The sequence below is a fragment of the Mesoplodon densirostris genome, chromosome 8 (assembly GCF_025265405.1).
Source record: "Mesoplodon densirostris isolate mMesDen1 chromosome 8, mMesDen1 primary haplotype, whole genome shotgun sequence".
Classification (NCBI taxonomy): domain Eukaryota; kingdom Metazoa; phylum Chordata; class Mammalia; order Artiodactyla; family Ziphiidae; genus Mesoplodon; species Mesoplodon densirostris.
This window is the reverse complement of record NC_082668.1, coordinates 2,749,285-2,882,102: the sequence shown is the minus strand read 5'-3', so window position 1 is coordinate 2,882,102 and position 132,818 is coordinate 2,749,285. Positions and strand designations below refer to the sequence as shown.

The 132,818-nt window shown below is 49.1% G+C and overlaps 2 protein-coding genes and 1 pseudogene across 16 annotated transcripts; 2 read left to right on the top strand and 1 right to left on the bottom strand.

The window, feature by feature from the left end:
* The first annotated feature begins 12,682 nt into the window (after positions 1-12,682).
* TRAF3IP1 (TRAF3 interacting protein 1) lies at positions 12,683-81,264 on the top strand. Of its 15 annotated transcripts, none has more exons than XR_009533178.1 (21): positions 12,684-12,935; positions 16,136-16,204; positions 16,631-16,792; positions 18,593-18,736; positions 18,842-19,249; positions 22,355-22,426; positions 23,493-23,568; positions 26,505-26,606; positions 28,311-28,406; positions 31,350-31,442; positions 32,993-33,094; positions 35,128-35,211; positions 35,606-35,626; positions 36,585-36,669; positions 37,110-37,193; positions 39,895-40,018; positions 40,233-40,266; positions 43,069-43,145; positions 78,165-78,388; positions 78,892-79,556; positions 79,652-81,263. XR_009533178.1 is itself a non-coding variant. In XM_060106317.1 (21 exons), exons 3-21 carry the CDS (start codon positions 16,145-16,147, stop codon positions 79,055-79,057), a joined length of 2,214 nt encoding a protein of 737 aa, XP_059962300.1. In that variant the 5' UTR covers positions 12,854-12,935; positions 13,500-13,616; positions 16,136-16,144; the 3' UTR covers positions 79,058-81,263. The 15 variants fall into 15 exon arrangements, 14 of the variants coding, with proteins under 14 accessions (XP_059962295.1, XP_059962294.1, XP_059962299.1 ...); XM_060106317.1 differs by adding an exon at positions 13,500-13,616 and having other exon boundaries at positions 12,854-12,935; positions 78,892-81,263; XM_060106311.1 differs by having other exon boundaries at positions 78,892-81,263.
* On the bottom strand, positions 41,481-41,580 carry LOC132495575 (U6 spliceosomal RNA; annotated as a pseudogene).
* A 21,821-nt stretch (positions 81,265-103,085) lies between the features above and the next one.
* ASB1 (ankyrin repeat and SOCS box containing 1) lies at positions 103,086-124,158 on the top strand. The gene is made up of 5 exons (XM_060106487.1): positions 103,086-103,188; positions 107,029-107,170; positions 109,248-109,550; positions 116,701-117,086; positions 118,279-124,158. Exons 1-5 carry the CDS (start codon positions 103,149-103,151, stop codon positions 118,482-118,484), a joined length of 1,077 nt encoding a protein of 358 aa, XP_059962470.1. The 5' UTR covers positions 103,086-103,148; the 3' UTR covers positions 118,485-124,158.
* Positions 124,159-132,818: the final 8,660 nt, after the last annotated feature.

The following is a 132,818-nucleotide window of genomic DNA, read 5'->3' as shown; positions in this document are numbered from 1 at the left end:
GGACCTCTGCCTCAGCTTTTTGTTTGCATACAGTGAACATTGTGGGAACTGATATAAATGTTATTTTCCTGTTTCTCTGGCTTGTGTTATTTTTGTTTTTACAAAGTTGATTTGATTTGAAGGCGAGTGCATCAGAGGGAAATGAATGTCAAATCTTGTTCAGATGGTGGTAAACAGGCTTGTTTGGGGGATCAGAGACCAACTTGATGGACAAAGTAAAGGAAAAGGAGCGGGGTTGGTGGGGAGGGGACAGTGCAGGCCTTGCGGGACGTGGTAGGGGAGGGTCGAAGCACATCTGGGGTCTGACCATGAACATGATCCCCAGGACATGGCCTGAGAAAGGGGTTGGGTGGATGGGCCCTGGGGACCAGCTGAGGTGGGAGTCGAAGGTCTCACAGGAGATGCAACCTTGGGCATCCTTTGGTTTGTTTTTAGTTTTTAATCTTATCCAAAAAAAGTATGTTGTGTATAGTGTGCAGAACAGCGGCTTGGGTTTCATAATTCATGTAGCCGGATTTACAGCTGATTTAAAAGGTTATTTAAAAATCCAACCACGTTCCCATTTGTTTGTGCTTGAGGAGGTCTGACCTTACATTGGTACCCCACCTTCCGGTGGTGACTCCTTTTCCTGCCTGCCGGTCTCTGGACACAAAGAGCCCGAAGTGACTGGTTACAGCCATGACAGTTCAGTGGCACTCTTACTGGGTGCCCTGGTGGAAGTGGTCTCCCTCTGGAGGAGAAGCACAGAGTCTCCCAGTGAATGCCTGTAAGTGAAGGAAAGGGCACTGCTTCTAGTTTTGTTTTGTTTTTTGTTTTTTTTTTTTTGCGGTACGCGGGCCTCTCACCGTTGTGGCCCCTCCCATTGCGGAGCACAGGCTCCGGACGTGCAGGCTCAGCGGCCATGGCTCATGGGCCCAGCCGCTCCATGGCATGTGGGATCTTCCCGGACCGGGGCACGAGCCCGTGTCCCCTGCATCGGCAGGCGGACTCCCAACCACTGCGCCACCAGGGAAGCCCACTGCTTCTAGTTTTACTCCTTGGTTCCCAGACCTATGCATTTTATCAATTGGAGACAGCAATTTATAATGACTTAGGGTACATTCCGTGTCCTAAAGGATGGAGTCGCATCCTTATAGGGTATTTTCTCCCACCTGGGACCTCAGCTGAGCCTTCAAGAGGAGCGCTCCATCACTCACCTGGGCACACAGCTTCTGGGTGGAGAGGTAAGTAAGAGGCCCTGTGGACCCCACGCTCATGGGCCTAATGCCACACCCCCTTTGCTGTCAAGTGGGTCCTCTGGTCTGGAGCAGTATTATGTGCTGTTCTATACCTGACGATCGAACATTCTTATAAGCCCCAGAGAGTGACCGTAAAGGCAGGAAGAACAAATCCACACTTGGAATGTGCGTTGATTCAGCCAACATGAATCATTGCCCCTTTTAGGGTGGAAAAGTCCAAAGTGATCAACTTTCCACAAAGTAGCCTGTGGGATTCCTCAAGGGGTGGTACTAGGATGGGGGTAGCTCTGCTTCCTGGTGCTGTCACGTTGAACTTCAGCAGATGCCATAACCGGCTCAGCCTTAGTGGGTAGCATCTCATGCTGGGCCCATGCCGTCCTGTTATCCCACCACCACGGCTGATCGCTGAGTGGCCAATGGCTGAGGCATGTTGATTTCAACCAGTCAAACCATTTGCCTGCTTGGTTGGTTATTGCCTCTTCCCTAGTGGGTGTTTTCTGGTGGGTGTCACCGTGGAAGACAAAGGTCTTCGCACCACACCCACCCCCACAGGTCGATCTACACACGTGCCGCCCCACAAAACTCCTGGTCCTCAATCTTTGAATCCTTCTAGGTCCAGACTAGCGGCAGCCAAGCCTTTAGTCACTGTCCATGGGTTTGAATACATTCAGGTCACATCCCTTTCTACGCAAAATGAACAGCCAAGTGTGCTGCCCAGGGTGGTGGGCAGAATGATGGCCCCCAAAGATGTTCATGTCCTGATCCCTGGAACCTATGAATATGTAACAGTACATGGCTAAAGGGAGTTTGCGGATGTCAGTAAGTTGAGGATTTTTAGATGAGAAGGTGATCTTGGATTATCTGGGCAGGCTCAATTTAACTATAAATGTCCTTAAAAGTGAAGAAGGGGGCTTCCCTGGTGGCGCAGTGGTTGAGAGTCCGCCTGCCGATGCAGGGGACGCAGGTTCGTGCCCCGGTCCAGGAAGATCCCACATGCCGCGGAGCGGCTGGGCCCGTGAGCCTGCGCGTCCGGAGCCTGTGCTCCGCAACGGGAGAGGCCACAGCAGTGAGAGGCCCGCGTACCACAAAAAACAAACAAACAAAAAATGATGTTAAAAAAAAAGGGAAAAAGGGAGGCAGGAGGGTCAGAGTCAGAGAGGGAGACGTGACGATAGAAGCAGATGTTGAAGTGATGTCATTGCTGGAAAGAAGCCACGAGCCAACGAACTCAGGTGGCTTCTAGAAGCTGGAAAAGTCAAGGAAGTGGATTCTCCCCAAGAATCTCCAGAAAGAACACAGCTCTGCCATCACCTTGATTTTAGCCCAGTGAGACCCATTTTGGATTTCTGACCTCCAGGATTGTATGATATTAAATGTATATTGTTTTAAACTCCTAAGTTTGTGGAAATTTGTTGTAGCAGCAACAGTGAAACTAACACACCAAGTTTCTCCTCCCTGGGAGCTTGAGAAGAGTTCATTTCCCCTCTGCCTTTCAGGGACACCGACTGAGGCTGTAGTGTAGCGCTGCTGTTTTTCGGCACATTTTGCGCCCCACCCCGAGCCAACCCATCCACACAGGAAGCTCAGCTCCCCTCTTCCTCTGTTGGCTGGTCATAAGTGCCACCCTAACCCAACACAGCAATAGGTGGAGGTGAGGGACAGGCAGCTGGCGCAACAGCAGTAGGTGATACGAGGGCCTGGGCTTAACAAGGTTTGCTTTCGTCCTCTGGCCCTGCTCGTGCCCGATCCTGACGTAATACTTTCTTCTTCCAGTGGATCGCAGTTGGCTGTGCCTGACCTTGCAACTTGGAGGGTCTGGTGGAACCCAGCTCTAGTGGCGTGGTGACCACTTGGTGTCTCGCGGTCAGGCAGTCCTTCTCTAGGACACAGAGGCGTGCCAGCAGCTATCGGTCTTTGCTGCAGGTAGTGTGTGGCCTTGCTCCAGAAACCTAGGGGTCTACGTTGTGATTCTCCTCCTGGGGCTTGCCATAAGATTACCACAGGCTTAGTGGTTTAAAGGAATATGGCATCGTTTCCCAGCATAGGTACCTCTAGAACCACAGAATCTTCCAGATCATATGGTCTAAGTGGCAGGGATGCTTGTACCACAGCCTGCACCTGCTAGAGTTCTTTGCTGTTCTGGGACCTTTCCCAGAGCCACTTGGTAAGTACATCGGGACATTATTCCCAAGTGTGGCCCACTCTGCCACCAGCATCCGAAGAAGCTACGAGGCACTGTGGGTCTTTCTTAGTGGTGGGAAGTGCAAAATGCAGTATTTGTCCTCTCCTTTTTTTTTTTTTTTTTTTTTTGTCCTTCCCTTTGGAGCAGATGTCTGTTACACTCTAAACCACTGGACTCCTAAACATTGATACTGCAGGCCCCTGAGTCTTCATAGGATTTCTCTCCCACCCTCTGCAGCACGTGTATCTTACCAAAGCCTCTGATGTGTTTTCCTTTTGTTCATCCAGTTTAATTAATACGATACCATTAATATGTTGGACCAATATGGTGTCGTGCAGAGTGCCCAGACAGTCCAGACTATGTTAGGACAGCGGGAAAAGAGTTGACATAACCCTGGGGCAAGACCATCAATGTGCCCTCTGTCCGTCCTAAATGAACGTAAACTGCCTCTGGTCCTCCTTTTTAGAAGGGATGGAAAAGAAGGTATTGGCTGCCTACCACAGACTTGAGACAATGTTTACCTGCTCTGGAAAAGATACAATAATTGGGGCTACTACTTGTTTGGGTTTACAGTACTCCACTGTCATTTTCCAGGATCCAACTGAATTTTATAGGAGTTAGACTGATGAATTAAATGGCTATATGATGGGGAAAATTACCCATTTTAAGAGTGGAGCAGATCCCATTCTTATAACTACTGTCATCCTCACCAGTATACAGTATCATTTTGGTTTAGTCTCCTGGCCGAGGTTGAGCAGGGGCTCCCACACAGCCTTCCCCACTTCTATAGCTCTTATTCCACAGTCCAAGGACCTGGCCAACACGGGGCTTACCCCACCTGCTAAGTATGTCCATTTCAACTATGCGTTTAAGGGCTTGGGAAATGACCACCAGGTGGGTCCATACACTCAGTGGACCTAACAAAATCTAAACAAACCTACAGCTAACTGAAGCAAATCTTGGCCAGGACTTTATTTATCACTCAACCCTGAATGCCCTCCCTCTAACAGGGGCCATGATGATGCTTCAGGTCCCCAGGACCCTGCGTCCAATATTCCTTGAAAAGGTTGTGTATACCCCGCCCCTGCCCCCCAGGGTAGGGTTACCTGGATGAGTGACCTTAGGTCTCTTTGGAGAAAGACTGGGGGAGATTATGACTGTATACAGTGGCAGTGATGTTGGGAATCTGGGCTTTCCTTCAGTCAGTGGGGTCCAGGTCTGAAAAGCGAGTAAGGGATAGAGGCATTTTATTGGGGGCAGATACCCTCAGCCTCTGGATTATCTTTGATTTCTTTGGTTGCTTAAACCTCACTGACTGCCTGTGCATCTGGCCCCTAGGAACACTGTGTTCTATCAACCATTTTCATGGCTGTCTGCATGTCACCTCCTGCTGGCTACCACGCCAACCTGGCCACTCTTTACTGTAGTTGTATCTACCCTGTTTCTGATCATTAGGCACCGCTACTTGGCCTCTATTATTCTGAGATCCTGTCGTCCCCATTGTCATCAGGGAGCTCAGACTCACAACAGCATCTCTTGACCAAGAGCACACTTCTCACCAGTCATTGCTTTGTTGAAAGAAGTGATCCACCAGGACCTCGCATGGAAGCAAGTTGGCTGGCGGGTTTACTGGCATTACATACTATGTCTACTCTAGCAGGACTACTTCTCTGAGCCTTTGACCCTTTTCTCCACCATATCCCGTGGCAGGGATGGCAGTTTTCCTTCACTTAGTGAAGGCCACAGCGTTTTGCAGGCTTTCAAGAACCATACTAACAACTAACATGATTAGTCCCATCTCCCTGGGCCCTTGTCAGGGTCGTAAATCCTACACTGTATGGCAGAAGTCCTCCCATACTGACTAACTCTCTCTCATCCAACTTTTCATTCTATCCCCTGCTGATTCAGCATGTTGGGATGCTGTCCCAAATACGGTCTCCAGGCTCTGCTGGGTCCTGCAGCTCCTGTAGGGTCTAGCGCCTCCTTCCCTTAGCAGGCCCAGCAGACCCAGACAGGTCATGTCATGACTTGACCACCCTAGTGACAGCTTTGGGGCCAGGACGGGGCTAATGGGGAAGATGCTGAGAAAGGTGCATGTTGACTTGCATGCAATGACCTCTATATTGTCTTCGAGAAGGGGGAATGCTAGCCCTTTACGGGGAGGAGTGGACCACTTCTGTAAGCCCAGAAGATTCAGGGGAATGTGGGGATTCTAGAGTTTTGAGCACATCAATCCAGATGTCCTGTTCAAATCTCAGTCCCATTTCTTCCCGATCAGACGTCTCATCTCGGCAGAACAGACTTCCTGGAGTTGAGAAATAAACCTCCTCTGGATCTCCACTGTCCTTAAAATTAATGTTGGACCAGATCCTCAGCTATTTCTGATCTTTGGCTGCAAGAGACAAGAGCTTCTTTACGACCTGCCAAGGAGGTCCTCTGCCTCTCAGCCTTGGCCTTCATTGTCTTTATCCACTGCCCTGGCAACCCCACAGCCACCAACTGACCCCATGGTTCTTTCAGATGCTGAAGATAGCATCCTCTTGCTGGACTCCCATCCCTCCAGTGCTGGGGAGATTTTTCACAGTTGCATCCCTACTGCACCAGGGGCTCAGTTCTCCCACTCTTACACTAACCATGAGGATTTCAGTTCAGCTGGCCAGTGGGTGATTCCGCTTCCAAGTCTCAGGTTAGAGGCTGCTTCCCCAGACCACTCCTGAAAGCAGCTATATCAGGTGGAGGTCCCTGAGAAAGTGGGTTTGTAGCCCCAGCTCGAATGGGGACTCCCCGGGGGGAAGAGGGGGCAGGTAAGCCGCTTTGGTGGAACTTCCCCAGAGAGGAGCTTAGCTGGGAGGCAACAAGGACCAGTACTCCTTGTGGAGTGGCCTTTGGTCCGAGAAGCATCTGGGTGGCCGTCCTCAGCATCCGTGGCAGTGGTTTCAGGCTCTGGCTCATGTAGCCAAGATGCACCCTGTGTACCGAGGACACAGCAGAGCAGGCTCCTGTCTTCCTGGAGCTCGTGTTCTAGTGGGGAGGAGACACTGCACATCCCTTCATACCATTTCTCGTTTAACTGCAGCCCGGAGGAAGCCGATGGGCGGCCGTGGACCACCTGGCGAGGCACCCAGAGGTGCAGGTCAGGGGAAGCTCCCCGAGGCATGACCCACAAGCCTACAGGGCTTGCAGGGGTGGCAGGCTGGCATAGTTGGGTGGAAAACTCAGTTTTTACGTGATTCAGACAGAAACTGTGCTCTGAAACTCTTCTCTAAGGCGTGGACGGTGTGTGGCTCACGTGGACGGTGTGTGGTAGGCGCTCCGGAGGGGCGGGGCCCAGCGAGGCGGAGGGGCAGTGCCAGGCAGCGCTGAGCTTCCTCAGGCCTCGGAACCCGCCCGCCTGCCCTCCTGTGACACCTACTCTGGCAGAAAGCGCCAAGTCCACGTGTGTGCCTTGTCCTCGTGCTTTCGGGCGAACCGTGACGGACTTTGGAAGCTAGTTAACCAGGCTTTCCTGGAAGGGGCTTGCTTCGGTCTCTGACAGCAGATGATTCTTACCCTTTGTTTGAGAACCAGCCCCCCTGTTCAAATAAGAGGAAAGCCATGGACGCCCCCCTCTTCCACTCCAGGAAGGTGCCCTAAACAATTATGCTGTCTGTGTTTTCATGGATGTAAGGGCCCTCCATCAGATCTCTAGGTCCTGGGAGACCCCGGTTTAAGAAAATCCTGGTGGAATCTGGCTCAGCCCGGATTCTTCCGCGGGGCGTTGCTCCAAGGGCTTGTCATTAGGGCTAATTACTGGAGGAGGCGTTTGAGCTTATCTAATTCAAATCCCTCACGTTCCTGGTGAAATAGATGAGGACTAAAAAGGCCAGAATTGACCAAAAAGTCACACAGCTGGTTACAGGTAAAGTGACAGCTGGTCGCTGCTAATTTGGGGAGCTCACCACAGTACCAGGTAAACTTCAGTCTCCTAATTGATCCTGTTAGATGCAGTTATATTTGAATGGGGTATAAATGGCACCCAGAACATTCACTAACAAGGCATCAATACTGTGGCTTTTCCTAAGTGGGGGCTTCCTCTGACGACTTTTAACTTTTGTTTTTGATTGAAAAGTTATTATTTATTGAGAAATAAATCTAAATTACAATGAGGTATAAAGAAGCAGAGAAATGTCCCATTATCCCAACTCCAAGATCATCTCTGAAACCTTGGGACTGCTGGACTTATTCACACAGTCAAACACACTCACACAAGTACACATTTAACATGACTGAGATCATATTGTCCACATAACATCATAGTTTGATTTTTTCATTTAAACTTGCGGTATAAGTGAACCATGTTACTAAGAGCCCTTAGGAAAGAGCAATTCTACTAACTGCATAAGCTATTCAGCGTTTGGCAAATAGGTATTGAGTATCGTATGCATCTGACAATGTTGAAGGTATAGGGGATTCAGAGGTGAGCAAATCAACCTGTACTCATGGAACTCACTTTCTGGGGGGCAACTGGGGTGGGAGATGAGACAGAAAATGAAAAGGCAGATATGAATTTTAAAAATTACTTCCAGAGAGTGATAAGTACTTTGAAGAAAGTAAAGATAACAGGCTGGAGAGTTCAGATGTGGTTTACTTTTGACATCTCTGAGGATGTCACATGTGATCTGAGACCCAAATAATGGCAAGGATGCAGCCATATGAAGATCTGGGGGACCAGTGTCATTCAGCTGAAAGGACCAGCAAGTGCAAAGGTCCTGGGGCAGAAATGATCTTAGCAAGTTTAGGAACAGATAGAAGGTTTTGTCTTCTAGGCTCACTTGGAGAGGAGGGGACAAAGCCTTCTAGGCAGACCCCTCAGGTTTCACAAAATGATGTCAGTTACCTCGTGGCTTAGATGATGGAGTATACAGCAAGGCACTTGACTGGCCATACAGACTGATACCTGCCCTTCTGAGGCTGTCCCCAGGCTCTGGCCACTTCTCCTTCTCCTGGTGCCTGCCTCCCAGCCCGTCCCTCTGGCTGACCTACATTCTGGGCTCTTCTCAGATGTGGAGCTCAGGATTGCACCTCCCCAGCCTCTGTGGGCCTTTGTCTCTAGGAATGTTCGCCTCTCAGGCAAGAGAAGGTAGGGCCTGGAAGCCACCTTGCTTTGTGGACTTTCCCTCCTGGGGTGAGTCCTGGCCACAGTTACTTCATTCATTCATTCAGAAACTGCCAATTTCAAAAGCGTCTCCTGCCAGGTTTTTATGTTTCAAACACTTTCTTTGCTGTGATTTTCTCTAGTTATTCAATCAATTATCTTTTTTTTATGAATGACGCTCTTTTATGTGCTCTGCCTTTTTCTCTAATCCTTTCATGACTCTGAGGAACTTAGGGGGATTCAGGGTACAGGCCCCCCACTCCCTGCAGCCAGCCCCCAGAACCGGAGGCCCCAAGCTGGCGCCCTCCTCCCGCCCCGGCTCCTGAGGCCCTGGTGCCAGGTCTCTTTCCTGGAGTCAGGAATCCTTAGCTGCATCCACTAACCCTGCTTTCCCAGGCCCCAAAATGCCTGCCCACCTGCCTTCCAGGTGGGAGGTGAGGACTCACCTAGGGACAGTGTTAAGGACGTGACCTACAGGGACTCATGTCCACTCGACAGTCACCTCCGCCCAGACAGGCCCTCAGTGCAGGGTGGTGACCCTGCTCCCTTGTCCCAGATCTCAGATCTCACACCCTCTCTCACGGTCCCACAGAGAGGGGCCGGGCCTGTGCCCTCCGGCCTCCACAGGGCCTCCTCAGCCTAGAAGTCCTCCTGCTCTCCACAGCTGTGGGAGAAACACGATTCCTCCTCATGTGGCACTGGCTGGGGTCCTCGGTGGACCCTCGGGGCCAGAGGACTCTCCATAGCCATACGCCCTCCCCCACCGCTCACAGACAAGCCGGTTACTGGCCACAGCTGCCCTGGCTGCTCCGGGCCCAGAGGAGGATTCTGCCCGGCGTGAACTTTCTGGGAAGGAGGCTGGGGAGCCTCTGTTGAGAAGGCAGTGTACTTGGGGGTCAGAGGCCAAGGTCACTGACCTCCCTGAGTTCCCCCTCTGCCCCTGCTCAGGCCAACCCCAGCCAGTGTTCAAAGCTCACAGGTGGGGGCTCCTGACGGGAGACTCTGGGCTCCCAGCTTGGCCACGGAGGGCAAGTGGAGAAAGAGGTCTGGGTGGGACGCTCCGGCTCTCAGACTGCACAGCATCTTCTGCATCTGCTGCAGCCCCGAGGGCCTGGCCGCCCTGTGCCAGGGAGTTCCCCTTCCTTCTCTCCCTAATGCCTGGAGGGCAGGAAGCTGGTGCATCCTCTGTCTAAGGGCTTAATCACCTCAGAGCTTTGGGCCAAGCTTCACGAACTAAGGGCCCAGCCACGAAGAAGTACACAGTCCCATTACGGCCCCCCTTTTCATAGACTTCCAGGGGCCCTGAGGTGGGGTCGGGTGGTGGACGGGAGTGAATACCATTCTCCATCGTGATGTGAAATACTAGTATCAGTGTGGGTGATGATGCTCAGACATGCTGAGGCAGGTGGGAAACTATCTTATGCTTCTTTATGGCGTTTGATGCACTGTTTAAGAATGAATGTTTGTTCTTGGGAAACAGGATACATGTGTGGTAAAGATAAGTGTGTGGACCGCAAGGAGAATAACAGGAATCTGAGAGCCCCGGAAGGAGCCTGGTTCACAGTGTCCACCATCGCCCAAGGGACCAAAGTGCCAAATGCCACAGGGGACTGTCCTACCAAGACCTTGGGTTGTGAGTCTGGACGGGAGAACCCAGACTCCGGGAAATGTACTGCTGGGAGAAAGGGAATGGATGGGAAGACAAAAGCTCCCATGGGTAGAGAGTGGGGTTTCCAGAAAGTCAGGAAGATTTGATAAGGTAGGGGTCAGAGGATGGAGGTGCTCTGGCCAAGGGGTGGGCTTGGAAGTTGGGAAGCAGGGTTAATAGCCGAGGGCCACCCGGGAGGGAATCTCTCTGAGAACCCGATTCTCCGGGGGCTTTTCTTCCTCATGGACCGTGGAATAGCTCCAGTGAGTGTTATCAAATGCCTTCCCTCACAGGCTGTCACCTCTTAGGCTTCTCTCAACCTCTCAGTAAAGTCTCTTGCAGCCAGCCCACCTGCATGGTAGAGTGTGGAAAGAAATGAGGTTGACACTGCTGGAGGGAGATGAGCTCTGGCTGTTCACCTGGCCTCTGGCTAGATAACCAATGCTCACATGGTCCTGGATGCAGTTAGCAGCAGAGAGAGCTATGGTCCTAGGAGCAGTGAACAACAGTGGATGTTGTGGAAGTTGCTCACTAGAAGGTCTGTAGTTCCACAGAAATCCCCAGCACCTAAACAATACTCAGCACACAGCAGTGATTCAATAAATGCCTGAATGATACTTTGTAGGCTACCTTCACCGAATATATATGAATGTCCATGAAAATGAAAAGTGTACATGTACATGAAAAGTGCTTGAAATCAGTAATAACCAGAGAAATGCAAATTAAAACCATAATAAGATACTATTACATACCTATTAGAACGGCTAAAATTAAAAAGACTGACACATCAGGTGTTGCCAGGGGATATGGAGCAACTGGGAATCCCATACATTGCTAGTGGGAATGAAAACTGATGCAGTCACTTTAAGAACAGTATGGTTGTATCTTGTAAAGTTAAGCATATTCTTACCATATAATCCAGCAATCCTATTTCTAGGTATTTATCCAAGAGAAATGAAAACTTATGTTCATACAAAGACTTGTATGTGAATGGTCTTAGTAGTGTCATTCATAAATAATAAGAAACTAAAAGCAACTCAAATATCCATCAACTGTTGAACAGATAACCAAATTATACTACGGAATACTACTCAGCTGCAAAAAGGAATGACATATGGATGAATCTCAAAACATTATAAAGGAAAGAATTAAACACAAAAGACTATGCACTGTATGATTCCATTTATATGGAACTCTAGGAAAGGCACGGTTATAATGACAGTTACAGTTGCCTGGGGCTGGGGTGGGGGAGGAGATGAACTGCAAATGAGCAGGAGAAAATGTTTTAGGGTACAGGAGCTGTTCTGTGTCTTGATTGTGGTGATGGTAGCATAATTGTGTAAAATTACCAAAATGCATCAGGCTGTACACTTAAAATGGGTGAATTTTATTGAATGTCAATCATAATCAGGGGCTTCCCTGGTGGTCCAGGGGTAAAGAATCCGCCTTCCAATGCAGGGGACATGGGTGCAATCCTTGGTCGGGAACTAAGATCCCACATGCCGCGGGTCAACTAAGCCTGAGCGCCACTACCGAGCTCTCGCGCCTCAATTAGAGAGCCCGCGTGCTGCAAAGTACAGAGTCCCTGCGCTCTGGAGCCCAGGCCACAACTAGAGAAGAGAAAACCTGCACGCACGCCACAACTAGAGAGAAGCCCGCGCGCCGCAGAGCGCCACAACAATAGATCCCACATACCGCCAACGAAGATTCCGCGTGCTGAAACGAAGACCTGACGTAGCCAAATAAATAAATATTTTAAAAAGTCAAATATAAATTTTAAGTTAAAAAACTCCACATCCAGATACATCTCGAGCAAAGAACACATAAAGAATGGAGCGCATTGAAAATGGTAAAAATGAATGTAAATAAAAATTATAAAGGTATCCAACAGAAGAACTAAAAACAGACCACAAAGCTTCAAAATTGATAGAAGGATCTGCAGTGAGCCTGTGCGTGGCGGATGGGAGACAGATGGGACAGAACCACAGACACCTGCCAGAACAACAAGGGAGCGGCTTCATCCTGGTTACAAAGCCCCGAAGCATCGTTCAGTCCTCATCTCCCTGGGAGCTAGGGAGGCTGGCACATATTATCCCTGCTTTATAGGAACAGAAACATAGCCTCAGAGAAAAGGAGGTACTCTTCCAAGAAGCCATATTAAGTAACAACAGGATAAGGTATGTGTCTTTCGAGATAACTTAGTCCAGTCCCCCTGAAATGAATCTTGGAAGCTGTGCTGCTGCTATCCAGTCCTCGGAGGTCTCCTCTAACGCGGGGCGAACAGCTTTTTCCCCGAGGCTGCTGAGCGGTGGAGGGGTTCGGCGCTGTCACCGGGCAGGGACGCTGAGGCGGCCCCACCGCAGACGCCGCCCGCGTGCGCGCGCAGCCGGACAGGGGGCGGGGTGCCGCCGCGGGTCCGTTGCTAAGGCCGCGCCGCCCTGGCGACCGAGGGCCGCGGCCCCGCGCACGCGCCTTGGCGGACTCCGGTGCACTGTGGGATGGAAACCCGAGCGGCGCGTCTAGGCCGGACCTGGCGGCTGCGGCGGGGCCGGCGGCGGCCGGGCAGCGGGGCTTAGTGTCGGCGACCGGCGAGACGCGGGCGGCGCCGCCATGAACGCGGCGGTGGTGAAGCGGACGCAGGAGGCTCTGGGGAAGGTGATTCGGAGGCCGCCGCTGACGGAGAAGCTGCTGAACAAGCCCCCGTTCCGCTACCTGCACGACATCATCACGGAGGTGAGCGCCGGGCTGGGGCGGGGGTCGGGGTGCCGGCCGGGGTTACTCGGGGTCGGGGCCGGGGTCCCGGCGCGCTTTCTGGGTGCAGGCCGGGGGTCAGGGCCCCTGTGGGGCTCGGGGTGCGGGCCGGGGGTCAGGGCCCTTGTGGGGGTCGGGGTGAGGGCCGGGATGCAGGTCGGGGGTCACTGCCGGGTTGTGGGTCGGGACCAGGGCTGGCGTCAGCGTCGGACCTCGCGTCGCTGAGCTAGTCCCCTGCCCGAGGAGCCGGGCTTTGGCCGGATTCCGCGGCGCCTCTGCTCTCACCCCTGAGCTCCCGTTCGCGCCAACCCCCTGGGCCCCCTCTTCCGGGGAGACTCCCGGCCCCTTGGGGCGCATTCTTATTTCTTCCCATCCTACCCATGTATCTCTTAGAGCACATCTTCCACTCTACCTGGCAAAGCTGTTTCTGTGGGTTTTTTTGCTGCGGTGTCTAGCATGTGGAGAGTGCTTACAAATCCCGGGAGAAAGAAATCAATTCTTTTTTTTTTTTTTTTTTTTTTTTTTTATAAACTCCCTCTCCTCAAGTTTCCCTCCACCTGCTCCACCGTGGTCACCACATACTGGATGCTTAATCAGTACCTGTAGGTGAATTGATTGAAGGTGGTTTTAGGGGTCTGAAAAGAAGAAGCTATAAAAGAGCAGGTCAGTATTTGCTGATAAACGGCAGAGCATGTCTTGAGATTGGTTGTCTGTAAACTTTTCCCCACTGGCTGGTGAATTCCTGAGTAACGCGGACGGTAGCTTGTGTGTTGGCATATCCTGGGTACGGTACACAGAAGGTGCATGACAAACATTCATTGTTGAATGGAATCGGTCAAGGCTCCTGTAACTCAGGGTGGCAGCGCCCATTTCCGTGGTGCACCTGAGTGCAGTGCTGACCTTGGGAACTCAGGCATGCTCTTGGGGAGTTAGGAGTCAGCTCGAACTTGCAGGTGTCCAGGGGCTCAGGCTCCCACTCTTGCCCCGTGTTTGTCCTTAAACTTCACTTCTCACTCTTTCCAGCAGGTGCGGCGTCTTACACAAACTTTGCTTGGCTTGTTTTTGCCATTTTAGCTTAGCTTACAATGTGTGCCTCTCTCTGTTAAGAACCCTCATCGTGCTTACAGCTCTCTTGAAACCCACCCACATCCCAAGGGTCTGCCTTGACTGGCCTCCCCCTCCTCCTAAGCTAATGCAGCACTTAGACCTGCCCTGGACAGTGTTTGGGGAAGGGACGTGGCTGCGTGGAGAGCCTGGTGGGAGCCGGGCCTTGAGCTGCATCACCCCCGCCCTGTGAAGTAGGCAGGTAGTGTCCTCTAACCCGGGAGGGGTCAAGTCACTTAGCCAGGAGGTGAGTGGCCAACTACAGTGGTTGCCGCCCAGACTCACACTTTCATTTTCTGTGTTAGTCCCATCTCTTCACTGAAACAGAGCCAGGAAGGAGGCTGGGGGCCATACCTCGTCCTGTGGGTCTTGGTGTGGCCCTGGGCTCCTGGTGGCTGCTGTCTGTCCCCACCTCCTGGAAGGTCGGAAGGAGGAGGAAGTTTCGGGCAGGAATCGACTTGGTTGGCCAGGTAGCCAGGGTGTGGGGAAGGAGTTCCGTGTTCCCAATCGGGATCCACTGGTCTGCTTTTCTTCCTCAGGTTTTTCCTAATCTAAGGTCAAAATTAATTTCTCTACCTGTGTAAAGATAAATATGTTAATTGTCACCTACCCAATAAAGATGTTAGGACAATTGACATCTGGAAAGCATTTTCAGATAATACGTGCAGATCCTTGTATGAAACTTCTTCACTGCCCCTGAGTACTGGATTCAAGTCTCCCTGTTAGTATTTTGGCTAAACCAACTCTGCCTCTGTCATAAATTGAAGCACTGATCCTGCGAAATTCACGTCTCTTCTTGGTTAAAATGATTGCTCACAAGTTGAACTGTCAGGCACACTGGAAAAAGCTCAAAAGGTTTTTCCTTCTGCGGATGCAGGAGTTCCAGGAATATTAAATGCAGGTTACTCTTCATATTCCACCTGTCTTGTCAGGAAAAAAAACAGCACAGCTGTTAAGTAGTTTGAGGAATGAAAGCTAGCTTGCTTAATAGCTAGCTAGTTGTAGCTTGGTCTCAGAGAAGGAGCCTAATATTAGTGTGGGACTGTCTTTTTTTTCCTTAAGGTAATAAATACTCTTTATGTCTGACCCAGGACACACACATATAGGCAATATTCATCCTTACTACATACAGTGCAGTCTGATATTTTCTTATCTGTTTTATTAAAAAAATGCTCACTGCCACCCATTACATTGACTTTATAGTGACCTGCCGCATTTTGAAAACCTCTGGTCTGAGAGAAGCCAGGGCCCTGGTGTGTCTGGAGGTGGGGAGGAACGGAAAACATCACCACCCCCAAAGCCTGACTGCGGGGTAACTGGGAGGTCCAGGTTGACTGAAGAGAGGAAGAGGTGGGGGGAGAACAAAAGTGATGTGGCACAGAGCGCCCCTCTGTCCCAGGAAGTGAGTGACACAGTGGTGAGGAGAAACCCAGGCTGGGAAGTTCCTCTTCCTTCCAGAATCCACGCTCTCCACTGCCCTGAGCCCTCCTCACAAGAGGCCGTTTCCTGTTTGTGCACCTCTCGGGGCCTCCTCATGGCAGTGAGGCTAAGTCCATACTCCTGATGGCTTCAAAGGCTATCTAGTCAGGCCCGTGCTGACTCCCTGGCCTCAGACTCCTCTTGTCAAACTTCTTCTGGCCCCTTGAACAGGACCTAGTTGGACCTTGTGGGACTGTTTCTTTTGCCTGGCATGTGCTTCCTCAATACCTGCTCCCCCAATTCTTCTCCCGTAAGCTGCTGGTCTTAGTTTAGATACGATTTGCTCTGGGAAGTGTTCCCTGACTCCCCGGGGCCTCCTGCACTTGGACTAGGAGTGATCCTGTCCCCCCCTTATAGCCCCGCGGGTCCATCGTGTTTACCTGTCGTCACAACCAGGCTGAGTTCTGTGAGGACCAGGCTGGCTTCCGCCTGGGACGAGGCCTTGCACATGGCAGATGCTCAGTGCTCATTGCGTCAGTGGATGAATGACATCCTGGGCGTAGACAGATCCAGGCGGCCCTTAGCGGGGGCAGTGGGCGAGGCCAGAGCATGGGCTGTCCCGTGGGGTGCTGACCATGGCCTCGCTTTATCTTTTGAAGGTGATCAGGATGACTGGTTTCATGAAGGGCCTCTACACAGACGCCGAGATGAAGTCCGATAACGTTAAGGTAGGTTTGAGGCGCTGTCCCTGCTCGCCTTCATGAACAGGCTTTCTGTGAGCGGTGCACTGTGGTGGCCCCTCGCTCACGGCTGACCTGTGGCTGGCCTGCGAGGCTGGCGGCTCTGGGAGTTGCCATGTGCCCTTCCTCACTTCATGGTCTCTGCGGCAGCTGCCTAGCACGCTCGTGTTCTCCTGGAGAAATGGAATGAGTGTTCCAAAGGTTCATGATGCTAGTCCACCACCTACAACTAAAAGCTTTACCGAAGATTGTTTTGGTGGTTGTTGTTATAAAGAGTCAGGATTTCTAAATTTAACACACATCTAAACATAGCTTTTTATCTAAATGGGAACTGTGCCTGTTGGGCATACTGAAGATAATACAAGCTCTTTTGGAAGTATTTTAATATTTGTGTTTTAAATGGAAATCTTTCAGGACAAAGACGCCAAAATTAGCTTCCTTCAGAAGGCCATAGACGTGGTGGTCATGGTCTCCGGAGAGCCACTGTTGGCAAAACCGGCTCGGATCGTGGCTGGGCACGAGCCTGAAAGGACCAACGAGCTGCTCCAGAGAATCGGAAACTGCTGTCTCAGCAAGGTAGCGCCGCCCCCGAGCTGGAAGCTGCCAGCACGGGAGGGATGACCAGACGGGGAGGGCAGGCCACCCAACGGAGCCCGGGGTGTTTAAGGAGGGGGTTTTAACCCTGTGCTTGCGATCTGATCCCACCTCTCCTGGAGCCTCACAGTTGCAGAAGTAGTTTAGAGCTGTACACTGAAACAGATAAGGCAGTGCTACGCACGGGGTCTCCGAGCTGTCAGAATCAAATAGGGACTCCGCAGGCACTTTGCTCATGGGCACGTGGCTGGGGGCTGCGTGCCCGGCCTGCTGAGCCCTGCATTCTTTCTCCTTTTGGGCCTCCTTTCAGGGCAGGTGACTGTTTCCAACCGGGTGGCCGGAGGAGCTGCTTTTCTTCGTCTTTGGGGCTTGTGGGATGTCCCTGTTCTCTGCCCGCCTTTCCAGCCTCTTGGGTCTGCTTCCCTCCCTCTTTCCCTCCTCCCCGCCATCCCTCCCTCTCCCCTGGTGGGTGTTTGCAGAGCTGTGCTGCCTTCAAGGAGATCCCACTTCACTTGTGCAGGGACTGGATTTCCTGAGATCCTCACCATGGGCTAGAATCTTGGCTTCTCTGGCTTCACGGTCCAGCTGGGGCCATAAGAGCAGGTCATCCCCAGGGCCTGCCTTCTTTGTGGGATCTGAGTAGCCCCCAGGAGCAGAGCTGGACCTTTATCAAGGGCATGGCTAATAGAGCCCTTCATGGACCTGATGGGCTGGGGGCTAACCTTTCATGTTACCAAGGTGGGAAAGGTGGGTTTCAGCTCACACAGCAGCAGTGGGAGATGGGGAGTGGAATCAGACTGGCCCCCAGGGCCTCAGGATAGCCTCGCCCTGGTGTGCTGGGTCCAAGGCATGGAGATGCAGAGGCTGATCTTTCAGTGCACTGGCCTTTGTCCCCCGGCCCCACCCCCAGATCCTTCTCGTTGCTCATCTTTCCAAAAAGCAAATCTGACTAGCCTTCCTGCTGAATCCCTTGCCCCCAGCTCCGTGCACTGCTCACGAAGCCCCTCTCCTCTGGTCCGTTTCTCTCGTCTCTCGCCTTGTGCCTGCGCCCCTGAGGTCTCCTGCCCTGGTCCCACTCCCTCGCTTGTGCTGCTGGGCTGCTGGTTTCTCTGTGTGGAGCCGCTTCCCGGGAGCCGTGTGGGATTGGCTGCTCTTGCCGGAACCCCCGTCGTGTTCCCCCAGCGCACTGACTTTTGGTTGTTGTATTTGGCTGCCTTGCCGGTGTGCAGCGCGTCCTCGGCCTGGGGTCTAGTGCCTGGAGTGTAGCAGTCACTCAGCGCAGGCTTGTGGAAAGCGGGAGTGTGAGGGCTAGTGGGATTCCTGACCCGAGGTGTTCAGAGACTCTGGGGGGCGGTCAGGGATGCTGCAGAAGGGATTTTGGCGTTTGATGGGGCTCCAGTTAGATCATTCCTTAGGCCCTTTCAGTGCTGGGCCTCTGTGGCCCCGTGAGAAGTGAAGGGTGTCGTAGAGTCGCGTGGTCAGCTTTGGTGTCCTTGAACAGCACACACGTCCGAACTTGGCAGCTCGGGTAGAGGGGACCCAGGGTTCATTTAGCTTGAGTGGGCTGTGCTGTTACCGCAGGAGTGCCGGAGGGGACTGTTAGAGGAGGTGCTGTACGTTGTCTGTGGTAACGTTCATCTCCTTTTAATATTTTATCCTTTGAAATCCATTAGGAGACAAAGATTCCGTTTAATGAGCAATCTTTGAATGGTGACATTCATGTTTATTAAATGTACTAATTTCATTGCAACCTTGCATTTTATTTCCTCACGTTGGGACAAGCTCTCCAGCGACGATGCGGTGAAGAGAGTGTTAGCCGGAGAGAAGGCGGAAACAAAAGGAAGGTCCTCACTGACGTCGAAACCTCAAGAACTGGACAATAAGAACGCGAGGGAGGACGCGTCCAGGGTTTGTAAAGATAAAGAGGTGAATGCAGGTTACGTGCATCTGAAAATGAAATAATGAGGCTCTTTGTGGTTCAGGTAGACAGTTATAAGCGATATTGTCATCCAGCTTTTTTTTTTTTTCTAGGATAGAAGAAACTCTGAAATAAACGAGAGAAATACAAGCGGAGGTCGAAAACAGAAAGAGGAATTAAAGGAAGAAAGCAAACCAAGAGAAAAGGAAAGGGACAAGGAAAAGGCCAAGGAGAATGACCGAGACAGACACAAAGATCCCGAGAGAGACAAGTACCACGAAGGGGGGAGAGAGCGGGCCAAGAACAGGGCCCGGCTGGAGAGGGACAGGGACAAGGACGCAGAGCGGGAGAGGGAGCGGAAGAACGAGGGTGGAAAGGAGAAGGAGAAGTGGAAAGACCGGGAGAGAGAGCGCGAGCGAGACAAGGGCCGGGAGCGGGAGCGGCAGAGGGCGCGGAACGGGGAGCACCCCAGGGACCCCGAAAGGGAAGAGAGCCACGAGCGTGAGAAGCCGGGGAGAAAGGTAAGTCCTGTTGGAAGACCTCTGCCTTTAACTTAGAAAGGGTTCGTGTTGTTCTCCACAGTGACTTTGGTCTTGGTTGTAGTGTGATTGGGAAACTGGATTTCTTTATCACCAATTTAAAATTCTGACAGTCGTGGATTCCTAGGAGAACCTTAAAGTGATACTGGTTTTTGCTTTTCCTGTCTGCTGTGTGTGTGTGCCTTTGGGCGTTCTCCTGGAGACTGGGGATCAGTGGGTCCCGTGGCTTTGTGAGCAGCGTTTCTAGGCAGCCTCAGTGTGTGGGGTCCCTGGGGTGTGGGCATGGCTGCGTTTATTAAGGATTAGGGACACTTTGTTTTTTTTACATCTTTATTAGAGTATAATTGCTTTACAATGGTGTGTTAGTCTCTGCTTTATAACAAAGTGAATCAGTTATACATATACATCTGTTCCCATATCTCTTCCCTCTTGCGTCTCCCTCCCTCCCACCCTCCCTATCCCACCCCTCTAGGTGGTCACAAAGCACCGAGCTGATCTCCCTGTGCTATGCGGCTGCTTCCCACTAGCTAGCTGTTTTACGTTTGGTAGTGTATATATGTCCAAGCCACTCTCTCGCTTTGTCACAGCTTACCCTTCCCCCTCCCCATATCCTCAAGTCCATGCTCTAGTAGGTCTGTGTCTTTATTCCCGTCTTACCCCTAGGTTCTTCATGACCTTTTTTTTCCCCCCTTAGATTCCATATATATGTGTTAGCATACGGTATTTGTCTTTCTCTTTCTGACTTACTTCACTCTGTATGACAGACTCTAGGTAGGATTAGGGATACTTTCTAAGTCTCTGAAGCATTAGCAGATGAGTAAAATTAGACTTCAGTTTACTGAATTCTTGTTTAATTAAATTTTCAGGTAAATTTAGGATTTTCCAGAAAATTCTTTTGGTTTCAGACACTGTTTTCTAGATGTGCAGGTTATTTCGGACCCGCTGTAGATAGGGTAAGTCTCCTGGCAGGGCTGGCATTGCAAATGCTGGTTGTTGCAGGGACATCATATAACTTTAAAGTGTCCTGGGCAGGTCCTGGAAATCCTCTTGTCTCCAGATGCTAGAAAGGAGGAAGCTGAGGTCTGGAAAAGTACAAGGTCTGCTGAGTGAGGCGGCCAGGTGGTGAGGGGCCAGCTTGCTCTTTCCTGCCGAGCCGGCCTCTGGTTTTGTGGCCTTACATGCCTGGCACCGGGAGGTGAGCGGGCCCCGTGGGACAGACTGCACGCCAGGCCTGGAAGCTGGTCTGCTCGGTGGTTCTGTTGGCTGTCAGTATGCTACCTGGGACCCTGGGGTCTCCCAGGGACACCCTGGAGTCATGTAACCCACCACGGCGTATGTATCATAAAAGCCTGGTTTCCCGTAGGAGTTTTAGAAATAACAAAGACCTTCCCCGTCTTTTGCTTCTTTTTAGAGGTCTAAGAAAAGTCTTTTTCACTGAGCCGGTTTTAGTGTGGTGCTCGAACATTCTAGTGCACTTTACCGTGCACGAGGCAGCCCCTGCCTGGGGCACCTTCTCAGCCCTCCAGGCCTTCAGACACAGTGTCCCACCCGTGATGTTCACTGAGGTTGCTGGTGGTGTGACTGGTTTTCTCAGCAGAGAGACAGTTCTAAAGAGAACTTTTATAGGTGGATATATGGGACGTATTGGAGCCACGAGCGAGTGACGGTTTTGTTTAAGTGTGTGAGACCAGGGTGAACGGACTGCGTTCCTGCTCCCAGCTGGCCCTTGTTGGCCAAAGGCAGGTGTTCATAGACCTGTCGTGGCGATTTTGCTGGACTGGCCCTTCTGTGTCCGTCTGGGGCTCCTTTGTGGAACAGGGCTCTGGGAGCAGGCTGCTCTCTCCCCCAGGAGTGGTGGGACCCCCAGAGAGCTGGGCCTTCAGGCTTCCAGCAGGGCAGCTCCGGGGAAGAGGAGACTCAGCTCTCACCTGGGCCCTGCCGGGCAGTCTGCAGCCTCCGGTCGAATCCCATGACCTAGAAGAGACGATGATGAGACATTCTCAGCCTGTGAAACAGCAGGTGTGAAGGCACTCTGAGAAGTCACGGGTGTGTCCCCGTGTGGCGGTGGAGGATGAGTCTGAGGTCAGAGTGCACACGTGTGGGTGCTGCCCTCCTCCCATGTCTGCAGGGAACTGAGCACTCTGGGCTGGGGGGACTCCAGGCACAGAGCCCAGCCCGCACAAGAAACTACTTCGGATACAGTCTGCTACTTTCATAATGAAGTCATGAGGACAGTTAATTGTTGAAGTATTCAACAGGCATCCATTGCTTTTTATGGAGGAAAATCTCAGTGATTGTATCTCTTCTGCTTCTTATGTCGAGATGTGTCTTTCTGGGAGTTGGTTTAAGTGTGAGATTTTTTTTTTTTTTTTTCTTTTTGCTGTATGCGGGCCTCTCACTGTTGTGGCCTCTCCCGTTGCGGAGCACAGGCTCCGGATGCGCAGGCCCAGCGGCCATGGCTCACGGGCCCAGCCGCTCCGCGGCATATGGGATCCTCCCAGACCGGGGCACGAACCCGTATCCCCTGCATCGGCAGGCGGACTCTTAACCACTGCGCCACCAGGGAGGCCCTAAGTGTGAGATTTTTTAAGGTGTTGATTTAACATGCTTACAGTTTTCACGTCATTTTTGTTTTGAGAGTGCTTTCCTGATGTAGCGTCTGAAGACTTTGCTCAAAAAGAGCCGCTTCATTGGGAGGTGAGAGTGGTTCCCTCACAGAAGATAGGAGTGGGTGACTCCCTCGTTTCCAGATTCCCTGTGTGTCCCTGGAACATCTCCGAGAAGTCTGGCCTGGCGTAGGGACCGTGTGGGCCTGGGAGATGCTGCTCCCTACGGTTCCCTGCGAGGCCCTGTCTCTGCTGCCCTTGGCCTCCTGGTCAGCCCCTAGTGGTCAGAGATCTTGGATGGTCCTTTGGAGGTCCAGACCACACAGCGACCGCAGGAGGGCAGGGCTGGGATGTGACATGGTGCTCCCGTGTGAAGGGTTATCTTGTTGTTGGTCAGTGTTAGAGAAAACATCTTGGCACGTTTTTAGATGTTACAGACTTGAGTAGTCCTAGAGTGTGAAAAAAAAATTTTTTTTTGTAGTCCTCAACCTCAGGAGAGATGTCTAAAAAGTCGTCAGATGGATCTTTCAAAGACTCCAAAGCTGAAACAGAGGTAAACTTGAAAAAATAATTTTGAGAGACATAAACCCGTAGCTGTGTTGAAATAGTAAGTGCTGTGTGTGGTCCTCCCCCAGTCCACGGAGGCACGGGGTGGGGCATGGTGGAGGCTCACACACAATAGGTCCATATTTATTTTGTTGTAAAAGTACCGCTTTAAATGGTTTACTGCCTGTAAAGTAGGTGGGGTGTGTTTATCGTCTGCTTCTCTGCGGTGGACTCTTGGGTCTCCTCGTACCTTTATGTGACAAGTATGATGTATGGTGTACAGAGGGGTAAGGCAGTCATTTGGGAGAGGATGGAGGTGGCACTTCGGAGGAGTCTGGGAGAGGATTAAGTCACGAGGCAGACAGGGACCAGAGGGCCGGCTGGAGGGACCCGTCCAAGCTCTGCCTGGCCCGGTGGGACCCTGCAGTGCATTTCCTGTGAGTGAGGTACAGGCCAGGCCGGGCTGTCTTGGGGACGTTAGACTCACCCCAACTTCATCGTCCAGTTTGCATTTCAGAAAGTGTATCCGGGCAGCCACAGACAAGATGGACAGGCGTGGAGTGGAGGCTGGGAGGCTAGTTAAGAGGCCCTCGTGGCAGGTTGAGGGAGGGGTCAGGCCAGGGAACTGAGCCAGCGGTGGGAGGGACAGGATGTGCTGTTTTCTCTGATTTACGCTCTGTTTAAACACATCGTGTACATTTTCACTCCCAGAGTTGTTCACAAATGCATTGAAGTAATTAAGCATATAGCGACAGAAGTCGAGTCCTCATAAACTCATCTGATGAGACAGTGATTCTCAAGGTATGGTCAGTGGACGGCTGACCTTTTTAGGGCTGTACCAAAAAGTGGAATTCTGCATTTAGAGTGAAAGAGCTTTCAGCTTCCTTGTAACTCACACTCTTAGGTCCTAAGTGCTTAGCTGCACCGACTTGGAGTCAGTTCCCCTTTGAATGCCTGCGGATGTCGTTGTGTTTCCTGTTTGTTCTTCCTGGAGCTTGAATAATGAATCTGCTCATGATGTTGCTCTGTGGTGCATCAATTAATTTTTGTTTTTTCATTCTCTTTTCTTTAAGACTGAGATTTCCACTAGAGCATCCAGGTCAGTGACAGCAAAGACACCAAAACGGCGATCCAAAGATTCAGAGGAAGGTACTGCAAAATTTATCGTACAACGTAGCTGAAAGTGCTAGATTCTTTTCTTTAAATTTATTTTATTTTTGGCTGCGTTGGGTCTTTGTTGCTGCACACAGGCTTTTCTCTGGTTGTGGCAAGCGAGGGCTACTCTTCTTTGTGGTATGCAGGCTTCTTGTTGCGCTGGCTTCTCTTGTTGTGGAGCATGGGCTCTAGGCACGCAGGCTTCCGTAGTTGTGGCGTGCAGGCTTAGCTGCTCCGCAGTATGTGGGATCCTCCTGGACCAGGGCTCGAACCCATGTCCCCTGCATTGGCAGGCAGATTCTTAACCACTGTGCCACCAGGGAAGCCCATTACTAGATTCTTTGCTTTAGTCACAACATCTAGTAGGAAAAAGCTTCTGTGACTAGAACGCAGATTTGCCTTTGGAAGGAATGAACAACGACTCTGTGCAAATGCTGAAGATATGTGGCTTTCACGCCCACATGCATGTGCATGCCCTTGCACACATGTGTGAGCTCACAACACCAGGGGCAGAGTACACCTGCGTGATGTGTGTTCCAGTCTGAAAGGTGTGACTGGACGTGAATTTTCCAGACATATTTATCAGTCATCCGTGTCTCACTGACTCTTCTGAACAGGTAAGCTAATTTAGTCCTGATGCAGGATGGACATCAAGAGCATCCTGCCCTTAGGTGATGTTGATGCACTTAAAACATAGCAGAAAATGTCACTGGCAGTCATGCTAAAAGCTGAAGCTGAAGCAAACGGGCCTGGCGTGGGTTTGCCCGAGGATATGTCTCCTTATGACAGACCAGTAAGTAGGGAAAGAACGTCAGTCCAATGCAGGGGAGTACAGTTGGAGGCCGGCAGTGTTGGAGGCTTTCCGTGGAAGCATGAAGTTGCTTTGAATGAGCAGTAGTAGTTCCTGAAAAGCCATCCTTTTCCTAAACTGTAAAACTTAAAGAAGTATGGCAAGAATGTAGCAGTTGGAATTTTTCACTGAGAAATTGAACTTAGGTGGTAAGTTCCACTCTTTGACATTGATATATGCTTCAGTGAACTTCTTTGTGCCAGAAACTTTCTCTTCCTTTTGGGCGATGTCTGCGGGATAGGTTCCCAGGGTATAATTACTGGCCCAGAGGGCCATTATGGACATTCCGAGGTTTTAGCTACAGTGGACACTGTACACTCTACCCCACACCTTCTCTGGGGATTTGTTTGAAAGGCTTGCTGATTTTGATAGATGGAAAACACGCAGAGTCTGAGTGTTCTTGATTTGCGTGAGCTCCCTGTATGTTAAGGACCTCTGCCAATTTTTTTTTAAAGTATTTATTGTTTTATTTTTTATTGGGGTATAGTTGTTTTACAATGTTGGGTTGGTTTCTGCTGTACAGGGAAGTGGACTTCCCTGTGCTAACAGCAGGTTCTTATTAGGTATCTATTTTATACATATTAGTGTATGTATGTCAATCCCAATCTCCCAATTCATCCCACCACCACCCCCTGCCGATTTTTAAATAAGTATTTGTTTCTTATACTTTTTTCCCATTTTTTTAAATTCTAATTTTGTTTGGTTTCTGACTTGCCTAGGTATTTAATTTTTATGCACTGGTAGCTACCAGTCTTTTTTCTGTAGTTTTTCCAGAGATTTGAGAGATGAAGGTTTGTGTTTTGTCATACGTTTTAGTATTTAATCTTTTTGGTTATCTCTTATTTTAATTCATGGTATAAAATGAGGCTCTGAATTTATTTTTTCATAATAACTCATCAGGTGTTCCAGGGTCACTTACTAAATAATTGTTCCCTTCCCTCCTGCTCTGTGATCTCCCCACATGCCTTTTGGAGTCTGGAGTCTGGTGTTTCTGTTTTTGTTTTTTCCCTACTGTTTTCTGTTTCACTACTAGTTCCCTATCCTTTTTCTTTTCAAAGACGTTTTAAGCCCTTTTATTTGCTGTTCTTCCAGATGTATTTTGTAATCACTTCATGAGTCAAAGAATCCCACCTCCCACAAAACAGATGGATCAGGATGTAATCGGACTTGGGTGAAACTTAGGCTTTCATTATTCTGGGAAGATTGGATAACTCTACTTTCAAGTTAGACAGGGGTCTCCTCCTCTCCCGAGACGTGTGTTGGGTGCTTGGGTGTGTCTGTCAGTCAGGGATTGCTCGATTGTTTGTTTTGTTTTCAGTTTTTTTGGAAATGGTATCTTTCTTCCCCTCATTAATTTTTAGTGATCATTGTTGGAATATAGAAGCTTTATTGATTTTTGTAAATGTATCTTAAATCTAGCTTGCATTGACTCTTAACCCATAATTGTTCCATTGATGTTTTGATTTTCTAAGCTGATGGTCGTATCATCTGCTTTTCTTTTTTAATAACTCAGGATGTTAGCATCTGAGTTAACCCGTAAGCTTGAACTGTAGGGTTCCTTTTATTTGATCTTTAAGAGATTTGGTTATCAGAGAGTTGCCAGCTTTATGACATTAAGGTTTACTGAGCTGTCGACAAATTGGTGAACTCTTTCTTCCATGCCTCTGCCAGTCGGGCACTGACCTCACCCCGGGTCCTTGCCCAGCAAAGCTGGCACTGCGCCCTATCGTGCTGCCTCGCGTTAGCGGGTAGCATTAGGGGAGGGTCCAGCACCCAGGAGGTGTGCGAGACACAGGCCCTCTGTGTTCCCGCCGAGGAGAGAAGCCTTGCCTTTACTAGAGAGGGAGGGCATCACGTTTGTTAGACATACTTAGAATCTTAAGGCCACACTAGAATCCCTATAGGATCCAAAAAACATTCTGCATAAGAATATGATCATTCTTGCTTATTCTTAACTAGTGGAGACTAGCAGAGCAAATCACTTTGAGTTAGTGGGTGCATTTTAATTTCATTTGTTCGATAATATGCAGCATCGCAAATTAAGTTTAATACGTATTTTCGTTGTGCAATTTCATGTTAGGAAGGAGGGATTCTAGAACCAGTGAAAATAATCTCTCCCCTGAAAAAGAACGTAACTCTTCCTGCAGTAAAGCTAAGAAGGAACACACCGGGAAACAGCTCGGTAAGACTGAGTGAACCCCAGGGAGGCTGCGAGTGAGGGTTTGCGACTCGAAACCTTTAGCTGCCTGATCCCTTGCTTCCGTTTGATCATTAAACAGATGGAGCCCTGTGGGTGGTACAGAGGAGATGCGCCCTGTTTGATTGACGCGGACGCGGGTGCTTGAGCACTGTTCTCGGCCCCAAGTGGAGTAGGGGCAGGGGACCCGTGGGCCCCCTTGTCTGAGCCACGGGGCTGCCCCCGCCGTGCATGGATTCCCGACCGTGACTCCCTCACTGGCCGAAATCGTCCATGGGAGCCTTCCTTTCTTAATTCTGCAGATGTCTGTGCAGTACCTGCCCTCGTGGAGAGTATGATCTAGAAGGAGAAGACAGATAATAAAGAGAACTCAGGATGTATACATTCGTGTTAGTTAACCATGAGCCTTTTGAAGGGAGGTGAAGCCGAGAGAGGTGGAGGGGGTGCGTAGGCAGGGAGGGCCACTGAGGAGGGGGTGTCTGGACAGAGTCCACTAGCGTCACAGAGCACATGACCTGTGGGTGTCCAGGAACGGCCAGAGGCCCCGAGCTGGGGACAGGTCTGCCTGTTTGAGTGACTGGAAGCCGGGTGGTGAGACTGGAGCAGAGAGAGGGCAGGTGCCAGGAGAAGGGGCTCGTGAGCGGGCAGGCTGGGGGCATGGTGGAGTAGGTGGGAGCGAGGTCCCTGGGGTGCCCAGCAGGACAGAGACAGGCTCTGGCTTAGGTTTGAGAAGCTCCCCCGTTAAAACTTCGGGGGGTAGGGCTTCCCTGGTGGCGCAGTGGTTGAGAATCCGCCTGCCAATGCAGGGGACAAGGGTTCGTGCCCCGGTCCGGGAAGATCCCACATGCAGCAGAGCGGCTGGGCCCGTGAGCCATGGCCGCTGAGCCTGCGCGTCCGGAGCCTGTGCTCCGCAACGGGAGAGGCCACAACAGTGAGAGGCCTGCGTACCGAAAAAAAAAAAAAACAAAACTGCAGGGGTGGGAATGAAGGCCGGAGAGCAGTTAGGTGGTGCTGTGGCGTCCAGGTGAGAGGCCGTAATGTCTGGGACCCAAGGTCACTGCTGCGGAGATCGGGGTGGGGCGGGGGAGCGGGGTAGGCCGCTCTCACGGAAGGGACGACAGCGCGCCTGTTAGAGAGGAACCACAGGTGGGATCAGTCGGGGGTGTCCGGCACCGCTCTGGTGTCATTTATTGAAGTAGGGAAGGCTTTGGGAGAAGCTGGTTGGCGGATCGGTTCTAGAGGCGCTAAGTTCAAGATGCCTGTGAAACAAGCAGGTGGAGGTGTTGGGACAGCGGGCGGGTGTGTGGGCCTGGGGTTCAGGGGCAGAGCTGGAGAAGCTGACGTTCAAATGAAGATCTTGGGGGTTCCCAGATTAGCGCGCGGGCCTTCATGCAGTAATGGCCTCCGGGGAGCGTGGAGCCCAGGATTCGAGGGTCGGAGAGAAGGAGAGGGCTCTGGCAGAGGAGACAGAGGCCAGCAAGTTGGGGGGGTTGGAGAGCCAGCGCCCTGAAAGCCAGGGGCTTATCCAGCGCTTCCGAGACGGCTCCCGTGGAGGCTGAGAGCTAACCGCTGAGTTGATGGGACAGTTAGTTGGTGACCTTGGCATAAAGCCTTGTAAATCCCAACCAAAGCAACGAAACGCAAAAACCTTTGCAATAGTTTAATCTGTTGTTCACTATTTTATGTCAGGAAGAAAGGAGGATGATGTTTCAGCTAAAATTTTAGACCCCATAGTGTCTGGATTAAATAATGAACCAGATCAGGAAACTACAACTTCAGAAATGGGTAAGAAAAATTTAGTCTTTAGTTTAAATTCCTCACCACCTTGGTATGAAATGTTTACATCTCAGTGCGGTTGTCATTATTCTTTATTTTTCTAACCACTTTAATGTTCATCAGATTAATTTTTCCCACAGTGTACTGAAGAACAGAAATGACTTGATAGTCTGCTTTAATTTGCTAAGTTTTATGATAAAGAAGATTAACTCAGCTTTAAGTTAACCTTTACATGCTTTATTATGTGTAACATCTTTGCATCTAAGTCAGAATGCTTTCTTCATCTTACTCCTGGAATTTTAAAAAGGGTTGTGGATAGTTAGAGAAATTATCTTTCAGTTCTCCAGCGTGCTCTGCTGTGTTCTGTTAAGAAAATGCTCCACGAGAACTACTTTAAAGTGCTTGCTCGGAACACCCAGGGAAGGTGTCCCTGTGGCACACCTTTTACATTCGAGGCTGGCAGTGTGACGTGTGTGCACATCCTCACCCTGCTGATACCGGGTGATTAGATGTACGGATATGGAATTGCAGTGGGATGATCCAAGATTGTAACTGTATGTGGTCTCTGTGATGTTTAACTAAATTCTTCAAAGATATGGCAATTTTTGAGTGACATTTGAGGGGGAAAATAGTGTAAATCTTGCCCCCAGGGAAAGATAAAACTTTTTCTAGGCTGAACTTGCCTCGGATCTGTCTGGTTGTTTTAACATTCTGTAACTGTAGCTAGAATAACCATAAGCCCATCTCTCTGCACTTGCGTTCTCCCTTTACTGGCTTTTGCTTTTCTAAGAGGGGCGTGTTTGCAAGCCGTCTGCTCCATCGCTGGTTCAGCAGTGATGGTCTGTGGTTATTCTCTTCCGAGTAGGTCAGCTCTGTGTGGTTTATCTGCGTCCTGAGCAGTGTGGGAGGACTGAACGACCTAAACTGGGACAGAACGAGTTCTTACGGATGAAAGTGCTTTTCTTGGTGGCCACGCCGGTAGCAATTCAGCTGCATCTTGTGATGGTTTATTTCATTTCTGCAGGAGCTTTTCTCAGCCACAGGCGGGTCCTGTGGGGGGCAGCACAGGGCAGTCCCGGTGCTGCAGGAGAGGGGAGTGGGCGGGGCGCAGCTTGAGTGAGGGCTTGCCCTGCGCCGGCCCTGGGCGGCCCACGTGGGCACACCTCGCATCCAAACCCAAACCGGCGTCCCTGCTGGCCTGGGACGAGCCGCACAGGTGTGCCCTCTGAGCCAATGTCTCCTCGTGGGTACACGGGTGTGAGAAGACCTGCCTTGAGGGTAAATGAGGTGATGATGGTGAAGTGGCTGGCTTGTCACAGACGTGTCGTGCGCCGTTGCTTTAGTACCCGTCACTTTATGTATAAAGTTTACCGAGAGCCCCAAGTCAGGGTGAGCCAGCGCTGTTCTGAGGTGGTATGCTGGATTTAAAATAAATTGAGGGCAGTTCTTTAGACAGATGTTAGACTTTATGGATCTTTATAGATCTTTATCTGCCTGTGTGAAAATAATAAAAGCTCAGTGTTTAAGAAGCACAGAACATTGCAGCAGGCGATTCTCAGCTGAGGGCTTTGCGGAGATTAGAAGCAAGCCTGGTGCCACCTGGTGGCCGCCAGCAGAGTCCTGTGCGCTCCCCGTCCCTGGGTGGCCCTGGTGAGCCCCCCTCCCCACACACCCTTCCTCCCTTGAGTCCTGTCATTGCACACACCCCGGGTCCCTGTCATCACAGATGTCCTCCTGCACTGGCAGTCATTTTACTTCCGGAATTCAGGGTTTGCCAGCAGTTGTTAGGGTTCCTTAAGTTCCCAGATTGATTATGGCTTCCAGATCCAGGCCACTGGGTCTGTCCTCCCAGTCCCCTTCCTGTCCTGGCCAGCGCTTCAAACCAACGCCTGGCCGGGTCGTGCTGACTGCTCCAGGGCCTGGCCGGCCTGCGTTACTGTTGGGGTGTCCCGGGAGAATGGCTGGGCTTGGTGGTTCTCATTTGCCTTTGCAGGTGGATTGAAGAATTCAACAAGGAATTTATCCATTTCTTTCTCAAAACATGAACGTCTTCTTTCCCTGCTCACATCGTCATGCAGGCTGTCTGAGGAGACTCGCTCCTTCTACAGCTGTTTGATCGTCTTATGTTTTCCCGGAACCTTATGCCATCCATGTCTTCATTTTGCTTGGGTTTGCTCATTTCACTTTGTTTGATTGTTTAGACGTTTCATTATGAAAAATACATAGAAAGAATAGAATGATTCGCACCCACGTACCTCTCATGTAGATTCAGTAGTCCTAACATTCTGACATATTTGCTTCATCTATAGTGACATAGTTTTATGAAATATTTCAGAGTATTTAAAAATATTTTAATACTTTATCTCTAAATAACTCCATTTATATACTTCAGCATGCACCTCAAAAAAAAAAAATGTTCCTACATAGCCGTAAAATTACTGTTGCACCCAACAGACTTGTCATTCCCCAAGAGCATCTAAAACCCAGTCTGCACTTATTGCCTCAACAATGTTATTTTTTAAAAATCAGGATCCAGAACACACTGTATGTTTTTTATTATTCTTTTTGTCTCTTTAACCTCTTTGAATGTGGAAGAGCCCCCCTTACCCCACCTTTTGTTCCAGAACATTGACTTTCTGGAGAGGTGAGGTTGCTTGTCCTGTACAGCGTTCCCTCCTCTGTGTTTGTCTGATTGCTTCCTTGTGGTGTCATTTAACTTATGGCACACCCCCCCGCCCCCCGGTATTTCTGTTAGATCTAAAGGCCTGATCAGATTTCGGTTGAAGAGATTGCTTCTCCCTCACCCCTACGTAGGTGATGCTGTGTCCTTTACCTTATGTCCTGTCAGGATGCACTTAGTGTCTCTGCATCCCATGATATGATGTTAAGGCTGGTCACTGGGCCAGGCAGATCCGCCCGTTTTAAACCCTGGTTGTTTGCATTTACCCTCAGATGTAGTCAGCACCTCCGTGCAGCTGAACTTTGCACAGAGGCCTGGCAGAACAGCAAGCTGCTTGTGCAGTCCTGTGGGCTCTGCGCTGCTTGGTGAGTTTCAGGGAGAGTGACTGGCGCAGACACCGTGGCCCCAGCTGGTGCCCCCAGCTTTGCGCAGGTGATCTTATTGGGGCGAGAACCCCCTCAAGGCGCGGCGCTCCGCCCACGTCCTTACCTGCGGGGCTCAGTAATTGCCGATAACTCAGACAGCAGATTGTGCTAATGCACTGATTTTTTTTCCCCAATTCATAGTAATTTTAATTTCTTATGGGTGTGTTATTTTTTTAAAGGCAAGCTGGTTAACCTGCCCTCTGATTAAGAATCGATTGTAGTATTATTAGTGAATGATAGTCTGTTTTTATGTTCTTTCTGTTTGTGTGAATTTGGGGTTTAGTAAACCTTACTTAAGAATACCACTGGAAACGCTAAAACAACCATCATAGGCCTCTCAAAAAAGTAAAGAAAGAAAGAGCTTTGAGGAGATAAAATTGTGCAGAGTGTCACTGGTCTCCTCAAGCTATGGACAGAAGTGATGCATTTGTAATTTACTTACCGTGCTGGTGGGTTTTGTACAATATAGGAAATATTTGATACTTTCAAATAACATATGACAACGTAAAGTTATCGAGGTGTTTTCTTCTAAAATTGATAGTCTACAGCTGCCTAGCTTATACTTATTTTTAGATTTGTTTGTTTTAGAACTTAATGGTATTTCTTGTTGGTCCTATGAGATATCATAAATAATTAACTGTAGACATGAATCAGACTGTTTAAGTCAGCATCGTTTTTGCAGATCAAAAAAAAATTTCCTCAGAAAATTATATGTTGTCTATTTTATGTAGTTGCACTAATTCAGCACTAATTCATAAACTAATTTATGTTTAATTCTGACATAAACTATTTCTTTGAGTACTTTTAAGAAATTGTAAGATCGTGTTTCAGGAAAGGGAACATTTTCCTAATTTTATTTGTGTCTCCTGATCCATTTTAGAGAGTGTGTGTGAGGGTCCGTTAGTAACGGGTCAGGTTTCCTCCCTGGGTCCTGCCACAATTCAAAATCTGTTCCCCCAGCACCCATCCTTTTCTTTTTACTAGGAAAAAATGTTTTATTTCTCAGGTATTTGGTGTTTTTTTCTATTTTTATAAACATTCGCATATGAGTCTGTAATCAGGAGGCAAGTATATGGGAGCTTTTGACACGTCAGGGGCTGTGCACGAGGCCAGAAATATTTTTCCTTTTCCTCCTGCTTTCCTGAAGTTGCAGCCTATTTGCAGCTTGTGACTCCCAGGCCTGGCTGTCATGGGGAAATGAGGGGAGACTGGTAGTGTCGGGTGGTTCTGGAAATGGGGGGCCAGGGTGCTTTGGCTGTGGGAGCCCAGGCCTCTGCCTGGGCCACGTGGGCGGGGTCTGCTCACGTCTGGGTGTCCCTTCGCGCTCTCCTGATCCCAGAGCCAGGCCCGGGAGGAGTGTTCTAGGTGCGTTTTTCTAGAAGTTGCCCTGGGTCATCCTTGGGAAGCTTGCGGTGGGGGAAGCATAGATAAGTAAGGTGCGGCTGATGACCAGTTCCGTCTTAATAACCCATTTAACTGTCTTACATCAGGAACAAAGGAAGCTAATCCTAACTCAGCTAGTGTTTCAGATGCTAATTCATCTAGTCTGCAGCAAGAAAGTGCTGAGCCAGAACCAGCAGTAAAGCAGAAAGGTGAGAAGGGGGCCCCTTGTCAACCACTCCTGTCCCGTGAGGGAGACCCAGCACCCCAGATGTGGCGCTGCTTGTGTGGACGCCTCTCAGCCCAAGGCCATGGCTGCAACCACAGGTTCCCTGAGTCTTTGACACCCCCAGAGAGTCCAGTCCCTCGTTCTCCACACCATCAGGACTGAACGTGGCAGAAACTAGAAAGCGTCTTCTAGTCACTGCCTGATGGCAGCAGACTCTCCTGTGTCCCCAGTGTTCCTTCTGAGATACTGTGGGAAAGCCCGGGGTGTCGGGATGACAGGAACAAGCCTCAGTTGCTGCTGGGGGTCCCAGAGGCCGAGCTGCATCCCCCAGGTTTCAGGTCCAAAGAGGACTTTTAAGCAGCTCAGAGCGCCGTCACGACTGTGACTTTTCTGTCTGTGATGTTCTCTGAGTGTCTTAAGTCCTACCTCAGTGGGGTTCTGCTTTTGGCATAATTTTTCTCAGCAGTAAAAAAAAAAGTCGTGGTAAAGTCCACGTTCAGCATTTGCTCTTTAAGGCCCTGGAGCTCCTTCGAGCACGGAGGGGTGCACGTGCCCCCTGGCACGTGAGTTCTGCATGCCCCAGTGCTGGGCCTGGTGCAGGGTGTTGGGACCGGGACAGCAGGGGCACGGCCAGGTGAAGGCCGACCTTTGTCAGTTTGTTCCAGTAGAAAATGTTGGTTGAAGGCCTACTGTGTGCTAGGCCCTAAGGCAGAGAGTGCATGAGTGGGCAGAAGCCAGTAGGTGCCCTAAGGGGTGCTGGGGGTGGTCTGGGGGGAGGGACTCTGCACTCTCTGGGGGAGGGTCAGGGAGAGCCTTTGGGCAGGGGCAGCGGTGAGAGCAGGGAGCTTTGCAGCAGGAAGCCGATGGCATTTTTACGATGCGTGGCTGGCTGAGCCCTAGTCAGATGGCCTCTATGTGGGCAGCGCAGCGCGCGGTCCAAGGCGAGAGCGGCCTGGGCTGTGGAGTGGCGGGGAGGGGGGAGCGGCAGAGTCTCGCGGCGCACAGACACCTGAAGGCAGGCTCCCGAGCTCAGAGGGGGGCGCGGCTGGCTGTGAGGGTGCGCTCACCTAGGACGAGGGACTAGGGGGACAACGCCTGCACGTGGGGGCCACCTCGGCCCGGGATCTGGGGAGGAGGTGGAGCCGCAGAGGACCTGGGCATCCGCGAGGACGGGGCGCCCAGGGGCCGGGCCGATCTGTGGGCGGGGCTGCCGCGTGCCCTCACCACCTGGGCATCAGCTCGTGACTCAGCCACCTTTCCGGGACCCACGGCCTGTCCCCAGCGACGCCGAGGGCATGGGCTTTGAAGAGAGTCTGAGGGTGTGACGTCGGGGCCCCGGGGGCCCAGCGGCTCTCACGCTGGTCTCTTTCCCGCGCACCAGGCAACAGGGTAGCGAGGAGGGCGGCTGCGGCCGCTGCGCGTCCTCCCGGGCAGCCCCCGTCACCCCGTCTTCCAGAGGCTCTGTCTGGAGCCACGCTCCCCAGGCCTGTCCTCGCCTTGTCCCTCTGTGGGGTGGGACCTCCGGGAGGCTCTGTGTCTCACGCAGATGGGGTCCTGGAGGGCTCCCGGGTCCCCCCGATGCCCTAAGCGGGGGCCCCCCCACCCCTAAAGCCGCCCTCTTTGGGGCAGTGTTTCTGTGGCTCTGACCACGGCGTCCACAGGCCACTCAAAGCGCTCGAGGTCCCCCCGCCGGTGCACAGCTCCGGGGTCTGAGGGGCGCTTGTCTGTCGCGTCTGTGTGTCCTGGGGGTAAGCTGGGCCCATCCCCGGGGGGCGTCTGTCCAGGCCCTCACCTGAATCCAGGGAGTTTTGGGTCTTCTGCACACGCATTTATGCATTTTAGGAGTGTAACACAGAGACCTTCCTGGGTCCACCCACCCCTGCAATGCTTCATTCGTTGACTGTGGCTGCGTCGGTCACGTTTGTCCCCATAAAGCGGCACTTGAAGAGAAAGGGTCCTGGGGGAAGAGTGCCAAGGCAGGCCCGTGTGGGGCAGAGACACTTTCTCCTTATTTAGGAGCCGATGGAGAAACACTCGCTGCTGAGTTATGCAAGATGGACTCTTGTTTGCTTCCATCCAGAGCCTTGAAACTGCCCCCAGGTGTGTTCGCCAGTTCACCGCTGGCTCGTCCCCGACACATGGAGTCCGTCCAGCCGTGGCTTCGAGGCTCTGTCACCGTCTCCCTCTTGTGTTTCTTTCATTCATCTCTTTGATGGATACACTTTCTTCTCATCGCTGCTTCCTGTTTCCATGTAATAACATGTTCTGATTCATAGTTTTGTTTGTTCTTTGTCTTTCTCTCTTTGAAAAGAAAGCAGTGGCAGTAGGAATCTAGAGAAAAGGCTCTGAGGAAATGACCATGTTTTCCCCAGTAGACTTCCAGAATCATTAATTATGTATTTCTCTCTAATCCTGTTCTGCTCATTTAATATACTGAGGTCTCCTAACACAGAAGGTGATTTTCTGATGCACTTTTTTTTTTTTTTTTTTTTAGGTGATTCTCCTAGTGATGCAGGTAAGGAATTGCCTGAAGTAAATCTGTTTGGTGTAAATTGTGTACGTGTGTATAGTTATTAACATGTACTCTCAGATTTATGTTTTACAAATTAGTGAAAGGAACTTAAGGAAACATAACTACACCAAGTTAAGATTTAATTTTCATATTTTATGAAAATATGTTTCAAAAGAATACATTTCAGAATTTCTTCCTGAATGTAAGCTGTATTTCCAATAATCAAATTCTGATTTTACTCTTTTCTAATGTATAAAGTCCTTTTACTTTAAATAGTAAATTTAATTGTCTTAATATTATAGTTTGGGTTTATTATTGACTGATTAAATATTTATCACAATGAACAAAACTTTATTCAGATTATAAAAATAATATGGTACAGAGCCAAAGTAAAAAACCTTAAAAATGCAGAAAAATATGAAGAAGAAAATGAAAAGCACTGGCAATCCCCCTGCTCATAACTTGAATGAGTGTCCTTCTAGAACCCCACCTATGTTTATGTAATTATCAGATATGTTACCCTACTCTATTGATTATACATACATTAACATGATGACTGTTTTATACGAGGGTCTCACAAACCGCAGTTTCCTGAAGTTTCCTAGTGTCTGTCGCCGTTGTAAATGCTGATGGGTGAGCGTCTTGACACGAGGTTACGCGTGTCCGCTTCTTTCCTTAGCTTGTATTTCCTTTAAGTTAGATTGCTGACTTGATTAACCTACCTTTTGAATTCTGTTTCTTGAGAAGTTAAACCAGTTTGTATTCCCAGGGTTTGAGTGTGCCCGTTTCCCCAAACCTCCCCCCAAATTTAGATATCAAGTGTCTGTTTTAACTTCATCAAAATGATAGATGAAAAAAAGCTCATTTATATTTGCAGTTGTTTGATTGCTGTCTCTTCACATATTTACTAGTTGCTTGTTTCTTTCTCTGTGAACTGCTGGCTGGCTTGCTGTCTGTCCAGAAGGAGACGTTGGACCTTCTGGCCAGGAGAAGTGTGAGGTGCCAGAGAATTCCGAGCTGCCAGGCGAGCTCCCAGCCGCCGTCAGGTTCGTGTGCTCTGGTTCCCACCCGGGCAGCTGCCCTGCTCCTCTCCGTACCTTCCACAGCTCACTTAATGCTTGAGCTTAATTGTGAGGAAGTATGTGTACAAAGAAAGCAAAAACTGTTTAATTTTCTTGTACCTGAGGTGTAACTAACTCACGTAGAATGTTTTAGAGATTTAGGGAAATTCGTACTTAAGGCTAAAGTATGTCATGGTTTGATTCCTGATAGTTATGTTACTACTTTTTGTACCTTAAAATTAACGAGAATGTAAGATTAAAAGATGGATACTTTTAGACTTGTCAGGTTAATGGAACGTTCTTAATATTCTGCAGGCTATGTCCTAACTGGCATATTGATGGTGGCCTGGAAATTAGCATTAACATTAATGTGGGTTTTCATCTGTCCACTTTGAAACGTGCAAGTGTTTTGTATCCCTTTTTAGGAGGATACCTCGGCCCGGGAGCGCACGGCCCGCGCCTCCCCGGGTCAGGCGGCAGGAGAGTGCGGAGGTGCTGACGACGGACAGGTGAGGCCCTAGCACCCGCGTTGGCACCGAGGGGCAGGGCTTCCCTGGCGCTGGTGGGACAGGGATGGGTGAGGATTGTGCGTGTGCTGAGAGAGGGGGTGGAGCGGGCAGCAGACGGTGCAGGGAGCACTTACTGTTGAATAAAAGAGAACCCGGGGTAGACCGTGACCTCAAACCTCGTGCCTGCCACACACTTCAGATAGAAGTGAGGGAAAACACAGGTGTTCATGCTCGTACAGTTATGTCTTTACAGTTACGGGGAAAGTGGATTGCCCCTATCTCTAAATAGAGGATTTTCTAAGCATAAAAACAATTAGGGGAAAAATAGGACAAAAAAAATTTAAAGGTTTAATTGCACAAAAATTAAAAAACAAAAGGTGGTCACAAAGTCATCAGCAGTATAAAGACAAGCCTCGGGCAGGGCTTTTATAAATTTTACAAATCTACCTGTGGATCCAGTACAGAAAATCAAAAAACTAGGAAGATGAAAACAGGCTGGTCAGAGTGGGCTTCAGATGGAATGGGAGGCGGGGCCTGGAGGCGGCGTAGAAGCGTTTTACGTGTGGTTGCGGGGGGAAGTGGAGGGATGCGCAACGTCAAGGGAAGTTAGGGGTCTCTGTTTTTAAGATGAGACGGCAAGCACATTTTTCTGGTGCGGGGGATGGTCCAGTGGAGAGGGGGAGACCGGAGATGCCGGCATTGCCGGGTGGGGAGAGGGGATTGTGGGAACAGAGCCCCTGGGTGGGCCAGGACATGTGGAGGGAATGGCCTCAGAGAAGGCCGGGAGGCTGGCGGGCGGGTGAGATCCCGGGAGGTGAGACCCTGGCTCTTCATCTTTCTCCTGAGCCAACAGCGAGTCTGGGGGTGGAGGAGCAGGGCTCAGAGGAGAGGAGGTGGTGGATAGCGTCTTCCACAAGAGGGGTTGGTGAACGGGCGAGGGCAGAGATCCTCATCCAGGAGCCGCCCCAGCCCGGGCCACGTCTGGGGGCGTTTTGTAGCACCATGACTGGGGAAGAGATGGAGGGGAGGCCCTTGGCCTCTAGCTGGGGCTCGGAGCCAAGGATGCTGCTGGACATCCTGTGGAGGACAGGCAGCCCCACCCCAGAGGTCTGTGGCGTGCCTCCCGGGGCACGTGGGGTGGAGTGATGGGTCAGCATCGCGTGGACTTTGTTCTCCAGCCGGAGCTGGGAAGATGGGTGGGGGAGGTCACAGAGTGGGTGCTTGGATCCGCGGTTAAGCACTTGCTGTCAGTGGCAGTGACAAGGCATCACCTTGGGAGTGTGGCTAAGAGACGGATGCGGGAGAATCCGGGGACCCTAGAGCCCAGGGACTGGGAGGGATCATTTCTCAGCCCTTGAAATCCTCAAGAGTGAAGCCAGGAGCCTGGAGTGCAGGGGTGAGGCCTGGGATTGGCAGATGGCGGCACTCATAATGGGGTTCAGGGCGAGACTCTGATTCTCGGGGAATCTCTGACAGTGTGAGATTCAGAGTTGGGAGATTTTAGGGAGAAAGATCTGGAAGCCTCCATGAGCCCAAGGAAAACCTTGACCCTCCTCGGGACCTGGCGGTCGGAGGCCAGAAGGAGGAAGGCCTCGTAGGGCAGGCATGTGGCGGCAGCATTCGGGGATGAGGGTGAGGATGGACAGGGTTTGCTGAGGGGAAGGATGCGGGGGAGGGTTTCGGGAGTTGGAAGTGGTGGGATGTAGGCCAGACGGGGTGTGCAGAGGGCGTGGAGGACCAAGGACGAGATACGGTCGGGCCTGGTGGGGCAGGACTGGCGGCTGGGAGTGTCTGAGGACCCTGGGGGTGGAGCCGAAGGTGTTAGTGGGAAGCGGGTGTGGCGTTGAGAGCTCACACCCAAGTGCAGGGACTGGCTTCTGGACCTCCCATCCCACTGAAGGGTGTGTGTGCACGCGTGTGTACGTGTGCTGGAGAGAGAGTGGCAGGGGCCGAAAGGTATTTGTTGAAGCGTGACTGTGTCAGGTTGGTAGGGAAGAAATGAGGGCAGGAGGGGCTGGTGGGGAGCCATGGAGTGTTTGGGTCTGGGGGCTGTGGTCCAAGTGCAGGCGCAGCAGAAGTCAGTGCCTAAGCAGCAGGCAGATGGTGGTGGTCTGCCGCGGGGGTGACAGTAGGTGGGGCAGTTCCGGTGGTGGCCACTGGAGGCAGGAGAGAGCCCTTGGATGGAGACGGTTACCAGGGAGACCAGGTCAGGAGCCCGTGGACATCAGACTGGTCCAGAATGATGGCAGGCCCTCGGGGAGAGGAGGTGTGTAAGTGAGGGTGCTGGGCAGGGGCGTAGGTCAGGGACAGCGCCCAGCAGCCAAATGAGGGGCCTCGAGGAGGCTGCTGTGTTCCTGCGAGAGACCAAGGAGTGGGGGTCTGGGGCGGCGCTGGCCAGCAGGGCCACCAGGGCCACCCCTGCCCTGAGGTTTGCGACTTGGGAGACTGGGCCTCTCCTGGAGAGGGCTGCAGGCCCAGGGCTGGTCCCTCAGCGAGCCCGGCTGGGAGGAGGGCGCGGCGTGGGGCGGGGCGGCATGGGGGGGCGGGGCCTGGCTGCTTTCCCCAGACTTCACGTTTGCAGACTGCATCTCAGCTCCGGCCTCCTCTCAGGGAACCTCAGGCACAGTTCCAGACGCTGGGATTGATGAGGACGTGTGACCTGGAGGATGTTTCTAATTGAATCTAATTTCTTTTCATTTAGGACAGGAAGTGGTAAAGCCATCTCAAATGTGATCGTAGAGTCACAGAATTCTGACAATGAGGACGCCGATGAGTTTGTGGTGGAAGCCGCCCCCCAGCTCTCTGAGATGTCAGAGCTTGAAATGGTTGGTCAGCCACAGCGTATGTTTTATAATCACACTCAAATAGCACTGGAATTAATTCTCCAACTTTGAGATTTGTGTAGACAGAATTTGCCTCCAGTGTTTCAGTTAGTTTTCTGCCATCTTTAATTTTGTCACCTCTGCTGAGATGCATGCAAGCATGAGTTTGAGATTCCAACAAATCTGAATCTCCTCTTCTTCTTCCTTTCCTGCTCAGGTACAAGCGGTGGAATTAGAAGATGAGAAGCACGGTGAGTCGTGGGGTTGTGTGTGCACATGTGTGTCTGCTCTGTGTGTTTTGAAAGGATCTGGTGAAATGAGCTGTGTCTGCCAGGGTTTGGTCAGGGGTCTGAGTAGCAGTAGATAGGATGCCGTGGGCACGGATGCCTCCTTCGTGTGTGGTTTATTCTGGGAGGTGATGGAAGCTGCTGGAGGGTGGGGGGTGGCCAGGACCCCGGAGGGCAGCCGTAGGCAGTTGTGGGGATGACATCACTTCTTTTCTGCACGGTTAGACTGTGGGATTGGATGACCCCTGAAGTCCTTCCAGGTCGACAGTTCTGTCATACTGTTTTCTTCCCAAGCACAATGTCTTCTTTGATTTCAAACATTTATAGAAGCAGAGAGAATAGTCTCGTGAACCCCTGACTGTTGTGCAGCTTTTGCGGTGAACGGTCATCTGGTCTGATCTCAGTCTCCACCGACTGCTTTCAAGTCCTGGAGAGCATCATTTTTGCCATAAACATGTTCTTTTTTAAAAAGCATAACCATAACTCCATTATTGTATATTAAAAAACGCAGTCATTCCTTAATATCATCAAATGCCTGTTTTTTTTTTCCAGTTGTTTTGTGTGTTTTTTTTCTAGTTTGTATGAGTCAGAATCCAAATAAGGTCCCTGTGTTTGCAGCTGGTGGATCTAACTCTGAATCCGCTCTTAGCCTGTAGGTCCCCCTACCACCCCATCCCCCTTGTAATTTATTTGTTGAAGAGGCTGGTCAGTTGTCCAGCAGAGTTCCTCACAGTTGGGTGTTGCTTGTCACACCCCAGTGTTGTGGGTTTCTTCCATGTTCTTCGGTTCCTGTAAATTGGTTCTAGAGACTTGGTCAGATTCAGGTTTTTCGGGCAAGAACACTTGACAAGTGGTGTTGGTTCTTCATCACACCGGCCCGTCTCTGTGCTTGGAGGTTGGTCTCAGTCTGTTGTTTCATGAGGGTTGTAGGGACGGTGACCGTTCTTGTCCCGTCCCCTCCCCCTTCCAGCACGTTTTTGTTGGCAGTCTCCACACTGTGAGGCTTTCCCTCTGCAGGAATTTTCCGCTCCGAGGCCCAGCTTCGTGCTTCCCCTTCATTGATCAGTTTTCTTAATAGTGCATTTGTCTCCTGGCACCTTCAGGGGTGACTAATGAGGGCTTTGGTGGTGGTGGTGGGTTGTTGTTTTTTTTAATTTTTATTGGAGTAGCTGATTTACAAAAATATGGAACGAATTTGCATGTCATCCTTGCACAGGTGTCATGCTAATCTTCTCTGTATCGTTCCAATTTTAGTATATGTGCTGCTGAAGCAAGCGCTTGATGTCTCTATGATGTCATGGTTTTTAACACACTTGACGTGTTCCATTTCAGTCCATCTCAGTTTCTCCTTGATGTTCTGTTGTCCAGTGTTGGACCATGGGGGCCTTTTGACGTGTCCCAGTGGACTTTGTAGCTTCCTTGTTTATGGTAGGACAGATGTTTCAGACTCGTTTTGTGTATTTCCCGCCCCATGTCTCTAAGGAGCCTGGCTGCAACTTGCTTCTGGGTTGGTCATTGTTTCTGGGGGTTTTCTCATTTTTTTTGTAGGAAAGTATATCCTGAGTTTGTACTGGTATTTCCAACTTAGATTTATGATTGCAGGGTTCTTCCTAAGTTCTTTGATTTTTGCAGGTACATTCCCGTCTCGTGCCCCAGTCCTGGCTCCCAGCAGCAGTAGCTGTTTGCTTCTTTACCCTACATTGTGCTCACAGCAATTTAGAGCAACACCACTGGTGGTTAACAACAGCGTGATGACTGGAAACGCCTTAGGATCGTTTTTGGCAGATCTGCTTGCCTTTTTGTTCTTAGTGCGTATCCCATTAGGGATGTACAACCAATTCTTCTCTGTTCGGTTATGCTTGCCAACACGATACTGTTATGTTTATTTTTTATTTATTTATAAAAAATTAAGAAACAGAAGCAAAAAACCAAAATGAAAAAGTCACTATCACTTCTGTCCTCAAGGAGCAATTAGAAGGGACTCTTTCATGATATTTGCTTCATGGTCCCTCAGAACTGGAAAAAGGGAGGCATTTGCTCCTTTGAGTTTTCTCTGATGTACCTCCAGGGTCTTAGGGCTCTGGTTGCAAGGCATGATGGGAGAAGGTGGACGTGATGAAAAGTGTGTTTGGCCTGCATAGCTGTAACGGGGGGTGGGGCGGGAACAGGGTCAAGGGGAAGGAGGCAGGTCTGATTTCAGGGTTTCAGATGAACCTCTTCTTCCTCGGGTCTCAGTCCTGCAGAGCGCGGATTGTGACACTGCTCCAGCTTCTGAGTCAGTGGATACACGATTTCAAATATGAGTTAACAGTTCATGATGCTTCAGGGTTTCGACGCTGTTACATTTGTAGTTTCATTTTGCTTTCAAGTTGTAGGCTTTGAAGTTTTAGATTTAATTTTGTTTTATTTATGTAAAATATCCCCTTATGTAAAATATTCACATGGTTCCAAGGTCACATGTACCAAACAAGATATATTCAAATGGTTTTTCATATGATATTTACCCCACGAGTAATCTTTAAAAAAAAAAAAAAAGTTGATCACTTGTCCCAATATAAAAAAAGTATTCGTACTTAGTCTACAGTAGGCTGAGAGAATTGCTTTGATCTTTTATCATATAATGGTTATCTGAAGCTGTTTCAGTATAGAGAGTGAAAGAATAAGAACTAAGTATTCCTCCTCACCCCCAGCCCCCCACCCCTTTAGAACAGGATAGCTTCTTAGGGCAGAGAATCACTTTAACATAAAACCACTGGTTTTCAACAGGAGGACTTGTCCAAAAAATTTTGGAGACTAAGAAAGATTATGAGAAGTTGCAGCAGTCACCCAAACCTGGAGAGAAGGTAACAAAATGATTTTTGTAAACAGTGGCATTTTAGCAGTCTGTTTCACACATTTACATTTAAAAATCAGAAACATATTTCAAATGTTGTGATTATCAGTAATGTCTGTTTACATGTTTACAAGCCTCTTCCCATCTCCCCCACCCTCCAGTTGGGAGGATAGAGGATTTGGGGCTTTTGGGGTGTGACGTTGCTTCCCTGGACCCACATCCAGTCCCGTCCTGGGTGGGGCAGTGGCCTTGCTTGGGAGCTCAGGAGTCAGGATCCAAGGCCTGTTCTGCTCTGACCCCCTGTTGACCCTTCCTGCCTGGTGCATCCCTTCTCCCTGCGCAGAGTGGACAGGTTGTCCGCATGGCCCTGGCTGATGACAAAGTAAGAGTTGGGGGAAGTTTTCAGGGCTGGCTTTTAAATACACGTGCTACTTGTATGTGGCCTCCAGCCATCTCTCTTACAGGTGTGTGATGTGGCTTTGTTGGAACCCACGGCCTCCTACCAGCCACTGCCCTTGGGCACGTGACCTTGGGTGAATACCTGCAGGCTGGGTAGTATGCCTCAAATGCCACGGTGAGGTTTCCGTTATCACGCCTTAAAAAAAAAAAAGAATAAATCTTCATTTTGGGGTTTTTTGTTTTTTTGGTTTTTTTTTCAGTATGCAGGCCTCTCACTGTTGTGGCCTCTCCCGTTGCGGAGCACAGGCTCCGGACGCACAGGCTCAGCGGCCATGGCTCACAGGCCTAGCCACTCCACGGCATGTGGGATCTTCCCGGACCGGGGCACGAACCCGTGTCCCCTGCATCGGCAGGTGGACTCTCAACCACTGCACCACCAGGGAAGCCCTATTTTGGGGTTTTTTAACAGAAGTTTCTTGGTTAGTTAGCTTTATCAGCAGCCAACAGTTCCAGTAAGTTTTACATACACACTCCCACAGACACTTTTCTTTCCTTCCAGTTGAATGAACGGTTATTTGTTTTAGATAATTTTGCTTAAAATGTCCTGGTTTGGCGTGCAGATACGGCCTGCAGGATTTATAGCTACTGAGGAGGGCTGCATGTAGAGCGCACCGTTAGAGGGAGCCCTTTACAGCAGTAACGGGAGAGTAGCGTAGCCTGAGTTCTGCCGGCAACACCACCGCCAGCTCTTCTGAAAGGAGAAAAACTCTTTCTGCGGTTTATTGTCTATTGCTGTGGAATTTTAATATGTCATAGTCCTTTTCATAGGCCTGAGGACTTGTCCCGATGTCCCTGGCAGTGTTTCTGCAACCCTGTCAGAAACCTCCAGTGTGGGCCCCGGGCTGTTACTGTAGGTAACCTCTGAAGCTTCAGTTGGTTTAAATTTTATAGCTATGTTTTTCTGCAAAGCACACTAGGCCTGTGCTCCAGTTTCCTCTGAAGAGTAAATTTCAGATTAGTAGATCTTCTGACTTCAGAAGATAAAAGGGAAAAAATTCCCTTGTTTGGTGAACATTTGCTGCTTTAAAGAAGTACAGTTTGTGAGTGTTCTAAAGTCAGGGGTGATGTGTATTACAATTGGGAGGGAAGAGTCAGCAAGTTTCTCTGCTTTTGTTTCTTTGGTATGTTATAGACACCAGATTTAAATTTAACTTGCGGGTCTTCTAAAAACATTTTAATTAGATTTTCAAAAATAAGTTAAAATGTATAGGAAAAGTTGAAGTCCTTTCTGTCCTCGCTCTAATCCTGTTCTCACGAGGGCAAAACCACTAAGATGGATTCGGTGTGCTCCTTACTTTTACGTGTATCTGCATTGCTTTATGAGTTTGTAACTTTATCCTGTTGTTGATTTGTTGTGCAAGTTGCTTTCTTCAGACAGCGTGATGCTTCTGAGACCCTGCCTGCTTTGATACCAGTAGGTCTAGTTTATTCATTTTCATTGACGAATGGTATTCCAGTGTTTGTCAGTAATTAGTTCCTTTACTGATGGACATTTAGGATTCTTCAGCCTTTCGCTGTTGTGAACAGTGCTTCCACAGGCTCCTTTGCGTGTGTCCTGGCACACGAGCCAGTGCCGCTCTCCAGCAGTGGTCAGGAAACGTCTTCTGTAAAAGGCCAGATAGTAAATCTTTAAGGCTTCAGAGCCATACAGTGTCTGTTGTAACGTCTCATCTCTGCTGACGAGCAAACGGCTGTAGCATAGATACCAGTAAACAGATGTGTGGCCACGTTCCAATGAGACTGTATTCACAACAGCAGAACCAGGCCTGGGCCTGTGACTTGCGACCCCCGTACTTTAGAGGCCGTGCCAGACCTGGAATTGCTCTGCCAGAGCGCGGGCAGAGGTGCAGTTTCACCAGGTGCTGTCCAAGGCGGTACCGATTCGTTCTCCGAATGGAAAGGAAGTCTCTGTTGCCACACATCCGTGCAGCCACAGCCAAGATAAGGAACATGCCCACCGCCCTCAGATGTGGCCCTTGGGCATCCCTCCCACCCACTTCTCTCCACGTCCCCCCCTCCCCCCAGTCCCCAGCAGCCGCTCATCTGCCTTCGGTCACTTTAGTTTGCGTTCCTAGAACTGGATATGAATGGACTCAGTTGGTACATACTTTTCATTGGGTCTGGCTCCTTTTATCCATCCTGATTGTTTTGAGATATCTCCACGTTGCATCGTGTATCAACAGTTCACTTTTTCTTTTACTGCTGAGTAGTAAGTAGTCGGCGGTGTGGGTGTACCGCTGCGCACTTACCCATGTATCAGCCAAGGAACATCTGGGTTGTTTCCAGTTTGGGACTGTTGCAGACAAAGCTGCTGTGAACAAGTCTTTGTGTAGACAAATACTTCATCCCATTGGGTAAGTACTTAGGAGTGGGCCTGCTGGGTCATGTGGTAACTGTGTGTTCACCTTTTTAAAACACTGCCAGACTGTCTTCCAGGGCGGCTGCACCACCTTCCGTTCCAGCCAGCAGTTGAGTTCCAGTTCCTCCACACCCTCATCAACACTCGGGATGGCCAGTCTTTTTAATGTCCTGTGGTTTTGATTTGCATTTTCTTCGTTGCTAATGATGTTGAACGTCTTTTCTGTGCTTATTTTTCCATTCTAATATCTTCTTTGGTAAAGTGTCCAAATTTTTTTGCCCCTTTTAAAATTAGGCTGGTGGTTTTCTTCCTGTTGAGTTCTGAGAATTCTTCTTATATTCTGGATACGAGACCCTTATCAGACATGATGTGCAAATATTTTCATCCAGTCTGTGGCGTGTCTTTTCCTTCTCTTAACAGCATCTTTCAAAGAGCAGAAGTTTAAAAGTTTAAAGCAGTCAGAAGTAGTGGTTTCCTCTTTTTGTTGCTTGTGCTTTTGGTGTTGTGTCTAAGAAGTCTTGCCTAACCCTCAGTCATAGAGGTTTCTTCATATGTTTTCTAGAGGTTTCATAGCTTAGGTTTTATATTTTGAGTTAATTTTTGTATAGAATGCGAGGTATATTGAAGTTTATTTATTTGTTTTTGCATATGGCCTCCAAATGTTCTAGCATCATTTGTTAAATTGTCACCCTTAACAAATTGTTTGGCCAATCTGAAGGATGTACGATTGTATCTTCTTGTTTCTTTAAGTTAATATTAATAGCAACTCACATTGGTTGCCTCCCTTTGTGCTAGGGGCTTTGTATTGATTGCTCTGGCCTCATATCAACTGTCTGGTGTCGGTTCAGTCACAGTCCTGTATGCAGAACTCCTGATGCCAGAAGTAGTTGGATTTAGAAATGTGATGTGGTACATATACTGTATATCCTCTAATCCCTGTTGAGGTCAGAGGTAATCAAATGCATGAACAGTTCCACAACAGCATGGATTAAGAGTCCCACTAAGGGGGTGGGCAGAATGCTAAAAATAACCTTACATGAGTTTTGGTGCCAAGTTTATGAAAAATCTTTCCATTTTCAGCGCTTGCGGGTTTTGGAATTGACACTGTGGTTTCTTCTCGTGTGTTGCCTGTTCACATCTTTGCCCACTTTCTTTAGTGGTGTTTTTCCTTTTGTTGTGTGTGTGTGTGTGTGTGTGTAAAATGGTTGCATATGTCATATATCCTATAATAATAAATATCATATGGTATGTGTTATGGTTGCATATATTATTACATGTGTCATGGAATAATCCCTTGTGTCTCATGCTGTAAACATCTTCCCAGTCTGTTACTTGTCTAACTTAATGTCTTTTTATTTACAGAACTTTTCTATTTTGATATAAAATTTAATCAGCCTTTTTCTTTATAAGTTGTTTTGCTCTTGCGTTTAAAAAAAAAAAAAACTGTCCTATCCTGGTAATAGAGATGGTCTCAATAGTTTTCTTAAAATAGTTTGTTTTCTTTTTTACATCTAGGTCTCTAATCTGGAGTTTTTGTTTATGTCGTGGGTAGGGATCTGCTTGTTTCCTCCTTGTAAGTGGTGCCACCCTCTAGTGAACCCAGACCCCTCGTGTGTGGGTGTATTTCTGGGCTCTGCTGTGTTCCTCCTGTTTTAAGTCCTATGTTTTTATGTCTGGGAAAGACCTTCTAATTGTTCCCCTCCACTCCTCCCACCCCCAGGTTGTCTTGGCTATTCTTTTTTTTTTTTTTTTTCAGTATGCGGGCCTCTCACTGCTGTGGCCTCTCCCGTTGCGGAGCGCAGGCTCAGCGGCCATGGCTCACGGGCCTAGCCGCTCCGCGGCATGTGGGATCCTCCTGGACCGGGGCACGAACCTGTGTCCCCTGCATTGGCAGGCGGACTCCCAACCACTGCACCACCAGGGAAGCCCTTGGCTATTATTCTTAAATCTTTCTGGCTTTGTATGAATTTTAGAATCAGTTTGTGTGGTTCCATTAGAAATCCTACTGTGATGTTGATTGGAATTGTTTTCATCCTTCTTGATTTTGCTTTGGCTGCTCACTCTTGCTCCATTGCCTGGCCTCCCTATGTAGCAGAACTCCTCGGTGGAATTGGATGTACTCACCAGCTACAGCTCACCCCTTCCCATCCTCTCGTGAATGACTCTTCTGAGTTGCTCTTGTCAAGGTCACCTGCCTTCCTGGTTGTTAAATCCTCCTCGTGTCATTCTCAGTCCTCATCTTACTGGAATTAGCAGCAGCACCTCATTCACTTGGGTGCTCTTCCTTGATGTGCCTTCTCCCTTTGGCTCCCAGGACAGCAGCGTGCCTCTCTGGTGCCCCTGCTTGGTGCCAGTCACACCTGCTTGGTGCTGGTCACCCCTGCTCAGTGCTGGTCACCTCTCCTCTGTCTCCATTGCTGGTTCCTCCTCCTCTCTCACTTTTCTTAGTATTGGCATCTACGTTGCTAGCTTTTCTGTTCTCTCAGACTGGTCCTTTCTGTTTGTTTTACCAAGTCACTTTCCTAAGTGAGTCTATTCCATTTCCTATTTCTTTTTAAGTTTATTATGGTAATTAATATTTGAATCAGTTAGGATTAGGGTTACCTGTGGGTGGAGGAAAGATCTGAAGCAATAGTGGCTAAAGTGAGGTGGAAGGTCACGAGTCAGTCTGGAGGTGGTGGTGATCCAGACCCTTCTGCCTCCTTCCTCCATGCGTGACTTCCATCCCTCAGGGCATGTCATGGGCCACAATAGCTGTCGGCTCTAGCCTTCACGACTGCGTTCCAGCCAGCAAGAAGGAAAAGGGAAGTAGGAGAAGGGCCCACCTCTTCTCTTTTAGGCTATTTAATGGAAGTGATGCACACTACTTCTACTTACATTATATTGGCCAGATCTTTGTCACGAAGGGGTCTGTGAAGTGACACCTTTATTCCAGGCATCCGTTTGCTTAGCTAGCAATCAGAGGTTCCATTAATACAGACTAGAACTTGCCACATTTTCTCATTGCCTGGCATGGTCAGAAAATGATGTTTTTGCAAGGCACTTGGGTAAGTGGCGGAGGCTGCCTGCCTGGCTAGGGGCCGAGGGTTCTGGAACCAGCACGGCTACCACATGTGGGCTGCACACAGGGCAGGAAGCTTTGCTATAAGTAGGGAGATCAGACACGGGGGTCAACCAGCAGTCCCTTCCACGGTGCTTCTCTAGGAAGTTTCTTATTTCATGCACATTTTACAGAGTCATGGCAAAAAGATGTTTTGAGATACTTTTATGATTTAAAAACTATATCTATAGTTATAGTTTTCCTTTTCTTCCAAAATTTTTGCGTCTTTTTTCCTTTGATAAAACTTTGAAAAAACTATTGAAGGAGACACCCTCTAGCAAAGAATCACCTTTTGGTTTTGTAGATATTCACTTTTATTTTCATTTCATTGGTATCTACTCTTTATTCTTCCTCTTAATTTCTTTGGGTGTTTAGTTTTTCTAGCCTCTTGAGTAAAAGACACAACTCATTTATTTTTAGTCTTTATAATTTTAAACAAATATGTTTAAGACTGTACATCTCCCTTTAAGCATGCTTTATATCCTTAAGTTTAGAATTTTTTGAATACTAAAAACTCCTTGAATTTTAATATGAAGTAGTTGGTTGTTATTTCTTTTTTAACATGTGGGCTATTTCGGAGTCTGGTCTTTAGTTTTTTTTTTGTTTTTTGCGGTGCGCGGGCCTCTCACTGTTGTGGCCTCTCCTGTTGCGGAGCACAGGCTCTGGACGCACAGGCTCAGCAGCCATGGCTCACGGGCCTAGCCGCTCCGTGGCATGTGGGATCCTCCCGGACCGGGGCACGAACCCGTGTCCCCTGCATCGACAGGCAAACTCTCAACCACTGCGCCACCAGGGAAGCCCTGGTCTTTAGTTTTTAAACATAAAGGTTTTTAAAAAGTTTTTTTTTTTTTTAACAGTGTCTAATATAGTTGCATGTTCAAAGAATTTGGTCTGTATGATGTTGACTATTTGGAATTGAGACTTTCTTTGTGGCCTAGTTTGTGGTCAGTTTTTATAAATGTTTCAGAGTGCTTGCAGAGTATGTTTACTTTCTCTCTTTGGTGTCCACACTTCAGTGCACACTGTTGATTTCATGGAGAGGTGATTGGACGACTATGTGCAGACTGTATCTATCTATGATCATTATTGATTTTTATGTATTATTCATAATATTAATTGCTTATCTTCTTTATCTTATTCAAAAATTCAAATAGTAGGTGTTTGCTCTCACGTAACTTGTAGTGTGCCCTCAGTTTCGGTACTTTTTATTTTTTTGGAAGGAGCACTCTTTTCAATGCTAAGGAAATACATATTTGTAATCTGGGCATCTCTCCAGCCTGTCTTTGAAGTTGTGTTGGAAGAAAAGCCGTTTCTTATTGTGCTAATGGACTTGAGGAATACATTATAGAATAAATATGTGAGTCAGATTGCTTTGAGCATTTTCTTCATCATCCTGACTTACTTGCTCTCTTTTCAAGAGGAAATATAAACTTTGTTAATAGTAAGATATTAGCCCATGCCAAGTATTTTTTTCCTTCAGATTTATGAAGTTTTTGAAAAACAACCAGAAAAGCAGTTTTATTACAGTGTTCCTTATGCTTTAAAAATGCTTGCTTTTTAAGCTTTATAAATGAAGATGCTTTGGAGAATAACCAGCAGTGTCAAGGATGGTTCACTCAGTTTAAAGTACCATTTAAAGATTTCTCACTCCTAATTTTTCAGTCTCCTTTTATACAGTCTTCTCTCGGGTGCTTTTTCATTTTATATCTGTTCTGTGAATGTTAAAGTTCAGATGCTTTTTCTTTGCATTTAAATTCTTTATTTTGAAATAGACTCAGAGAGTCTATTTCTCTTCGTAGATTTCTTTCTCTTCGTTTATTTAAAGTTTTGGTGATTTTACTCTCTTCATCTTCTTGGTCACATAAACCATCTATTGTACTGGGACTGCTAGAGGTCATACATCTCTTCAGATGAGAACCTGAGTGTGTGTTGAATTGGACCTGCGTGTATGTATTTCACTGCCCTTCTGAAGGAAAGCTGTCATAAGGATCTAAGGTGGCACCCACACATCATAGAGATTATGGATGACTGTCTTAAAGAAGCACTTATTTGGGCATATGAGAACCTCTTGTATCTTGAAATGCCTCTTGATGGATAAAATGATCTTATCACAAACATGTTATATTTTAATTGTAATAAGTAGAATATAGCTAATAGTAATTACCTAAATTCTTATATGAAAGTCGGGGGTTTCGGTCGTATTCTCTTTTACTTTGGTGATCTGAATAGATCGTCAAATTCGTTCTTATTTTGGTAGCTAGATGGTGCAATTTCATTACAAATTCCTTAACCCTGTTAGAAAACTGCTATTCCAAATCCCTGCTTAACTGAAATTCTGCGCCTGATAAATGTATTTTTAGTTTGGAAGTTCATGGTCCTAGTATTATTGGATGTTCTTTTGCTAAGAATATTGTTCCTGTTTAAATTGCTATGAAAGAAATAAAAGGGGACGTATGCTATGATATTTCTTCACTGGTGAGCCTTTAATAGCTAAACTGGGGAACCACTGAAATTGATTGTAATCATGAAGAGTTATAGGGTTTTTGTATTTCTTTCTTTATTTATTTGGAAATAAGGGGATAGTTTTACGTTCCCAAGTAGTGCAGTGTTTTCCAATACACAGGCTGGGGATTTGGAGTTTTGGATATAAAATTAAAACAGGGGCTTCCCTGGTGGCACAGTGGTTGAGAGTCCGCCTGCCGATGCAGGGGACATGGGTTCGTGCCCCAGTCGGGAAGATCCCACATGCTGCGGAGCGGCTGCGCCCGTGAGCCATGGCCACTGAGCCTGCGCGTCCGGAGCCTGTGCTCCGCAATGGGGAGAGGCCACAACAGTGAGAGGCCCGCGTACCACAAAAAAAAAAAAAAAAAATTAAAGCAGCATTATCAACAGTATCACTTCAAAATACTTACAGATAATATACCATGGATATATTATAGACAACAAAAGTGGTTTAGGAACCATCAAAACATTATATGTATCTGAACTTTGTGAAAATAATTATGAGGACACAGGCCTTCTCTGTATATCCTGTGATGTGGTTTGTTACGTGGATGAGGAAACTACCTGAAAAAATATATATGTGACTTAACAATTTGGATTATAAGAATGAGCTATAGTCTTATAAACATTTCCAAATTGAATGGTCATCATTTTCTCTTTAATATGTTTACTCAGTGAATGATAATGTGACAAATAAATATTTTTACTCAAAATGTCAACTTAAAATTCATATCATATTATATCTGTACTTTCCTAGATTTTAATTCTGTCACGATAAGTAATTTTGGCCTCAATTCCAAAGTTCTGTGCTTTGCATAAAAAATATCTTTAGTTTGATTGATTTTGACAGCCTAAGCCTGTAGATGGACATTCAGTTACAAAGTAGTATGGAGCCTGGGGTTTAACTATACTCACTGTGACACGTTAATGAACGCAGGAGGGGACTGTGCTATGGAAGCCACAGGGTGGACGTCAGTTGGTTAGGGTTAGGATTCAGAGTGAGTTTAGACAAATTGACTGTAGAAGAGTGCAGGGGGTAGTCTTGGGAGCAGAAAGTAGACAAATAAGAGAGATTTCGTCACATGTCACAGAAGCTCCAGCTGCAGACTCTGGCTCTGTCGACAGGAAGAGACTGCAGGTGCACTGCCCTGACTGAAGGGTAATTCTCGCTAGTTTGTGGAGGTAGGAAGACTAGAAAATATCCATGAGATGTCATGAAACTGTTTTTTTTTTTTTTTTGCGGTACACGGGCCTCTCACTGTTGTGGCCTCTCCTGTTGAGGAGCACAGGCTCCGGACGCGCAGGCTCAGCGGCCATGGCTCACGGGCGCAGCCGCTCCGCAGCATGTGGGATCTTCCCGACTGGGGCACGAACCCGTGTCCCCTGCATCGGCAGGCGGACTCTCAACCACTGCGCCACCAGGGAAGCCCCACGAAACTGTTTTTTAAGAAAAAAAAAAAAAACACATTAGAAATCAAGGCTTACAAGGAGTGGCGTAAAAATGATCTAGCTGAGCCACTGCCGGCTCAGCCTGCCTTGGCTGGCCTGCTGGTGCAGGTCTGGCCTGGTCCCCTGAAGCCCAGCACAGAGCAGCCTTGCAGAGCGGGTCCCCAGTTGTCTCTGCTGGTCCAGGTGGACCGCAGGTCCGTGGGTGACAGAGGTAGGAGAGCCACGTTCCCCATGCAGCACCTCCTGTAATCTCACCACGTTGCTCAGAGCCCTGCCTGGTACCATCGACGATTTACAGTGGGCCTTCTCCACCCATGGGGTCTGAATCCACAGATTCAACCAACCTTAGACAGAAGATATTTCAAGAAAAAAAAATTCCAGAAAGTTCCAAAAAGCAAAACTTAAATTTGCAGTGCTGGCAACTGTTTACATGGCATTTACATTAAATTTACAGCTATTTATATAGCACTTATACTGTATTAGGTGTTATAAATAATCTAGAGGTGGGCCTCCCTGGTGGCGCAAGTGGTTGAGAGTCCGCCTGCCGATGCGGGGGATACGGGTTCGTGCCCCGGTCTGGGAGGATCCCATATGCCGCGGAGCGGCTGGGCCCGTGAGCCATGGCCGCTGAGCCTGCGCGTCCGGAGCCTGTGCTCCGCAACGGGGGAGGCCACAACAGTGAGAGGCCCGCGTACAGCAAAAAAAAAAAAATAATAATAATAATAATAATAATAATAATCTAGAGGTGATTTAAAGTATACGGGAGGATATGCCTTGGTTATATGCAAATAGTTCGCCATTTTACATAAGGGACTTAAGCATCCAAAGAATTCGGTGTCTGGGGTTGGGGGTGGTCCTGAACCAATCCCCAGATACTGGGGGAGGACTGCACTGCTGAGGAAGTTGGGGTCCGGGCGTCTACGTACCTTGCAGAGGTCTCACGCCCAAGGCCTGGGGCCCAGCTCTTATTCCACTCCTGGGCAGAGGGTCTTAACGCAGTAGGGCCCGTGGGCTGCTTGGGGACACATCTCAGATTCACCAGAAACCGCCCCTCCCCGCCCCCCCCAGTTTTCAGGGGCAGAACCTGTGCTGTGTGGATTGGGTGGAGCAGCTCGTTCCTAGAACTGGTTTAATCCTGAAATCCATATGTCTTTGTCTTCACTTTAAACAAAGACATTTATTTCCTGGTAACTATTCTTATTCTTAGTTATTTTTGTCCATCCTGAAACATACCCATTTGTGCTTACTGTTTTAAGTGAGAAACATGTTTATTTTATTTTGCTAGTTCTTGTCTCTATTGTTCCTGTGTGTTTACTTATGACTTGAAAAGCAGCTTCCAGGGAAGCTCTGTTGCTGGAGGGACCAGACCTGGATGAATAAATTAGGTTTCCTTGAGTTTCTAATGTAATCTGGGCCACATGGCCATGTCAGCCAGACCGAGCTGGAGGAACCAAGGGCACGGCCCTGCCGCTCTCCTGGGGTCCAGGTCACAGGGGTGCTGTAGAGTCAAAGAAAACTGAAATGCCTGGCATTGAAATACTTGATTTCCTACTTATAGCAGTGATGCATGTATAATTTTTCACATTGGAGCATTATCAAGGTTTTCTGATCAAATCTCTAAAACATTCCTTCTGGCCGAAGACCTCTCCCCAGCAGGAGGAACCCTTTAATGACTAATAAAGCCTTTCCATAATCCTTGTCACAGAGGCCAGGACTGATGGCCACTTAGTGAAGGGCTTGTTTTATGTCAGGGTTTTGCTCTACATAAGCTATAAATTTTAGAGAATATTCTTAAATCCCTTAAAGAAAAAAAGATCTTAAAGTAGAAATGTGTATTTTTTTAGACATTGCTATTTATAAATTATTTACAAATAAATACACTGTATCCTAATACTCTTCCATGGGTACTCCATATTACAAACAAGATGTGTTATAAAAGTTTTATTTGTTAGGTTTGAAACTCAGGAGTCATTTCTGCGTATTAATATTTTTGAGACTGATTAGGTTTCCAGGTAGCTTTTAAAAGCTTTACCATACTACAAATAGAGTCACTTGCAGTGAAAAATGATAGACAATTATGTTGTAATAGTAACAGCTAAACAAGGCAAAGAAAATACTTTTAAACAATTTTAAAAGCTACTTTTGAAGAAAAGCAGATTTAGAAGCAGGTCAGACATTTAAAGTTGTGAGGACCACTTCTGAGCATTTTCAGATACTTCAGAGATGACTGGTCGGGATGTTTAATGTGAAAAAGGAGTGTGTGTCATGGCCCTCCTTCCAGGCACCCCCCTCCCCGCCGCCCCGGTCTGCTCCTCTGGTTAGTCTGGGCTCCGCATTCAGCCCTCGAGTGCGTGAAGCCGGCTTAGGTTCTAGGGAAGGAAGGCCTTCTCCGAAGCCCACCGTGGGGTGGCATCAGTAGTCATCGTGCCCCTGAGTTGGTGAGCTTCTGTTACGGGCCAGGCCCTGAGCCACGTGCCTGGATATGTTGCCACAGTTAATTCTCACAGTAATCTGACACTTAGAGAAAAGGTGCACGTACAATACAAAGAAGTTTCCCCTCTGAACTCTCTGAGAACGAATTGCTGATATCACTCCCAGATACTTTGCTGAGTGAGTTCTCTGAACAAGGGCGTTTTCATCACTACAACAGGGCCACCTTCCCCAGGAAATGAGCACTGCTACATTGTTACCATGGTTCGGGTGGGAATGGCCCAGAAGCACGGCCCTGCTCTTCTCACTGCGTCCCGTCACGGGGCATGTGTTCTAATCTGTCCCGTTACTGCTAGCGCTGCCTGGGATCTCTTGTGTCTGCCAGGCTTCTCCACTGTCACGTTACTTTTTGTCATAACTAATGCTTTGTGGGGAAGTGCTTTGGAACCAGGTGAGTATCCTGTTCTTCACTAGCTTTCAATTTAATTATTTGTATCACTGTGGGCTCATGGTTTCCAATTTAGTTTTCTCGTTATCTTAACGCTCACACGGCCTCTGACTTGGCCAGTGGGGGCTCCTTCAGACGGGCTTCTGTGTGCTTTCAGTCTGGCCCTGTTGTTCTTTGAGTTCTTCCCTTCCTTCTGGTTCACCACGATGTTCTAGGCCTGGCCTGTGCTTGCCCTGCCTCAGCCCTGGCATGAGCCGCTTCTCCTGGTTCCTCGCAGTGGAGAAGGGTCTGTAGAAACCAAGATCTGCTCACCAGGTGTGCTCACAGCTTTTGAAGCGTTTCTGCTGTCAGGCCCTCTCGCTGGTCAGAGCTAAAGAGAAAAAGTGTGTGAGTGTGTGTGTGTGTGAGTGTGTGTGTGTGTGTGTGTTCCAGTTTTCTGTTTCTGTATTTGTATTTCTCTTTTCCAGCAGTGTGAAACCTGGCTCTTACTGTCCTTTGTAGATGAACTTATACATGAATCCCCCTTGCATGTAGCTGGTCCCCGTTGCTGCTGTTATCCCAGGCCTGTGTGGCTGCCCTCTTCACCCACCTTGGGTTCCAGCAGCCCTCGCCGGAACACCAGTGTGACCGCTGCCCTGTGGACGAGCTCCCCATCGCTCCTGGACTAGCCAGTCTCCCTGCGTAGGTGCCCTCTCTGCAGCCTGCGTTGACTGCTGCTCCCTTCCTCCCTTTCCCCTCCCCACCCTGGGCCCCCGAGGCTTCCCACCCCGTGCAGATGCTTTCCTTGCTCTGCCCTTCAGGGCTGAATGGTTCAGGAGGGAAAGGGGCCAGGAAAGGCCACTTACTGACGTTCCCTCGGAAGGGAATCTCGTATGGTGAGGACCCGTGCGTCTCATTTCCCCCTCCCGTGGCTCGCATAGTATCGGACATAAGTGAGTGATCATTACCTGTTGACTAGGTGAATTTCAGAGCTACTGAACAACAGTTAGAAGAGAAAGAGGGACATGGAAGAGAAGGAATGCTAACACGTGAGGAAGCCCTTGGCAGAGATGAAATAAACAGTAATGGCTGCAGCCTCAGGAGCCGCATGCTAAGCTGCTGGGTGGTGCTTCCAGCCCCTCCAGTGGAGCTCTCCTGGCGCAAAGCCCTGGATGGCCGGACCGCAGGCCGTCGGGTGGTGGAGAGCAGGCACAGCCCCCTTGCTCTGCGGTTTTCTGCCACAACTTGGAAGTTTGTGGTTTGAACAGCGATTCAGATTTCCAAGTAAAGTGTGATAGGCATGACGCTGAAATGGTTTTCTGACCTAGATTAATGTGATGTTAAACATAAAAGTATGCTTTTTAAGAGGTGCTTTGGTACTTTCACAAAAGCAAGAAGCTTAACCTGCGGTGGGCCTGCACTTAAAATTATGTTCTGGGTAAAAAGAGAACTCACAATATTGGCAGTATTGTTGGGATTGAGGTGTTCCTTTGTTTGTTTGTTTGTTTTTAACTATTCTATAGGTATACCGTAGGGCAAGAAACAATAGGTTCTTTTTTTTTTTTTTTTTGCGGTACGCGCGTCTCTCACTGTTGTGGCCTCTCTCGTTGCGGAGCACAGGCTCCGGACGCGCAGGCTCAGCGGCCATGGCTCACGGGCCCAGCCGCTCCGCGGCATGTGGGATCTTCCCGGACCGGGGCACGAACCCGTGTCCCCTGCATCGGCAGGCGGACTCTCAACCACTGCGCCACCAGGGAAGCCCCAATAGGTTCTTTTCAAAGGAACTGAAGTCAGATTTGCTTTTACACTTCTCAGCAGCCCTAAATGCCCAAAGAAAATGGAATAATAATAGTGGTTATAGCATTTGGAGAGAAACAAATTGACCCAAGATGCTTATTATTTAGTCAGATTGGCATCTCATATGCAGAAATAATGAAAGACATACCCAGATAATGCAAGGGCTCAAAAAGTATTGCTCTTGGATTCTTCTTGGAAAAAATGATTGCCTAAAATATAGACTATCTAGATAACTAAGAGATCAAAAAAAGCAGCCCAAGCCCACCCCTCTGGAAAGGGGAAAGTAGGCCTGGCCAGTGTAGGAGCCACTGGTCAGATGCATTTGGGCACCCGGAAGTGGCTGGTCTGAACTGGAAAGTGTGCTGTAAGCTTAACAGACGCAGCGGGTTTATAGAAGTCATAGAAGGAAAGAAGACAGAAACCATCTCGTTAGTAATTTTTATATTGACTGTGTGTTGGAACAAGATTTTGGACAATGTTAATTAAAACTCTATTGAAGTTAATTTCACCTATTTCTTTCCCCTTTTTAAACGAAACTAGAAGACAATGTTAAGTTACATATGTGGCTCACGTGTTTGTAATGGGCATCCTTGGTGTGAACAAAACGAATTAAAATTGAGCATTAAAACCAGTGAAGCAAAGAGAATTTGAATGGGCTACAGAATTACATGTGAAATCCTTAAGACAGCTTTCAAAACATCAGTTGTATAGAAAAATAACACAGTAGCAGGTAGTGGGGTGGAGAGTCAAGGGAGGTCAAGTCGCACGAAAGGCGTCATTGATTCACGTTTCCTCGTCCTTCTGCAGTGTCTCTTGATTACTCAGTTCTTAATTGTAATCTAGTCAAATTTTTCAGTCTTATCCCTTATCATTAGTGCTTTCTGTGTCTTCGTTAAGAAGTCCTTGTCTCTTCTAAGGCCAGGAAGGTATTTATTCTCTTTAAGAAACGAATGCTTTGTCACGATGTTTACGTCCTTGATCCACGTGGAACTGATTTTCCTGTACTCCTGGAGGTGGAGCTCGCTTTTCTCCCCGTTTTCCCTCCTTCCCACACTGACCTGTGATACTGCCCCTGCTGTATGTGAAGGCTCTTCCCGGATTCTCTACACGAGAGGCTTGCAAACGTTTCCTGTAGAGGGCCAGTTAGTAAAGATGTGCGGCTATGAGAGCCGTGAGGTCTGTGCCCAGTACTCAACGTGGCCACTGTAGTGAAAGCAGCCGTAGACAACACGCACATGAACCTATCCATATATAAACTTTTATTTATGGACACCGAAATGTGAATTTTATAGGACTTTCATGTGTGTCACAGAGTATTATTCTTTAAATATTTTGTCAAGTGTTTAAGAAAGTGAAAGGTCACCATTCTCAGCTCATGGGCTGTATGAAAAGCAGGCGGTGGGCCAGCCTGCGGGCTGCGGGCTGTGGGCTGCACTGTCTCGCTGGCCCTGCCCTGTCCACCCTGCTTCAGTCCCTGTAGCTTTATAATAAGGCCCCACGTCTGGGAGTTTGGCTGTTACTGGCCCTTTCCACTGCCACGTAAACGTTAGAACCAGCTTCTTGAGTTCAGTGGGCATATTCATACACAAGATTCTGCATTTATTTAGCCTTCTTTTGGGTCTTTCCATAAATGTTGAGGATCTTCTCTGTAGAGGTTGTGCACATCTCTTGTTAGATTCTGTCTGGGTACTCCAGAGTTTGTTCAGTTATTGTAAGTGCTGTATGTTTAAAAACTGTTTTCTGTTTGTTGCTGGTAGGTAGGGGTGCTGTTGATTCATAACCAGCTTCCTCGATAAACGGATTATGTTCCAAATGCGTCTATTGATGCTTTTGTGTCTATGCTGTAACAGCCACTGGATACTAAGGTGGATGATACTGAGATGCAGACGGGGGGGCCTCCAGGAGGCTAAGGGACTGGTCAGCATGCAGCGGGGACTCCCACCCAGGCCTTCTGACCCCAGCCCATGTGCCACCTCGAGTCAAGGCGGCTTCACCTCCTCCTCTCCTGTCCTCACAGTTTTCTTTTTAGGGTCTAATTGCTCTGGCTGGGGTAGTAATGAAATAGTAGTAGTGAGAGTGAGCAATCTTGTTTCCTTCCTGATTTTTAATGGACATGATTCTAGAAGTTACCCCTTCCTGATACTGTTGTAGCAAAAACAAGTTGAGAAAGTACGGTTTTTCCCAGTATGGGGCTTTTATCTTGAATGGGTGTTGATTTTATTAAATGTTCTTTCCACATTGATTGAGATGATTCTATTGTCTGTTTTAATTTGATAAATGTCATTTATAGCTTTTCTCATATTAAACTATTCTTACATTCCTGGTATAAAACCAGCATTGCCATGATATGCTATCTTTTTTATCCACTGCTAGATTCTAGTTGCTGATAAGTATTTTTCCACTTATATTCATGGGTGAAATGGGCCCCTGATTTTCTTCCTCATGTGGTCTTCATCTTGTTTTTGTCCCCAGGTTAAGAATGAATTGGGGAGTGTCCTTTTCTTCTCTCTGGAAGAGATTGTAGATGATGGAATGATACATTTCTTGACAGTTTGGTGGGACTCACCTGTGAAACCATCCGAGGGTGGTGTTTCTTTTGTGGGAAAAATTTAAACTACTGCTTTTATTTTTGTATTAATTGTGGGCGTATTCAGGCTTCTATTTCTTCCTGAGTCAGTTCTGGTTATTAATTTCTTTTAAACTATCAAGCTTATTGCAAAAAAGCATTTTTAAAAAAAATTATTTTATTATTTTATTAATTTATTTTTCAGCTGCGTTGGGTCTTCGTTGCTGCGTGCGGGTTTTTCTCTGGTTATGGCGAGCGGGGGCTACTCTTTGTTGAGGTGTGCGGGCTTCTCATTGCGGTGGCTTCTCTTGTTGCGGAGCATGGGCTCTAGGTACACGGGCTTTGGTAGTTGTGGCACACGGGCTCAGTAGTTGTGGCTCGCAGGCTCTAGAGCACAGGCTCAGTAGTTGTGGCTCATGGTCCCAGCTGCTCTGTGGCATGTGGGATCTTCCCGGACCAGGGCTTAAACCTGTGCCCCCAGCATTGGCAGGCAGGCTCCCAACCACTGCACCACCAGGGAAGCCCACAAAAAAGCTTTTGATATAACTCTTAAACATCTGCTCTATTTGTAATTTAGGGTTTTTTTTTTAAATCAATAATATTACTTATTTGTGCTTTTTCCTTTTTTTTAAATCACTTTTTTTTTGAGTTTCCATTTATTTTTTTATTTTATTTTTTTAATTTTACAAATTTAATCAGTTATACATATACATATGTTCCCATATCCCCTCCCTTTTGCGTCTCCCTCCCACCCTCCCTATCCCACCCCTCCAGGCAGTCACAAAGAACCGAGCTGATCTCCCTGTGCTATGCGGCTGCTTCCCACTAGCTATCTACCTTACGTTTGGTAGTGTATATATGTCCATGCCGCTCTTTCACTTTGTCACAGCTTACCCTTCCCCCTCCCCATATCCTCAAGTCCATGCTCTAGTAGGTCTGTGTCTTTATTCCTGTCTTACTCCTAGGTTCTTGATGACATTTTTTTTTCTTAAATCCCATATATATGTGTCAGCATACAGTATTTAAATCACTTTTTACAGAAATTTGTCTGTCACTCTCTTAAAACCATCAAATTGTGGCTTTGTTGATCTTCACTTTGTATCTTTGAGTTTACTTTTTGCTGATATTTCAAGTTTTCTTTATTTCCTTCCTTCTACTCTTGGAGTTTATTCTATTTTGTTTTGTTTTGTTTTTTAATTTCTTAAGTTGGGCACTCGTTACTAGTTTTTATTTAGCCTTTAAAAAAAACCTTAATATAAACTTGTTTTATGATTATAAGTTATTTTGTTTTAGAAGTCAGTATTCGGGACTTCCCTGGTGGTCCAGTTGTTAAGACTTCGCGATTCCACTGCAAGGGGCACGGGTTCATCCCTGCTCAGGGAACTAAGATCCCGCACAGCGCATAGCGCAGCCAAAGAAAAAACAAGTCAGTGTTCATTCACTCACCAGCCATTTATTGATGGATCACCTGCCATATCCTGGGCACTGTTCTAGGCATCAAATCAGAAATGGATGTTAAATGCTATCAAATATCTTTTTGGCAACTGTTGAGATTATCATATATTAATAGAATTCCTAATGTTGAGCAATTCTTACATTGCTAAAATAACCTTTGCTTGGTCATAGACTATTATTTGTCCACTGCAGAACTATATTCAATTTACTACTATTTTAAAATAGAAGTTTGTATCTTTATTCAAGTGAAATTAACCTGGGGTGTTTGTTCGAATGTGTCTGTGTATTGTCATTAGGTGTTACGATCAAAATTATGTTGGTTTTATAAAATTCCTTTTTTTCCTGTGCCCTAGACAGTTGAAGTCAGAGGCGTGATCTGGTTCCCAGAGGTTTCCTGGAGCCTCCAGGCTGGGTGCCCTTCCTTCCTCTCAGACAGAGGTTGGTCCCCTCGGGGGCTCCTCTCCCCAGGGCTGCTATCAGAAGCAGGAGCTCACTTCTTATCTGACGACAGCTTGAGAACCAGTAGCTCGGAGCTCACAGGGTTTCCTGGTCCCCAGCTGCTGACAGTCACAGGTTCTCATGCTCTTGCCTGCGGGGCACATAGGTCGCGGGTAGCGAGGCCTGGGTAGGGGTCCTTCTCCTACACACGTGGGTCAGCTTGCCCCGCCCCCGGAAGCCCTGGGAGGGACACTGGGTGCAGCTGCCCTTCGGGGGCTCGGCGGGATCCCAGAGCTGAAGTGTGTCCCCTCTGCGCTCCCTCTGTCTGTCTGTCTGTCTGTAGGAGGTGGGGCGGGGCTGTTGTCAGGGTGTAATTAGCGGCTTGCTTTCCTGATTGCTTTCCTGCAGGCAAGCCCCCTCCTCCCCTGGGTTGTGCTGCGGGGCCGGCGGCTTCCGGCCTGGCCTCTCGCCGGGTGGCCAGTATCAGGACCTGTCACAGAAACCCCCGCTCAAGTCCCCGCTCACATGTCGCCTCTTCAGAGAGGCCTTCCCTACCTGCCGGCTACACCAGTCCTCCCCCCAGCCCCTCACCCACGAGTGTCCGACCCGACTGTTTTCTTCACGGCATCCGTGGCCACCTGGAGTTGTAGGATGTGTTTTTGGACTGACTTGAGTGCTGGAGGAGCAAAGACTAATGAGCCCCGGCATAAGAAGACTGAATTGTGCCGTCTGTGTCTGCAGGGCACCTGCAGCACTCTTGCCGCTGTCCTCAGCACCCTCAGGGTGTCAGGGACGCAGAGGCCTTTATTTGCATTTCCTTTGCTCCTCCTAGCTTTGGGCACGCTGCTTATGCTCATCACGAATTCTGCGGAATTTATTTTCTGCTGAAGACCTCTGATATCCGGGTACTTCCAGTTACAGGTTTGAGTGTTGATTTCTTCTCCATTTCACATGCCAACTGTGAAATTCACTGGGGTCATAGCCCAGTAACTGCATTTAGGGGTTAATGCTTAATTTGGGTGTGATTATTTTATCTGGTATTTTTAGAGCCATTAAATATGGTAAGAATTGAGAAGTCTAAATATGAAAAAGTAAAACTGGAGCCAGAATTATAAGGACAGATTGGAGCAATAGGCTCAATAGAAAATGATAAATATTTTAGCAAGACATTTAAAGTAGCAAATTCAATTAGTTAATAAAGGGATGGAAAGGAAAAGCAAAATAATTTAATAATCCTAATGGGCATTTCCAGAGATGATAGTGAAAAGAGAAAAGCACTTCTAAAGTATATTTCTAAACTTAGATTCATTTGCTGCCACTGCCTACATCATGGGAGGTGATTATAAAGTATAAAGTAAGTGAACTTTAGAACCCTGTATCCTTTGACATTTCCTTAAGGTTCATCTGCTCAAACAGTCTGTGCATTAGCCCTGTGCAAAGGGTCTTGTTAAATATTGATGCTGGGTCTGCCCAAACCCATAGGTCAGTCTTTGGACAGGATCCTGGTGTGGGTATGTTTAAAAACTTCCCCAGATGATTCTGATGCACAGCCAGGAATGAGACGGTGCCTTCAAGCTTCTGCGCCAGGTGGTCACTGACCCCTGGAGGGATGAGGTAGGAGTTGCTTAACCTCCACTTCTGGTTCCTGTGCACAAGGGCTGATCCCATTAAACCCTTAGAAGACCTGGGGTCAGTACTCAGGGAGGAAGGAGCCTGTCCACTCCCTCCATCCCTGGGTGGTAGCAGTGGCCTTCTTGGACCTGGCTCATTTGGGTGGGGGGGCTATGGAGCTATGGACTTGAGGCAGATCTAAAAGCATCGTCCTAACCAATAGGGAACATGCACTACCTCCTGCCTGGTGGCCTGTGTGATCCAGTTACAGCTTCTTCCTCTTGCTGACATGCAGGGAGTGGGGCCTCTTTCTCGCTGGTGCGTTTGCCCAGGTTGCTGTGTCAAGAGCAGGGAGTGTTTCTTGTTGGCCCTGGCTTGCATGAGCCTAGCCACTCCAAGCTTACTGACTTACCCCATGGATCTCCCCGCTTCCCCAAAGGTGAGATCATCCTAACAATACTGTACAGGAAATGCCTGCACACACCTTTTTAGTCTTGAGCTCCTGAGAAATCTAAATAACAAATATAGACTTGTAAAGAGATGAGAGGAATGTGAGATATCATGAAAATGACGTAAAAGGATGTTAATAACTTTGATGTCCCTGAAGATTTATTAGTTGATGCTTAAATGTGAATGCTGTAGCCATGGAGATGCCATGGAGATGCCATGGAGGTGCCATGGAGATGCCATGGAGATGCCATGGAGATGCCTTGGAGATGCCATAGAGATGCCTTGGAGATGCCTTGGATGGAAAGCAGGGGCCCTTCCTGTGAAGGTCTTCTCAGGGTTAGGTTCCTCTGAGTGCTCAGTACCAGTTTTCTCCATCTGTTGAGCCCGGTGCCTCTGGTCTGGTCATCTGAGGGTTCTCCCAGAGCCATCCGTCCTCTTCACAGAATGGCCACTGGTTTTCTTGCCTTGATGACGGGACTCAGTAGGAGGCTCGATACTTTTTCAGAATTCTGTTTCCATGGAACTTCTGGGTCAGATGGGGCAGCTTGAGCCCAAGAGTTTATCTTCCTCTCTCCTATTAGTATTTGCTTCATATACCTAGGTGTGCCGATGTTGGGTGCATATATATTTATAATGCATATGCATATATATGCATATATATTTATGGTTGTTACAAACTCTTGATGAATTGACCCCTTTATCATTATATATAATGACCTTTTTTGTCTCTTCTTACAGTTTTTGGCTTAAACTCTATTTTGTCGGATACAAGTATAGATACCCCTGTTCTCTTTTGGTTTCTAATTTTGTGAAATATCTTTTTCCATCCCTTCACTTTTAACCTATGTGTATCTTTAAAGGTGAAGTGAGTCTCTTGCAGGCAACGGGTACTTGAGTCTTGTTGTTGTTTTCTTATCCTTCCAGCCACTCTATGCCTTCTTTCTCCCGGTTTTATTGAAATATAATTGACATATAGCACTGTGCACTTTTAAGGTGTACAGCGTAATGATTTGACTTAAATATATCATGAAATGATTGCCATAACAAGTTAGCTAACATCCATCATCTCTTATAGATACAAAAAAAAAGAAATTTTTTCCTTGTGATGAGAACTGTTAGGATCTATTCTCCTAACAACTTTCATATATACTGTACAGCAGTGTTAGCTATAACCATTGTGTTGTACATCACATTCCCAGTACTTATTTTGTCTTATAACTGGAAGTTCGTACCTTTTGACCACCTTCCTCCAATTCCTTCTCCCCATCATACTGTATTTGTCTTTCTCCGCCTGATGTATTTCCCTTAGCATAATGCCCCAGGGCCTACCTGTGTTGTTGCAAATGGTAGGATTTCTTCGCTTTGTGTGGGTGAATAACATTCCACTGTGTATAACTATCTATCCATCCATCCCACAACTTCTTTATCCATTCATCTGTTGATGGACACTTAGGTTGTTTCCATGTCTTTGCTATTGTGAATAGAGCTACAATAAACATGGGGCTGCAGATGGCTCTTGGACATGGTGCTTTCATTTCCTTCAGATATGTTCCCAGAAGTGGAATTGCTGGGTCTGCTCTGTGCTTTTTGCTTGGAGAATTTAATCTATTTACATGTAGAGTAATTAATTACACTAAGTAAGGACTTAATAATGCCATCCTGTTATTTTCTGGCTGTTTTCTGATTCCCATGTTCCTTTCTTCTTCTCTTTCTGCCTGTCTTTGTGAATTCATGATTTTCCATAGTGGCATGCCTTGATTCTCTTCTCTTTACCTTTTGTGTATCTACTGTAGGTTTTTGCTCTGCTTTTTTTTTTTTTTTTTTTTTTTTGCTTTGTTTTTTTCTGAGGCTTACATAAAACATCTTATAGATATAACAGTCTGTTTTACACTGATAACAGCTTAACTTCAATTGCATACAAAAACTCTACCCTTTTACTCCCCCTTATGTTTTTGATATTGTGGTCCACCTCTTTTTATATTGTGTATTTATTAACAAATTATTGTAGCTTTAGTTTTTTTTTTTTGCGGTATGCGGGCCTCTCACTGTCGTGGCCTCCCCCGTTGCGGAGCACAGGCTCCGGACACGCAGGCTCCGGACGCGCAGGCTCAGCGGCCATGGCTCACGGGCCCAGCCGCTCCGCGGCATATGGGATCCTCCCAGACCGGGGCACGAACCCGTATCCCCTGCATCGGCAGGCGGACTCTCAACCACTTGCGCCACCAGGGAGGCCCTTTAGTTATTTTTAATACTGTTTTCCTCAAACCTTTATACTAGAGTTAAGTGGTTAATACCTCCATCACATTACAGTACTAGAGTTTTGTTGTTGTTGTTTCGTTTGGCTTTAGCAGAAATGCTAGACATGGATAAGGCTTGTGACATTTCTTCTCTGTCTATGACACTTTAGAAGGCACGATTTACACGGGATTGTCTACAGTTAACAAATATACTATTTTTGAGACTTTATGGCTTCTTATTTAATGGCCATAAATCTAAGAGTAACTATATGTCATGACATAAGAACTATGAGGTCCCATCTTGAGATTGCTTCCTTCAAGATCAGCATTTTGTTTCAGATGAAATGTTTTAAATTTGGTTAATACTACATTTCAAGAAAAATAATTGCATTTGTACATGCACCTATTTATTTATCTATTTATTTATTTTTAAAGCGAAAGCAGGTTTATTCAGGGAGATACACACTCCATAGACAGAGTGGGGGCCATCTTGGAAGGCAAGAGGCCAGTATTAGAGTATTTTGAATTTGACAGTATACTTATCTTCACCAGTGTGTTGTATATTTTCATGTTTTCATGTTACTAATTAGTGTCCTTTAGTTTCAGCCTGAAGAACTCCTTTCAGCATTTCTTATAAGGCAGATCTAGTGGTGATGAACTCCCTCAGCTTTTGTTTATCTGAGAAAGTCTTATCTCTCCTTCATTTCTGAAGGACAGCTTTGCTGGATAGAGTATTCTTGGTTGGCAGTTTTTTCCTTCATCTCTTTGAATATTTTGTCCCACTCTTTCCTGGCCTGTAAGGTTTCTGCTGACAGATCTGCAGATTGCTTTATGGGGATAGCTGGAAGTTACAAGCTGCTTTTCTCTTGCTGCTTGAAGAGTCTCTTCTTGTCTTTGACTTTTGACAGTTTCATTATCGTGCATCTTGGAGAAGATCTCCTTAGGTGAAGTTTGCTTGATGAACTGTGAGCTTCGTGAACTTGGATGTCCAAATCTTCTTCCAGATTTGGGAAGTTCTCAGCCATTATTTCTTTAAATAAGCTTTCTGCCCCTTTCTCCCTCTTTTCTTCAGGGACTCCAGTAATTTGTAGATTGCTTCTCTTGATGGTGCCCATTGATCACGTAGGCTTTCTTCACTCTTTTTCATTCATTCTTTCCCCCCAGACAGGATAATTTTGAAGGTCTTGTCTTCTACTTCACAGATTCTTCTTCCGCTTGAACCATTCTGTTGTTGGTGCTCTCATCACATTTTTCATTTCATTGGTTGTGTTATTCAGCTCCAGAACTTCTGTTTCTATCTCTTTGTTAAACTTCTCATTTTTTTCCCTATATTATTTTCCTGATTTGTTGAACTGTCTGTGTTTCCTTGCAGCTCATCGAACTTCCTTAAAATAGCAATTTTGGGTTCTTTATCAGGTAAATTGGAGCTCTCCATGTCTTTGGTATTGGTTACTGGAAGAGTATTGGTGGTGTCATGTTTTCTTGATTTTTCATGTTCCTTGAGTCTTTTTTTTGAATTTATTTATCTTATTTATTTATTTTTGGCTGCATTGGGTCTTTGTTGCTGCACGCGGGCTTTCTCTAGTTGCAGTGAGCAGGGGCTACTCTTTGTTGTGGTGTGCGGGCTTCTCATTGCGGTGGCTTCTCTTGTTGTGGAGTACGGGCTCTAGGCTTGTGGGCTTCCGTAGTTGTGGCATGTGGGCTCAGTAGTTGTGGCTCGCGGGCTCTAGAGCGCAGGCTCAGTAGTTGTGGCGCATGGGCTTAGTTGCTCCGCAGCATGTGGGATCTTTCCAGACCAGAGCTCGAACCCACGTCCCCTGCATTGGCAGGTGGATTCTCAACCACTGCGCCACCAGGGAAGCGCCTTGTTCCTTGAGTCTTATGTTGCTGTCTTCACGTTTGAAGTAGCAGCCATCTCCTCCAATCTTTACTAACTGACTTTGGGTGATAAACATTTCCACCAGCCCTGCTAGGGATTCTGAGGCTTTCTCGTCTCCTATGCATACGCTCGCTCCATGTTTCTTGCCGTTTCTTGCTCCCTCCTTCAGCAGAATTCCTCAGCTTCTGTGCCATCTCTCCGCCCTGCAGCTCCCGGCTGGGTGATGACAGCCTCCGTCTCTTTTCCCAGGAGTGGAGCTCAAGCTGCAGGTTGTGGTCTCTCTCTCCACAGACTCAGGCTGGCTCTCTGCACGTGCTCAGTAGCTGTCCATCGGAGCTTGCTCTCACCGTGTGGGGATCACACACAGGAGTGGCTGCAGGGTGGGAGTGCGTGTGGGTGAGGCATGCTGAGCGCTGGGGGGCACCCATGGGCCAGCTGGGGGTCCGTAGGTAAGGCGTCTCCAGCGGCTCGTAGGCGGACCTAGGTGGAGTCTGCAGTGGGGGTAGTAGGATCTGCATCAGTTTAGCTACCTGCCACTCTCCCAGCCACTCCGAGCCCCCAGGCATGCAGCTCATGACTCTGGATGGGGCGAGAGAGAAAGGAGCCTCTTTGGCAGCTTCCCACAGAGCTGGGGAAGCGGAGTGCCCACTCCGGCGCTCTCACTGTCCCCCTCGGGAGAAATCACAGGCCATGGTGGTCTCTCTTGGCCCTAAGCTGTTCCACTTTGGGGAGGAGTGACACCATGGGTGAAGTCAGGCTGTTTCTCTTTCCCTCTCCAATGCATCCACACTTGGATTGTTTTGCTCTGGTGGTGCGCTGGACCTCTCCGCGGAAACCTGGGTTTCCGCAGAGGCTCCCATCATGGGTGATCGCCTAAGACGGCATTCTCCAAGGGCTCCCTGCCTGCAGAGTCAGCACATCCGCTGCCTTGTGGTAGAGTCTCCAAAGCTTGGTGGCCCCCTACTCTGTGCCACAGTTGGGAGATTGTCCCCACGTGGAGATCGGAGCGAGAGTGGGCTGGCTGCCCGAGTGTCCTCCTGTCCAGCTCTGAGCCGTCCACTGCCTTTGTCCATCTCCTGAGCATGGTTGCCTCTGACATTTTGTTCTGTTTTATAGTTGTTCCCTAGTTCGGTTTCAGTTTTGTTATTTGGGCAGAATCTACTTGGTGTAGCTTAAAAGAATTGCAGAATCCTAAAAATCTCTAGCTAGAATGAATTTTAAAGATTTAAACAAAGATAAAGAAATACAAAAATAAAGGTTCATGGTTACGAATTCCTAATCTTATTTTTTTCTAAAGCACACATTTTATTATATGATTAATAGTGAAATAGAATACACTCTAGGAATGGAAACTCTATTCCCTAGTGGGTAAATATATTTTTGTCCATTTTCTTTAATAGTCAGTGTTTCTTCTTCTTTTGGGCTGCCACATCCAGGAGAGTCAGTTGTTTCAGTTAAAAGAAAACTCAAGTCAGCTGTTGTAGCATCCTTTAAACTTAGCTTACTTACCTTACATTTAATCAAGAAATTATTCTTGAACCAAATAAACCCACTACTGAGTGTGTTGTGTCTTAGGTAAAATCACTAGTGAGTGGGTTGTCTCTCAAGAATAAATGGCACATATAAAATTCAGCATCCATTATTTCTACAAGCTTGCAGTGAACGAGGGGTAGGAAGGTACCTCTGGCCACAGGCGGGAGAGTACCTGCATCAAGCAGTCAGCAACCTACACGACAGGGAGGGGCTGCAGGTGTTTCCATGGGATTCAGGAACAAGGATGTGAAATGAAACCTGGCTGAGATATTCTGGAGGGTCTAACTGGTACAAAAAGAAATGAGGTTGAATTCTGGAAGGGAGACAGGGTCACCAACATTTGAAGATGACAACAGTGTACCAAGTCAATCAACCCCCTAGAAGTTAAAACTATTTAAAAAATGTATAAGGTGGCCAGTGACAAAATAAATACACAGAAGTCAGTCCTTTTCCTGTATGTCAGCAATAACCAGTTGGAAACAATGTATATCCAGTCCCCCATCCAGAACTGGAAACAAAAATGTAAGTTTCCAAGGCATGTGTGCATTTACTAAGAATTTATAGTAACTGTATTGAGAAGCCACAGAATTTTACCAAGACACATAAAAGGTCTGGAAAACGTCGAGAGAGACATTGTGTTTCTGGGTGGAAACTCAGTATTACAGAGATGTCCCTTCTCTCAAGTTAACTTGTCAGTTTAATGCAATTCCAGTAAATATTCAACGGATGTTTTGGAATTTGGCAGGGAATATTCTGAAGTTTTTCGGAAAGCATAAGTATATGAGAATAGCCTTTCATAAAAATGTTTGAAAGGGCCAGGTTTAGGCCAGCAATGTCGTATTCTTCACTTAGTTTCATTACTCTAAGTAGAGACGGCGTCACTTTAGCTGGGGCTCTGAGCTCCACATTTCCCGGCTGCCTGCTTTGTTACTGTCGGTTTGCTCAGTGCTCCATGTGACAAGGTGATTTTTTAAATTCTTCCCATTTTCAGGTCCGTCTGAAAGGCCAGGCTGAAGGTACGTCTTCTCTGTTCTGTGCAGTAACCTTTGGCTTCAGCCACAGGGACCGCACGCCAAGCCTCTGTACTCTTATCTTAACACACCAGCCTTCCGAGAGGGTTCCTCGTTCCTTTCCAAGGACATGAATGTTTGTAGAAGTAGCTAACATTTAAGGATCTTTTGATTTCTCTCTGCACCAGGTTCTAGGTGGTTCCTTATATGCATTTCTTCTCCTGTGGAAGCTTACCCATCGGATATTCTCCGTCGTAGACAATGTAATAATTATAACAACAGCTGACATTGATAGAGCACTTACTATCCCTAAGGAATTGCATACATCACTTCATTTAATCCTCACAGTAATTTATGAGATAGGTGTCATCCCCATTTTCTAGGTTAGGAAACTGAGGCACAAGAGTTATCTTGCCCAAGATTACGTAGACACTCACACAGGTAGGACATCAGTGAACCTCACACTATATAGCTTCTCATACATACGTTCTAAAAGCTTCCTGCTCGTGTTTATTTCTTATCTGTAGTGGCTGCAGTGAGCAGATTTTACCAGCTGGGAGGTTTTTTTAACAACATGTCCCTGACTTGGACCGGCGGTTTTCTCTCTGCTGCCAGTGTTCAGTAGTTATACCTGCAGCTGTCAGATTGTGGAAGTGCCATCGCAGTCGATGTTCTTATATGTGCACAGAAGTAAAATACTGGCTTGTGAAAAATATTTGATATAAATTGGTACAACCACTTTGGACAACTGTGTGACACACGTACCCGTTGACCCAGCAGTGCCACTTCTTGTTGCATGCCGTGGAGAATCCTGTGCCCGCGTGTATTGGGACAAATGTATCAGATTGTTCCGAGTTGCCTTGTTTGTCCTGGCCCCAGACCAAGAATCACCCAAGTGTCCACCAGCAGTGGAGTGGTTGGATAAATCATGGTGTATTCATATGATGACATAACCATTCAGCAATGCAGATGAACAGAATGCGTGTGCTCGTAACTGCATGGTTGATTCTCAAGTACAGCGTTGAGCAACAGAGGCCAGCACATGCAGAGACATGTGTGATTCCATTTGTCCCGTGCACGTAGGACAGGCACATGGGTCAGCAAACAGCAGAGCCCGTCATGCAGACCCGAGATTCGAACACCAGGGACGGCAGACTGACAGTGACCTTGGGCTTTGGGGACCCTGGCAGGGTTTGCTTTCCTCACCCAGATGATGGCTGCAGGTGTCACTTTATCATTTTGTTAAACCGTTCATTTATGTCTTAGGTGGTTTTCTGTGTGTGTGTAAAGGTTAAAGTGTTTGATTCCAGACTGTTTTACTGTGCGTTCAAGATACCAGTTTGACCCACACTAGAAATGAAGGTGTGGTTTACAGAGAAGTTTGGTGATGGGATATTTCTGGATGAACAGGACGCTTGGAATCATTATTCTGTGGGTCTCTGCTTTACTCATGTAACTTGGATGCAGGCATTCCTCGGTTTACGAAGAAAATGAACTTTTGACAGGCTGTATATAAATCGCTTCCTGAAGTCATGGGAGAGTATGTTATTTAAAGCAAATACTCACACTCTTTGATTTATTACCCCCCTCCTCAATGAATCAGGCCTTTGTTTATTGGGTTGGCTTCACGTAGGGTAGAGCTCTGCTCAGGAGTGTCCGTGACCCCTCAGATCAGCGGCAGAGTGGAGGGCAGTGTCGTACCCCAGGTCCCGCTTCTGAGAGACTTCTAGCAGAACCTAAGGGTCAGGCGTCCAAGCATTTTAACAATGGTACTTTTTTGCCCTGAAGCATTGTAATTGAAATTTAAAGAAACAAATCTCGGAGGTCAGCAGTTTTTATGTGTATGACTTATAATAATAAATCATTATAAATTTAAAAAGCACTATAAACATAAATGCCCACAGTTCTGGGGACAAGTGTGTGTGTGGTAAATGCAAATAATATTAAGTCCCAGGAGTAACCGTTCACCTGAAAACTCTTGGAAAGTCACTTTTTCTGAAGCACGCGTGCGAAGTGGCCGGCCAGACGCTACCAGCTGAGCAGACATTCTGCAGCCTGCAGCAGGCGGAGGGCCGGCCAGGCCGGAGGGCGGGCGGGTGTGCGTGCCCTTCTGTGTCACCTGTAGCAGCTGATCCCGTGGCAAGCCACACGCAGGAGCTGCAGATCTCCGAGCTCAGCACTGCAGTCTTCCGGTAAAGATTTTTAAGGGCTAATTTCATGGTTTGGGTTATTTATAAAGTGGCAATGGGGAAGGGGATGTGTCGGGAAGGAAGGCAAATGATTTTTTGGTGAAAGAACTTGTCTGCCTGAAGCTGGGCATACAGCTTGTCGGTTGGCGTTGACAGTACATCAGCGTACCTGTCAGCCTTTCGCCTTGCCTGGAGCGGCAGCGGCGCCGGCACTGAAGCAGGAACTCGCCTGCTCCCCCTGCAGGCCTTGCGGCTTTGTCCTTCATGGTGGATAAATTCATGATAATGGTTACCGTTTACTGAGGGCTTACTCCGTGCAATGCACTGAGCTGCTTATTTTATATTACCCCACTTAATCCGACCTGCAGGGTAAATATTATTACTTCCGTTTTGTGGCGAGGAAACGGAGGTACAGAGAGGTCACATCAAGCTCCCGAGGCCGTAAAGGTGGGAGACAGTGAGGCGGGCTGGGACCGGCTTGGGCCCTGCAGAGCACACGCTCCCGACCGCTCGCGCCTTGCCCACAGGCCTTCCTGTGTTCTAGGCGGTTTTAGGTGCTATTTTGGGTCATGATACAGTTTTGTTATTTTTTGCTCTTCCGTTTTCAAAAATTAAGCATATTTCATGTGACTAATTCCTGTGTGGTGATACGGTGGTGGATTCTCCAATTCTACCGTACATATTAAAAGTCTATAAAAACAAGGCTTTATAACTGTTGTATTTGTCTGGAAAGTTGTTGATATAGCAGTAGAAGCTATGCGTAAATCAGAGGCTGTCGTCAGTGGAGTGTGCTTTTAAAGCACATAATCAGTGCTTGACTTATCCACCCCACCTGCCACTTTAATTTAAGTGAAAGTTTGAAAAATGCCAGAATTTTGATATTTTGCAGCAATAATAAAAGCCTCTCCTGACTATCATAATCCAAGCCCAAATGTATCTTGTTTAAAATTCTTAGGCTCTTAAAAGTAAAATTATGACTTTTAAGATTAGTGTTCCTGGGCTTCCCTGGTGGCGCAGTGGTTGAGAGTCCGCCTGCCAATGCAGGGGACATGGGTTCGTGCCCCGGTCCGGGAAGATTCCACATGCCGCGGAGCGGCTGGGCCCGTGAGCCATGGCTGCTGAGCCTGCGCGTCTGGAGCCTGTGCTCCGCAACGGGAGAGGCCACAACAGTGAGAGGCCCGCATACCGCAAAAAAAAAAAAAAAAAAGCAAGATTAGTGTTCCCAATCCTGTTTGGTTCTGTGCCACAGAAACATGAAGAATTTTGACAGATGACCCCTTATTGTCTTCATCCACATCGGGACTTGCCAGTTTGGCAAGACGTTGTGCCTGTTAGTCTCCATCCTAAGCTCTATGCCCTAAACAGTTTTGTGTTAGAGACAACATGATGCCAGATACATAAGAATTACTTAATAATCATTATGAGTGGGTTTAAATAGAATTTTAAATGTCTCAACTAAGTAGTCAATATAATAAAGACAACACAGTTTTTCCTGGGAAGTCGTTTGTCATTGTATTGATTCATTTTAGTCACTTAGCATTTTAATTTAAAAGCATTTTTGTAGCTACTACCTTTTTTCTTTAATTAAACTTATTTTGAGATAACTGTAGATTCAAATGCAGTTGTAAGAAATAATAGAGAGATCCCAGGGACGTCTTACTCAGTTTTTCTCGCTGATAACATCTTACAAAACCAAGTGCAGTATGACTCCCAGGATGCTGACCTTGATACAGTCAAGATACAACATCTCCATCATCACAAGGATCCCTCTTGTTGCCCTTGTATAACCACAATCCACCCTCTACCTTCCACCCCACCCCGTCCTGAACCCCTGGCAACCACTAATCTCTTCTCCGTTTTTATAGTTTTATCATTTTAAGAATGTTATATAAATGGAATCGTGCAGCATGTGTTTTTTTTTTAATTTTAAAATTTTTATTTAGTTTTGGCTGTGTTGGGTCTTCGTTGCCGCGTGCGGGCTTTCTCTAGTTGTGGCGAGCGGGGGCTACTCTTCATTGCGATGCGCAGGATTCTCATTGTGGTGGCTTCTCTTGTTGCGGAGCACGGGCTCTAGGCGCGCAGGCTTCAGTAGTTGCAGCACACGGGTTCAGTAATTGTGGCTCACGGGCTCTAGAGCACAGGCTCAGTAGTTATGACACATGGGCTTAGTTGCTCCACAGCATGTGGGATCCTCCTAGACCAGGGCTCGAACCTGTGTCCCCTACATTGGCAGGCAGATTCTTAACCACTGCGCCACCAGGGAAGCCCGCAGCATGTAAGTCTTGAGACTGGCTTTTTTCACTCAGCATAACTCTCTCAAGGTCCATCCAGGTTGTTGTGTGAATCAACAGTTCATTCCTTTTTTATTGCCAAGTAGTATTCCATGATACAGATGTAGCATAGTTTATTTAACTACTCACTCCTTGAAGGGCATCTGGGTTGTGTCCAATTTTTGGCTCCTTTGAATACAGCTTCTGTAAACATACCTATACAGGTTTTTGTGTGAACATGTCTTTTCTTCTCTGGGATCAGTGCCCAGGAGTACAATTGCTGGGTTGTATGGCAGTTGCATGTTTAGCTTTTAAAGAAAGTGCCAAATGGTTTTCCAGAGCAGCTGTACCATTTTACATTCCCACCATCCGTGAATGAGGGATCCAGTTTCTCTGCGCCCTTCCCAGCATTTTGTGTGGCCGCTGTTTTTTGTTTTAAACATTCTGATAGGTGTGGAGTGTTACCTCATTGTGGTTCTGATTTCCATTTCCTTAATAGGGAATGATTTTGAACATCTTTTCACATGCTCGTTGGCCTTCTGTATATCATCTTTGGTGGAATTTCTGTTCTTTTGTCCGTTTTCTAATTTGACTGTTTGCTTTTTTTGCTGTTTTGACTTTTGAGAGTTTTTACATCCTAGGTACTTGTCCTTCACCAGGGCTGTGGTCTGAACATACGTCCCCTCACCCTCTAGGCTGTCTTGCATGCTCTCAACAGGGTTTCTTGCCCAGCGACAGTTTTTACTTCTGATGAAGTCCAGCTTATCAGTTTTTCCTTTAATTGATCATGCTTTCGGTGTCAAGTCAGAACTCTTTGCCTGGTCCCTAAATCCCAAGGATTTTCTTCTAGCTTTTTTTCTAGAAGTTTTATAGTTTTCTGTTTTACATTTAAGTCTGTGATCCATTTTGAGTTAATTTTTGTACAAGATGTGAGACTTAGATCAAGGTTCATTTTTCCCTGTGGATGTCCAGTTGCTCCAGTGCCTTATGTTGACAGGCTGTGTTTCCCCCACTGGATTGCTTGTGCACCATCGTCAAAAATCAGTTGGGCATATTTGTGAGGATCTGTTTCTGGATTCTCTGTTCTGTTCCATTGATCTGTGTGTCCATCCTGCCAGTACCACCCTGTCTTGATTACTGTAGCTATCTGGGAAGTCCTGAAATTGGGTAGCCTGATTCTTCCCTCTTATTTCTTCTTTTTCAAAATGTTTTAGCTATGCTAGTTCCTTTGACTTTCTATGTAAGTTTTAGGATAATCCTGTCCATGTCTACAGAGAATTTGGGATTTGGGTAGGAATTGTATTAAACCTATATATCAATTTGGGGAGAATTGACATCTCTACTATGTTGAATCTTGCAATTGATGAACAGCGTATGGCTCTCTCTTTTTAGATCTCCTTTGATTTATTTCATCCACATTGTGTAGTTTTCAGTATACAAGTTCTATACATATTTGGTTAGATTCACACCTAGTATTTCTTTTTTTGGAGCAATTATAAATGGCATTGTATTTTTAAATTTGGTATCCGTGTGTTCATTGCCAGTAAATAGGAACACAGTTGATTTTTGTATGTTTATCTTGTATCCTGCAACCTTGCAGAGCTCACTTATTAGTTCTATGAGCTTGGCCTTTTATTTGTAGTCCTGTGTACTTAACACTTTCTGTGTGCCAGGCATTATGTTAAGGCTTTCCGTGTGTTTGCCAAAGGCCAGGACGTGGTGGGGCTAGGATCTTGACTCATAACTTACTTATTCACTTCATCTGTTCATTTGGCAAATATTTAAGGAGCACTTATATGGACCAGATGCAGGGTTCCTGCCCTCCTGGGGTGTATGGTCTGAAACCGGAATTAGAAGTGACCCAAGCGGTTATCTAACTTAATAAAAGAAGTTTAAAAATAAAACGACGTTGATTAATTATAGCCTAATGCATCTGACTCATAGTGTCAGTGGGTAAAGCAGGGAGCTTTAGTCAGCCTGTGTGGAGTGGGGGCACCCAGGGGGGACTCGCTAAACATTGTTCATTTCCCCAGGAAAGGTTTCCCAACCCAAACTGCTTGTTGATTCTTACATCAGTTTTTAAAATTCAGAGACGTCTGTGGTAAAACCTCATATGAAGGGAATTAAATATTGCTTGTCAAAGAGCCCAAGGACTCCTGGCCAAAACTGCATGAAGCTCCTTGGTCACCTCCATCGTCACCTCCTTCACCTGCTGTGCCTGAGCCCCTCCCCCGCCGACCCTGCACCCTCGATGCCCTCCGGGGCCCCAGGCCCCATCACCTCCGCACCGGCCAGCCCAGGCCAGCCCTCCTCGACCTCACCTGCTGCCCCCGCGCTGCCGTTGGCCGCGCCCTCCGTCCGCACACCGCACCTCCCTCTCTCCACCTCGCGGCCCTCCTCTCCTCGGCTGGCGGCTGCCCTCCTCTGGCCTGGCAAGCTGGGTTGCAGAGTCATTTAAGCTGGGAAGGTGGTGCATCAAGGAGTGAGATGCAGGGCCAGGTCCCCTTCCCGCCAGACGGTTTGGGAAGATCATCAGTGGCCCTGCCTGAGCTTTTGTAACAATAGCGGCAGTAAGTTTCTGGTCAGTTGGGAAATGAAAATCTTACTCTACAGAAATGTGCCCCTCGGACAGCCTTCCAGGGACAGGCCCTTACGGGGCGCTGCTGACGTGCTCACACAGGGCTTGGCACCCCAGGGTCACTGCTGGCCTAGCCTCACGGTCACAGGCGTGAAGCAGTATCCCATAGCCCGGTGGGTCCCGAACCGGCACTGTCCCCATGCCCATGCCCCTTCCGCCCTTAGCAGGCCCTGTCCTGCCTTAGGAGTGAGGGTGTTGCTCTCTCTTCATTCTCTTCCCACTGACTGTAGGAGAAACTGCTCGTCTTTGAGTCGGCGTGGAAGAAGGAGAAGGACATAGTCTCCAAGGAGATAGAGAAGCTCCGTGGGTCCATCCAGACCCTGTGCAGGAGCGCACTTCCCCTGGGCAAGATCATGGACTACATCCAGGAGGACGTGGATGCCATGCAGAAGGAGTTGCAGCTGTGGTACAGCGAGAACCGGCAGCATGCTGAAGCCCTGCAGAAGGAACAGAGGTGGGGGGCCGGGACGGGGGAGAGCCGGGGAGGGGGAAAGCCGGGGGGGGGGGGGTGGGGGCGGGGAGCCGGGGCGGGGCCCGCAGCCCAGGGGGAGAGCTCCCGAGAGCCCACGGCCTCTCGACCCTCTCTTTCTTACCTCCTCCCCTCCCCCGAAGGAAACACGTTTCTTTTTCGTTCATAGCATAACGTGCATTTCTTTGTGGCCGTTAGAGGAGATCTGCAGTCAGTGTTCAAAAACGAGATTTAGACATTAAAACAAACTGCACACTTTGCAGTTTGGATACCATATTTTTCATGTATCTTATCGAAATCCCCAAAGCTTTGTGACTGTAATTTGAAAGTATTTTAATTTTTCACTCTAAAAGAGTACGTTTATGTTTTTACCCTTTTTCTTTGGATGCAATGACTAATTCCCTTTTGTTGCCTTCCACGGTTTTAATTAAGAAGCAAATGTAAAATGTGAAAGATATTTATGAGCCCCTGGCTTTGCTTTCCGTCAGCATCACAGACTGTGCCCTGGAGCCCTTGGAGGCGGAGCTGGCGGAGCTGGAGCAGCTGGTCAGAGACCAGCAGGACAGGATCTGCGCAGTGAAGGCCAGTATTCTGACGAATGAAGAGAAAATTCAGAAAATGGTACATAGTATCCATTTGAGTTCCAGAAGTTGAAAGCTCAAACGTCTCAGAGACTAAAGGTCGTCTTCAGTTTGCACGTACAGAGGAGGCTAGAACATCGTTACTCCTTAAATTGCCATTCGGAGACAATGAACCGTTTACAATGTTATCCAACTAATTTTCAGAGCTTTACAGCTTGAGGCATATTCAGTGTGTGAAAGACCATGTGTTCCTACCTTCTTCCGCTAGAATCCTTGCTAGTTATAAATAGCTCTTGCAAATGCCTGTGTGAGAAGTTTCTCTACTAGGCTGTTCAGTTCGGTGCCAGGTTCTCCAGCAGGGAAGTGGTGCTGACACAGCCAGGGATGCCGGCGTCCGTGAGTTCAGACTCTGAGTCTAGTGACAGGTCTTGCGTGAGTCAAGCACTGAGTGAAGGATGGCTGTACATTTTGATAGGAGCTTCATAAATACAATGAAGCCTGAAAATGAATGAATTCTATTTTTAGCTCATTTCCACTTGCAAAGGATGAATTTCGGCCCATATCTTTATAAGGTACGCGTGAACTTTAATTTTTAACCTCTTTGTAATTGCATACACGTTATGTACTTTTCTTACTGGTCCCTTTTATCTTTTGCTTATATTTCCAGCCCTTAAAGTTCATACATTGAAAAAGGAGACTTGAGTATGGCCTTCATGGACGTCATCTGGACATGAGATTGTCCCAGGCTGTATCCTCACTTTCTTCAACATTTTGCCCCTGGGTTTTTGCCCCGTGCACACTTGTGTCACTTGCCTCGTTCTCTCCAGAAGAGGGGCTTGCTCTCCAGGGCATCGGCATCATGCCTTTTCCTTTGCACAGGTGTAAGCACCTGTGCACCTGAGAGACAGGTAGCTTAGGGAAAACTGCAAAAGGAAGACTTAAAAGGATACATGGATTTGCAAAATTTTTTAATGTTAGCATTTTTTTGGAAATTGTTTTTTTAAAGCAAAAGTTTTTGTTTTTTGTTTTAAACATGGTTTATATTTAGTTTTTCACTGCATATAATATTGTAGATACTTACTAAAGTCTTCAATTTGTATATAAAGAATTTCACTGTTTGGAGACATACTTACGGGTCTTAAGGTCTGGGTCCTGATACTTTTATTTCTAGACACTGTATTTATTATGTAACCCAAGGAGGGCCATTTACAGTGTTAGAATTTGCCTGAGAAAGTTTTGTTTCTTTAAAAGACTAGCACAGGGCTTCCCTGGTTGAGAGTTTGCCTGCCGATGCAGGGGACACGGGTTCGTGCCCCGGTCCGGGAAGATCCCACATGCCACGGAGCGGCTAGGCCCGTGAGCCATGGCCGCTGAGCCTGCGCGTCCGGAGCCTGTGCTCCGCAATGGGAGAGGCCACAACAGTGTGAGGCCCGCGTACCGCAAAAAAACAAAACAAAACAAAACAAAAGACTAGCACAAATGGCATGGTTAAGTTTTTCTTAGTGTAATTTCCAAAATAAATCTGTTACAAAGGTAGTTCTGTGATTTTCGAAGCTGAGTAAGTTCAAGGTCAGATTATTAAGTGCCGTCGTGAAACATTGGTCTTCTTCTCCTTTCTGTAGTTTACCATAAAATTCAGTTTGGCGAGGCTCCACTAATGCAGCACTGGCGGCGGGGAGGTGTGTCAGTCCCCAGCCCTTCACATGCTCATAGTCTCTTTTCCACTGACTTGAATGGCAGCCACCATCCTAAAGGGACCCTGTTTTGCTTCAAGTGAAGGTGTCTACCTTTAATGAATTTGTACATAAGACTAGAGATTTTGTGTTGCAAAAAATTGCATACATTGTATGTGAGTAAAATTTCGTATGAAGTAGTCTCTCAAATTGTATCATAAAATTTATTTTTCTTTTATACATAAATCATTAAAAATAATCAGATATTTTTTCTATCAGTGTATGGGTTGTGCAGTTCAGTTCACACCTGGAAAAAAGCATTTGTAAGCATTTGGATTTTTTTTTAGTTTTCAAATGTGTGCAGTTTGTTTTTCTTTGAAGAAAGTTCAGGGAAATTTATATTTTCACTTTTTGTGACACCCCTTTTCTGTATAAATTGAAGTCTTATATATGGCAGTTAAGCATTTATCAGAAATTTTAAGACCATTCAGGAAGTTTTAGAAAGTCTCTGCATGTAGTTATTACTGTATCTTAGCACAAACGAATTAAATCCTGTTATTAATTATTTTGATAGAATGCACAAATGGGATTATTAAGTGTTTTTCTCTGCTTTGGCTTGTAAGTTTTCAAGAAGTACTGGAGTCATACTTCAGAAATTTTAATTTAAGGGACTTCCCTGGCGGTCCAGTGGTTAGGACTCTGTACTTCCACCGCAGGGTGCACGGGTTCAGTCCCTGGTGGGGGAAAAACTAAGATCCCGCATGCTGCGTGGTGCGGCCACAAAAAAAAAAAAAAAAAAAGAAATTTTAATTTAAAAGTTGAGCTGACATATTTATATTTAAAGGAAATACATAAACCTTTGAAAAAATAACAAGACTAAAATTTGAGCTTTCTACTTTGATATTCATGCTTATTTTTCTTCTCAATAAGCAACTTAAAAAATGATAACTGGAATCTGTGAAGAGAGATGATGTTATTTAGTGACAATATAAGTGCAGTTTAGGATTGTGGGGGTGGTCTGGAATTCTCAGTCTCTTGACAAGTGCCCCTGAAATATTCCCAGACTTCTTTTCCAAGCTGCCCTGAACTGACCGGGATGTGTCTTCTGCTGACTTGCGCAGCCCTGGGGCACAGCCCTGGGGCGAGAGGAGAGGTGGCTGGACCTTTACCAGCTTGCTGTCACCAGTCGCAGGCTTAGGACGACCAGTCTGCTTGAGTTCCCACAAGAATCGGGTTCAGGATGAGGCCGCACGCAGGACCCTGTGCTCAGGCGGCCGCCCTGAAGGACGGGTTTCCGCACAGACCCAGACCCCCTCCCGGCTCCGCGGGGTCTTCTGCCTGCCCCCAGGAGCCCACCGCCCGAGCTGGGAGAAAGCCCCAGGCCCGTCCACTCCCGGGGTGAGCTCTTGCCGTGGCGGGGCTGTGTTCACCTCTATCCTGTGATGCACTTCACTAATCAAAAGGCCTCATGTTTTCCTAAAAAGTGTTCGGGTGAGTACAGTTCACACAAGCTCTGCAGGAGGGCGGAAGGAGTCCCCTGGAAGAGTCCCCTTCTGCCGCTTATGTGTGTTTTCATAAAGGGAGTTTGGGAAGGACTTTTTTTTCTTTTAATTCAGTGAGAGAAATGACATTTAAATGGCTTTTTAAGCTATAAAACTAGTGTTTAAGTCCATATTTAGAGCTGAGTTCCAGATTGATTATCATCTTCTTAAACCAAGCAAGTTGGTCTTTCTGGTGAGAAAATGGGGTTCAGGGACTTCCCTGGCTGACCAGTGGTTAGGGCCCCGCGCTTGCACTGCCGAGGGCGTGGGTTCAGTCCCCGGTCGGGGAACTAAGATCCCACAAGCTTCGTGGTGCAGACCCCCCGCCCCCCGCAAAAAACCGAAAACGGGGTTCAGAAGGAAGTCAAGGCCTAGGTCACGGAGGCTGTGCCGGCCAGCCGAGGCGCAACCAGGGCTTTGTAAGCGAGTGCGGTGGGTGCGCTCGGTGTGCGAGGTTCCCCGGCAGCCCCGCCCTCTGCCCCCGGCACCGCCGGCTCAGCACACCCCGCATGCGCGCGGCCGGCGAATCGGGGCAGCTCGGAGGGCGCTCCGCCCGCACCAGTTTTCAGCCACAGCTTGTCGGCTAATTCACAGCATCTGTCCTGTTCCGCACTGCACTCTCGGACTTCCCGTTCTGTTCTCGGAAAAGGCTCTTAGCATTGCTGTCGCCGTGACGTAACAAACCAAAAAACACTTAGGTCCGCCGTTTACGGACCCCGTCAAAGCCAGCACTTTGCCGGGTGATGGTGGCCAGCGATCGCGGGCCTCGCTTGCCGGACCCCGGCCTGAACGCCAGTTGCGCGGTGCCTCTTGCGCCCTCCTGTACTTGGGGCGCGACGCGCACCCCCCGGGAGCGGAGCCATAGCCCTGATCTGCTCAGGACGGTGGCAGCCGTGCCTTTTCTTGAGGCATAATTATTAATACCTCCCTTCCCCGCCTGCAGGAGGGTCCTGGTTTGGATGACAAATGACCTTCTCCCTCTCCCTATTTGATACCTAGGAGTGGTGACACATGGCCGTGAAGGGTGACGGGGCCCCTCTGAGCGACAGGAGAGCCGTGTGGGTCCCACTGTCGCCACATCTCTGCCGTAGGTCAGGGGCCGTTCGTGACGCGTCCACACTGCAGACAGGTGACAGGGCCTCTGCTTGCCCGCGGCGAGACGTGGACGTGTGTCTTGGCTTCATGACTGTTGCAGGGCCTTCCCCAAAGGCTCCCGTGTGAGCTGGCGTTGCCTGAAGGGAATCGCAGGGGGCCTGTTGGACGCCCTTCCAGCTGTCTGGATGGAGCTCCAGGAGGTTGGTCTGTGCCGTGTGCAGCTGGCATGACCTTGACCGGGAAGGACAGAGGCCCTGGAGAACCTCCCCAGGCCGCGGCAAGATGGGACCAGGCTGACCCTGCTTGGAGAAGAGCGGCAAGAGGAACCCTGGGGCTCCTGGCACCGCAGTCAGGACGCGCTGGGCGCGCGGAGACGCCCCCCCACCTCGGGCGTTCCGTGGTGAAGCCGGCACAGCGCAACCTCAGGGGGTGCCCGTGGAGGCGAGGCCCGGCTGGTCCGCGTGGACGGCGGGGCTGGGCCATGTTCCCACGGAGCCCGGCGTGACACCCGATGACAGTGTTACATGTAAATGTCTTTTTAAAAAAGAAAATGACCGTTAACTGCTCTCACGTATCAGTATTCTTAGTCATTCCACATTTTTGTATGTGGCATAACTATAATTTTAAAAATATGTCTTCCATATTTTTATTTAAAGTGCTTTTTTAAGAAATAGGTTATATATTAACATGGATCAATAATCTTAAGTGATGCCGAAGGTTTGCACCGAGCCGCCTCCGCCTTCTCATCCCTGTCTGCACTGTTTCTTCTTGCCCCTGTAGGCAGCCTCTTTTATTAGATTCTCCTTTATCTCTCTGTTTCTTTAGGGAAATACGAATACATATTTTTATACTCCCACAACACACAGTATCGCGAAAGGTAGAATGCTATATATATGCCATTCTGCATCTTGGTTTTAAAAATTTTCCCAAATCCTGGGGACTGCACCCTGCCAGTCCCTAGAGGCCATCGTCATTCCCTGCAGAGCTGTGCGGAGTGTCCCGAGGACGTGCCCGGTGCATGCGGCCCAGCTCCCTGTTGCTGGCCTTGGGTGGTTCCCAGCCTTGTGCAGTGACCAACCTTGTTTTGCTTCGTTTCTTACATGTGTGTAAGAAACGGCAGGTGTGTCCGTGGATGGACCCCCAGAAGTGAGGTTGCCGGGTTGCTGGGTAGACGGACCGTAATGTCGGCACCTCCGCTTCAAGGCGATGGTCGTGGGCTGTGCTGTTTGGTCTCCCACCAGCACAGGTGCAGGCGTGTCTGCTTCGCCACAGCCTTTCCAGCAGCGTATTGTCACACGTTTGGCCTTTTGTTACTCTGACAGGTGAGAAAGAGGATCTCAGTGAGGTTTAATTTGCACTTCTCTTATTTCGAATGGGTTCGAGCATCTGGCGGTGTGTTTAAGGAATGTTTGCTTTCTGTGAACTGAGTCTTCTGATCAGCTGCCCTTGATTCTGGTGGACTCTTGGCCTTTTTCTTCTGATTTGTTTCTAGAAGCCCTTTGTGTCTTGCGTTGTAAATATTATTTTCCACTTTGCCTTTCACCCAAAGTGATGCTAAACAAATAATGATGCTAATCATCCTCATTTTGTAACCGACTTGACGGATGGACCCTCCAGTGCTACTGCTCAGAGCAATGTTGACCGCGGCTTTAAGGTACTTTTATTACGTTGAAAACATGTCCTATTCCCGGGTCACAAAGAGTGATCAACACGAATGGACGTTGAATCGTTCTTTTCTGTTAGGGAGAGTGTATCTTCTTCTCCTTTGGCCTGGTGATGTGAGATTCTAGGTCACCTGGTGTCAGAATATCCTTACAGGCATAGATCAAATCCTGCCTGATCAGGATGGATTCTTCTTTTGCTCTATCAATTAGTTGTGTTACATATTCATTATTCCGGGATTTCCTGTTGCCAGACGCTTGTGGCCTGGCTTTCGGGGCTGCAGGGGCGCCCTCTGTTGTTCGGTTAACCCCAGTCCTCTGTGGTTCTCTGTCCCTGGGGTGCGGCCCCCCAGCACTCCTGCCCGCCCTGGGCTGCAGGTCTGGACCCAGTACACTTCCCTGCCTGCAGTGCCCTGAAGCGGACAGTGCTTGTCGCTGCCCCACAGAGGGGGAGGGGGAGAAGTTTCCAGTAGGAGGTGTTGCCCCTCCAGTGGCTGCTGCTCCCTTTCCCAGGTCTACACTGCGAGGGATACATGGTGAAAAGCTATCCAGCGTCTTCCGGGAGGTTGTGGAGAACACCCACAGGAGGGTGGCCCCGGGCTCCAGGCTTTCTCCCTTCTGGGTTGGGCTCTGCCCTCTTTTGGGTTCTGTGCCGCGTGCCTGTCCTGTGGCCTCAGCTCCCAGCTCAAGAAAAGTCTCAGGCTTGTGCAGCCTTTTTCCCAAGTGGAGCAAGACGTCCTCCTCTGCCGGTCCTGGGGGCTGGTTCCTGGGTCTTGCTCTGAACTGTAGACTGAAAGCCCCCGATGGACCTGAAAATCAAAGGTCGGGCCAGATAGTGACTTGCTGCCATCACTGGTCTCTGTCGTGTCCATGGATCACGCCACAGTGTTACAAAGCCCAAACAAGGTTCATCATCAACAGTAAGGGGCAGACGGGTCAGTAGCTGAAGCCTGAGGGTGGCGTGCTAGCTGGGGGCACGTCTCACTGGCCACCAGGGTTACAGATGGGATGCACCCCCCATGACCCCTGGACCTTTCCCCCAGCCCCCCAACTAGGACTTGAGCCATGTCTCTCCTCCGCTGGCAGAGAAGAACCAAGGTGCCCCACGGAGGAGTGCAGGTCCCTCTCCCTGCCGGACCCCACCTCTCCGGGTGAATTCTGCCCTTGCCGAGGTGGTCTCCTCTGGTGACAGATGCTTTTCTTTCCCTTAAACCCCACAGGCAAAGGCAGACCTGGTGGGAAGGAGGCCAGTGGCCTGGGGAGAGCTCGGGACTTGGAGGCTGTGTGGCCTAGGTGTCCCCGCACACCATCTCTGAGCTGTAGATGCCTGTGGACGGGGTCGCCACGACCCCTCAGCATCGGGGGGCTTCTCAAGAGCGTTCCGGCTCACACAGGGGTTCCTGGGGGCTCCTGCTCAGCCCCTTCATCCTTCAGGGCAGGTGGGCCGTGTCCCCATCTTGCTGGAGGGTCGCACGTCTCCTTCCTGGCTCGAGGAGAGAATGTGCCGCAGACGCACAGTTGAGTCCAGGACTGTCCCCTCGTCCGTGTTTGGATCGCTGGCTACGAGCGTTTTCCTGTGAGAGACCGGACTGTGGTCTGAGCTGAGGTCTTAGGAAAGGCCTGACCAGGCCTTGGCCTGAGGACACCCAGAGCTGGACACAAAAGGGGCAGCTTTGCCTCGGCCTGTGGCCACTGAGGGTACTCGGGCCTCCTGGCTGGTGGCACCGAGGAGCGATATGGTCCCAAAGCCGGGCATGGGGCCCCTTGGGGCTGAGGGCCCTGACGGTTCTGGGAGGTGCTGTCTTCATAAAGCGCATGAAGCCCTCTGACCTGGGCAGTGAGGGGCTAGCCCAGCCCTCCCAGACTCCCAGCTTCCTGAGTGCAGATGTGCCCACCCTGCCCAGGGGACAGACAGACGGGGCTAGGTGGGCACAGATCTCTCCGGGGCTCCGGCTTTCATCCTGGTCGTGAGCCACAGGGCGCTTGGAGGGGCGGGACCAGGCAGGGCTGGCTGCCGGCTCCCCCCAGGACAGGAGGCCGAGGGTGGGCACGTGGAGGACAGCCCGACACGGGACTGCACTCCAGCCAGCACGGTGGGCTGCCCGGGTCCAGCTCTGCTGTGTGGACCCTTAGCTTCCTCTGCCTGGGGGGTGGAGGAGGGGTGCCCAGGAAGGTGGGCAAGGGCGTGGCACAGGCAAGGGCCAGGGAAACGGCGAGTCTGCGTGCCCGGTGGGTGCAGAGCATGGGCAGGGTGCAGGCCTCAGGGACGCAAACTGACCTTTCTCCCTGAAACCTGGAAATTGAACAGTAAAAATTAAAATCCCAGTGACGTTATTGAAGAAATGTAAGTTGATCACATACGATGAGGCTCTAGTCATTGTAACAGAGTGGTACTGGTGTAGGAAAATGTGAATCACTGAAATAGCACAGGAACCCCCACCAGATACATAAATCTAGGAATTTTGATTTCTGATAAATGTGGTACTTCAAAGCAGAAGTATTTCAGATTGTTGTCCAAATAAATGGCATTGGAACGTATGGTTTTCCATACGGCAAAACTATTACATACAAAAGTAAATTCCGGGCCTCCCTGGTGGCGCAGTGGTTGAGAGTCCGCCTGCCGATGCAGGGGATACGGGTTCGTGCCCCGGTCTGGGAGGATCCCATATGCCGCGGAGCGGCTGGGCCCGTGAGCCATGGCCGCTGAGCCTGCGCGTCCGAGCCTGTGCTCCGCAGCGGGAGAGGCCACAACAGTGAGAGGCCCGCGTACCACAAAAACAAAAAAAACAAAAAAAAAACAAACAAAAAAAGTAAATTCCAAGAAATTAAACAGTTCAAAACATATGAGAGTACCGGAAGAAAATAATTGGAGAATATTTTATATTTATAATATGTATAAATATGTTTATATAATTTATTGATATATTTATTATACTATTAATAAATTTGTTATTTATGATAGTTCTGTTTTGTGAGAGGCAGTGTAATGTATCAGAATAAAGCACTTAGAAGAGAGGGTACTAAGTGCTAAACATATTTTAAGGTGAAGAAGAATGTCCTAAAAAAGACATTTTCAGAAGGCTTAAGGGAAAAATATTATACATACTTGGCTCTATAAGAAATAAAAATTTCTGGGCTTGTCTGGTGGCACAGTGGTTGAGAGTCTGCCTGCCGATGCAGGGGACACGGGTTCGTGCCCCGGTCCGGGAAGATCCCACATGCCGCAGAGTGGCTGGGCCCATGAGCCATGGCCGCTGGGCCTGCACGTCCAGAGCCTGTGCTCCGCAACGGGAGAGGCCACAACAGTGAGAGGCCCGCGTACTGCAAAAAAAAAAAAAAAAAAAAAAAAAAAAGAAAAAGAAAAAGGAATAAAAATTTCTGTATAGCCAAGCAAAAGTGAAAAATGGTTCCCTGGGAGAAATACTTGCAATGTCTCTAACAAAGAGTTAATATTCATAAGAGGCAAAGGCTTTCTCATTAATAAGAAAAATACTTATGGCCCAGTTGAATGATGGAAGGAAGTGACCAAATAGGCAGTCAATTCATGGAAGGAGCCAGAAACAAATGTTTGGCCTTATCATCAAGGGGTAAAGGGGCAGACAGCTTGGGAGTCCAGGCTGGAGAGAGTGACTCGGGTTCAGACCCCAGCAGGTCAGGGTGCCCAGCCCTCAGCCTGAGGAGGGCTCCTTTGTTAGCTGGTGACTTTGGGCAAATGGCCTAACCTTTTGCCTCACTTGCCCATGTGTTTGATTGGGTTAATCCACATGGGACCGGCTTCATAGTTTGTTGTCAGAGGATAAATATGTTACTGGTTATAAAGTACAAAGATCAATAATTGGCACGTTGTACGGGCTATATAAGTATCGACTAGTATTCACGTAATGTAATGTCAGCATCACACTGGCACAAGTTTTCAGCTGGCAGAGGTTAGAAAGATTAATAATGCATGGTGTGGTTGAGGATGTGGTGTGTAAGTCGGTCAGTATTTTTAGAGGGTGTTCTGGAAGCACTTCTCAAAATTAAAAACAGGAATATTTTGCCAAGTGAAGAAAAAGCTGGAGCAGGGAGATGACCACTATCTTCAAATGAAAGGTTCTCTGTGGCCCTAGCACTGACCGTGGATGCGAAATATAGGGAGATGGCCTTGGCCCTGTGTAAGGAATACGTGTCCATTCAGACAGAGCGGTCTGTAGGTGGTGTGGATAGCGAGCTCCCCGTCTCAGGAGGTGTGCAAGCAGAGGCTGGTTGACCACTTCCCAGGGATGCCTTGGGGGGTTCGCTGGAGGCTCCCTCTGCTTCTTTAGGCCTTGCCCACCGCAAGGAATGACCCATCCCACTAGCCCAGATCTCCATCCACCCTCCTCCCTGCTCTACCTGCCGACTCTGCCGGGTCAGCAGAGGTGGTCTTCAGGAGACCCTGCAGGCTGAGCCCAGCCGTGCTTCCTGCTCCCCTGATGGACCTGCAGCCTCTATTCCCCTCCGCTGCTCAAAGTTTGCCGGGAGAGGCCTCGCCTTGCCCTCCTCCAGCCAGGGGTGGATGTCATCGTTCTCTCCCGAATACAAACCGCCTTTCAGGAGGTTTCATCGCGGCCCCAGGAAACTGGGGGCAACGGACAGGCAGCTTCAGGGCGATGTGCCTCTCAGGACAGAGACCGATTGGGACAGGAGCATTTGCTAATTTTTCTGTTTCACTTTCAAGCAGCCTGAGACCCTTCCAGGGTGTTCCAAAGTTTTCATTTAAACCCCGGGGAAAGTTGTCCTCTGCAATCGCGTGCCTGGCACTGGCTCTCTGGGTTGGCTGTAGCTGCCCTGCAGGTTTCCAGGGCTTGGCAACTTGGTCAGGGCCTGGAACTCCCTCTGTCAGGGAAGCCCCTTCCGCTCTTTTGTTAGAGCTACAGGGGAAAAGAAAGAGCCCTCCTGGCATGGAATTGTTTACAAAGATCTTTCCCTCCCACCTTCTCATGTGAGCCTCTCTGGGGCTGGGAGTCAGGCCTTAGCTACCCATTTTACAGATGAGAAAACCGAGGCTGTGCTAGCAAGTCTCAGGCCTCTGCCAGGTCTAAGCCCCAGGCATGTTGTCCGGCTGCCTTTGGGGTGAGCAAACCTGGGCTGAGTTGAAGAGCATGAGGCCGGGTCCAGGGCTGCTTGCCTTTGGGCTGAGAACACATCACTTGCCGGTCCCTGGGGTGGGTTCCTTGTTCTGTCATCTGGGTGAGCACACAGCTAAGAAAGGGCAAGTCAGTGATTTCTAAAAGCCCCTGTTTGTTTTGGCTGGTGCCCCAGCAAGGACGCCTCCCCTCCCGACTCTGTACGGTGACGGTCACCCCCTGCCCGTCTCAAACTGCACACCTGAGCCAAGACCTTGATACCTGGCCCATCAGCCCGAGGGCCACAGCCACTGGGCACATTGGCAGGACCCACCAACCCACCGGGCACGCAGGTGCAGCACTTTGAGGGGCCCGGGAAAGTGTTGTAACTTTTTATAATAAAAAAATTAACTTTTAGGTCAGAGTAAATGTTTGAATATATAATATTAATACATCTGCCTTTATAACTATATGGTTATAAAATAGAATTTTTAATATTTTTTGTGAAAGAAGGGCCCACAAAGGCACAAGTGCCATGGACCATCGTGCAGCCTGAGTGCCGCCCGGCTGCTGGGACTCACGCCCATCCGGTCCCCAGTGTGGCTGGACCTAACTCGAAGGTGACCTCACTCCTCACTTTACCCGGATGCACCCAGGGAGTGGGGCAGAACTGCATTCTTCTGGTGGGTTTTCCATTTTCAGGGATTATGGTTCGGAAGGAAAGCATCTTTGGGGCAGTTTCAGTACAAACACCGGGATGCATTTAAAAATAGAACTTGCAAATAGAAGCTCTTAAACCGTGGCTTTTAGGCAGGCATTAAGCTCGTTCGGATGGATGCAAAATCAGAACCTCATATCAGCGCGTGGATGTGCCTCTTGCAGCCCGCAGTGCTATGGAAGGAAGCTGTCCCCTTAGCAGTGGCTTCTGTGTCCCGCTGCCAGCACAATCCCGCGGGCAGGGCTTGTGGTCCAGCCTCCAGCCCTCCACAAGCCTCCCTCCTGTCGCCTGTAAGACTGCACACCCATCTCAGTATTTCCCCTATTTTTACAGCTGCCAAAACAACCATTTGTGGTTTTAAAATAAAACTCTTATTAGACTCCTTAGCAACGGAATGAAAAGGTCACAGTTTATAAAGAGAAGAATTGTCTCTGGGGTGAGCATTCCCCTCGCTGTCCCCGCAGAAGGAGCCTGGCAGGGCCCTGCCTGAGGGGCACCTCCAGACCTCCAGGGCCACATGTCCCAAACACTGGCACCCCGAGGGCCAGAGCACAGGTTGAGTGGTGCACGGTGAGCTGGAGCTGCTCGTACGAGCGATTGTTAAACTTTCCAGAACTCTGCGAGCTGTTGTGTTAAAAAACAAAAGTAGTGGATACTGAAAACTCATCGCTTCTTAATTATTTTATCACTTTCTACTCTCATCTCTGCCTTTGGGGCTATCTGTATGGTGGAATACTGCTGTGTGTTGCATCTCTCCCCGAATCCAAATTCAGTTAAGTCCCTTTTGGCCAAGGTTGAAGTATTTACACCATGGAAACTGGCAACTTTGATAGAGTGAGAGTGATAATAAAGTATGCATATCTGTAGCCATTACATGGTGAATAGCACAAAAAACGGAGGCAATTCATTCCAGGGTTCAAAAATGATTATTCAGTTCAGCAAAGTCATCACTCGTGTCATTGCCAAACGAGCGAAGTTCCTCTGCAGGAATTTTATTTCTTTTTTCTTACTTGTTAAAATAAATGAAAACGTTAACCGACATTCAGGTCAGAACTACACTTGTTTGTCAGTTACAGCCATAGTTTGACTATGAACACAAGAGTTCAGCAAAAATCCACAAAAGCATTCTGTGAGAATCGATGATCGACCTCTGTGGAATTTATAATAGAGTATTGTATATCTTACTGTTTGTAAGTTGTGTGCTACACATATTTATACCACTAATTTTTTGAGAATATATTATTGTGTATTGTCTCGTTGATATTTATAATTCCCTTCCCTCCGATCAGGGGAGGACCTCTGGTTCTGACTGGGGGCTGGAGGGCCTCCTGAAAGTTCTGAGTCCCCCTTGATTTAGCAGGCTCTGGGGTACTGAGGTGCTCCCCGGGGTCTGGCATGGTCGGCTGGGGCTCCAGGATGAGAGGAGAGCCAGAGGACTTAGGGGGGCATTGCAGACAGAGCAGAACTGGCCTCATCACCTCCAGGGGTCCCGCCGGTGGCACCCCTCACCTGGGAAGGCAGAGGATGGAAGCGGGGTCTCGTGTCTTTCTCTGACCACCCAGTGCCCTTCCACTGATCCTGCTTGAGTGGCTGGATCAACACCCAGGGGACCAAAAGTTGGGTGCTGGGGGTTCCTTGTGCTCCGCCCACACAGCTACTGTTACTTTTGTCCCAATGACATTCATTGTTTTAGTTTCCTGCTTACTTAATTTTTGTTCAGTTAGAAAACAGCATCAAGAAGGAAATAAACATGACTCATAATCCCATCTTCCAAAGTTAACGATTTATATGCTGCTTGCTGGTATCTGTTTTCCCATCTTTAAATTTCCTTTTTTTTTTTTTTACAATCGCATCTATTTTTTATGCATGTGCAACATGTACACATCAGCACACATTTTTACACTGTTGAGACCATGTGGCTTATACTGTTACTCAATGTTGACTTCTTATCTTCAGGAAAGAATTTAGTGTATATCCCCCTTGTCCTTTTGTTCTCTTAACCATCAGTTTGATAGCTGAAAACTATTTCATTGAATGGAGGGCTTATTTTGGTTCAGCGGCAAATATTTTCTCATTCCATAATCATTTCTTCTTTGGCCTGTTGTCAGATACATACTTCCCCCTCCCCCATTTTATCTTTTTGTTCTTGATTTCTGGTTTGATTGCATCACATGAGAGAATGGGACCAGCCAACCTTTGAGCTGAGTGGAGGCTGCATATGGCCTAACATGTAGTCAATTTCGTAAAATGCCATGTAACTTTTTTTTCACAATGTATCACTTTATTGGGCTTAACAAACAACATTTTGACATGTCATTATCCCCTCTTTTATTCTTATTGTGGTAAAATACACATAACATAAAATTCACTATCTTAACCATTTTTAAGTGTATATTCAGGGACATCAAGCACATTCACATTGTTGTACAACCGTCACCACCATCCATTGCCAGAACTTTCTCATCTTCCCAAACGGAAACTCTGTCCCCATGAAACACTCACTCCCCATCCCTCCTCCTCCAGCCCCTGGCGACACTCATTTTACTTTCTGTGTCGATGAATCTGAATCTGACTCTTCCAGGGACCTCATATAAGTGGAGTCATGCAGGATGTGTCTTTTTGTGAGTGGCTTCTTTCACTCAGCATGGTGTCTTCAAGGTTCATCCATGTCGTAGCCTGTGTCAGAATTTCATTTCTTGTCGAGGCTGAATAACATTCCATGCTATGGATGGACCCCATTTTGTTTACCCACTCACTTGTCAGTGGATACCTGGGCTGCTTTCACCTTTCGGCTATTGTGAATAATGCCACTATGAGTGTGGGTGTGCAAATATCTATTTGCATACCTGCTTTCCATTTTGGGGGATACGTACCCAGAACTGGAACTGCTGGATCACGTGGTCTTTCTCTGTTTAATTTGTTGAGGAACCTCCATGCTTGCCCACACTTGTTCTTCTCATGTTACTTTGAAAAGAATCTGTACTTTCAAATGGTTGCATACGATGCTGTATCTGTATTTGGCCATTCTGTCAAGCTTATTTTGAGTGTGGAAATAACCCTGCAAACTCACTAAAGGTTGCCCGGAGAGTGAGTCAGTGGGAACCACTCAGCCCTCACCCACTCTGCCTTCTTTTCATGGGGGGCAGGCCGCACGCCCAGTATCCCCGGTGTCCCAGGCCATGACATCACCATCTCTGGGGCTGTTGGCAGCCTTCTCGGGCCCCCTGTCTTTGTAAAAAGTTGTACTCAGAGTGGGACTTAAACTGAACAGACTTCCTCTAGGAAACACACACAATCACACTGCTGCGAAAGTTGCTTTTATGGACATTTCCCTGAGAAATATTTCTCTCTGGAAAAATAAACTCACAGGATGTAATTAAAACCATTATATGTGTATGTTGGCCTGGGCGCTTCTTAAGTGCTTCACCAAATGGGCCACCAAATAAAGAAATGAAGGCCGGCTTTGTTCACATCTAGTAACAATGACCTTTATTAACTGTAACCCAGGACGTTCTTCTGTTACTTTATGGATTCAGAAGTAGCCTTTCACTGGGCCCTTGTGCAGGACATGCACCCTTCGTCCTGACCCCAGTGCGACCGACCACGGCAGGGAAAAGCAGAGCAGGTGGCGCTGTGTCACCGGGATGAAGGTGACCATCTCAGTGTCCACTGGCAGTTGAATGGCATGTGTTTTCTGGCTTTCGACCTGTGAGAAAATAAGATAAATTTATGTTGTCTTCAAACATCATAAGTTCTGAGAAGGGAAGTGACCAAAGCAAGGCGCTTTGAGCAGCGCGGCTCAGAGGAGCTACGTGCTGTGTTGGCTCCTTTGGTCACCTTCTGGCGCTCCTTTTTCCAGTTCTCTGGGGAACTACTCCTTCACCCCAGTGCCCTGGTGGAGGACCCAGCCATGGGCTTGCACTGGTCTTTGTGTCGGCACGTGGCCCAGAAGGACAGCCAGAGTACCCTTTGGTATGGACGTGTGATGTTGGCTGAGAGGTTTCTCCTGCAGTTACTGAGCAAGGAGCTTGAAGGCCTGTGGTGATGCAACACAGAAGAAACTGTCACAGTGGAGACTGCACACGGAGGAAAGCAAGTCTGGAGGTGGGTGAGACCTAGGGCCCGACTTTGAGGTCCTGGATCCAGCTGTGCCTGAAGACAATCCCACCCTTGACATCCCATTCTGTAGATGTCTTGGTAGGTGGGATGGTTCAACTTTATGGGTCATCTTGGCTAGGTTATTGGTCAAACACCTGTCTGGGTGCTTCTGTGAAGGTATTTTATAAATGGAATTAGCATCTACAATTCACTGACTTGACTTTAAAGAGATTACCCTGGATAATCTGGGTGGTCCTCAGCCAGTTGAAAGCTTAAGAACAAAACCAGGTTTCCCTGAGAAAAAGGAATTCTGACTCAAGACTGCAGCATAGAAATCCTGCCTGAGTTTCCAGCTTGCTGGGCTGCCCTACAAATTTCGGGCTCCAGATGACAACACCACCTCTTGTCTGAGTTTCCAGGCTGCCAGCCTGGACTTCACACTTGCCGGCTTTCTCAGTTACATGCGCCAACTCCTTGTTCCCTGGGCAGACCCTAAGGCAAGGATGTGTGTGCAAGTGATTTATTAAGGCAGTGGCTGCCTGGGGAGGGGGACGGGGAGTGGCAACGGGGGGACATGGAAGAGTGGAAACAGGTGGAATCTGATTTCAGGCCTCAGCTGGATCCCGTGGGGGGCTCTGAGGTATGAATTGCAGTCAGAGTTTACCCTGCCTCAGGTAAGGGCTGCAACTCCCAGGTGCTTCTCTCTCTCACCTCCTTGCAACGGTTCCAGGGCACCAAGAGCTTCTGCTACAACAGGCCAATAGATTCTTTTCTCCTTTACTGGTTTGAGTAGAGCCTCTCCTGACAAATCATCAACTCACTGTGCTGTTCAGAGGGAAACTCAAACCGAGCAGGACCCTGTGGGGCTCCTGGGCAGGGACGCCTTTCCATGTCCCTCGTTTCTTGTTTGTAGGGAACAGACTCCAGCCTCCATGACCTTCCCTGAGTTCTAAAGCGCAGATTCAAACAGCTGCTAATCACAGAAGGGAGGGGATGCAGAGACAAGGGAGGGGCAGCCAAGAAACAACAGTGCAGCCTTGGGCCAGGGGCCTGGTCCCTTCTCCAGGGATGCATATAACAATGTATTTGAGCTCTTTACAGAACTAAAACCCCCAACAAATGGAAGATGTCAGCATTCTTCATTCCAGAGAACATCACAGTTACATAACCTCATCAAGGGACCACCTGAGGCCAGATGAAAGGAACCAGAGAAGCTCACTAGGAGGAGACCGCCTGAGGCCAGATGAAAGGAGCGCAGGCCTGCAAGCACCCTGATCCTTATCAGCAACCCTGCCCTTGAACCATTGCTATAAACTCCTCACCAAATCTTCCTGGGTTGAGACACACAGCTTCTGAGGGGCATGTGGCCCTCTTTGCCTGGCAAAGCAATAAAGCTGCTCTTTTCTACTTCACCCAAAACTCCAAGATCTGATTCAGCATCGGTGCACAGAGGCCGAGCTTTTGGCAACAACCCCTCAGCTACAGACCACAGCAAAGGCTTTTAATTATCCAGGTGGCCAGACTCTGCTGTTTGACACAGCCTGTGGAGTCCAGGCTTGGAGCAGGGGCTCCTGGGCCAGAGGAAGCTGATCATGGCCGACTGGCTGGCCAGGGTTCTGTCCCCAGAACATGAATCCAGAGACCCAGGGGGAGGTGGATGCCTGAACTGTTGGTCACCTAGAGTCAGGCTGGAGTTTCTGACTCAGTGAGACTGAGGGCTGCCGGGGGCAGAAGCTGAGAGACGGCCGGGCCGAGGAAGTCCATCTGCAGAGAGGGGATGAGCGCATGCACAGGACAGGCAGGGAGAGAGACAGGGAGGGTGCTAAAGAGACAGACAGAGGGAGAGAGAGGGACACAGAAACACCAAGGTCCAGGGAAACGGTGAGAGACAAAGGCAGAGACAGAGAGAGATGGAGAGAAAGAGAGACTGTATTACTCAGAATAGCTGCAGCAAAATATATCCCATCTCACATCCTTTCTTTGGACATGACATTGATGTTCCTCCACAGAGAGATAGGTGCGGTCCATGCTGCCATCTTGAACACGGGCGGACCTTTGTAACTTCTTGGACCAATAGAACACAGCAGGAATGATGCTCACGGCTTTCGAGGTGTCGTAAGACATGCATCCCCCTCCCTCGCTCCCTCTCTCCTCTTTGTCTCCCCTTCTCTCTGGATGCTCCCAGTGGAATCAGGCCACCACGTTGTGGGAGCCCTAACCACGTGGGGAGGCCACATGCGGGTGTTCCTTCCGCAGCCCCAGCTAAGCCGCAGCCAACAGCCAGCATCAGCCTGTGTCCCTTCAGATGGCCCACCCCAGCCTCGGGGTCTCCCGGTTGAGACCGCAGTCATGGGGCAGAGCCAAGCCATTCCCGCCGTGCCCGGCCCAGGTTCCCGCCGCACAGCAACCATGCGGGATGACATACGATGACACCTGGTGATTATTGAGGCCACTGCTTTGTCACCTGGTGACACAAAGAGACACACACAGCATGTCAAGGAGGGAAACAGAGCAGAGAGGTTGCTGGGTCCCGTGCAGCCAGCCTTCCGAGCTCAGCTTGGCCTGACGCCCTGGCCACCCCGTGTCCCCAGACCAAGCCAAAGGCTCCTGGTACTTGAACCAGCTCCCGGGGACGCCTGGTCTGTGTTTGTTTTGCCGCCTGGCCGTCTCTCACAGGACACACTCTTAGCTCACAGGGATGCACAGGACGGCTCAGCGCTGGACGCGGGGGCAGCGGCCCCATGAAGGCCAGGGTCTCCTGTCCCCTCAGCCGGTGTGGGGACGGGGTTGCCCGGGTCTGTGCCCTTTTCCCCTCGATTTCCCACACACAGGAGCCAGCGTGGCTCTATCCAAACCTGGGTCTGATCGCCACACTGCTTAGTAAGACCCTGCTGGCCTCCTGTGACCCAGCACAGGACCCGGCATCACCAGGCCCGCAGGGCCTCCCCTCCCAGGCCCCAGAAGGGCCTTTGCTCAACTGTCTGGGGCCTCAGGTGCGAGGCGTCCTCTCTCGTTGTGGTTACCTTCTCACCCTCCCTGACTCCTGCAGACGTCCTCCCACTCCCCGGCCCTGCTCCATCCTTTGTGGCCCTCACTCGCGGGTGATCTGTGATTCTGGTCCATGGCTGGGTGTGAGTTTCCTGTGGCTGCTGTGACAAACGGCACACACTGGGAGGCTTCAACCAACGGACACGTACTCTTGCTCGGTTCAGAGGGCAGAGGGCTGAAATCAACGTGTCGGCAGGGCCACGCTCCGTCTGGAGGCTCTCTCGGGCAGGACCCTTCCTGTCTTTTCCAGCTTCTGGTGGCTCTTAGCTTGTGGCCGCATCCCTCCAGGCTCTGTCTGCTCACGTGGGCTTCTTGCTCTGTGTCTGAGTCTCAAATCTCCCTCTTCGTTTCAAAACCAAAGATCTGTCATTGGATTTAGGGTCACCCTAAATGCAGGATGATGGAGATCGTTTACTTAATTACATCGGCAAAACCCCTTTTCCCAAATAACGTCCCATTCATAGGTTTTTTCAGGGGTTAGGAGGTGGACTTATCTTTTTGGGGAACCACTATTCACCCCACCTACTGGACCACAGGCTCCATGGTCAGTGTCCACTTTGGCTCACCCTGCACCAGGCTCAGTGCCCAGCCGAGGTGGCTGTCACTTCTGGCCGTTTGTTCAATGTCAAGTCCCGAGCGAGCTCTTGTGAGGGAATCTAAATATCTTTGTGAGCAGAAGCAGCTTTCGAGGAAGCTGCACCTCTGCCAGGAGAGATAAGACACCTCCTCCCGCAGCTGCAAGTCAAGGTGAGAGGAGATGGGGCCCAGCACGCACGGGTGGAGGCTGGCCAGGAGCCCAGGTGCCCAGCTGGGCGGGTGGGGATGGCGGAGGCATCTGCTGAGCTGGGAGGGAGGTCCCCTGGCTGAGGGTGTGGACGGGCCTCCGGGTGTGTGCAGACATTGGGTTCTAGGTGGGAGGTTGGAGTCTGCATTGTAGAGGGCCCCAGATGCCCAGCGAAGGAACATTCCGGAGTTCTGGGGACCATTTAGGAGTTTGTCTGTCAGAGCGACAGAGCCTGAGTCGCAGGGCACAGAACCAACCTGGTGGGGCCGGAGGGAGGGAGGGTGAGGCAGGGTGGTTGGGGAGGGTCCCAGCTCACTCCGGTTTGAAAACTGGGGTCCTGCGTTCTGGGACCCCCTCAGCCTGGGGCAGACTGGGCTGGCCTGGGATGGGGGAGTCATTCTCCAAGAATCTGCCCCTTCTGCTCCCCGGGGACTCAGGTTCAGGCTTCTCCCACGTCTGGACCCCGCCCCCCAGCCCCAGGGGCCAGCCGCGCAGTAGGTGCCCCGGGCTGGTGTTGGGTGGAGAGCGGAGCAGCCCGTGGCACTGATGCCCGTTTCGTTCTGAGGCTCTCTCTGCACCGGGAAGCGAGTGCACTTCCTGAGGAATTTCGTGTCTTTACAGTAATCCTGCAGACAGGGGTCATCAGCCCCATTTTACAGGAGATCGAGGAGGCCCGGAGGAGCTGCGCCTTGAACTGGTGGCTGGGCCAGAAGGACTTGCCCCCTCCCCACCCCCCGCTCCTGGCGGACTCCAGGCTCCGCCCCCTTTCGGAAGGTCGGCACCTCGGCTCCGCGACGGGGACTCTGAAGGGCAGAGGCAGGGTCTGCAGAGCTGGGCCGGTCAGGTGTTGCCAGGGCAAAGCCGAGGGTGAGGGCTGCCCTCGCTCGTGGCCCCCCGGGTAGACGTGAGGAGTGGCCCTGCTTCCTCCTTGGAGGCCAAGGGCGGGGGGGAGGGGAGCAGCAAAGGAGACCTCCGAAAGGGGGTTGAGGCCCGAGGCCCTGAGAGCAGACGCCCCAAACACAGGCCCAGGGGCCCAGGATCAGGAGAGCTGCCCGTTTCCCACCCTGCGGGGTGGCCGTCTGCTGCCCCGTCCTGGGCTGGGCTCCGGGGGTCGAGCTGCCGGCAGCACCAGCACCCCCGAGCCCGGGGCAGGAGCCCCCCCCCCGCCCCCGCGCAGCTTGGGGCTCTGGCTTCTAGCTGCCCCAGCACCTGCAGCGTTTCCAGAGGAGGTCCTGGCTCCCTGCAGCGGCGAGGGGACGAGGGGCTGATTAAGAGAGGAGTCCTGGCCCCTTCCCGGACCTCCTGAGCCAGAACGCTATTGTTGGACATTTTTTTCTGTAAACATTATGCCTTAATGAGCAACACTGTAGCAACATCTCTCACGCAGCTGATTATTTCCCTAGAACAAACGCTTAGAAGAGCAATTTCTGGTCAAGGATTATGAACATTTGATGCCAAGTTGCCCTCCAGAAAGACTGGTCCAGACTCCAAGGAGGGATCATTTGCAGGCATTGGGTGTTTTGTTTTGGGGACACAGATAAGTGGGCTGCTGTGGGGCAGGCCTGAGCTGTCAGATGTCAGCAGGAGGCCACGGGGGATTTTGGGGTAGGAGGAAGTGACGGGGTGGGAAAATGCCAGGGTGCCCCTGGGACTTGGAGGGGTGCAGGGACAGCCCCCTACTCTGCCTGAAGGTGGCCCTGGCCCTGTGTCTGTCCAGGGCTGCTGCTCCCAGAGCTGTGGCAGCACCAGGGAGTTCCTGTTGGGAGGGGGTCGGTCGTGTGATCTGATGAATTCCATCTGTTCCATTCATTGGCAGCCCTTTGTCGGTGGGTGTTTTGGGCTTAAAGGACCTGGAGGGAAGGTGAGACCTGAGGAGAGGCGGCTGCAGGGCTGGACGGTCCTGGGTTTGAGTCCTGACTGGGCCACTGTGTGTTGTGGGCACGGTACCAAGACTCCCTGACCTCAGGGCCGTGAAAAAAACAGGGCGAGCGTTAGCGCTACCTCCAGTACCTGCTGGTGTTGAGAGCATTGACCCATGCCCAGCAGGCAGTTAGGAGAAGGCGTGGGATGCCTCTGACCCAGTGGGGCCTCAGGTCTTTCTAGAGAACAGACGGGATCCCCAGGGCAATATCAGAGCCAGGCGCCCGCAGGGAGTGACACTCTGCTCAGGCCACTTAACCTCTGGATGCAAAGGCCCTGATATTGGGACGGGGTGTGTGTGTGAGGGGGTGGGGGTGGGCAGGGCAGCTGAAGCTGGCTGGGGCAGGTGTCTCAGCCTGGCTGCATTTGAATCATCTGGGAGCCTCAAAAATCCTGATGCCCAGGCCACATCGTAGATCGCCTGCATCAGGATCTCTGGGGTGGGGTGGCATCAGGCTTGCTTTTTTTTTTTTTTAAATAACTGTGGTAAGATATACATAATAAACTTTACCATTTTAACCTTAAGTGCACAGTTTTGTAGTGAGTACATTCACTGTTGTGCAACCAAGCGACTTCCAGAACTTTATCGTCTCTCAAACTGAAACTCCGGGCCCATTAAACAACTTGCCGCTCTCCCTCCCCCAGCCCCTGGCACCACCATCTACTTTCTGTCTCTATGACTTTGACTTCTCTAGGAAACTCATGAGTGGAATCAAACAGTATTCGCCTTTTGGTGACTGGCTTCTTTCTTTCTTTTTTTTTTTTTTTTTGCGGTACGCGGGCCCCTCACTGCTGTGGCCCCTCCCGTTGCGGAGCACAGGCTCCGGACGCGCAGGCTCAGCGGCCATGGTTCACGGGCCCAGTCGCTCCGCGGCATGTGGGATCTTCCCGGACCGGGGCACGAACCCGTGTCCCCTGCATCGGCAGGCGGACTCTCAACCACTGTGCCACCAGGGAAGCCCTTGGTGACTGGCTTCTTTCACTCAGCTTGGTGTCCATAAGGTTCACGCATGCTGTAATATGCGTTAGAATTTCCTTCCCTTTTAAGGCTGAATGATATCCCACCATATGGGTAGACCACACTGTTTACCCACCCATTCATCGCTGATGGACACTTGGGTGGTCCAGGCTTCTGAGTTTTTCAAGCTCCCAGGTGTTCCCGAGGTGCAGGTCTGGTGGAGGGCCAGTGGGCATGGCAAGCCCCTGGCTCCCTGGAGGGCACGTCACTCCTGGCTTTCCTGCCAGCGGTGGTCTCTGCTGTTATCAAGCCCAAACAGAGCTGCAGGAAGCTCCCTTCCCCCAACAGACACCCCTGCAGGGCCTGCTGCCCAGGTGGTGCCACCCACTGAACTTGAGCACTCCTCCTGGGATGCAAAGCCCCTCCGTGTGGCTCCACCTACGCCAGGCCGGTCCTGTGATTACAACACAGGCCAGGCCAGCGGGTCATACGCACGCTTGCTGGCGGGGTCTCCAGCCTCACACGCATCGGTCCCCTGCTGGAGCTCCTTTTCTCCACCTGTAAAACTCGGAACCCGCTCTTCACCTGTCCTCAGTCCCCCCTCCCTGCCCGTCTGCTGGAGACCTCCTTCTCCTTCTCCTGCAGAACCCTTCTCCCCAGCCGTGGGGAGCGTGGAAGGAGCCTAAGGAATCCATGCTTACAAATCAAAACTCAGTACACATGGCCCGACATTATTTTAATAAGCGAGTGGGCAAGAAAAGTTATTTCTTTGTTCACTAATTTATTCAATAAACGCTTTGTGTCAGGCACTGGGCTATAGTAATTTGATAGACATGATTCCTGACTTCATGGAAGGAATTTCGGGGGGGCATTCACCTAATACCACAGTAATGTATGCCCAGCCGTGCCGTGCCCCTCCAGCAGAATCTGTTGCAAGGAACAGAGCTGGAAGTCCCCCACCTTCACGTCCACGCTCTCCCGGGGCTGCTCCCAGTCCCCGGCTGAGCGCGCGGGGACACACTGGCGCTGAGCCATCGCTGCCCGGCGCAGGCCTCCTTTAGCCGGCACTCCCAGGGGACGGCCATTCAGCCCGGCTCAGGTGGGATTCAAACCCCGGCCCGAACCTCCCGCGGCCCCGCCCACACCCTCCCGGCAGAAGGCCTCGCCCTTTCCTTGGGGGCGGGGACGGGCCCGACCAACCAGAGTTCCCAGAACATGCAAATTAGCTCCGTCCCCCAGGTGAGCGTGATTTCCCAGAGTCCTCTGCTTCTTCTGTGGTGAAACACAGCCCCGGTGGGGCCCGACGGCGCGCGCCCCCGACAGCCCGCACCCCCGAGCACGCGTCTCCGACAGCGCGCGCCCGGCGCCGCCGCTCGTTCGTCCTCACATCGGGAGCGAAGCGGGAGGTGGAGGTCCTGGCGCCCTACTAGAGGCGCCAGAAGCCGCGCCCCCGACACGGCCCACAGCCTGAGGCGCCGGAAGTGGTCCCGGTCGCGGTCGCGCTGCTTCCGGTCTGCGGGAGGCGCTCCGGGCTGGGGCCGCGGGGGAGGCGGGCAGCCGACGGGCTGAAGGCCGGCACCCATGGCGGAGGGCGGCGGGCGGGTCGGACCTGGGCCCGCAGGTAACGTGCGCGCGGCCGCCGGGCCGCGGGGCGGCGGGGGGCCGGGGCGGCTGCCCGGGCCGGGGCCCTGCGTGTTGCCCTGCGGCCGGCCGGGACCCACGGAGCCGCGCCCCGCAGCCGGGGGTCGCTCAGCGCGGCTCACGGGGTGCCCGGCTGCCCGGCTTCGCGAGAGCAGCCCTTGCGCCGATTTCCCCTCCTGTGGAACTTGCACCGTAACTGCCAGCCGGCTGGCCTCTAGGGCTGGATGGGACCCCAACTGTAAAGAGAGGACGTGGGTCATCCTCCAGCTCTGAGCGCAGCTGTCGGGAGAGCCCCCAGAGGTCAGCTCCCGGGAGGGCGGGTGCCTTCTCTCCATCCTGACATCGGTCCCCCTCAACAACCGCCCCCCTCCCCGCACAGGCCAGGGACAGCGATAACGCCACCCCCAGCGAGCTGTCAGTGACACAGCAGGTCCAGGGGCCCTTGCCCACCGGCAGAGGAGGCAGCCGTGCCATAGTTTGGTTTAGGCGGCTAGAAAGGCTCGCGCCCCAAATAGCCATCTGACTGAGGGTCTCCACCTTGAACTATTCCTGCCAAACAAATGTGAATTTGCGGGGAAGTGCGTTTGCCCCCCTTCGGGAGAGGCTTCCTTTTAACCTGCGGGGTCGGGGTGGGGGGAGGTGCCCTCCTTGTCTGTTGTCTCAGTTTGCCCCGGGTACCAAATGCTTCTGTGTGCTCTGGACTTTACACGCTCACCCGTGTCTCTGGAGAGATACCTCTCCAAAGAGTTTATTAGTTAGAAATAAACTAAGGAGTTTATTACTCTTAAATGTGCCAGAATTTAAGGTATAATGTTGATTTGGAGACGGGTGTAACTAGTGCCTTTCATCCCTCCCACCATCCATTCATTCATCCAACAAACGGTTTATTGAGGACCTGCTATTGGCTGGACCTGGCTGGGGCTGGGGATACTGCAGTGAATAAAAATACAAACAAAGCCTCCTCCGTCCTGGGCTTCGGTTGGTATTGACTTTGACCCCAGGGACAGCCAGGACCTTAGGGTCTGGGACATCACTTCACGTGAGAGTGCGGGATGGACTGAGAGGTGTTCACTTGGGGGAAGAGGACTGGCAGCTGCTTCCCAGTGTGGAGAAGAGTCTTGTGGCAGGAAGACTGGCTCTGTGCCTTAAACAGAGGCACTCTTGTCCATATCCAGACGGTGCTGTTTTACTATTTAGTGTGTTGCAGGCCTGGGACTAGAGGGGCCAGAGTTAAAGCTTAAGTTCTGTGTCGAGTAATTGTGTTGTCATTGGAGAAGCTGATCAGAAAAATGCAGACTTAAAGTTATCTTGGAGCTGGAGCTGGGGAAGAGGAGGCTGTGTTGAGCTGGGCAGGTAGTGGGTCAAAAAGAGGCCAGCAAAGGGAGGCCTAGGGGAGAACTTAGCAAAAGTTTGTCAGTCTCCTTACCCCTTCTGAATCTTACCCCTACTTTGAACTTTTTCAGCCTGTGGAGTGAAACTGGGCGATAACTACAGTGGAGGATAACTACCGAAGGAGGATTGGCACGGGGGCCCAAGGGGTCCTTGAGGCCTGCCTGTTGATCTGCTGCAGGTCTGGTTGGGGCATGAGCTCGAGTGACCCGTGCGTTTGTGAACCCTCACTGCTCTGCCCACCTGCCTGTGGCCTTTGTGTCTTACCTCTGCCATTGAACTATTAAATCCTGGAGTGTAAGGAAACGTACGCATCACCCCTGTTGTACTATGGCCCAGCCTTGTATACAGTAGGTACTCAAAAGAGATTTGATTTGAATGTAAAAAGCAACTTCAGCATTGGAGAGAGTCCACCTGTGGCAGGGTGTGCTTTAAACTGCGTGGTCACACACTAGGACAGCTGGCACCGTGGGGACTTGAATGAAGGCCGTCTGAGTTCATGTGCTTTCCTTATGCCCCTCTCTGTGCAATTATGTTTATAAAGCTCTTAATTATCTAGAGATGTTTTGGGCTCCAGTGTGAGGTGAAGAACTCAATTACAGTTGACCCTTGACGACACAGGGGGTGGGGGTTGCCAAACCCCTGCACAGTCAAAAATCCCCATAAAACTTTACAGTTGGCCCTCCATGTTCGAGGTTCTGCATCTAAGAATTCAGCCAACTGCGGATTGTGTAGTGTAGTACGTATTTAGTGAGAAAAATCCGTGTGTGAGTGGACCCACATAGTTCAGACCATGCTATTCAAGGGTCAGCTGTAGGTATCTAATTGTACAAATTTGATGACTACAGTTGACTATTGAACAACTTGGGGGTTGATCTGCATATAACTTATAGTCGGTCCTCTGCATCTGAGGTTCCTAGGCATCTGTGGATTCAACCAACCACAGATCGTGCAGTATTGTGCTATTTACTGTTGAAAATATCTACATGTAAGTGGACCCCTGCAGATGAAACCTGCGTTGTTCAGTGATCAATGGTACTTGTTCTAGTCCATTCAGGATGTAATAACAGAATAGACTGGATGGCTTATAAACAACAGAAATTTATTTCTCACAGCTCTGGTGGTTGGAAAGTCCAAGACTAAGACACTGGCAGATTTGATGTCTGGTGAGGGCTTGCTTCCTGGTTCCTAGGCGGCTGTCTTCTCACTGTGTCCTCACATGGTGGAGGGGGTGAGGGAGCTCTCCAGGGTCTCTTTTATAAGGGCACTAATCCCATTCATGAGGGCTCCACCCTCATGACCTAAAGGTCCTACCTACTAAAGGTCCTACCTCTTACTAATCACCTTGGGGGTTAGGACTCCCAGCATATTATTTGGCAGGGCATTTTGGGGGACACAAACGTTCAGTTTATAGCAACTACTCCTCCCATTCCGCACTGATTTTGTTGCCCATTTCTCACATACCAAGTTTTTTATACTAAGCTCTTTTCTGGGCAGTTGATTGTTTGATTTATTTATCTTTTTATTCTGATGAGAGAGAATTTCTATTATCTAGTAGGGTAGATCTCTTCTCATACATACTAAAAAAAACAAAAAGTGATTCTTATTTTTATTTCCAAATAAACTTCTAGAAGATTTTTGTCACATCTCATATAAAAACCCCAAAGAGATTTGTTAAACCTCTTAATTTATTTGGTATCACTTAAACTTTTCCTAGCATTGACTCTCACTCAAGTACATGGTATGGCTTTCACCATTTATTCTAGTCTTTATTGTTTTTCTGTTTTCTGTCTTCATTGTATAGGGCTGGCTTTCTGTTTGTATGCATGTATTTAAAAAGTGTCCTTTTTACTGCGGTGCAGCTTATATTCAGAAAAGTACACCCATCTTAGGTTACTGTAATATTTGTCACTCACGGAGACTCTCGCGTGGCGAGGCCATTTCCCAGATCCCATGGCAGAGTCATTCAGGTTACAAGCAGCAGTGTTTTTCTGGCTGTTGAGTTTTGCCAAAGTCAGGTGGCCTTTTGTAACGTAGCAGCTGATTATATGGTTTTTCCCAATACTAAGACATTCTTGGAATAAATTAGAGTAATTTTATGGCGACTCTTTTGATACATATTTTAAATTTCACTTTGTTAGTATTTTATTTAGGATCTTTATCCTTAACTAGTTTTGGCTTATTATCGCCCACCCCATCAAAGTTTTAAAATCTTGCCAGGTTTGGTGTCAGGAGTGTGCTAGCTTCATTAAGGGAAACTTTCTACATTTTTCTGGCTCTGGAAGTTTCTGGAGCAGGGGAATGATGTGTTCTTGAGAGTTGGAGAGCACCTGTGTTGGGCAGAGGCAGGGCTGGCGGCCGAGGGTGGCCCCGCACAGTTGGTGTTGGCAAGGCTTCCCTGAGCTGACAGGCGCCCCTCTCTTCAGTGCAGGTCCGAATCTGAAGGAGTGGCTGAGGGAGCAGTTTTGTGACCATCCGCTGGAGCGCTGTGAGGACACGAGGCTCCACGATGCAGCCTATGTGGGGGACCTCCAGACCCTCCGGAGCCTGCTGCAGGAGGAGAGCTACCGGAGGTGAGCGCGGCTGCCTGCCCCGGGGCTGCCCAGGGTTTGGCCTGTGGGTCTGCATGAAGCTAAGGGTCGAGAGCTGTGAGGGAGGCACCGCGGTCTCCGATTTGCAGGTGGAGACCCTGAGCGTTTCCACTTTCCGAGGATTGGAAAAGAGGGGATGGCCGGAAGCGTGGTCAGACTTGTAGGCGACAGCCTGATGGCGAGGGCAGAGAGACCCGAGTTCAAGTCCAGTTCTGCCACTGACCTTTGTATTTTCCAGCAACTTCTGGTGCTCTCTGGGCGTCAGCTTCCCTGACGTTACCCTTGACAACAGCCTCATTACTGTCTTCAACAGCGGCCCTGCTCCCTTGTGAGTCTCTTCTGGCTCTTTATCCTAAGGCACACACATAAATTCTCCTCCCTTAATTATTGCATCGTTATCCCCCTTTGGGTCCGGACTTCCTGATGGACCAAACCTGTACAGCGTTCCTGACGCGCTCTCCTCTGGCTTCTCAGGGCCTCAGTCATCTTGCTCCAGGGCCTGGGGCTCAGCGTCTGGCCAGCTGTCTCATTACCCAGGGACATGCTCCTTTGGTTGGTAGCGCCCTGCCTGTTGCCTTGCCACATCCTGCTCGCTCCTCCAGACCGGCTGAAGCCCCTCATGGCATCGGAGTCTTGCTGTTACTTTTCCCCACTCAAGACACCCGGGGAGCACAGAGGCTCTGCCTGTTCTCCGTGTGTCTAAGATTGGAATCTCGAGTAGACTTGAAACTCACCTGCAGCCAGAAACTCCTTCAGGCTCTTTCTGTGTTTCTGTTTCCCCTCCAGGGCTAGGGTGACAGTGAGTTGATAGAAGAAATGCCTGTGTATTGATACTGAAACTTATACCACTTTTCGTGGACAGTTCCCAAGAGAAGGATTTCTAACAATACAAGAACAAGTTTCTTTCTTCTTTCCCTACTAATGTCTTAGCATTATTTCATTAGAATAGATATTCATGTTAAAAATTAAAAAGCGCCAAAGAGCCAGAAAGGATCGTCATAAAGAGAAATTAGGTGGATTGCACATGAATATTTAACATGAATGGCTCAAGTCCAAAGAAAACCTTAAATTTGCAGATATAACAGTAGAATAAAGTAGAGTTAAGCTACTAAAATAGACCAAGTATGTTCATATTGCTTTTTCAAGTACCGTTTTTCTTTCTTTCACTCAGGTTCAGTGAATCTCTGGTCTCTTGACGATATTTTGCTATTGCTGTGTACTATTTTGGTGATGAGTCCTTGGAGCTTTCCTTGGCCTCCTTGGCTAGTGGAAGCTAGTAACCAGCTGAAGGAGGAAGCCTGACCTGCTGCATGTTTCTGGGTCACTGCTTTAGTGATCTGTATTCCTCAGCTTTGTTCAGAGCTGCGCTGGGAGCTTGAGGTGAAGAGCCTCAGCTGGTCACGTGATGGGTCCATGCATTGCATGACCCTGGCATCCCTTGATGTGGGGGGAGTCGTGGTCTGAGTGTCACTTGCAATGAGGGCTGAGCCTGGACGGTTTCCCTCTGCTGCTGCTGGCCAGGAGTGTGGTGATTCCTGCAGGCTGTCCTTTGTGCTGTGTCAGAGGTAGAGGGACCACAGTGGTCACCTAGCCCCAGTGAGGATACCGAGGCCCAGAGAGCAGTCCAGCCTCAGGCCTTCACAGGTAGTAGCTGGTGAAGAGAGGCCTCGGGGCCCCGACCCAGGTCCCGAGCAGGTATGCTGTCCTCCATCCTGCGCTGCCTCCCGGGCAGGCCCTTCTCCCCTTTGTGGAGCAAAGAGCTTTGGACCATGAGTCAGGAAATTGGAGATCTTAACTCTAGTGCTCAGCAGTCTTACCTGCACCTTGAATTTCCTCATCTGTAGAACTGGGCTCTTAATTTATTGCCTGTCTTGCCTCAGGCGTGGACCCAGCAGGGTGGGTATGTGAAAGCATGTCATGCAACAAGAGCACCTGGAAGCATTATTAAAGCGAAGGCTGCCCTCCTGCTCCGTGTCTCAGGGTCCCGCCCGAGAGGAGGTGGAGTGGCTGGCCGTCTCCCAGCGCCCCTCCCAGCCTGGCTCCCTGTGCTCTCTCGCAGCCGCATCAACGAGAAGTCTGTGTGGTGCTGCGGCTGGCTGCCCTGCACACCACTGCGCATTGCGGCCACTGCAGGCCACGGCAACTGTGTGGACTTCCTGATCCGGAAGGGGGCTGAGGTGGACCTGGTGGACGTGAAGGGACAGACGGCCCTGTACGTGGCCGTGGTGAACGGGCACCTGGAGAGCGCCCAGATCCTCCTGGAGGCCGGCGCCGACCCCAATGGAAGCCGGCACCACCGCAGCACCCCTGTCTACCACGCCTCCCGGGTGGGCAGGGCAGACATCCTGAAGGCCCTCATCAGGTCAGTACCACAGGGGCCGGGCCACCGTTGCCCTGCGATTGCCACCACGGGGAGCGTGGCTGCGTGAGCAGGTTCTCACAGCCACATTCTCATTTCTTGTTTTCTGTATTTGCCTTTTTTTTTCTCTCTCTCTCCAATTAGACTTGTTAGAGGATTTGTCTATTTTGTTAGTCTTTCTAAAGAGCTGCTTCTTAGCTTTATCAGTTCTCTTATTTTTTTACTTACTGATTAATTTCTATGTTTATCTTTATTTTTTCTCATTTTCCTTAATTTTACTTAATATTTTCCCTAACTTTCTGAGTTGCATGCTTATTTATTTTTTTCTTGATTAATAATGTAAACTTTCAAGGTTATGAATTTACCTTTGTCTATAGCTTTGGCTGTGTCTGCTAAGCTTTCTTCTCTCTTTTTTTTTTTTTTTTGCGGTACGCGGGCCTCTCACTGTTGTGGCCTCTCCCGCTGCGGAGCACAGGCTCCAGACGCGCAGGCTCAGCAGCCATGGCTCACGGGCCCAGCCGCTCCGCAGCATGTGTGATCTTCCCAGACCGGGGCACGAACCCGTGTACCCTGCATTGGCAGGCGGACTCTCAACCACTGTGCCACCAGGGAAGCCCCTTTTCTCATTTTTTGAATCAGTATAATCGAAGTTGATTTCCTCTTTGTTCTTATAGTTATGGAGGAGAAAGTTTTAATAAAAACTTTTGTGAACGTCCAGTTTTATTGTATTGTGCTCAGATAACACAGACCATATAATTTCCATTTTGAAGATTCTTTGGGCTTTTTTAAAATTATTTTTTTAATGTCCAACTATGTTGTTGTGGATACTTGTAATAAAGTATATAACCACAGGGTTTTATTTGTATAGTACAAGATGACAGCCTCAGTTATGTTATTCAGACTCCCTCTCTCTCATTTCTTTTTACATCTTTAACCATTGGATCTGCCCCAAATTCAGAGAAGTCTATTAGTCTGTAATTACTGTTGTGATTTGTCAGTTTCCCCTTGTATTTCTAATAATTTTGCTTACCATATTTTCATGCTCATTGGGCTCATGAAAGTTCTTGCTTATGGATTGTGCCCTTTATCAAACCAAAAGGAAACCATTGGTTTCATCGAGGGCTCATTTATGTAGCATTCTGTAACTTTTAGTTTTAATCTTAGTGGGTTTAAGTAATTCTTTGTGAGCTCACTTTTACTGTTTGACTGTCTGGGATTCTTTTGTTTTTTTTAGGTGATACAAATGAACTTTTATTTCACACTTAAGGAAGTGGATAGTCTCCGAGAACTGCAAAATGGGGTGAAAAGCAAGAAGCTTTTGTAGGATAAAGGGATTCTTTGTTTTTTAATACAGTTAACATTGTTGCCATAGCTGATGTTAGGTCTATTACTGTTGTCTTTCTGTGTCTTAATTTTACCTTTATTTTGTATCTTTTTTCCATGATCTGTGTTTTCTTTGCTTTCCCTTTCTGTGGTTTTAGACCATTTCTGGTCTTATTTTAATTGTACTAACGGTTACCTTTTTAAAAATTTGAGCCAGATTGCATTTTCAGTCTCATGTCTCCAGTGACTTCTTTCTAGTAAAGATGCTTCCTTGCCCAGCAGCCCCCGCCACCACCCCTCCCCCCCACCGCTGGCTCTAGAGGCTGTTTGTTCTGTGGCTGGACTGAGTGCAGTTCAGGTAGCTGGTTGTCGGTGTGGGAAAGTATTACAGGAGAGGGTTACAGCATTGTTACGGCCTGCATTGGGGGTGTTTTGAGGAGCAGGGACCTGGTGTCCCCCTCGCCCAGTGCAGGACATGGTTTTTTAAATTAGGTACTGAGAATATATTATATCAAAAGGATTTATATATTAAATGACTATGGAATTGACTTTTGGAAAGATAATTGAGGGTGATGTGGTGGTTATACTGGAGGGTGATGAAGACGTGATGATGCTTTCTTTCTTCTCCTTCTTTTGAAGGATTTCTAGCCTGATAATCTAAACCACCTCAGTCCCGTATCTTTGCATCTTGGAGAATGTAAGTCATTAATTTGGAAATGTTTTTCAGTAGGATCAATCCATGAAATTTCATCTTGGTTCTAGAAATCCCATAGGGCATTTCAGTCAATTCATGATGCACAACTGCTTTGAATTAACTGCAGCCTTGACTTTCAGATATATTTACAGGTGCCCTTCTTGAGGAAGCGTTATTAAGACATTTTGCTGCCCCGCTGGAGCACAGGACATTACTTTTACAGTGAGGTACCAAGAGCATATATTATTCTATTGAAAAGTTTTCTGGTTTCTAAATTACCAGATAATTGACTTCTGGAAAATGGGGTTAAGTTACTGAACAGATAATACAATCTAAACACAATCTAAACGCAACTCCTGCCTTCCCTGTGTCATTGTCCCTCATAGGCAGGGCTCTCTTCTGTCACTGTTGTGATTTGGTGTCCCTCTGCAAGTAACCTCCATTTTGTTACTTCTCATTTCCCTTGGTATATATTACTGATGTTTTTTTAAAAAGGTAAGGAGTAGTACTTCTGTATGTGCAAAAGTTACACTGATTTATTGAGTCGTCCTGGTGGTTCCTTGCCAGTGATATTAAAAGCAGTAGGGGAATTTTGGAAAATATTCAGGATTAAAATTAACTGGATCCCATCCATTATATTTTTATGAGTGGATGAAGGACTGTCTTTCCCACAGCTCAGCTAATACCAAATTGTCATATTGCCCCAAATTACAAACATTCTAGAAGACATATCTGTAAGAATAAGGAGACAAAGCAGTATCACTGCTTGAAATCTAGTTCTCTTAATTGGCTGAGTGTGTGAAATGAAATAGCGGTTTCTCCTTGGTTTGGTATGTGTTTTAGAATGTTTCTCTTGTCACTCCTAGGATATCCTGGAGAATATTGGGTGATATTTGCATTTGTAGTGGCTGACGATGCTGCATGGCATCAGTGGGGAAGCAGGTTGTCATGTGAGCTCATGGGTCTGTGCTGTCCTTTCTCTTCCTCAGCTCTGTGCTGCTGACAGGCAGCAGTGTCCCTTCCAGGGGGAAATTCCTTTGGATGCTTGGAATAGTACTGAAGAGGCGGGTGATAAAACATGATTGCTGGCTGTGAGTGTTGGCCAGCTGTTTTTATTAAGGCATGGAAAACGATGCTCTTCCCTCCGCCCTGGACCCCTGCGTGTCAGGCCCCATCATCATTACTTCCTACATTCTGTCATTTCCTAATTCAGATGAAATATGTGATGACAAAGTTTGTGAGCCATTGCAGCACTGTCTAGGGCAATGGAAGCTCAAGTACAGAGGTGCTGGCTAATGTTTACTCACGGTAGAGCTGGGTACCGCCTTTTGGGCAGCAGTCTCACCGAAGTGAGGCTGTGCTCTTCTCGTTACATCCTCTCAGGTTGCACATGTTTTCAGTTGGTCCCAATACTGCTGGTGTTCACTTTCATGTTTTGATTAAGGTGGTGTCTGCCAGCTTTTTCCATTGTAAAGCTCCTCTTTTTCCCTCTGTAATTAAAAAATATTTTTGTGGCTAGGTACTTTGGAACCATGTATATACCCTATTCCTCATCAGATTTTTAATTTATTCATTTATTTATGTTAGACTCATGGTTTCCTGTGGAGTTACAATTATTCTAGGCTCTTGTGTACTTTGCCTGATTCATCCCTGGAATTAGTCATTTCTCCAAGGAATCCTGGTTTCTTTTCGTGGCGAATGCTGTTTAAAAGCTAAGATGTGGACGCTAGGAGTGCTTATTGCTTATGGGGTGTCACTGTTTTCAGCCTCTCCTACTGGACAGAGCTAAGGTTACTTAAACATGTTTCTGTCTACATTTCTGTATCTGTTATACATTGACAGTTACAGAGTTCACCCTGATGCCTCTAATCCAATCCAGCACCACAGGGTTCATCCTACTTTTCTCCCTTTCCAAATTTATTATTCTTTTGCAACATTGAGAGACCTGGTTCCCTTACCTTTAACATGTTAACTTATTTTGCCAAAATCCCGCGTATTGAACCAGCTGCCCCACCCACACATGCCTCCTCCCCCGCCATGGGCCGTAGCACCATTGCAAGGCAGCATCCTTAGCAGGCACCCTCTTCACTCGGCCAGGACTCCAACAGCTTGAGCAGGCCGCCCTCCCTACTGTAGTCAGTGGCCCCTGCTTAGTGTAAAATGACCCAGTTGGTAGTTTGTGCTTGGCCTGGAAGAACCCTAAATGTCCCATAGAAAGCCATGTATTTGGGCGTCCTTGGGTGCAAGGACAAGGGCAGGTCCCTTGAGGGGATCCTGAAGGCTCTGCCTGTAGAGTCGTTTAGAGATTGGCTCTGGTGGAAAAGGAGGCTTCCGGGTCAGGCGGCCCCTGCATCGGCCTGTGTGAGATGCATCCTCACATCTGGGCTGTCTCTGGGAGTCAGAAGAGGAGAGTCCTGGGCAGCCGTACAGATCAGCTCAGGGACTGTCGTGAGTGCTCCCACCTCTGGCGGCTGCGCGAGGCTGCCTTGCTGTGCTTCCTGCCCTAGGTCCTTCGAGGTGAATCTGATGCTGGGAATGGGCTGGCTACTCTGGATGTTCAGTGTGCCTGAAAAGAAGAGCCACGCTGGCGGGCAGGACATGATGGCACCAACTGGATACACAGTTGGGTTAAGTCTTTCGTTTTGCTTTTGCAGTTTTTAAGGATTGCTGTTTCTTTTTTTTTTTTTTTTTTTTTTTTTGCGGTACGCGGGCCTCTCACCGTTGTGGCCTCTCCCGTTGCGGAGCACAGGCTCCGGACGCGCAGGCCCAGCGGCCATGGCTCATGGGCCCAGTCGCTCCGCGGCATGTGGGATCTTCCCGGACCGGGGCACGAACCCGTGTCCCCTGCATCGGCAGGCGGACTCTCAACCACTGCGCCACCAGGGAAGCCCCTAGTTTTTTATAGTATGTATTTACGTGGTTCCAAAGTCAAATCTATAAAACAGAGTATATTAAAAGCAGTCTAGCTTCTATCCTCATCTGCTTCATCCCTGCCCCATAGATAACCATTTAAAAGGTTTTGTGGTTTATCCTTCCATCATTAAAAAATAGGCAGATATGTGTATGTGTCTAGGTGTGTGTCATGTACACATTGGTATTGCAGCCTCCTCCCCAGGATAAACAGTGGCATACTTCACGTTCATCGTCCTGCTTTTCTCACTATCAGGGTGTCCTGGAGGCCACTGCAGAGCAGTCCTTAGCCCTGCTCCTCATTCCTTTTCAGATGGTGCAGCGCTCCTTTATGTGGATGCGCCAGGCCCTCTTGACGAACCTGTGGCTTGTTTCCTGCCTTTGGCTATTACGGGTACTGTTTCAATGAATTGCCTTGTGTATGCATCTTTTCAGAGTTTTGCAAAGGTGTCTTGGGACTAGATTCCAGGAGTTGTGGTTGGTGAGTCAGAGGGTACATGCATAGGTAAGTTTGCCATCTATCACCAGATTTCCCTCTACAGGGATCGCTCCATTGTGCCTGGCCCCCAGCGATGAATAGGACTTCCTTTTTCTTTAAAGCTCGGTCAGTAAGTTTTTGGATTTTTCCCAATCTGATAGGTGAGGAGTGGTGTCTCCGAGTAGTTTTAATTTGCATTTCTGTTGTGAGTGAGGCTGAGCATCTCGTCATCTGGTTGAGAGCTGTTTGCACGTGTGTCTGTATCCATCTCCGGCTCATTTATCTATAGAGCTGTTGATCTTTTCCTTTTAGAAGGTCTCTATATGTTAAGGATGTCAACCCTTTGTAACATTTCCCCCGATTTGTCACTTATTGTTTTACTTTACTTATGTTAAAAAAGCTTTGTTTTTATATCTTTTCCTGGTCTTCCAAATCCACTTTATAATCAACTTATGTAGCTCCAGGGATGTTATTTTTATGTATTTACATTTATAGTCAACTTATTTAGTTCTGGGGAGGGTATTTTCATTTATATAATAAACTTAGGGAAAATGACATCTTAATGATATTGAGTCTTCTTGTCTAAGACTATGGTGTGTCTTTCTATTTCCTTAGGTCTACTTATGTGACTTTCAGTAGTAGTATTTTATAATTTTACTCATGCAAATTTTGGACATATACTGTTAAGTTTATGCTTAGATATCTCACTTTAAAATTTATTTTGCTATCAGAAATGAGGTCTTTTTCATTTTACCTTTCAACTTGTTTTTGTTTGTATATAGAAGGCTGTTGGTTTAAAACCTGCTACTTTAATAAATTCTCTCATTGCTTGTTAACTGCATTTTCATTATTTAAGGCTTTCCAGACAGTTATATCCTCTGTAAATAGGGAAAGTTTTACCTCTTCCTTTCCAATTTTAGTCAACTAATTGCTTTCTCTTGTCTAATTGCACTAGTACTTAGAAAAAAAAAAAAGAGTCTTTAAAACTAGTGGGCTGGAAAGTGGGGCTGTGTGCCTTGATTCCGGCAGAGCTGCTGCTCGTGTTCCCCCACTAGGCGAGAGGCTGACTTCTGGGTTGAGGAAATATTTTTTATCATGTTAAGGAAATATCCATTACTTTCTTTTTTATTAAGTATTTGCAAACATGCTTAAGTGTTGAGTTTTGTTATATGCCTTTTTTTTTGCATCTATGTAGATAATCATGGACTTTCCCCTTAGTTCTATGAATATGATGGATTATGTTAATAAAGTTTCTAATTTAAGAACTACCCCCTGGAATAACCCCCATGAGGTCATTGTATGTTGCTTTCTTAATGTTTTTAGATTCTCTTTGCTAATGTCTTATTGGAGGTTGTTAAGTTGATATTGGTAAGTGCAGTTGGTTGGTAGTTTCTCTTTACGGTGTGGCCTTTGTCAGGTTTGGAGATTATTGTTTTGTTAATTTCATAAGCTGAATTTGGAAGTTTTCCTTCTTTTTCTTTGCTTTGAAATAGTTAAAATAGCCATGGGATTGTTGGATCTTCAAAGGTTTGAAAGAACTTCCTTACAAGTTCTTTTGCGTGAGTGGATTCCAAGGTTCCTAACTACTGTGGTACCTGCTGGTGGTCACGGGACCACTGTGACTGGGGGGCTCTCCGGTGCTCCCAGCGCTCCTGGAGTTCGGGCCCATCTCCACCGGGTGCCGTGGGGATGCGTTGGCTGCGGTTGGCCTGCTGTGAGATCTCACTGTCCATGTGTCTACCCTGCAGGTACGGGGCCGACGTCGATGTCAACCACCACCTGACTCCTGATGTCCAGCCCCCTTTCTCCCGGCGGCTCACCTCCTTGGTGGTCTGCCCTCTGTACATCAGCGCAGCCTACCACAACCTCCAGTGCTTCAAGCTGCTCCTGCAGGCTGGGGCAAACCCGGACTTCAACTGCAATGGTCCCGTCAATACGCAGGGCTTCTACAGGGGCTCCCCCGGGTGCGTCATGGATGCTGTCCTGCGTCACGGCTGTGAGGCGGCCTTCGTTAGCCTGCTTGTGGAGTTCGGAGCCAACCTGAACCTGGTGAAGTGGGAATCCTTGGGCCCAGAGTCGAGAGGCAGAAGGAAGGTGGACCCTGAGGCTCTGCAGGTCTTTAAAGAGGCCAGAAGTAAGTGGCCTTAGTTGAACTCTGACTGGCAGTCTCTTTAAGTCAATTGAATGAACCAAGTTGTAGCAATTAAAAAAAAAAAACAACCTTCAACTAAGCACTTGGTCAAAACCTTCAGTGAGGGCTAGGAATTTTCTAGAATGGTCTTCCAGATTGGTCTTCTCTTTTTAAATTCCCAGACACTAAGACTTAATACCAAGAAATCTATCAAAGTGCATGTTCTCAGAGTTCCTAGAATTATGTTCTCTTTACCCCTTTGCTCTGCTTTGTGATCCCAGATTCTTTCACTGCTGTGTTTATGGCTTTTAAGTGTTTGCTTTACGACAAATTGCAAGCCCTTCCTTCTCTAGGGCGCCTCACTTCCCCTTGTTCAGTTCCACTCAAATACCATTGTTCTGCATTGTGTGCTAGGTATGATTTTTGTTAGAATAAGGTCTACAGTTTGCTTATTCATGAAGAAGGATTTTGCCCGTGAATTAAGTTGACGGCCAGGGAGTTCGCAGTGGATCCGTGGCTTGGCAGTTGTTGTCCTTCTCTCTCCAGGACTCAGAAGTTGACCCTGTGCGCCCTCTGACCCGCCCACACCCTGCCCCTTTCCCGTCTGGGTCTTGAGGGCATCTGAGTGACCATCTTTTCCCCAGTCCCTTACCTCTTGCAGAACTTATGTTTGTTGTGTTCTTGTTACTGGCTTTCTTTAAACCAGTCATTAAAGCCTGGTCCTGTTGAGCCTTCCCCAGAAGAGGTGCTTGCTGGTCAGCTGGAGCCGCACTGACAGAGTTAGGCACCCTGTGCTCACGCCTGTTGCACACGCAGAGACACGGCGAGGCTTTTTCTGACCCAGAGCAGAACTGTCTGCCTGCCCTCCTCCTGTGTTGCTCGGCCCGTCCCCTTCAGACCCCCTTGGAGCTTCTGGGAGGGACCAAGAGCAGAGACTGACAGAGGGCAGAGGGCAGTTTTTCACACCTGCTGGGGCTTGTAGTGGTCAGCTCTGTTTCTCTGTCTAGGGAATTCCACAGGGTTGAGCGGATGACAAGACCTTTCTCAGCAGGGCCTGCTCTCCTCTGGAGGTGGGAGTGGCAGCGAGCATTAGCGCAGTTCCGCCTGTCCTCACAGCCAGCCTGTGGTCTGTAGGGTTAGGAGAGGCATTTAACCTCTCTCCCTCTGTCTCTCCCTTTCTTCCCATGCGTTCCAGGTGTCCCCAGGACCTTGCTGAATCTGTGCCGCGTGGCCGTGAGAAGAGCGCTTGGCAAATACCGACTCCATCTGATTCCCTCGCTGCCTCTGCCGGACCCCATAAAAAAGTTTCTACTGTATGAGCAGAATTCGCGAGCAGTGGTTGACTGCAGTGAGGAGGAAGCAATCTGCAGATCAAGTCGACACCGATTCTTGCCCCTGTGACCACGTCCTGTGCTGCTGACTAAATCCCACCTGGCTGTTGGTGAAGCGGAATCAGCCTTGTTCTCATGGACTGTATTCCATCTCAGGTGCTTGGGGCGTTGGACAGTCCTTAGGTCGGTATCAGCCGACAGGCTCTTATAAAACTTAATTTTGTTCTTCCTCAATATCTGTGTTTTGGAAATCAATGAAATGGGCCTTGAAATGTGAGCAAGTTTGGGCTGAGGTTGGAGGCCTGCTAACGTCCCCAGTAGGGAGAACTAGCACTTCCCAGAACTGTGCTTCTGCGTTTACCTCTCAACTTGATAGCTTGATTAATGCGAAATGAAAAAGAGTCTTAGTATAAAAGTACAGAGATGCAGTTCCTGAACTTACTAGTTTGTTTTCCCTGCTCCTGGGGTAGACGTGTGACATTTATCACGCGCACCCCCCTTCCTTGCCGCTTCACTGTCCTCTCCGTGTGGCGGAGGCGTCATACTAATCGTCTTCGTTCAAGGATGGTTTCCTAGCCACATGGATTGGCTTTACTGCCTCAAAGTCAATACCTGCACTTGTTCACAGCCTCTTTAGGTAACGCTCAGCGTTCTGCAGCGCTGCACCTGTTCTGATACCTACCTGTGCCTAGCATCATGCCAACAGGTCTCATGAGTTCTCTGCCATTTCACTTTGGGGAGCTTCCAGACAGTTGATTGATTTTAGGAGGCCAATGCTGAAATAGCCAGTAATTGACTGCCTACATTCGGACCAAGGACCGTCCAACAGCATTCACTGCCAGTTCTAAAAGAAGAAGATGCCTGCGGCGCTGTCTTCTAGTCCCTGCACGTACCAGAAAGTGGAAACTTTAGTCATCTTCTGGATGGTTCTAAGCTTTCAGTTGCTTTGTGTTCAGTGGACAAAACATCTGGTGTTTGGTTGATTGACCTTCACTTTTTTGGACCTAATGTCATGGTAGTTGCTCCTAGAACCGAAGAAAGGGGATAGCAGTGAGGTCAGAGGTCAGAGGTCTTCCCCTGGCCTGCTGGGGGTGGTGAGAAGTGAGAGGAATGAGCTGGCCTGTCACCTGATGGACGGCTCGGCTGTGGGCAGGGCTCACTCTCACACCTGGGCTGTGCGGCCAGGTGTGTGGCTATGTCGGCACAGGTGGGCCAGTGGCTGCCTCTTTAGAGCATCCAGGTGCTGCTGTTTCCAGGGAAATCACATCTGGTAATTTGAGGCCTCAGGGCTATTGTGTGGATCCATGGTGATTCTGACCTTTAGAAGTGTTTAGAAACAGGCAGATTTCAAATCTGTATTTGGATTTTCTACAATAAGAGAAATCTAATTTGTAACAATGGAACTAATGATAGGGGTTTATTTAATTATTAGCGTCTTTATGTGTCTTCACCGACCAGACAGGCAGTGCCTGGTCATTGTCTTCTGTGGCTCGAGGATGGAATTCTGAACTCCACCTCCTGTGTCATGGATGGACGTGTGTTGGAAAGCCAGGCTGGCCCGTATATGCACGTATGAGGTCTGAGGGGAGAACGGCCATCGATGATTTGGGGGGGCGCCGATGTAGCCGCTGGAGGCTTCACCTCATAACAATCGGTGGCCAAGGCGTAAGTGTTGGATGGCTTCTGAGGCCCGAGACCGGGCTGCGTGCTGCTCCTCAGGACGGGGTGCCTGCTTGGCTGGTCGCATTCAGAGCTCGGAGTCACGAGAGGCTTCCTGAGAAGAGAGGAGCTGCGGGTGGGCGGCTGATGTGGCCCTTTGCAGCCAGAGCCGAGCACTGCAGGGCTTCAGCCCGGGCCCGGGATCAGCTGCGTTTCCGTGGCACTTGTGGTGGGACCACACCACAGTTGGACTGCGGCTGGGCCAGGAGCTGCGGGGAGCTGGGGCTCTGCCTGCATTTAGGGAAGGGTGGTGTGGAAGCTCGGGCCACCCAGAGGTGGGCTGGGACGCTGGAGGGGGCTTCATGTCACTGCGGGTGTGTCAGCGCTGGCTTGTCACCTCCTTGGTCGGTCTGAGAGAGGAGTATCAGGAGTGGTCAGCTCCCCTTACTTTTTAAGCTCTTGCAGCTGCCCTTCGGCTCGGGTTCCCTGCGGGTGAGCCATGCTGCAGGCTCGCAGGACGCTCTGAGGTTGCCCTGCTGGGTGTTTTCTGCAGGGGTCTGTTAGGGACAGAGCCTCCCCAGCCCGGCCCTGGGTAGGAGGGTGTCTCTGTTCTCAGACCTTCTGGAAGGCAGCATGTGGGAATGCTGCCAGTGCGGGGGTCCCAGCCATGCCGGTGCGACCTTCGGGCGGCAGCAGCAGAGTGGGTGTCAGCCTCCTTTGCAGGTGACGTGAGTGCAGGGCTTGTTTCTGGGGGATGGAACCATTTTTCTGGGGTCTCTCTGGAAGGAGCGGACTGAGTCGACGCTCATTGTTGGGCCTGGCCCAGAGCTGGCCGGGGAGGCGGTGGGACTGGGGAGAGGTTGAGCCGGGGAGTGGGGCCCCTGAGCATGGTGTGCTCAGGGCCGGTCCGCAGGGGCCAGGGCCTCAGCTCTTCCTTTGCAGAGACAGGTTGGCTTTCTCTTTGTGCAGCCAACTTCTAGAGATTTTTTCACAATCCCAGCAACTTCGAGGTTCATGCTCTGGTTTGACGTTTCACAGCTGCCAAACCTGAATCTGAACATAGCGTAGATAGCTACTTAAGGTCATTCCTGCTTGTTTTGAGTGATGCTTTGCTAAAGCTCCCTTTTCCTTTTGTTGGCAGGGATAAGATACAGAATAGGCAAAAGTAACTCTCTCCATCAGAGCGCTTTATAAACTCATGTTTCTAAGCCCTGGGGCACCAGCCCCACAGAGCCAGGAAACGTGATGGTACTTGATGCGGCTGCAGCCGCAGAGCCCTCCGCAGGGAGGGGCCTGATGGACCAGTGGGAAGGAGCCCGAGGTCCCCCAGCCTGGTCCCGCGAGTGTCCTGCTGTTGCCCCTGCTGGGGCGCCTGCCGGCCACTGAACGGAGTCCTGTGCCTGGGCCTTGGCTGCTGCGGCCAGGCGGGGGTGGGGGGGAGGTGTGTGGTGGAGGCACCCCGGGTAGCTCCTGCATGTCCTTCCAGAACCCATCAGTGTCATACATATCTGTGCCTTTTCATACTACTTACGCTATTTATGTATTTATTTACTTATTTAGGCCCTACCTTGTTCCAGAAGAGGGTTTAAGGCAGTGATGCTTAGTTTCTGATGTTCTCTTTTGACATGTGATAAGTGGTAGTCAACATGCGCTTGTTGTTAAACAGGCAGTTTTAAAAAAAGAAAGGACAGTTAGCAGTTTCCTCATGTTGAATATGTTTCTGTTATCAGGCCTGAGTGCCATCATTTTAATTTTGTCCTCTTGCTTCCATGAGTTGATTCTTCAAATAAAAGGTTCATGCATAAATAGAAAGAGAGGAACGTGCAGCCAAGGTCAGGCTGAGCAAAGGAAAACCTGCCCTGGAGAGAAGCGCTCTCCTGTGCTTGCTGCCTCCTGCCTGGCCTTGAGCAGGTCCTGTTCCCAGGGAGGCTGCTCTCTTACACGGGCCGGGTCTGGCCGTGCCTTTCCCACGGAGCTTTTGGGAGGACACGTGAGAGAACGTATGTGAAAGCACTTTGCACTTAAGCCATCCCTGCGACGTGTGCACTGCTGTCCTTGTGAGTGGGGTCCCTCTTCTCAGTGGATGGGTCTTCGAGGCCATGATGGTGCTGGGACAGCCTGTGATCTTGGTGGTCGGCTGGGCTTGTGCCCCAGGGGGCAGCAAGCGTCACGGCGCCCACGGCATAGGCCTCCTGTGCGGGTCGGAAGTACAAGGACACATGTTAAATAGTATAGGAAGTCAGGTTCATTCAATTTAAAGGGTTGTCTTTTATTCTGAGATTACGTCCTTCCTAATTTGGGTGATAAAATGTCCTCTTATGTAATGAAGGTGATACTAGAGGGCAATATTTTTACTTTAAAATGCTCCTGGTTGCAGAATAAAACGTCGGCTGCCCTTTTGTCAAAGCACAGAATTTCTTACTGAGTTTGCCTGTCTCTGAAATCCAGCATCGGGGACCCGCAGTCTCGCTACAGTGTATGTTTACGTGCCGAGGAGTTTCTCTTGGAGTCTTGAAACATCCTGTACGTGGTTGAAGGAGAGCCCAGCGTCTGCTCTGCCTGGTAGTCCAAGAACAAGCTCTGAGATCACTGTGTGAGCTGTTAGGAAGTGCGTGCTTGTGTCCTGCCCACGGCAGAGCAACGTCCCTGGGGTGATGGGCCTCTGGCCTCCCCGAATCCCCTGAGAGACACTCCCGGGAGGTTCATGTGGCCTCCTCAGCGAGGCTGCCCCTGACCTCAGGCCTGGGCACCTGAGGCACCCCCGAGCGATGGCGCTGGTGGTGGGCCTTCTGGCGCCGGGGCTGCCGACTTCTGCTTGTGCCCCTCTCAGCCGCCTGCCACTCAGTGGCCGGTCCCGAGGGGTCTGGGTTCCCCGCCAGCTTGGCTCTCCCTCCTGGAAGTGCCTCATTTGCCACATGACCTCTCTCTCCCTCGCTCGCTTATGCCTCACTTCCCTCCTCATCCCCCGCCCCCAACCGGACTCTCTTGATGTGGAATGAAATAACTGATGTGCACACGTGAGTGGTTAGTGGGATCACGTCCTAGGAGAATTCCACGGGGGGGGGGACGTGCAGAGTTTGAAGTGCAGTGACGTGCGGAATATATGCTATAAATTCTAGGAAGACAGTCGGATGGAGAAGAGAGGTGGGGGAAGGGTGACTTCTGTTGCCTTAACTTGTAATTGCTCAGTGTCTGGAATGAATGGGGAGCTTTTCTTTTTTTAAGTCGCTTGGATTTCAGATCTCTCCCAAGTGACGTATGCATGTGCCTACGTGCAGTTTAGTGTGGTATTTGTGAGCACGGCTCTCCCGTGTGTATAACGTCAGTTTGCTGCTGTGATTTAGCCAGCAGTCCCCCTGCTCCGCCCTGCGGTGTTTGCACAGCTCCTGCTGCTTCTGTTTGGGGTCGGGCACGTGAGGTGTGACACGCACTGGGGCCCGTGTGCCTGCACACATGCTGAAGGGGAACGCTGACCATCAGCCCTCAGTTTCTCCTTCCTCCTTTGGTAATGACTCTGTGCTTACCCGCGGCAGCTGGGACCATGACTGTTCCTTGCACTTGTGCCTGGTTAAGAGCTTTCAGAAATACAATGGACATCTTTGATATGTTATTATAACTTTAGTAAATGCTTTATTCCCCTTTACTTCCCCCCAATGCCTTAATTTTGTGGACTGTTTATCTCATTGGATAGAAGAACTGACCATGTGAAATCTTTGTACATGAACTTCAGGTAGAAGAAGCTGGCTCTTTGGAGAGTTCCTAATGATTCGAAGAGAAGGGCTTATCTAACACAGGAGTTTTAAACTGCTCTGGGGGACCCTGGTGCTCTAGGGAGGCACCCAAAATGTTGCCCAGGTTTAAATTGATGGATGAGCCTGTTTTACTTGGTGGGGTTTCTGGTTTGAAGAGAGTGTGCCCCTAAAAGTGGTTGAAACACATGGCTTTCAATTAGGATGACACTGTCCCTACAGTGCTCTGTCGGGTGGGGAGGTGGTGGAGACTTCGGGCCCCTGTTCTTTGTGACTTAGTTTGAAAGTGGGAGGGTGAGGTGTGAAGCTTCGGGAATGAATGAACTAAATAAAGCATTTATTCATCTCTCAGTGACTCCCTGGCACGTCTCTCTGTTTGCTGTTTCAGATGTTTTCTTTGTTCCTCACACCGATGCCCAACCCCCTACCCCCATATGTACACTTCTCCTGCTCTACTGAAAGATGGCCTCACTTTCAGTCTACCTCAAAACCAGCTGCATCTGTGTGGCAGAGATTGCTGGTTTTCCTTCATTGTCTCCATCTATGATAACAGACCCACAGTTCTAGCTGGAGACTTGAATTCTCTGAATAGGTCTTCATTTCCCAGACTTCTTGTAGCTCGATGTGGCCATTTACCATAGCTCCTTCCTGAAATCCCATTAAAGTTACAGGGAATTTTAATTTTTTAAAAAGGCATAAATCCACTAGGATGACTATAAATAACAACAAAATTTTGGAACCTCTCGAGAAAATAGATGAATGGTAACTGACTTAGAAATACCCGAGGAGACAACGTTGTAAAAAAGAAATGAGAGCATCTGAGAATCTGATTTTATTGCAAAGCTCCCAGAGGCTCTGGGATTGGCAGTTCCAGGTGCCTCTAGAAGTGGATGTGAAAGAGTGACAGCAGGAGGGCTGGCTGAAGGCCCTTTTCAGAAGCAGTTACAACTCTCCACTCCACACAGTTGGGCAGTTGTTCCTGCCCCAGTCCGGCGGGAGACTGAGGGAGGCGAGACATCGGCCTTCAGTATGTAAAATCCTCAGCTCAGGAAACAGGCTGTATCCTCCAGGCAGGAAATAAAGGAGAAAGAGACTTCCTGAGAGATCTCACCAGCCTAAAAGGAAACACCTAAAGATACCAATACTGAATGTGGCCAAAGAAAATCACACACTTCTAACAGTGGATTCCAGTAAACAATTCAAGAAAATTCTGAGAATGAAGGCTATGTTTCCAAATCACAAGGACTGGCCAAGTACTAACCACGGCTAGTGACCAGCCAGGACACATCGCTGTGGAATTTCAGAATGCTGGGGGGAAAAGATTCTATAACTTCTGGAACGGATAAACAGGACACATACAAAGTATCAGGAATCAAAATAGCTTTGGAATCCTCAGATGTCACATTGGATAACAGAGGAATTGGGACCTTTCAGAATTCTGAAGGAAATGCATATAAAAGTCATGCTAAAAAGACTTGTAGTTTCTTTAAAAATGTATGTTCCACACACCCTTTCTTAAGAAACTATTAGAGGATGTACTCTTCCAGAACAAAGGGGTAAACCAAGAAAGGAGAAAACCTGGTATTCAGGAAATGTGGGATCCAACACAAAGAGGCAAGGTGACTCCCAGGAACACAGTGAAAGCCTTGAGGATGACGGCTGTGCATCAGGCACAGAGAAGGCACCCCATCAAGACTAGATGTGAGGGGCTGAGGCCCCGGAGAAGATGCCTTAATTATTAGAATACCTGTTGTCTCTGAACATGTTTAGATAGGAGTTGGGATTGATTTATTGACAAGTACCTAGGAAACCAAGGGACATAACTCCAAGGAGAACAAAAGGTTGGGCAAGAAAGAAAAAGTTACCACGGTAATACTAGATGCCTCAGCTGTAATTAGTATTTACACAGTCCAAATAACATGCACCTACTACCATAAACGCTATTGGGGGGATGGAGGGTGGGGAAGTGTGTGTCGGTGAAAGCTAAATAATAAAGAGCAGAATTCATTACAACCAACAGAGGGCAGCAACAAAGCCCAAAGCTGCTGCTTTCTAAGGAAAAAATGGACACACCTCCAGAGAGACTAATCAAGACAAAAAGGACATACAAATCACTTAAGAATTTAAAAGGGCAATTTTATAGGTCATATAAAAAGATAAGGGTATATTATAAACAACTTTACGATAGTAAATGTGAAAATTTAGAGGAAATGGACACACTCCTAGAAAATAGAATTTATCTAATTTATGGAAGTACTCGGACAGCCGCGGGGGCAGCTACTGCCCGAAAGGAAGTGGCATTTGAGTACTTGACGCGGAAATCTTGGCGCGTCTCCTTTAAGAGGAGGTGAAGCCCCGCCCCACGTGGGAACGCCATTTCTCAGCGCCCGTTGTGAAGTACGTCACGACGTGGAGGGCCAATGAGGGCCCGGGAGGGGGGCGTTCCTGTGCGTGTGGACGAGGTGGGGGCGGGACTTCTGGAACCATCCTCCTGGGATCCCGTCGGCTCGGGGGTCGGCCATCAGCCGAAGGACACGAGAGCGGGCTGGGGCGGTACTGGAGAATTCTCGGCTGGGGCTCCCCTGGCGGCAGGGCCGCGTGGTCTCCGAGGATGTGGCCTGTGCTTCTCCCAGGAGGAGTGGCCCGGCGCCTGCTGCGTGGAGGTTGGACGTGGGGGAACTTAGCACCTGCGGCCCCGGGGTGGTCGGTGTGGAGTGAGCGGGAGGCACCGGCCGAGCGGGGCGCTTTTGTAAGCGCGTCTCAGGTCAGGACGCCCCTCGCAGGTTCGTCTGCTTGGGCGCGTTCCCTGAGATGTGTGGCCGAGGCTGGAAAGATGAGTTGCTTCTGGCTGAGCACCTGGGAGCCGCCGCGGGCAGAAGCTGCAGTGAGGAGGCGTGTGGGAGAGGCTTCGGCCTCAGCGCTCCCGGCCCCAAAGCAGCCCAGCCGAGAGAAACCCAGCAGAGGTGGGCAGGGTAGGGCCTCGTGGCGAGGCACTGTGGAGTCCACGTGTCAGAGAAGCCCTCGGTGTGCGGGGAGGACGGGTCCCCGCCAGCGCCGGCCTCCTCCAGCACCAGGACGGGGAAGGCCGGCAGGAGCGCCGCAGGCTGGGAGGCCGCTCATCCCGGACTGTACGGCAAGTGGGAGGGAGCCTACGGCCGCCACACCGGGGCAGGTCTTAGTGCAGGTGACCCCCGCCTCTTTCAACGGCGGAGAATCCACGCTGGAGAAGAGCCTTATGAGTGCAGCCACCGTGGGAAGGATGCATTCAACGAAGGGTACACGCTTGTTTGGCACCAGAAGGTTCACAGCAGAAAGGCCTGGGACTTCCCTGGCGGTCCGGTGGTTAGGACTCCGCGCTTCCACTGCAGGGGGCACGGGTTCAATCCCTGGTCGGGGAACTAAGATCCTCTCAAGCCAAAGGGCGCAGCACCGCCCCCGCCCCCCCCCCCCAATAGAAGCCTGATGAGTGCAGTAATATCAGAGAACCTTTAGCGACATCTCTAAGCTCAGTCGGCATCAGAAAGTTTATACTGGAGAAAGTCCCTTTGAATGCATGGAATGAAAGCGTTTTGCCAAAGGTGTGCTCTGATTCACACTGGAAGGTTCACCACCCAGAAAAGTGTTAGGAGTGCATCAAACGTGGGAAAACCTCCTGCCAAAACGTCAAGCTTGTGCTGCATGGAAGTCTGTTGAGTATGCCCAGTGTGAGAAAGCGTTAAGCTACAGGTCCAAGCCCATTCACCCCTGGCAGGTTCACCCTCGAGGAAGACCTCATGGGTGCAAAGATGGGGGGAAGGCCTTCCACCCAAGAGGCTTCTTCATTTAGCAGCAGAACTTTCGCGGTAGAGAGGCCTATGAGTGCAGATGATGTGAGAAAACCTTCAGTCAAGGGCCTCACCTCGTAAAGCGTCACGAAGTTCATGCTGGGGAAATACCTTAAGTGTGCAGGGAATGTGTCCTCTCCTCGTTCAGCGGAACAGGACGCGTGCCAGAGACGAACTGAGGGAGCCTCTGTGAGGATGCCCTTGGCTGGAAGTTGAGCTTCCCAGGGTCAAACGGGATATTCCTGATGAGTGCTAGGTGTGTGGGGAGCTTTCGGGTGCTCGCACCTGCCCGGGGCCCTTGCCAGAGTTCTCTCGCTGGCAGTGCCCGTGGCAGAAGCCATCTTACCACTCTGCCAGCTGGGAGGGACTCGTCACCTGTGCTCGTTCCAGTCCCTGGAGGGACCCTTGAGCAGCCTGGGCCTGTTGATGGGCCTCATCTCCTTCCTGACTAGTTAGGGCGTGGGTGTGACCCAGCATTGGCTAGGAGGACCTCAGCTGGGGCCTTTCTGTGGCTCTCAGGGATGGTTTACCTTTTTTCAGGGACATTGTTGGCCTCCTGTGACTCTCGCTGGATTTGTCCAGCTTCCAAGTCAGACTTCCAAGGGAACTGCCTGCCTCCCATTGTTCTGCTGGGTGTGGAAATAAAGGCCTTGTTCCTGAAGCCACCTTGAACCTGGGGATTTCGGCTTACTGTGTAGGGTGAGTTGAGAACAGGATTGGGGTCTGCCAGCATTAAGAGGGTGGTGGGGAAGGGGAGAGAAAATGATGGGGAAAACCTGCCTCCTTTTGGCTTAGTGTGTATTGCTGCTCAAGACCTTCAGGGAATGACTGAAGCTTAGTGGGCTTAATCCCGTGGCCTGGGAAGCAGGATTATTCTGGACACAGAGATCACCCTGAGGAGGGGTGGTTGGTGTGACAGCCCCAGTGCATCTCAGAGCCGTATGAGTTTGGTCCCTTGTATCCAGGGGGTGTCCCACTGCTGAGGGGAAGCTTTTTCCCAGCACCTCTCTAGGAGCCTCATCTCCTGAAGTTAAGAACCCGGTAGGCATGTGTCATCGACCGTAAGACCTACGGGGGCCCTGTAGGAGCCATAATTAGTGAAGAAACACTAGGCCTAATAGTAGGGAACAGGGGAGTCTGTGGCAAAGTTAGGGGGCAGTGTGCCCCTTTTAAACACACATTCATAAGTGTGCTGGTAACTCTGGCTCTGAAAAATGAGAGTGTACAGAAATGCTCCAGGCCCCCAGACGCATGTCTCTCCAAGCTTACCGTCAGCAAATAACCTAAAGGTTCTGCAGTGGTTGCACCTGCTCCAGGGCTGAGAGGTTCGCTGGTTGCCCTGGGCTGCTGGGCTGAGGCTGGTGGGCAGGAAACCACCTGTTGGCGTTGCGCCAGAGAGATTCGCTGGGAAGCTGCTTGCAGGGGGTTCCGTTGAACCCGGCGGGACGCTGGCGGGAGCAGGCTGGACTCCCGGGGAGAGCTGGGAGGCTGCCTGTGGGGAAGTTGAAGTTTCTGGGGAGCCCGTTAGGATACCTGAGGAGCTCAGCTGGGAAGCTGCCTGCTGGGTGCGGCTGACACTGCAGCAGGTACGCTCCACCGGTGCCTCGTATGCCAGCCAGGCGCCTAGGGGGTTAGGAAGAAGGGGAGCGCTATGGGACTGTGAGGAGAAGCCCCCCTCTTCCCAGCGTCCCTCCAGCACCCCCTCCTGACCAGCTTAACGGCGTTCCAGTATCACAGCTGAGCAGTGGAGCTGGGATTTGGGAAGGCTTGGGGGAGGCGTCTCAGACCCGGCCTCCCCTGTGGTCAAGGGGTCTGGCCTGTGAATTGACTTGGGTCTGAGAACTGGGTGAGAGGCAGTTCCTAGCCACAGTTGTGACTCAAGTCAGGTTTTTGGCTCTTAGGCCTAAAGGTTCCCCCCCCCCCCCGTTTTATAGATCAGTCAGTACTCCTATTCTTAGGGGCACTGTGTTCAGTGAACCACTGTTGAAGATCCCTGGGGACCAGGGTGTTCTGAGTGCGGGTACACACCTGCTGTCTTTTTTGGTGGATGCACCCCCCTTGCCTTTGGTGGTCGATTCCTGCCGTTTGGCCTCTGCTCCTCTGGAGTCCCATCATCTCCGTTGACATTGCGGAGCCCACCTCAGTGGCAGCGTCCCCACCGTCATGCATGCCGTCGAGGAGAACAATCCCGAAGCTTTCCAAGGGTGTGAGTGCTCCTCTTACGAATGTGTTTCTCGGTGCCCTAGTGAAAGGAACGTCTTCTGGGTTTTCTGGAAGTTCGTAGTTGGGAGGGAGGTGTGCAGGTCACACGGGATGAATCCAGTCCAACATTCCTATCTCCCTAGGCCTTTGGATTCCCTCCTCCATGCCAGGGAAGCTCTGGCATCTCACCCTAGCTAAAGGTAGGCCATTTTTGAGGATACGTCTCAGTCACACAGTCAGATATGTTGTTTAGAAACACCTCCAGCTGCTCAAGTGAGTGCATTAGATCTGGACTCTAGTCCCTTTACCATCATCCATAAACTTGGCCTGATCTAGTGTTATGTTCCACCCTCCGTGGTCTAACACCCTTAGAATCCACGTCACATGTTTCCCATATTTCTGGTATATATTAGAAAAGGCTTGCTCATTTTCTAGGTGGGCAAGCTAGTCTTCCCGGAGCATTGTGTATTCCTGTCCCACTGGAGCATGCTGTGCTTTGACCTTAGTCATGTGTCTGGTGGCAACAGGGGGTGGTTGTGCTGGGTCTTGAGCACAGGTGTCCCTTTTCAAGGCGTCTCCCCTTGGCAGCGGTGTCGCTGGATGTTCAAGCAAAGGAAGACGCCATGGACAGACGACCTCTACTGATGAGGGAGGCTTAGAACAACTTGGGGCTTTAGGATGATCAGTTTCCCTGGACCTAACCACACGTCCCCACTCCCAGTTTCATGCTCCCACCCTTTCTCAGGCAGTGCCTGACTTTCCCTTGAGATACTGGTGAGACTGAATCTAGCTGTTCACAAGCAATACAGTGAACTTTTCTGTATGATTTTTAGAAATATCAGCCCTGTGACTGCAAGAAAAGAAAGAGGTTGTTTACTGAAGTATTCTGGTTCTCACTATTACTTGTCCTGAGAGTTAAGTCACCATGACTTGTCATTTTCTCTCTCTATGCACTCCAGTGCATTTGAAGCTCTATCCCGTACCGTACTGCCTGTAGTCATCTTTACTACCATTTTAAAAAAGAAAAAAAAGGTTCAGTAGCCACAGGCGCTCCAAGTCACTTGCTTCAGTCAGCACTTCATCACAAGCAACCAAAGGCGATGGCTTGATTAATTCTGATGCTGGTGCATGCGGCCATGCCACGGATTACTAGCTTCCCGTTTCCCACTGGCGAAGAGCTCAACACTGCTTAAGCTTGAAATCACAACAGATCAATTCCCAGATCCCACTTTGCAAGTCCATCTCCTGTGATCACTCCCGGTACCAGTTCTGTATCAGTCAGGGTCCAGTCCAGCATACAGTAACCACACAATAATACGAGCAAGGAAGGTTTGAGATAAGGATTATTAACTATTTCCAGGGAGAAAAAAGAGCATTCGAAGGAATACAAGGGAGAGTACCCAGGGAAGGAACAAGTGTGGAAGGCAGGGAGCCCTCCCTAAGGCTGGATTGACACCTTGTTGGAGATGGTGTTGTTTTAACTCAACAGACAGACGGCAGAAAAGTTCGCAGGGTTGATCTGGGCCAGCGTTGGGCAAGCCTGATGGACTTGAACTCTGAGCTAGCGGAAGGCGGGACCCCCTATCCCCAGCGCCCCCCACCCCCCGCACTGGGGTGCCTACGTGATTCACCTGGAAGCTACCCTGGGGAAGTGAGGTGCTGTCAACTTTGCCTAGAAGCCTGCTGGGTCGTGGCTGGGCTTGCTGGTGAGCAGCTGAGAAGCCCTCCAGGGAGTGCCCTTGAACCCTCTGGAAACTGCTTAGAGGGGTGCCACTGAGCTCCCCACCAGGAAGCCACCTCAGATGCCCTGAAGCTCACTGGGGGGCGAGCTCCTGGGTGCACAGCGCTCCAGCCAAGCACCCGGGAGCGAGGAGGAAGGAAAGCGCCCAGAGCCAGGAGGAGAAACTTGCTCCTCCAGTGCCCCTCCGGCTCCCTCTAGCGACAGAACCTGGCATTGCGCCAGCTGCAAGGAAGACGTGGTCTGGACCAGAAGCAGGACAGTGGGAAGTGGGGTCAGGGCTGAGAGGCCACGCGTTTACCACCCGTACCACGAAAGTCATGTTATGACACTGGCACACCCTCGATGGCAAAACCCAGCAAAGACAGCAGGAGGAAACGAATACTGGGCCGTGTCATGTGCATGGATGCAAAATGCTAAAAAAAACTCAGAAAACTGGATTTAGCAATATATAAACTATGATGCATTAAGACCACCTTGGGTTTGTATTGGTGTCCGCTGGCTCTCCACCGAAATCTGCTTTTCTTTCATAGTATGGGGCTGTCACCGCGAAGCACCCAGCTGTGACCAGGTGACCTCATCAGTGGAATGCTGCCTCCAGGCTAAGGCTTTCAGGAAGAGAGCACGTGGGCCTCCTCCCCGTCTCTTTCCCCTTCTGCTTTCCGGGTGCAGATGATGACCGGCCCCTTGGAGATGGAGGAGTTACAAGGTGGTGGCGTATGAAGAGCTTCCTGCCAATCCAGCTACCATCCTGGCTAAACAGGTGATAAACTTCTCATGTTTTGAGCTAGTGCCCACTTCGGCATAGGTATGTATGTGTATGTGTGTGTTTTAGCCTTACCTAGCCATATTTATAAGTTATATAGTTCACTATATTAACAGCTTATTAAGGGATAAAAATGATATGATCATGTTAACAGATGAAGAGAAAGTGTTTAATAAAAAACCCCTGGCAACTAGGAGTGGAGGGGAATGTCTTTGTTCTGACACAGGTTATTTATAAAAGATCCACAGCAAGCATTATAACTAATGGTGAAAAATTTAAAGCTTTACTTTTGAGTTGGGTCCACTAAGGCAATTAGCAACCAAACAAAATAAACAAATGATATAAGAATTAGAAAGGTGAAAACAGAACTTATTTGACAATGTAAATATAGAAAATCCAAAATTACTTACAGGTACATTTTTAGATTAATAAGGAAGTTTTTAAAGTTGTTGAATACATAATCAAC

Excerpts from the sequence above, each read along its gene's own strand:
- TRAF3IP1 (XM_060106311.1), top strand. The coding sequence starts at position 12,813 with ATGAACGCGGCGGTGGTGAAGCGGACGCAGGAGGCTCTGGGGAAGGTG. Across the intron at positions 16,793-18,592 it reads GAAACTGCTGTCTCAGCAAG|CTCTCCAGCGACGATGCGGT; the intron begins GTAGCGCCGCCC and ends CGTTGGGACAAG. Across the intron at positions 36,670-37,109 it reads GAGCTCCCAGCCGCCGTCAG|GAGGATACCTCGGCCCGGGA; the intron begins GTTCGTGTGCTC and ends ATCCCTTTTTAG.
- ASB1 (XM_060106487.1), top strand. The coding sequence starts at position 103,149 with ATGGCGGAGGGCGGCGGGCGGGTCGGACCTGGGCCCGCAG. Across the intron at positions 103,189-107,028 it reads GGTCGGACCTGGGCCCGCAG|GTCCGAATCTGAAGGAGTGG; the intron begins GTAACGTGCGCG and ends TCTTCAGTGCAG. Across the intron at positions 109,551-116,700 it reads ATCCTGAAGGCCCTCATCAG|GTACGGGGCCGACGTCGATG; the intron begins GTCAGTACCACA and ends TCTACCCTGCAG.